At 41.3% G+C, this 129,306-nt stretch overlaps 4 protein-coding genes across 5 annotated transcripts; all 4 read right to left on the reverse strand.

Annotated features, from left to right (window-relative positions):
- Positions 1-894: 894 nt before the first annotated feature.
- Positions 895-41,658, reverse strand: slc38a4 (solute carrier family 38 member 4). Of its 2 annotated transcripts, none has more exons than XM_069670890.1 (16): positions 41,639-41,658; positions 23,957-24,194; positions 22,329-22,425; positions 21,600-21,715; positions 19,670-19,743; positions 19,107-19,199; positions 18,898-18,979; positions 18,730-18,812; positions 17,470-17,528; positions 15,943-16,200; positions 14,949-15,028; positions 13,779-13,879; positions 13,461-13,585; positions 5,727-5,871; positions 4,821-4,918; positions 895-4,631 (listed from the first exon to the last, which is right to left on the reverse strand). In XM_069670890.1, exons 2-16 carry the CDS (start codon positions 24,079-24,081, stop codon positions 4,527-4,529), a joined length of 1,641 nt encoding a protein of 546 aa, XP_069526991.1. In that variant the 5' UTR covers positions 24,082-24,194; positions 41,639-41,658; the 3' UTR covers positions 895-4,526. The 2 variants fall into 2 exon arrangements, with proteins under 2 accessions (XP_069526991.1, XP_069526990.1); XM_069670889.1 differs by lacking the exon at positions 41,639-41,658 and adding an exon at positions 28,480-28,540.
- Positions 41,659-70,114: 28,456 nt separating this feature from the next.
- On the reverse strand, positions 70,115-73,740 carry LOC138599844 (NXPE family member 3-like). Its single transcript, XM_069671599.1, has 5 exons — positions 73,369-73,740; positions 72,248-72,549; positions 71,823-71,893; positions 70,752-70,958; positions 70,115-70,668 (listed from the first exon to the last, which is right to left on the reverse strand). The coding sequence occupies exons 1-5, from the start codon at positions 73,543-73,545 to the stop codon at positions 70,115-70,117; spliced, it is 1,311 nt and encodes a 436-aa protein (XP_069527700.1). The 5' UTR covers positions 73,546-73,740.
- A 7,909-nt stretch (positions 73,741-81,649) lies between these two features.
- LOC138599845 (NXPE family member 3-like) lies at positions 81,650-94,990 on the reverse strand. The gene is made up of 5 exons (XM_069671600.1): positions 94,619-94,990; positions 93,459-93,754; positions 93,040-93,110; positions 82,287-82,493; positions 81,650-82,203 (listed from the first exon to the last, which is right to left on the reverse strand). Exons 1-5 carry the CDS (start codon positions 94,793-94,795, stop codon positions 81,650-81,652), a joined length of 1,305 nt encoding a protein of 434 aa, XP_069527701.1. The 5' UTR covers positions 94,796-94,990.
- Positions 94,991-103,551: 8,561 nt separating this feature from the next.
- LOC138599847 (NXPE family member 3-like) lies at positions 103,552-116,202 on the reverse strand. Its single transcript, XM_069671601.1, has 5 exons — positions 115,831-116,202; positions 114,672-114,967; positions 108,710-108,960; positions 104,189-104,395; positions 103,552-104,105 (listed from the first exon to the last, which is right to left on the reverse strand). Exons 1-5 carry the CDS (start codon positions 116,005-116,007, stop codon positions 103,552-103,554), a joined length of 1,485 nt encoding a protein of 494 aa, XP_069527702.1. The 5' UTR covers positions 116,008-116,202.
- Between the last annotated feature and the right edge of the window lie 13,104 nt (positions 116,203-129,306).

Consider the following 129,306-nt stretch of genomic DNA (forward strand, 5'->3'; position numbering starts at 1 on the left):
ACAAGTGTGCAAAAGTCATACTTTTGATTTTTTTATTGTAAATTATTTAAACACAAACACAATCTGATATCAATACAGCTAAGCTGCATTTCATGTCTGGTCCTCTTTGTTTCCTACCAACAGTCACATTATGTGCTGTTCTCTTTTAACAGTGTTTCAGTGCTCTACCAAACCAAACCTAAACCGTCGCGCTGGAAAATCCAAAGTACTAATTGTTGTACAGGTTTTATGCATCATCTTCTACCAACAAATTACCCAATTTGTCATTTATGTTGGATGACTTGACGATCTTTTTAAAAAAATCTATTTGCCCAACACGAGGACTTTCAATACAAAACTTTCTCTACAGGTCTGAATTTTGGATGCTGTTTTATGTAAGCTTCACTTTTTGTTGCTATGTCACCCTGTCTAATATTTGTTTCAAGGCTCTCTGGGTCCTCTTTATGTTTTTTCCAAGTTGATTCGGAGCCAAGGTTACCAATCTAGAAAGAAATAGAAAGGTTACCTAACTCAATTCCCCCTACCTCTTGTTTTGATCTCCTGGGAACATTACAAGCTGGTGTTACATGTCAGCAGGAGATGCTAGCTAGACAGGAACAGGAGGATCTCTTTTATTTTAGAGGCCTAATATCATCTGATCAGCATGCCAGAAATATGGCTTTATTTGTTACATCCTGAGATGCCAGCTGGGACTGAGACAGGTTATGTAAGAGTTGGTGTGACTGACAGGGATATATTTTGTTTTTTTTTACAGCGTTTGGACTCATACACACATTCATAAATGATTTTTATAATAGTACTCCATTACTATCAGTGTTTTTCTTCTTTGTTTTGACTTGAAAATGCATTGATCACGTGCTCGAAATATGCACAAATAAGTAGTTACAAAAGAAGTATCGAAACAAATACTTTTTTATTTCACATTTATTGTTCATCATAATGAAACAGCATCACTGATACAAAAAACATCCCCTTTGTTTGGGTATAATTACAAATCTGAATGTTCAGCCTGATCCACAGGAAGCAGAGACACTGAACAGCAGTAACATTGACCAAGTGTTTCTCCACGGCTGAGGGTCCATAGAAAAATAAGGCAGGTGGTTCTGCACACTTCCTTTTTAAAACACTGTTAAAAATTAACTGGGGACTTCTGTTTTTACAAAACAAGACGACTTCTCATCTAGGCCAGCACAATATAAAACAGCATTGTGCAGATTGGCTCAATAATGCACAAGGTGAAGACATTTAACCAAAAGTGAGAAAAAAAACTCCGTCCCGAGCCAATACCTGAGATACTACGGGGGGTAGAGGTGTAGTTTTGGGAGCATTAGGAGGCTATTGAGGTTACAGCTAAACACTACCGTGAATAAATTTGGAAAGAGTGAGCCAGAGTGAACATTCATAGTGAGTACTGAAGAGACACTTCGGTAATGAAGCTCGATCAGGCCGTGGAAAGCTTCAGTTCAAGTAATGTCATACAAGAAAAACCTCACCAAAACTGGGTGTAGAAGGTCTTGCTATGACAGCAGTGATATACATTATGAGCCACAGTAAGGTATGAACTACAACGGTATACGATTGTCCTGGTAGAGCTTAAGAACTGGTAAACACGAAAGGTTTTTGTGCATGTTGTTATCCATTTGTAGAGGTATACAGCTACATGTTAGCTTAGGTGTACGGCTACATGTTAGCATAAGTTATACGCCATGCAATAAGTAGCAGAAGAGCTATAAGCTCTTAAATCAAATTATTCTGGAGGTCTGTCCCGTAACCTTCCTGTAGTGTGGTTCTGAAACACTTCGGATGATCTTATCTTGCTTATTTTATGTGTTGCTGAACTGTTTCGTACAGCAAATTCAACGTTAATGCGGCTTACTTAGTATTAATGTTTCCCTTGTTTCTGAGACTTTTGGGAGAACCCTGTTCTGAAGTATGCCGTTGATTAATTCATCCTAATATGACAATATAACATTAAAAAATGAAAAGGTATATATAGAGATCAAAATTTCTACAAATATACAAGCTTCAAATAAAGGGGAAAAAACTACTGTCATACAGCAAGAAAAAAAAAACTAATACACATCATATATATTTATATATATACTAAAACAAACGCTGGATTGCCGAAGACTTGTAAAGCAGAATCCCCAAAACAACCCACTCACAGACAATGAGTGTCAGTGTACCATAAAATAAAGACTATTTACAAAGCATATACAAATGTCCAAAAAGACCATGTTTGTAATCCAAAAACATGCACATAATACACTATTTCATTTGAAATATCTTTTTGTTTCATGTACTTAGATCCACAAAGGATCTGTAAATGTTGTCCACTTTGGCTGGATGTGTTCGTGACACGTTAACGGCATCGGAGAGGAGGTGTGATGAGGTTTTTATGTTTTACCAAAGGCACCAGTACTAGAAGCCAATTATAATGAGAATAATCTAAAAGGCACAATTTTAAACAATAATCCTGTTACTGTTTTTATCTAATAATTGATGGAATAAATGACAGAGTGGATACTGAAGTGATATAGCTCGCTGATAATTTATCTCATCTAAACTGAAGAAAATGTTTCAGCTTCAAAATACAGTACAAAATTCAAAATTTTCTGGATTAGTAAAACTATTCACTTTTATCTCAGGATATTAGTGAGTAATTAGTTACTAAACTCAGTTTTGAGCTTTGTTTGCCATCTTTTACTTTCAAGATTGGTAAATATCCTCTGAGTGTTACAGTAGTAATAAATACTGTAGCTAGGTCCTCTGTTACGACATACGTCATGATGTGTGTACTATTTTAAGGAATTCTTGTACATTTCATGGGGAAGAAAAGCTCTTAAATCAAAAGATTGATACCACTCCACGCATGTCTGTGGGCTAAAGATCGAGCTGGCTAACATCTGGAAACCGTTAGCTAGCTTGGCATATACACAGTAAGAGAGGGAAAACAGCTAGCTAAATTCCGTTCAAGTTAAAATCCAACCAGCTTAGAAGTTGAAACATTTTATCTTGATAGTTGTATTGTATTAAAACTAAATTCTTTTCTGAGCTTCCAGTTGTTATGCCAAGTTAATCGCTAACTGCCTGTGAGCTTACCGCTAACGTTAGCTTAATATTTGGCGTACAGGCACGAGAGTTGTATCAATCTTTACTTCTAACTCTTTCCCAAAATATCAAACTACTGTATGTGTTTTACTGAATGGCACATAGTTATATTTAAAATGACATTTTGTAAAGAGTGACGGCTTTTATCCAGTGGTTCGAAGGATAGTATGGCACAAGTTTAAAATATTTTAATACATTCTGAATCTAAAAAGTAATTAAATTTTTTTTTTTTGGCTTTATCAGTTTACTTTGATTCATTTTTTAATTGTCCAATTGTATTTTTGAAATCAGCATCTTTTAAATTGAATACATTTTGAAGTGTTTTTTTGCCAATTTAGAAGAATCACAACCTATGGTTTTATATCCAGCTTTCTAACCCTATATCAGGTGCCTATTAAATTATTCCAGCAGGTATTTTTATGTGTGTTGGAAAATTTACTAAATACAACCTGAAGAGCCGTATGAGGCTGAGTAAGATGTTATGTACAACAACTTTCTGTTTCAGTAGACACTTCATATGTACATTGATACCTTCCAATCCCTCTGTGACAGTAACAACGAAAGCATCTCCTCATATCCTACACACAGCCACGAGGAAAACAGCTGGTGGGGAAGCTCTAGTAGGAACACAATCCACTTAAAATGTATGTGCATGTAGACTTTGGCAAGCTTCTGACTGTTAACGTGTGGCAGAGCAGCAAAAGAAACCAAACTTTCCTGGATAAAAGTTCTACATGACTGATTAACGGTTCTTTTGAGATGAGCCAACTGCTTGATTTAGGGATAGCTGCTTGAAAATGCTGGTGTAGGTGTGTTTTACTATGTCTATTTGTGCGTTTGTGTGTGTTAGCTCTACACACAAAGTGAAACGCAATGCTAGAAGTGCTCCTTGTTTCATGGAGGACGATACATTCCACCTCCAAATGTCTCCTTCAAGTGCACAGAGGACTGAGGGACTCGCATCGTTTTTCCAGCCCTGCGAGCAGCAGCTTCAGGTGAGGGCTGCATCGTTTGTGTTTGTTCTGTCTCTTCATCGCTGGGAGAAATAATGATTATGATGGTGATTTCAGGCTTTCGGTGGCACTTTGAACAAGAGTCTGTTTCTCCCCATTTCCGGGTTTTTCTTTTTTTTTTGTTGCGTCACATCCAAAACTTTACAGCAAAAAAACGTAAAACCGAGCAAAAATGTCTCCGGCTTTCGGGGAAAAATTGATGATATCTCAACCCAGTGCAGCACTTTATGTCCATAAGTTTAAGTTTTATGATCAATTTTGTGATTTGATGAGAGGGAAGAAACTGCTGATGGGCCGCTTTCCCAGATGTTTGACCAGCTGAGGTCAACCAGAAGAGACGTAGCAGGGTGGAGGCTGAGAAAAGTTTGCTGCACTCTTAAATCTGACGAGGGAAAAGGGGGTTTAGTGTTCCCCACCGGAGCCCGGGGGGTTGTGGATCCAGTCGAGGACGATGAGTGACAAGCTGCCAATCATGAAGACGATTCCCACCACTAGGAAGATAGCCGCCTATAGAGAGAGACACACAAGAGAGACAGAGGAGGGATTAAATGTAGTTGGATGTGTGATGATGCACAGTGGAGGTCTATTGAAATTTGTAACGAGTCACGTTTTGAAAATCCGATCTGCCCCTCGGGGTAAAGAGTGGGAAAAATGATACAGTGAGAAAGATGTTAATGTATGTTTCTATAGACTTACCCCGATCTTCTGCGGGGAGCGGAGCGGTACAGTCTTAACCAGGCGGAGGTAGAAGGCAGCAGGTAGGATAAAGATGAGCATAGTGGCTGCAGAGGAACCTGCAAAAGAAACCAGAAGGAAGATCAAATCAGACACACGCGTTTTAACACTTAGGCCTGTACAGTATTTATCAACCGTCTCAGAATGACTCCAAGGAACTAGAACTAAAAACAACTTCAGCAGCGGTTAGTCCTAGTAGAGTTTGATCTATGGCTACACAAAAGTAAGTGCCAAAGTAGCATCTTTTAACCTCATTTTCACCAACTTCCTGCCAAAGGAGCTGCCAAGAAATGTGGTTCAAGCAAAGACATTCGTGCAACCTCTCACAGTTTAGGACACCTCTGTAAATCCTCTGAAGACTGGTCTAGATAGGAGTCAGCTCATAAGTTGAGGAAGTGGATATAATAGTTTCACGCCTAGGTATAAAATTAGAACCAGGAAAAAAATGTGACAATGTTTCTTGCTATTTTTGCATCTCAGTAAAATGAGCCCTAGTTTTCCCCTGGTGTGGCAAGTCAACACTTCTAGTTTTCACAGAAAGAGGAATAGCCTTTACCAATTTCCTGGTTTCATTTGACTGAATATTATTAGACACACCTTAATGTTTGCATAATTCAGTGTTTCAGCAGCGAGAACGTGAGTGTTTGGATCCAGTGGTCACAGAAGGCTCACGCGACTGCACAGCTGACTCGACCTGACACTTTAAGCTTCTGTACTTCCCACGTCTTTACTTAACAAAATGACCCCTGAACTGAAGGTGCTTATCAGGCCCCAACCGCCGCTCTCACGCTTTTATTAACTCTTTTTGTCCATGTTGTTGGTTTATTTTCCACCACATTTGAGAACAGAAATGCCACACAAACTCACCGATGAAGCCGAAGATGTCTCTGATGGTGGGCACGAAGATGACCAACATGTTGTTGAAGGCCAGGATGGCGGCGGCGATCAGCATGTGGCGAGTCCAGCTGAACTCTCGCCCGCTGAACAGCAGTGTGGTGATGGAGGAGCGGATCTGGAAAAACACAAAGTAGTACATTTTGAGTCTTACGGATTTTACGGATTTAGAAAAATAAGCTCATTAATATATTAACAAAGTTGTATAAAGTTCACCATCATCTGACTGAGGAGAGGAGGGATGTGTTACACTTAGAGCATTTTATTTAACCTGTGACGTCAAAGAGTTTAAAAGGTTCATTAAGTAAAAAAAAACCCTTTATATTAACGTTGAAACATTCAACAGAAACTAGTCACTTATTATAATGCATTTCTGCAGCAAGTTGTCACTTAATTATTAATTATTAAGTACTTGTTAAAGACTTCTTTACTTAGAGTTATTGATAGTAAGGAAGTTGTTGACATCAATTATGATCTTAACATGCTTTGCAAAATATGTCTCATGATGTGAAAGTACAAAAAAATTTAAGCAAAACCTTTTGAAATCATAATTCATGTACAACAATTTCTGTACATATTATTAACATTGACAAATTAGGAGGTTATTTACGGAAAGGTCTTAGTTAATGTTCGAGTAGGAGTTGTTTCGACACTAGGGGTGGAAATTGCGATCGTGATACGTAGCCCACGATAATGATAATATCACGATATGGCGATTCTGCGATAATGAGTGTAACGTTGGTCAAAGAAAGCTAAATGTCAGAAAGCAGCCAATACTCAAGTCTAGGTATTTGATTTTGTAGGGAAGAAAAAACTGCTATTTAAATATCTGTACAGACTAATTGTAGTATGCAGAAATAAGCATTAATAAGTGCTTTATAATGACTTATAAAGAGCCAATATCCTACTAATATACATGCTAATAAGCAACACGTTAATGGTAAATATGTGTTCCTCAATAGTGGTACCAAATACTTTATTATCGTCCAGCACTAATGTCTGCATTAAAGAAACATCATTAACAACAGTCCGCATGTCTGCCGGCTTCTGTCTGAGACTGATTCCCACACTTGGCCGCCGACTGAAGTGTGTCAAGTACTGTGAGGCCAGTGTGTGTGTAAGAGAGAGGGAAGCAGAGAGACGCAGGAGATCCCAGCTAAGGCGCCTGGAGCTGCTGAGCCACAGGCAGGCCGTTCAAGCCTCCAGTGGGTGAAAGGTCGCGGTTGTCAGGTGAAACCTGAGGCACCATCAACTCGCAGGGCCACACGGAGAAAGGTTACAGAGGGGTGGGGCCAATGGTGCCCATTCAAAAGGGCTGGGGATTATCTCCTGCAGCGCAATGGAACCATGGGATTGCATCAGCCGGTAGTGAGAGGAGGGCGGGATCGCCTGCAGGGGGGTGGTTTGTCTTTACATGAAGCTGCTATTGTCACTTTTTGCCTACGAGCCTGTCTTCCTTCCTCTTTTACTTACTAGTCCCCCATTAACACAGATCAGGGCCACAAGTTGCCATGAGAGCACATTAATACACACTTACACTTCAAACTGACAATTTATTTGTAGAATAAAATGAGATGCAAAACTAGTTTCAGAGAAAGTAACTCCTTTGTTTAGTTTAACCTGAAAAGGACAAGACGTGCAATCTTTACTTTCTTAAGAGCCGCTGCTGGCAGAACACCACAGGCCTTCTTTGTATCCTTTCAAGTCGGACTTAAGCACTAGATTTATGTCCAGTTTGCATGGCTCAACGGGAAAAAAAAATCACATTAACTGGATTTTCTGCACTGTCAGATTGAACCAAGTGACCTCCATCATGACTGTCAGGAGGCACCGGGATGACTCCTGCGCTTCACTGCCCACTGCCAAGAAAGTGTCCCACTTAGAGCCAAAACGTCTTTCTTGTAGGAGTTAATGACAATAATTTAAGTGCATCCATCCTAACTTTTACAAGCTTCCCCTAACCCGCCAATCCCCCTCCCACCAGCTGTTGCATAATTAGTCCGACTTGGAAAACTAGAGCCTGGACGCGGCATTTCTCTCCAAGGCTCCAAACTATTCAGCACCCGACTGTTACCTGGCGCAAAGCCTTTGGAGTTCACCGTGTGATATTTGCACACTCCTCCTACTACCTGTCACACACACACACACACACACACACACACACACACACACACACACGCACACATATATTTGGGTGGTGTAGTTTAAGGCAGCCGGATTAAACAAGCCACATCTGGGTTCAACCAGATTGCAAGAAACCAGGGACTAAGATTTTAGCTGCATATGGTAGTTCTGCAAATCTGTCCAAATTAGAAGTAATAAAAACAGACCATGTGCAATTCAACAATATTTACTGCCAACATGATTGCATATATTCTTTCAATGTCAAGACACACGCAAGTGCAAGGCTATTTACAGCTCGAGACAGAGTAGATGACACTGTGTGACAACTGTTTTTTTCATAGCCACACATTTGAATATGAACAGCTGCTCGCTGAGTAAAAACTGAAACAACATCCCACATATAAAGTAAAAATATCAATGGCAAAACCACAGCTGTGTTTTTTCCTGTGTGTGCACTGATTAATGGCTGAACAGCCAAACAAAGGAAAAAAAATAAGTTTCACATTCTGTACTTTAATAAAACCAAAACAAACCTAAGAGCTAGTATGGCCTCAAACATGAATGCAGACATGAGCTCTCTGGTGGCTACACTGACGCGCTGCAGCTTCCCAACTCCACTGTGTTCGAGAAAGTAAGAAGGTTTACTTGTGAAGCAAATCTCTGGACTTTGAAAATAACTTTTATGTTGCCAAGTACTGAAATAATTTGGTGTTAATTCGCCTCCAGAATGTCACCTGATTAGTCTTTTTAGCTGTTAAATGCACCACCTCACCACTCCAGTAGCCTGCACAGCTGCAGTATGTCTAGAGCAAATTAATTTTAAAAAAAACATACTGCTAAGGACCAGCTAACAATTTTAACTTGTTAGACTTGTTAGAACATGAGAAACTCAAGACCCTTTAATGTCTTAATTAACTTCTGTGACTTCAGAATTGATCAAATAAAAAATTACACTCACCAATCATTTTACTTCATGAGGAGAAACAAAAGCAGAAACAGGATTTTGCACAACCTGGCAACCCAAAATTCTTGGCAGCCAATTTTGCATCCTTGAGCTTTTATAATAATGGCTACAACTAGTCTGTCTAGTCTAAAAGTTTTATTAAGTCATTTTAATTATATTAAAGCTTTAGTACTTAGCACTTACTTGGTAAAAGTGTCTACTTTGGATAAGCACACGGCAGCTTATACACCATAGTCCTATGTAACACAACTGCCTTTGCAGTCTTGTTTGTCTCATGTATGTTGTTCTATTGTTTGTTAATTATGTACGCACTATTCTTTTTAGCAACTGGTCTATAAGAAACAAAATTTCGTTCATACCTTGTATGTCGATAATGACAAAGTTGACTTGACTTGAAAAGTTAAAATAGGTATAGCATTGTTGCTAGCTTTTTGGACTTAGTACTTGTACAAGAATAATGTGTTGTTGTTCACTTTTCATTTTCCAAATGTCAGTCAAAAGTGTTGAATGACAACACAAGTGTAAGTAAACAAAGAGATATGATCCAGTAGGCTATAGCTGGTTGAATAATGCTGCTAACAGCTAGAAAGCTAAACTAGCTAGCTTAACTTTTGTAGCAGTGTTTTGAAATAGAGAGATATTAAATGTCCTTTACTGTTCAATGGAAAGAAACCCAACCTGTCCCACTTTTTTAAATTGAAGAAAAATAAAATATAATTTGTCCTTCCATCAACCAGAAAATGTTTAGCAGGACGAGCTAACGGCAAATATTCATCACATGTGAACAGTCGTTTATTTATGAGCCTTTGAAACAGTTGGACTAAAAACACTGACCTACTTTTTAAGAGGAACTGGTAATATACGAGGTTTAGTGGCAAGAGATCAAGCTAGCGCTACAGAGAGAAAGGTCTTGATTAAGAGACTTATTTTCAACATGAAGTTAAGACATAAAGGTGATATTGGTGCTGTTCATCAGCTCGATGGCGTCCCTCTCCCATGCTTTCAATCTACCGCTGGAGCCTGAGAACTGGGGCATGTTTGACTCCCCATAAAGCCCTTTCATTATGTACTGGATCCTGGCAAAGCCCTGTGTGATCTGGCCTCTGTTTGCATCTATCCTTCACGTGACTGCACACCCGTACACACACACTCACATTCACGTCTAAACACATGTCTGCAAGCGCACACTCCCACACATACATTCTCTATTCTCTCATATACAAGCGCTTCCCCATCGGAGCCAAGGACAGTCGCAGACAAAGCTAATGTTAATCTCTGGCTGAAGGTCGGCGGTTTTCTCTGCAAATTGAAGGTCAGGAGGATTCAAGGCGAGATTCTCAAATGTCAACTGGAAACTTGGCCGAGCGACTGAGCACTTCTTTTGATCCGATGTCTTGTGTGCATCCAAGTTCGTCAATCTTTCTGCGATTTACAGCAACGTTGTCTAATTTGCAGCACGGAGATTTAACATCTACACCTTTCTAGTCAAAAATCCAAGCACAAATCAACCCAGCTAAGTCGGCCATTTCACTTACATGCTGTCTCTCAGCTTTGTAATGAATATCACCTTAACCGACTCGTGTGATGTCGGTTATGACTCACACCTTTTCATTGGTATCCATACAGGTATACACAAGCCTAAACCAGTTTTTAACACATCACATTGTAAATTTGCCTGACGTTTATAAAAGCTCCCAGCTAAAGAGGACATACTGTATACTATAACAAGGCACTGGCTATGTTTCTATTGCACGTGCCTGCAGTGGAATATGAACCCCTAACCCGGACTGTGTTACTGTCTTGCTCTTTTCACTCAGCTACAAGACAGCCCAGCTGCTTTGCGGCGTCTTGTTTCAGTCTTGTGTTTTTCCTCTGTAATCTTAGTCCTCCTCACTCTCACTCTCCCTCATTTATTTATTATTCAAACAGGCCTCCCCTTCTCAATATCAATTACATTTGAATGTAACTGTTGTGAGTACCATGGAAGTCAGATTATTGAGATAGAGGGAAATAAAACGTGTTGCACATCAAGCTTCCAACTCCTAACTCATAAATAACAACTTGTGCTAGATAATTAACATACATATTAGCGGATGTTTGCAGTTAACTATACTAACAATGAGTTTGTCTTTATAGGAAAGTAACATCCAAATGACATCCATAGACTGGGAAGACACAGCTGTTAGTATTCTGCCCTGCAGAGGCAGAGAGCAGGAACTACAGCAGCAGTGAAGACTTCATCCTGTGCCTTCTTAGGATAATTATTTTGAACTTCTTTGCTATAAAACCTACATGAAAGGTAACAAAATGGAAACTCTGCCGTCTGACTTGAGATAATTCACAGAAATATTCATAAAATGTGAATCGCAGTATCTACAAACAAAAGGCTTCTTTCTGTCGTCTTCATTTTTCCTAGTTTGATAATGGAAATAAGCTTTGGTCTAAACAGTGTACAGTTCAGAAGAGAAGATCAATACATAACAATATATACATTTACAAATCAATCAATAAATAAATATTGTCCCTAGATTTTATACTGTTTCTTTTTTTATTTACAGCCAAGGGACAATTCTTTAAAGGGCCAGTTCGCCAATTTTCAACCTCAGTCCTCTCATGCTATTATGAGGAGCTAATGCCGTTCTGGGAGCAAAAAAATGCAATTTAGCTCTGTGCCTTTGGAGGACGCTATCCGCTTCTTCAATGGGCCCTGGAAAACCAGAAAGCTCGCTAAACTACACTTCCTCGATCTATGACGCCCGCCTCCGATGTCATGTCTCGTTCAAAATCGTCAGGTTTGAAGTGTAGACTGCAGACCTGAAGATTTTTAACGATCCACCGGTATATTCACGTCGTATTTTGGATTCAGTACCGCTCTGAGCCATTGCCTGCAGAGAAACGGTGGTATTTCACAGAGAACACCAGCTTTGACTGACAGTGGCTTTGTCCAGGGGCGAATTGCTCCTTTAACTTTTATCTGTAGCTAAGCCCGGCTTCCCCTTTTGGTTTATGTGTACACGTGAATGTGCCCCCAAAGAGTAATTTATTTTTTTCACAAATCTCTTACACCATATTGCTGTTGCTATTGCCTGTTTGACATAAACTATTATAGCTGAAAACACAGTGAAATAAGAGGTCCACCTCTTTTTGGCTCGACATATCAGATTGTGACTCCATGTTTTTGCACAATTCATCCTTTCACAAACCCTAATATTTCCAGATTGAACTCAAGTATTCTTTAAGGACACTAACACGCAGACCTGCATCGTTTCTCTCTATTTCGATGATGCAGTTTTTTAACCATCTCTATCATTGACACAATACATTAACTGTGCAGCCTTGCGTTTCTGTCTCCCTCTCATGGTAGCCCACCCTCTTTGTCTCTCTGACTCCGCCTCTTTATCTCCCTGAAGCTTCCAGTCAGGGTGAGGGTTTTTCCACTGTCCACTGTGAAGCTGTAAACTTCCACTGCAGAGAGAGAGAGAGAGAGAGGGGGGATCCTCTCTCACATTCCCTGACAGAAAAAACAGCAGTGTCTGCTGAGGGAGGGGTGTGTGTGTGTGTGTGTGTGTGTGTGTGTGTGTTAGTTAAAGGTATATGAGGGGGAACGGGAACACCCAGTGAGTACAAGCCTCAGATAAATGGCTGAAATTTAACAAAATAATGATGTTTGTACCAACAAGGCAGTTCATAAATAACAATAAAGGTAAATGTGCATGTTTATATTCCAAAAGTATGTATAAATGTATGTGTGTGTGTGTGTGTTGTGCTTTGTCACGTTTAGTGTTTTAATAGTGTGCAGTCATTGCTGCATCATTCTCCATCAGCACTTTACAGAAACAAATCTGCCTCCCCCTGGTGGCCGCCTGCTGTTCCTGCACCAACTTCAGATATTAGGCACAAATTTGCAGCTGCTTTTCTCAACATAAAGTTAGTGTGTTAGTCTGTGTGTGTGTGTGTGTATGTGTGTGTGTGCATGAAAGCTAAAACGGGGCATGAAACTTCCTCTGGCTGGCAGCCATTTTTGTTGAGGGCTAAGCTAAAATTAGCACATGAACATATAAGGACTGGGAAGCCTGGAGCGTGTGTATGTGTGAATGAATGTGACTGAGACGATAAGTTTTGGTAAGTGGACGTCACTCAGGGGGCTAACATCTGACCTCATTTGGAGAGTGAAGAGGAAGAGAGGCTTTAGTGCTACAATCCGTGTGGTGTGTGTGTTTGCGTAATTCAGAGGTGTGGCACTTTACAACCTGAGCCTGTGTGCGCTGAGATTTGAGATGACGACACAAGCAGAGTGCCAAACTGAACAGTGTGTTCTTTTTCACCAAACTGCACCCAGAAAAAGTCTGACTCTGCACCAAACACAAAACATGGTCTGTTAGCAGAGTGACACAAAGTGGCAGGAGTGCTTGACTGAATGAAGGGTTTCACGAGTAGCTGGTCGGCGTCAGCGGCCACATTTTTTAGTGTGGTGTATGTTTGTGCACGCTGAAGTGCATCAAATTATATCATTATATATATATATGCATTATTGTAAAAATGAAAGCCCTGGAGAGGAGACCTTTCAAAGAGGAAACATCCCAAACTTAACTAGTGCTCGAGGAAGAAAAGACACTTACAGGGAACAGCACGATGGGGACAGTCAGGGTGACAGCAGTGAGAACAGCCAAACGCACCAGCAGCAACATGGTGTCGAACTTATAAACCTTGGTGAAGGTGTGGAGCAACTCGGCCTCCACGTTATCTGTGCAGGAGGAGAAGAAGAATAAAATATGTCAAAAAAGCGTTTAAATTCAAAATGTGGGCACAGCAGAGACAGGAAAGTTTAAATCCTGGGGTCAATGTCCAATTTTCAGCCTTTATAAGTGCAATTATCACTTTCTAATATCACTCTGTATCTGTCTTAATGCAGAAAACATAATTTATAAGCTACTTACCATAAAACGTGAGGTACCCGAACAGCGCTGACAGCATGTACATGATGAGCATCGTCAAGATTGACAGGTTGGAGACGTTCTGCATCTTTTTCCTGGTGCGACTGTAGAGACAAGCATTCACTTTTTTTAGAGGCCCAAAGCCTTTTTACAGATTAAGATTTACACTCGAGACCTGCAGTAAAACTCTCTATATATATCAAAGCAGATTTAAGCCCCTTTCACATCCGCCGCACTCCTGAACGTGTCCGGACATTCCCCCCTGAGGAGCTTGGCTGAGCGTTCATTTCTTTCAGTGACTCATCACAATTGGACACAGACTATACTTTCCCTGAAATGTTACATTCAATCCCATTATGTGAGCAGGAAATTGTTTCTGGGAAAACACACTGCTGTTCTTTCTGTCAGAGCTGTCAGAAATACAAAGATTTTTTTTCTTATTTGGATTGCAGCAAAGGTTTTCAATGGCAGACATCTCCAAATCTTTACACATTAGAGACTATCTGCATGACTTCATAGTGAGAAAATATGTTTAATTTAAAATTATGATCTCAAAATTCTCAGTTTTGTTCTCTCTGGCGGTGCATACGTCCCAGATATCCAGACGTCTACGGTTGGCTCCCTTTGTTAAGTAACTCTTGATTTTCCTCACTGACGGTCGCTTTCCTTTGTAGACTGTTTGCCTTCATCTGAGCGTCAAATTTGTTCCTTTTTCTTTTGATTTTCACTTATTGTTGAAGTTGTATCTGTAGTCATCAATCTTTTCTTTGTTTGTTCAGCCATAGTAGATTACTGTTTACTTGCAACACTTGCAGAGAACGGAAAAGCAGCCGCTTAGCTCCGCCTACCCTCTCTGGCAGACCAACCGCTGCTGGCTGATGAAAAACGCGTCACTAACTGGGCGCCGCTTGTGATTTTTTCGTGAATGTCACCACGGACACCCAGTCTGTAATACCGCAAATGCAAAGGCTTTCATCAGTGGGCCATAGGCTCAAACACTATTGTGTTACCTCATTAGGCTTTAGATAGTGACTTAACAGACATTTACTTAAATGAAAATCTTCGAGATTATATCTTTAAGTTTAATGCTAATCTGGTTTTTATTGTCTGTTTCTTTGAAGGACGTGATGGTACTTTGCAGCTTGATGTAAAGGTATGAAGAGACGATCTTACTCTTTCAGCTCGCTGTAGATGGGCAGGACCTCGGGGTGGCAGACAAAGGCAAAGGCAAGGATGGGCACGGTGTAGGCAGTCTGGATACAAATGATGAGACAAATTCAAGATGTGACAAATCAAGTTTTGCAGTTGGCAATAAAACAGGTTGGGACATCGACTTCGGTCACAACCGCAACCAGTATGCTTATAATGCTGATAAAATATTTGTTCTCATCTGTGTGTTTCATTAGACAGCGCTTTCACTTGTTTGAGGTTGGCTTGGTGCCCGGGATTCTGACCAACCTTCACTACAGATGTCACTTAGATGATTCAAGGTAATTCACTCACTTAGAAACTTTTAACAATCAAAACAACCTGTTCACGATGCCAAAATCCTGGAACTGCAGCTGGCATGTGAATTGTAGAACCGACGTAGCACAAAAAGCAGGTAGACAGTAACAATGTTCAGAGCAGGTGAAATTACTATAACTCCTTCTAAACTCTCAATTTTATTGAATCAAGTTTATGCAGGTGAACCTTATGTCCCTCTGTGAATGTAATATATGTTTCCATGCTTTGTGTCGTATTCCTATCTTGAGCTTTGGCCCAGACACAAAATCCCTTCACACAGACAAAAGGCCAAATCACACCCTGAACACTCCACCCTGACCAAACATGTCTTGGCGAATACCTGGCATTCTTTTTCTGTTGGATTTGCAGGTTGTAAGATGCATGGCCACGTGTAAACCAAACTGTCTTATCCCGTCCTCATGTATGAACATTTTAACTGTGTTCTCTAAATTTAACAGTTTAATTTAGCATTGAGAAACTTCTTTCTTTTCACTTTTGCACTGATTCAAATGGTTGAATAAAGAGCCTATGCGTAAATGACACACCTTCACAAGGCTTACATTTTAAAAGCCACACCCTTTAAAGCCAATATTTACACATAGCAGTGGAGAGTCAGTGGCAGTTTGCACCTTACTGAAAGCTAACCTATAGGCCACTGTACCTGTGAGTTGAAGACAAAGTATTTGGGCGTGCACATCTCCTCGTCATCGGGGTGAGGCTCGACGTGGACGCCGGTGGAGTGATGAGCGTCTTGGGTGCCGTGGACTGCCGGGGAAACATCGGCCCGGGAGAAATCCATCTGTGCCGAGCTGTTTAGCTGCGGGTACAACCCCGTCACGTCTGAGCCGTTCATGCTGTGGTTCGAGTGGTGGTAGAAGAAAGGGAGAGGGCAGGGCAGCTGGGTCTTCTTGTAGATCACCTGGAAGAGAACATCAAGCCATGTTACGTTTTTCAAAGATCCCGACTGATGTATCAGTCCGTGGATATTAGCGGCCGATATGGAAATCAGTATATCACAGATGTTTTAAAAACTTTATGTAAGAAAATATAACGCAGAATACAATGATTCTGGTGATTTAGATGTGTCACCACCAAGTTTGTCCTTCAAAAATTTAAAATATATCGGTTGTAATATTGGTAATGGGTTAATTTTATTATTATTATTATTATTATTTTATTCTGTATAGGTTGGACTTGGATAAAAACTACAAACACTGCCTCCCACAAAAGATTGTATTGTAGAAGTTCTGTCATTTTTAGATTAATTTCTGTTCAGATGTGCGTTAGATCTCTTTCTCTATGATGTAATCGTCTAAATGAGTGAACTACAGTCACATGTTTCTAAACAGGACACTCAGACAGTGTAACACACCCTGTGGTGGCTATACTGGAGGTTGTGACCTCCCATGCAACAGGAGGACAGGGTCAAACATCAACCTTATTAGTTAGCTGGTTGGCATGTTAATAGTCTGGTTAGCTTAACGTCACTGCTGAATGAAACCACTGTGGGGCAGCAGAAACAAGTTCTAAATACAACATTGACATATGATCAAATTTCTTGTTGGTTTTTTTTAGATATCAAGCAGACATTAGTATTACTTTTGATTTTATTGACACCCAGGGGAGTGTAAGTCTAATATTTACTCTCCACTCAGCTCTGTCTTAGTATACACTGATGCCTAAGGGACACATCAGGCTCTGTAGCTTCTAACTTAGCTCCATTATGTCCTCTAGTTATCCCCTAAAGTTGTCTTTCTGTCGTGTGGTGCTTGGCAGAGCATAATTTACAAAATCAGCATTATGCTGTACTGAAGAAGACGTGAAACTAGTGATTGACACTCTAAATGTATTACTTATATACAGGCTTGGGGAGTAATTGTGTAACATTCACGCATTACAAAAGTATTGACATTTCTTTTCTCTTGTCTTCTTTTGCAGATTTGCAGAAGTATCTTTAAAGTACCCCTCCCAAGCCTGCTTAAATGTTCACTGAGGTAATAAATATATTTCATCTGCTGCCATCCAATCTGACTTCTTTTAGCAATCTGCAGAGTTGCCTCCTGCTGGCCGATAAAACAATAATGCATAATCATTTCCTCTTTGTCTTTTGAAACCATGGGGCTACACCCACCTCTTATATCCCACACTTTGCATATGATTTTAGAAAGCTTTAAACAGCTGAACTTACCACGCCAAGGAAGAAGACCATGCAGGTCAGAGAAAAGCCGCTGGTGTAGCCCAGGTAGCCTAAAGAGAGAAATGATTTTAATGATAATAAACATAATAATACATGTTTTTTGTATCGCGCTTTAAAAGGTACTCAATGACACTTAACATGATAAAACAAACGATAACAAAGAAAGCATTTAAAGCATATACAGTGAAATATAATCAAAGTACAAACGTACAGTTAAATATATATATGTACAGAAAGAAAAGAAAAAGTTAGGACATCATTAGAGATCACAGATTAAAAGCAGATTTGAATAGGTGGGTTTCATATGAAGTTTTAAAAGAGGGGAGAGAGGGAGAGTGTCTCAGGTGTTGGGGGACACCCGAGTCCGGTGCTTGGATCGGGTGAGAGGTTTGAGGAGGTTGGCGTCGGCAGATCTGTCGGCGAAGGAGGTCAGTGAGGTAGGAGGGGGCAAGATTGTGGAGGGCCTTGTGGGTGAAGAGAAGGATTTTGAATCGGATTCTTTGATGAACGGGGAGCCAGAGGAGGTTTTGAAGGATAAATATAAAAAAGCTGCTGCAATGATACCAGATACTGATGTTACTCTATGCCATAGCTGCTATTCTTCGTGTGCAACTCTTCACTCTGTTCTGTCTCTTAATATTGGCATCAATTAATTTGGCTGACTATTCTTAGATGCAGATCACATCCTGTTATAGGTCATGACCCAGATCCTTAAATAGAACAAATAAATGGAAAAGGAGCAGCCGTCCAGGTTAGAGATGCCATTTAAATGAAGCCTTTAATGTCTGGAAGGAAAGTTACCCAATTTAAAACCCATCGAAAGAGAATTACAAAAACAACTTTAACTGTTATTTATAAAGTTAAACTAGACAGAAAGGTTTAAATCTGTTTTCTACTTCTTTATGGGGAACTGTCTTTATTACTTAATCCGGGCAGTGGGCTGAGCGTGCAGCTGAGCTGGTTCAGGGGGGAACTGACTCATGCCCTCATAAATGGAGTGAGGAGCTGACTAAAGGCCTAATAGCAGTGTTGTATTACGGTAAGCGCTAATTGCTGGAGCTGACTAAGAGGTCCACTAGTGTTACTTTACTTCTTGGTATAAGTGGAGGTGATTAGAGACAGCTGCAAAGAATTTGTGCCTATTGAAAGTCAGTAGCAGTATCTTAAAGTATCTGAAGTACAGCTTACAGTTTATGCAGTTTAAAGGCAAAATAGCACTTCAGCTAATACTCGTGCAGAGTGAGTCCTTACCCAGATTTTTAAGGAGAGACAAAGGCAGAATGATTCCGATCGACACTATCACCACCAGGTAGTTTCCATCCATGTACCATTCACTGCAGGGAGGTCAAAATGAGGTCAGTTAACACACTGTGTACACTGAGCACACACACATTGATCTTCACAAGCGCGCACACTCACCCAGAGATTTTTTCTAAACCCAAGAAGGCTCGGATCACTTCGGGCAGCTCGTACTTGACGATAAAGAGGTAGCTGGACATGGCTGCAGGACGGCAGGGACATGACAGAGGATGCTTTGACACTTTGCTACATTACATTAACATATAGCTTTAGCATTCATATGACATTTTTAAATCAACATGAGAATAACACACAAATTCACTGCCTACCTCCGATGTTCTGCATAATAATTGATCCGAATGCTGCCATTTTGCCGGGCCAACCGAATGCTCTCTCTCCCAGCTTTTCATAGATGAGGGATCCTGCAGGAGGAGAACGATGGAAACAACAACAGACAGTTGTCATATGTTGCCCTTGTGATGTTGATCGTCTTCACTGTGTCTGATTGCCTCACACCCCCAGTGTATTAAGTCTGTCTTCCCCTCTCTCTGTGGTAGTTTGTCGTTTGTCAAACTGTTCGTAAAGTCTCCTGTGTTTTTTCCCTGTGGATTATTCTCTCCTTGTGTTTTAACCTGTTTCAGTTGGATTTTAAGTTGGAAATTTGGAGTGGTCTCTAATATTTTTTTCCGGTGCTGTAGGTGAAGAATAGTTTTTACAGCCCCACGCAAAAAAATAAGAAAATTGTCAGGTGATCAGCATTAATTCACCTTGACACCCCTTGTCGGGCTCCAGTACCAGTTTGGGAACCACTTTTTTACAGAAAAAGATCTGTCGGTGTTATTTGGTCTTTTGGAGTCTGTTTGAGGTTGCTGAACTTGAAATAAATACCAACCTCCTTCTTTCGACGTCATAAGGAGCAGATGTACCGAGTATAAGGAGAGGATGGCCACGCCCACGAGGAGTATCCTGCACAGAGAGAGAAATCACATGTCAGCTGTCAGTGCAAAAACTGAGAGATGATACAATTAAGTTAGCTTTTTATTACTTGAAGAGATGGAGAGAATAGATGGATGTGATATCAGACAGTTAGACGTCTCTGTGGTCATCCACCCCTACAAAGATACATTTGATCAAAGTAACTTTGATGTGGCTGCTTTTAGTTGTTCTCTTTTAAATAAAGATCATCAAAGTAGCGCCGTCACACTGCAGCTGTTGGACGTGTGCATCGGTTAAGTTGTTTGTGTGTTTGGAGGGGGAGTCGTCTCACGAGACACGTGACTTTTATATGGCTCTAGCATGACCAGTGCGGTGTCACAACAGTGCTACAGCACGTCAATGCATCCATCTGTTGCATGCTTCAGATAGCAGAGAGTATGTCACCAGGGGGACACCTGAAGGACAGAGCATTACTTCTACAGCTTGCTTATAAAATGTTATTATTTTAAGCAACAGAATAAAGAAGATTTGTGCAGGTGTTGGTTTAGAGGAAAAGTATAGTATAGAGTTGATCATTTTACTTAAAGCTATTTTAAAGGGTCTCTAATCCATTGACACTGAGCTTCAGACACGGGACACTTTCTATGTGTAAGATATTGTACATCGCCTGCTAATGGGGCAGCAGGGGCATAGATGGGGGTTGCATGAGGTGGGATTGAGGGGTGTAGGGTGACAGTGCGGGTGTTGGATGTTGCGAGTCGTCCATGAATGCTGATAACACATATGAACTGGACACACAGAGCTGAGTGATGGATGGCAGATGAACTGAGGGTACCGGGTGCAGAAGGTCAAACATTTCCCGTCTGGCAGAGGGGCTCTGTGTTCTAGGTGGTAATGTGACTGTAATGTGACTATTTGATTATATCATGCTCACACATTCATGGCCTCTCTTTATCTAAAGCCACGACACCTCGTGCAGTACTTTTATTAAACCAACATTTAAATGTGTCGAATACTTCGGTGTCTGACAGAATAACTGTAACATTTGTGACACCTCTGTCAGCCTCAGCTGTTTCTCTTTTAGTGCTGGTGCTAATTATCAAGTTAGCATGCTAACACGCGAAACTTAGGCGGTGAACTTTGTATACTTAAAGTATAAGCATGTTAGCATTGTTTATGTGTTGTGTATTAGCTTTGAGCTCAAATCATAGCTTTGGCTGTGTGTAGGACATGTATTAATATCAACACTCCAAATTGCAGAACTGAACATTAGCATGTAAACTTTGTCATGTTAGCATTTAGCATCTGACAACAGCTCACAAAAATGTTAGCATGGATGTAGACTTGACGGTTTCAAATGTCAATCAAATCAAGAAAACATTTATATCTTCTTGACAAAGCACACTTTAAATATGGTCTCATAGTTGTAATAGACCATTAGAACACATGAAACAGACTGTCTTGTTTTGGTATTGGTAATTACAATGGTTCTCACTCATGACTCATTCAGTTTGTGGCCTCACTTACACATCATGGCATTCCTTCTTACAGGTTCCAGCCAGAATGACTTACCAAACCTCATTATCTGTCTGCAGCGGTTGTAAGTAAAACGCCTTGTACTTGTGTCTTTTTGTATAGCCAATAATGACATTCCTGTCGCTAAAATTGCTCCATAATTTCATGTGAAAGACATTATTTAATTATGTGATGGTAATTAAAACCAGTGTTTGATTACACCTGCAGATTATTGAAGGGCTTTTGTAACGTTGCCAAGAAATATATCAAGTTCTGTGTCACTGCAAAATTGCTCTGCCACACTATTTCTCGTACACACCCTGACATGTGGTTTGTGTCGGTATCCTTGTTCTAACTCCTGCGGTACTTACAAAAAAAGCACGATGCCAGTGTTGGCCATGGCGTACGACAGGCCCAGGATGCCGCTGCCCATGATGGCGTTGCTCAAGTTGAACACAGACATCCCAAAGGAAGTGTGGCCAGGATGCTGCACAGAAAAAAGGGATGAGAAAGGTTTGTATGAGGAAAAGAGACAAACAAAGTCTGCCTTTGAAATAAAATCAGTCTCAGATAACTGGAATCAGTGATGTAATTGTCTAATGTTTTAACCAGGCGAGCATTTGGAAGTGTGCAGCAAACAAAGCAATACTTTAATTCCATGAGTAAATACAAACTGTAATAAATTACACTGTCACTCTAACCTGGAAAAGCTGCTATGTGAGCTGTAATTTATGATTTGCTGACATACTTTTATTCTGTCCTCTTATGACTTTCATGGCTGCTCTCAAGCTCCATCGTGTGACGGGGCTGACTATAAATGTACGCCCTTGAAATAACAGGAAGTAAACTACTACAGGGTTGGTTTGTCAGAGTCTGAGAGCGTACCACATTTATTTTAAGTTTGCCGCCGACTGACGCCAAGAAAGTGTCATTTCCCTCAGACGAAACGTACACACACACACTTTCTGGAAAGTTTCTCGTGAGTGCAAAAAATACGCTTCAATAACTTACAACTTTAAGTAAGACTGCCTTCTGTAGTGCTTTTAAACCCTTTGCTCTGACTCACACACACTGACTATGTTAACTTTAAACGCTCTTACATATTCTTCATGGTATTCCTCGTACTTCTTCTTCTTCATCATCCCGTTTGCCAGGAACTTCTGGCTTTCTCCGTCTTCATTGTCATCCAGAAATTGACTGCAAGGACAAAAAAAGCCAATAATCATCAGTAAAATACATTTAAAAAGACAAGAAATACAACAGAGCACTAAAATAATACACCATAATCATGAAAAGAAGAAGACATTTTTTATTGAAAAGTACAGGCTTAGGTTTAGTAGTAAACACATTTATTTCCTCACACTCATTCAGAGTTTTCTTCCCAAAGGGCCAACCTAGAATTCAACAAAATAAGACAACAGGCTAGACAAAAGTGTGAACCGTTAATCGAATCATTTCAGCATGTAAACCACACAGAGCTAACAGTTCTAAACGGGGAATGGATGCAATGTATTATATAAACTTTTATGAGGCTGGCTGTTCCCTCAGTAGTGTTTGTGTGAATCTCAAGAGCAAACATGTAACCTCAGACGATGATGATGAAACAGTTTGGATCAGCTGAGCTGCCGGTGCTGGTTATTTAAGGTCAGCTCGGCGTGTCGGTGCGTCCTAAATTTATTAAGAGAGTGTAAAAATCTAAACCATGCCACCTCAAACCAATCACCACCTTCATGTGATTTAGCACTGTTGCATCATTAATACAGAAGTAGATCATAAATAATCCCATCAAAATCAATCATCTTGTCTGCTCCAAATACACACCGCTGTCAAGTGCTTGTGGTTGGTCGTCAGACTATTTGCAAATTAACAGAGATTATGTTTTCATGCATATAATGAACCAGGTCATAGGTTGAAGTCTGATTAAAGGGCCAGTGCGCCGATTTGCAACCTCAGTCCTATCATGTTATTATGGGGAGCTAACGCCATTATGGAAATGCCATTTTTCTCTATGCCTTTGGAGGACGCTATCCGCTTCTCCAATGGGCCCTGGAAAACCTCCGCCAGATGACGCATTTTACATTGGGAGCTTGCTGAATTACACTCTCTCAATCTAGGACGCCCGCCTCCGATGTCATGTCTCGTTCAAAATCTTCAGGTTTAAAATGTAGACTGCAGATCCGACGATTTTTTAGACGATTCACCGGTATATTCTCGTCGTATTTCGGATTCTGTACCGCTCTGAGCCATTGCCTGCAGCGAACACGAATGTATTTCACTACAACGTCTCTCGCTTGGCCGTTCCTTTCAGAGAGAAGGTCGCAATGCATGCTGGGTGTTGTAGGAATGTAGAATAGGCGAAACCACAAGCTGTTTGTACAACTTTCTCCAAAGATATGGCGCCAATTTCAAATATTATTGCTTCTATCGATTACGGAGAACACCAGCTTTGACTGACAGTGGCTTTTCCCAGGGGAGAATATCTCCTTTAATACTTGCAATGCAGTTACTTTATTACAGTAAAACAAAAGTGGGTTGTAAGATCTGTCCTCTTGACTTGCTTAAAAATCCTGATTTTACTGCAGGAACATAGCAGGATATACTTGGCTTCTCTTTGTCATGGAAAACGTTTTTCAATTTACATAATGTCTCTATTTTGTCATAAATATGTTCCTGTAGTGCCAGCACGTTCAGGGAAGAAGCAGGAAAACATGACATCAGGGTTACTGACCTGTCGATGGTGGCCTTCTCAGAGTCGATGGGCTCTGTGAAGCGGTCGTCCAGGCTGTCGGTGCTGTCATCATCAGCCTCTGTGGAGACTTTCCTCAGCTCCATACGGTCCACGGCTCCCGGCATAGTGGCGCACAGCAGTATGAGGGGCAAAGAAGTTTCTTTTCACGATTTCAGGTTTGTAGCGTTCAAAGGGTGGGGATGCACTTCTTCCTCAACTTCTGCTGGACCTTTGTTGCCTATAAAAACAAAGAACAGAGGAAACATTAGAGGACAGTTTCAATGGCTGAGATGGTCTAGAAGACGCCTGTTCTGATGATCAACACAATAGCTACTTCCCCAGGTCTAAGAATTTCATAAAAACTCAACACAGGAATGCAAATTTCCAGATTACTACACATTGCATTGTGTCGTCTTATTGGCGTCAAAGGAGACATTTAGCCTTGGTGAAGAACACTTCAGAGAGAAATGGGGCCCTCTAGTCTGCAAACTAGTCCGTCCCATTTCCTGGAACTGAGGGTCTATTTGTTATGTTGCCTTGAAGAGGAAAGCTGGGAGGTGATGCAACCTCTGCGCCTCATGAAGCTCCACCAGCACTAGCAGGGTCTTGTTAGCTTTATTGCTATTCCTTTTTTACACCAGCTTGATTTTTACAGCAGTACTCGACTGTTACTCGAATACAATATATAATAAAATACCAATTCATCTCGTTTGGGACATTTTTATTACGTTACAAGCCGATGTTAATGTATAGAGGTTGCTGTATGGAGGTAAATCAACAAACCCTGAAATCAGGTCAAGGATGCAATGAGTTCATGAGGCCGCCTGACCGCCTCCATCAACAGCCCGCCTTGTTGTGTGCGTTTGCTGAGCCTCACCCACTGACATTAAAGAAAAAACCACCACAGGGGGAACCCACTTACATTTCCCATCCATAGCATTCATTACTATCCATTTAAGAAGGACATCTAAGACAGTAAACAAAGCCTGTATTTTTTCTGATACTGTTTGCCACTCAAAAGAAGCTTGCTGATTGTATGGACGGAAAGGAAGTGGTATGCACTGACATCACAAGGAAAACACAAACCACCAACAAGTATAAAACCACAGCGGAGGTGTCAAACACAAAAGGAGCACAGGGGAAAGTTTAGCTCTGAAATGCAGCCAGAAAACAATTGAATGTTTAGGTGCGAAGTTCAAAAAGAGTTTAACCATTTGGAAATAGAAAGAATCCCAATATTGTGCTCAGCCTTGTTGTGTATGGGGGTGCAAGGTAACAACAAAGAATAAAGAGATGTTGTAGCAAACATGCTAAAGACAGGTCAGGAATTAAGCAGCTAAAAACAGAGGATTAAGCTAGGCTAAGGTTTCTCACTTGAGCACTGAGGCTGGAGAGCCAATGCTCTGTTCTTAAATTACCATTAAATAGTTGAAAAAGAATGTAGTTTGTTTGTACAGCCACTTTCCCACTGGTCAAAAAACCTGCTAACACTTGGCTTTTTTGCTTAGTGGGAAAGGTTACAATCGGCATTCAGACCCGGGTCAAATGACTCTGCAGTAGACCTGGGGAATTATCGCCTCGGCTCCAATCGGCAATGATGGGAACTCAAAACCTGTGTCGACACACTTATCTCCGGCCCCTTTCCGGAGCGATGATATGACGTGCACAGCTACAAATTCTGCCCGACTCCGTCCAAACACCGCTCAAATAGCGTTAGAAATTTGTTGGTGCTGAGTTTGATAAATAGACTGAATGAGTAATAGACACTGGCCTCAATGCTGCTTACCAAAGAGTATAATGTAAGTTCTTTGTGCGTACTATTGTTTACTAACCCTGTTTCTGACTTGTCTGTGACGTCAGATGGTGACGCAGCAGAAAAGACCGAAAGGAGTATACTCCACTGGCAATGGGAAAAGAGACAATCGGCATTTATTATCTTTATATGCTTTCAATATGAAGCTACACAGCTGCTAGCTAGAGCGTTGTAGCCTACAGGCATAAGAGTCAAATTGACCCATAATCTAATGCCAATGTATCCCATCCGTACATACAGCATATATCTCTGTAGATGACACTCATTATTTTAGTATACTAAGAAGCCTGTACTGTTGACTGTTATGGGAAGGAAACTTGCCCCATAGCAATGCTGGTACTTTACAATCAGCTTGTTTAACCTTATTTTAACAATGACTCACATTCTGTAAACTGATTATTGGGTTTAAGTGTAAATATTGATCTGCAAAGTAAATGTCAAACAAAGCCTCCTGTTTAAAAAAACAACAATATTTCTAGCAGAAATGTAGTGACATAAAAACTGTAGTGTAAGAAGTACGTTGGTAAAAGATACCAATGGATGCTTGTTAAGCAACAGTTTCTACTGACGCAAGTGGTTTCACAGCAGGAGTTTTGCATCGCAATGTGTGGAGTGTTTACAGTGAACATGCCACTTTCCAGTCACAGAAGACTTTCCATTTGCAACAAGACTTTCAGCTACAAACAATGTCAAAGGTGTCAAAACTCTCCACCGTGATGCAGTTTAACCCAAAAGATAAACTTTCTTTTACATAATATTGAAGTCATGGATAGGCTGTCGTTTTGTCTGGGATCTTGTTCTTCGGAAGTAGAATGCTTTTAAAACCTGACATCTTTGAGCCAACAGAGATTAAGCGGCTACATTAGCGTTAACAACCACATCACACACACCAGTACACCAGAATCTCTCGGTGTCGCTGTCTGCTCTGTGGCGAGAGTGAAACGAAGAATGGTCTTCACTTTTCATTGCCAAAAGGATTAACCTGTCTGACTTTGTTAGCTTCACAAGCCCCCTGGTTTAATGCTGCTGTTGTTACAACCATAACATAGAAGCACACACGTGTGGCAGCGTGCCATGGAGCTCAATGGCTGGTCTCTTGACCACTTGTTGCTGGAAATTTCCCTGTTTTCATTTAAGAGAGACCAAATTTGCACATGACCACACAGCTGTACAAGAAGCCTGCTGAGCACATTTGCATTCTGAATCTAAACCAATGCTAACGAATACAGAACGGCTAGAAACCAAAGTGTTGAATCACATATCAGAGACAAGAGACGCATGTGAGTACTGTCCTCAGACAGACTGACACTTCCGTAAGTGGCCTGACTATTTAGATGCCATTGTGTCCTCAGAGTGTCCTTGGATGTCTTCACACCTCAGTTTACAGCTGTCCATTTGAATGCTAAGTGTGCGTCAGACCACATGCTAGCTAACACAATCACAACACTTAGCTTCTTCAGCTTTTTCAAGTGTATTCAACTTCAGCTTTCTTTAGTTTCAACATAAAACAGGTAAAAAAAATTAACAATAGTGGTACAGTAATAACGTTTAGTAATTCAAAAAAGTACATTATATATATATTTATATATTTTTGCATCTAACTGAAATCCAGCTACTTTGATCATATATAATGAATAAAAGAAGAACTATGGATTAAAATTCCTTAACCACCTGATCTATTGGGTGGGAAATAACCACTTAAAGTCATACTGACCTGATCTTTATTTAATAGTGAGCACCAGCAATCCACGATACACCCAACATTAATTCATGTAGAAAACCATCCTGAGTCACGCTTTTGTTGAGTACTACTTAAAGCAACTGTGAGTTACTTTCGTTTTTCTTTATTGTGTCCCTTATTGTTCTCTATGTGGGTGTATTACTCTCTAACAGAGTGATCAGTCATAACCAGGTAAAAACACCTCACAGTAGATTTGAGTCAGTGATTTACCCTCGATGTAACGTGTTGGCACTAAGTGAATGTTAAAAATTAGAAACAGGAAATTGCAAGCAAAGCAACCAAACTTATCTTGTATATTTTGCAGCTGCAGCAAGTAAGCAAATACATTTAACACATGCACAAACTTAACTAGCTTTGCTATGGATCCGGCAAGTTGAGGACAAAAAGATCAAACAAGTAAAGGTTCAGTTAGAAAAATAATTCTGCATGCATTTATTCAGCTAAATCTGAGAATATCTCATAGTTTCTATGTGGTCAGACCAGACTCTCATTGTAAAATAATAATTACATGCAAACAGAAAAGCACAAAAAAAACACTGAAAGAGCACCTTAACGCTCACATGCTGAACTTCTACAAAGTTTCAAAATAAAAGACCACTTTAAACCGTGCTTTATAACTGATCTTCTTCAAACCTCAGGTCTCCGCTCTGTGAAACACTCCCAACTACCCCATACATCCTTCATCCAAACAAACTCTTGCATCAGCCACCACCTGAGAGAGAAATTCCTTGCAGCTAGGCCAACAGCAGAAACTCACTCTACTTGACTTGTGAGGGGGAAAAGAAACCGTGTGTTCCTCAAACACACCCTGCTGCAGCTAGAAAAGTGAAGTGAGGAAAAATCTTTTGCTCCATAAAAACTAAAGTTCTATCCTTGATGAAAAACCCACAAACATATAGCTTATATTCCAAATCTTATTTTTCATGCAAAGTATGAGCAAGACTTTTCATGCAAACCAGGTATACTCACTTAATCAAAAGTTCCTTAAGGAGATTCCAGGATTTGTCCTTTTATTTTCTTTTAGAATAAATGTGTTTTTTATAAGATAAAGATGATAGACAAGTGACTCTGTGAGAAGCTGCAGCTCTTTTGTAACTCAGGTGAGAAAGCAGGCTTTTAAAAGGGAGGAGGGAGGACCTCTGTCGACCAATAAGGATGAATAGAGTTCACTCAGACCCCTCCTTCTTTGAGCACGGTCGTCAGCACCCTCATAACTCCCCCAATACACACACACACACACGCACAAACACACGCATCTGCAGCCACAGAAATATCCAAGGAGGCCAAAGCAGCGACGGAAGGAAAGATGTCATTCAGGACACCCACAAAAACTAAAAAAGTCTAAACTAACAAACACTTCAAATACAAATCTAAACTCTTATGAAAGAGTAAAACATATACAGCTGATAGATAGATAAATGATTCATACGGACAAAGAGAATTTAGGAATCTAATCTGTAACATAGCCACCATCAGAATGAAAACACAAGAGCGGACCAACGCTGTTAAATACCCCCGGTCGCTTCAAGACGTGATCACATGACATGCCATGTGACCACGACCATCCAGCTTTATACTGGTAGAGAACTAAATGGGCAGGTGGACTGATGAGAGGTCAAGGGGTCGCATGGGGCTGCTTGCAACACTTGGTTCACCAGCGAACTGATCACACACACACACACACACACATCTACGTTAAAAACGCCTTCTGATGTCACTGAATGGAGCGCTTCCTCTGTACCAATAACGGCACATGCACAATTGTTTGCACACGCAGCTCCACACATGCAGATGCCAAAGAGTGTCGGCGGGCAACTGTCAGTGGCTTTAGAGTAGGCTGTTCCACCGGCCAACCAATCAGAGGACAGCGTTGGAGATGTCGCTGTGCCCAAGGTCATATTTATGTCAGGGATGAGTTTTTATCTCTGTCTTCTTTGTAAAGCTCTCCATTGGAGGAAAACACACACGCGGCATGTGAGGTGAGGCACCCGCCTTTTTGTTAAATCAGCTGCCAACAACTTTTGTGCTGTAAGTATTTAAAAAAAAATTAAAATCTAAAATCTTCTGAGTGAAAATCATGTATGTGCAAAAAAAACACAAAAATTGAGTTTCTAACAGGTTTTAAAACTTTTGTTTTGGTTACGGATAAAACATGAAAGGAAATATATGTGGTAGAATCTAAAGTACCAAATGTTGAAAGTCTTTCAACTGGCTATCGAGAGCCGCATCAGACTTCCAGGTTCTCACTTTCTATCACAACAACATGATGGTAGTAAGGATGTTGACACATTTTTTACTCTTTCCTCTGATTCGTAATGTTTGAAACAATGGACCCAACCAACATTTCTCATAGCTCAAAGACTCAAATAAGTTCAGAATATTGTATCAGTTCACTGTGATAGAGATGCTATAAAGCAGGTCTTCAAAACTTTAGCTCAACATCAGCCACTGCCTCCACAAGTGACAATTATAAAATGGTGCCCAAAATTAAAATGTTAGCTAACATTAGCCATAAACTACTGGTTGTACTAGGCAAGATAAGGCTGTAGCAACTTACTTCATGTCTTAAAATGTAATAGACAACAGCTAAGCCCTGGAAAAGTCAAGCTTTATTGCAAATTCTCTGACATCTACATCGGCTTACAATCATGCTAACACAAGCGCTGGTTGACACTGACAAAATTTAATATTGTACACAGTATTCTGCTATCTAATATTTTTGCTTTAAGGAGATATTAACATTAATTACAAAATAAAATGAGGTGTAATCTTGTATTTAACCTACATTTTGCTAAGCTAACATTAGCTGACCTAAGCTAGGCTATGTTACCAGATCAAAAGCTGTAGCTGTGTATTGAACTGAGAATTAATCTTCTCCTTTTGAGTTTGAGTTCTCATTTGTGAGAGGGAGAATATTATTTAAAATCTAATAGCTAGCTTTTAGTCCAGGAAAAAACAACAATTAATCTCAGCTACACCAAAACAACCAAAGCCTGACTTGCTAGCGAACATGCAAACAGAGCTGCTACTACAGCTAAATAAACAAGGCGCTGCTGAGTTACTGGTTTTCAATTGACCTAAAGCCCAAGTATGTGTTGCTATTTAAGGAAAACAATGATGCCTACAAAACAACACAGCCTAGTGAAAAGCAGAGAAAGCTAAATTCCCAGAAGCATAAACTTGTCACCATGATCTTCTCTGCAGCTGCGGGGACATTCCTTAAATGGCGTCACAGTCATTTAAGTGTGTTTGTGTGGGTCTTCACACACATACTTGGCCAATAACCTGTGACTAGAAAGCTGTGCCTGAGCCAAACCTGCGACACACCAAAAAAGGATGGGGGTTGGCTTGGGGGGTTGGGGGGTCACAAGGTCACAAACTTCCGAGTGAAACAGCAGGCAGCTAAAGGAGTGTGTGTGCTCTCTCTTTCAGGTCAAAGTTAAGGAGTTAAGCCCAGTTAAGGAAAGTAACCATATTTAACTGATAATTCCTTTGTATGTTTGTAGAACCTCATTTTATTACCTCCTTTATTAAAGCAGGATTTTCCTTGAAAACGTACTGATTAGGAACAATTAGACAGAAATGATGATGTATTACAGAAACCTTTTCTATAATCGGTAGAATAAAAACTTAAAGGGGCACACAGATATCTCAAACTCAGCTGCAATATCCGTCCAATATAGAATTGATAAATAGCCAGTTTGAATCCATATGAATTGGTGTATCTTTTTTCTTTTACAAAGTAAATGCCAGTTGAAAAGTGTCAACATTGCTTCAGCATGTGATGTTTGCATAACAGCAAATATGTCAGCGCTTAACTAATTATTGAATATTCAACAAGCAGATCCACAGAAAATAGGTTAATTTTTGTGCATAAAAGTGACTTTTCAAGCCTCCCAAATGAAGAAAGTTGCTGCATTCTCTTGTTTAGTTTGATAGGTGACTGAATATTAATGTTTTTTTTGACGGCTTCTTGGGGAAAACCGGGCTTTTGAAGCTCTGCTTGGGCTCTAGACATTTGTTTGACCTATTTTAGTTTTGCTTAACTGAGACATGATGCATTGTCAAGTTTCACATATATTGCATCTTTATCATCCATGTAAGTATCTATGTAAAGGGTCTCTCTTAAAGAAGACTTAAAGCTTCACTTGTTCACTCAAAATGCTGGGCTAACTTTGTAAGTTTGTAGGGGTTCCCACTCTTTCACTTTCCTTCTCACTCCTTCCAGTAAATGTGGATAATGTTTTCCATTGTTGTACCCACTTTTCTCTGCCTAATATATGAACCAAACCTTCTTGTATGAGTGTTTTGGTCAAACTTTGTCATCTTACTGACAGTGTCCACCTACTGCAGCAGCCTGCCAAGACATTTGGACTGTTTGGTTCAGGTTCACTTGATGCTTAGCTCCATTTTCCAGAGCCTGTTTCTGGGTAGTGAAAAAGTTCATACATTTAGATCAGTGTTCAGTAATACTCAAATAATCACTGGAGATAATGTCACACTACTAACTGTAAAAAGCTGTTCATCGTTGGCTTAGTCCCTGGCAGTGATGTTTGTTGTGCTCATTTCTGTAGTAGGAGAATAACAAAGGACGGTTGACCTCGGCTGGTAAACATAAGGTCAAGGGGGATTTTTCACGTCATGGCTCAAGGGGTTAATAACCTCCCCGTTTGGACCAAAACATCAGTCACATGACACCCTGACCTAAAACTTGTACCTTGACAGTTTGAATAAATCTGTCCCACATAAACAATTTCATCCAAAACCATACTACTCCAGCATTCTAGAGCCCGTAAAACAGAAACCCCCTTTTACATTGCCAGTTCAAGGTGGTACTGTTTGTCTTGTCTTTAATGTAAAACGCACAGAGGCGAAGCGGTGGGGCGAAGTTGTTCTGCCGCTAAGATGGCATCCAAGGTAGCAACAGAGGCGAAATGGCATCCCGGTAAACGCCAGAGCCCGCAAGACAGAACAGTGCCATGTATGTGACGCTTGCCCTGTTTGTTCTGCTCATGTAACGCTGGAGCAGTGTGTAAAAACACACACTGGGGTGATTTAACGCTGCTGTGCTTGGTTCAAACTTAAATGGCAAAGTCGCTGTTCGTTACTGCGCTGCTGTGGAATCATGCTAGAGACTTTTAGAAACACTGCTGACCCTGCTTAAATGGATTCTTCTGGAAAAGTATCGGTCATGATATATCTTTCCCTGAATCATCCCACCCTATCGAGTGACCTTTTTCACAACTTAATCAGCTTTGACTAAAATGAATAACTTAACAAATAACAAATGTTGTTGACCTTGTGGTCTATGCTAGCTAGGTTGTTCGGATAACGGTATTAAAACGCGACTTTCGGCATCGGCAAATACGCCAGTCAATGCACCGATCCCATAAAAATATTTATTAGCCCGCACAAAAACAACAGGTGTCAAATCTATTATCGTGTGATGTTAATAAACGACATCAGTGCCGTGCTAGCTGAGAGTGTTATGTTAGTCAAAGCTAGCAAGATGTTAGCAATCGCTTAAAATATGTTTTTTACAGTCCTGCTGGTATTGGAGGTGTACCAGGTATCAGCCGAGGTCTAGGTATCAATGCTAATACAGCATGTGTGAAAGGCTGTTTGAAAGGCAAACGTGGCAGTGTTGTATGTAGCATGTATTATGCAAGCGGCCGGCCTCACATATCTGTCAGTGATCACTAAGAGTTAGAATTTAAAGGCCTCTAATTTCAGCCCGTACCTCTCAACCTCATGCGACTGGCTGCAAATACCACACAGAGCTGTGCTGGTGATTGATTGAGCAGACGGCAACCAATATCTGCTCTAATACAAATACATATCTAGTAAAGTCTTTGAAGGCAAGGTGGCCTCTTTAAGAATTTCACAGGCCCATGCCGACAGATATTTCTGTCCCCTGCGTGTAAAATCTATCAGCTCTGTGCACTTCTTTTCAAGTAGGCAACTGTTATACAATGGGACATACATCATGTGACTATGAGTCATTATTTATGAAATGTTTTTCTTGAATTAAGCTTCAGGACATTTGCATTAAGATTGGTCATTTTGAACACAAAACACATCTGATATATCTGACTGTAAGAAAACAAATACACCTAACTCTTAAATATAAAAGTAGACAGTCCGTTTAAAAAACTTTGGCGTGGTCATGAATCAGAGTGCTTAAAAGTTCTGGAAACTTCTCCAGGCATGCTTGCTTCACACTGGCTCAGTTACAGAAATTAACACGCGTCATGGGAGCTGCATATTGCAACCACAGGCCTCCACTGGAAGCCATAAAGCAAATGTACAAAAGCAGTTTGGAGGCAGAAATGTAGATGTTCATGGGAAATGGAGGACCTATGATTCATTCTTTACCTAAACCAGCCTACTTTACCGACACACAAAAAAGCCAAAAGACAATGTTTTTGTAGGGATATCAGATAGAGATACTTTGTTAGAGGGTGGACTAACTCAAAAGGTTGCAGTGCTCACTGCGTGACCCTGAGCCTTATGTAAGTGGTTCCACCAAACCCAGCCAATCACCGCTACGACTGAAGCATGTCATGGACAGATTTACAGCTGCTGGTTACATTCAGTACATTGAGTTATGTGGCTACTGTGCTTGGTCATAATATGTAGCACTTTGGTGGCAAATGTTGGAGCTGCAGAGAAACGACCGCATCATACATGGCAGAGAGCCACGCACATCTGTTTTGAAGTGAGCGCACACGCTCCGCCACATGATGCGTCTCTTTGCTTCCACATGGGAGCAATTTGTTATATGTTGCACGATGAGACAACTCAGTTTCTGTCCAAGAAATAAATAGGTCATTTATGTAGTAAGGTTAGAGTTGAAAAACATATTTCCAGTAGATTTCAATTTTAAATGACTTTTTGTTTGACACCACACCTGACCAAGAAGTTATCCGATTAATTTACTAATTCTGATACAGCTGATAAACCAGGTCAAGAAGAAAGGCTGGAAAATTCAGAGGTGTATTTTTGGCTAATATTCAGCCTCAGCATATTTTTGGTTTTCCAGCTGAACCCTTGAAGTCTGCACACGTGGAATGCACGCATGCAAATATTTCAGCCAGGGCCATCATTTACCTCCTGACAGGTCCTGCAGGCGAGTTTTAACACCTGATACGCCATTTTGTGCTGCTTTTTTGCAGTTACAGTTTGTTAGTTATGGTATTAGAAAAAAAAAGCTATGGCACTAAGAGGCTTTGTGTTTTGCCCATTTCTTTTATAACAACTCCACATTTTGAATGAGCTTCACATCTGTCTCTTGGACTCACAAACTACCATAGAAGCTTTCTCTCTGAGAGCAGTAATATGAGCTAATCGCTAACGTCAGCATGCTAACAAATGGGGAAGCCACCATCCTGATTATTAGCAGGTATGTTTACCATGTTCACCATTTTGATTCAGTAAGTTAGCATGCTAATGTTAGCACAAAACTTAAGGAGCAGTCAGTAGGATTCTTCCAATTGGGACCATGGCGTTAGCATGAAACTGTGCAGGGGGAGATGATATAGAAAAGTTGGTCCTTTCTATACTTGCAACAGGACAGTGCAAAATCATCAGTATGTGATTGCAATTAAAAAGCATTAAAGCATTGTGCAAATTTTCTCTTTGATAAAATCGAAATCTCCAAAGATACGAATCCACACAAGTCGCATCATAAAGAAATGTCCAAGAACTGAACTGAAGCAGAGTGTCTCCCTTTATAACGCACAAAAGGAGCCCAATGATCCGGCACATGCCTTTTGGTTGAGCTTGGACAGCGAAGATTTATGGAGGTATGAAACTCGAGTAGAAGTGATAGGAGTGCAGTACTCCCTCGAGAAATCACTCAGACGGACTAACACGAGTTCAACTTTCTCTCCCACCACATTTCTGTTACGTAAGTTTGTGCAGACCGAGTGTTTTTAAGCATTCTGTACTACAGTGTTTTCTAATGATTATGTGTTTCAGTATTTAAGTTTTGACTGAATCTTGTTCTGATAAATCTTTTTAAATGCTCAGAAAGTAGAAAAACAAAGATTTGCGTTGGACTGCATCTTGATTTCTGATTGATGCGAGACACTGTCACTTTAAAATTCCAGGATAATCCCAAAGGCAAACGGGAATTTCTTTGAAGAATGTGGTAGCAACAAATCGCAGAGAGGTCAGAGCTAAAGAAAAAAAACATACTGACTAAAACTTAGTGCCGTCATGTGTCATGAAAGGACAGTTGTCCTTAAGTAAACACCACACTGGCCCTTTGTACATGAGCTTGGTGTGTCCTAACCTTGTTTGTGAACTTGCTCTTGGAGACCCTCTCTGATTTCATCTTATCAGTGAGTATTGATCTGCTTACTCATGTACGCTAATGATGACGGCAGCATCTGGCTCTGTAACGACCTACACTCCTTTTTTAAGCTCCAGGGTTTAACCTTTTTCCAAACGCCCAGATTTACAACACTTTAGTTTCTGTTTGACAACATGGAAAGGACAGAAGGTTCAGTGTTTACTGTTTTTCACCATGTGAACACCACAAAAACACAACACTAAGGGTAATTTGAGAGCAAACCGCCAACTATCTGAGTCACCTGTACAAAGATGTCATTGGCTTTAAAGCATGTGGGACAGACCGCTACGTCAGCAGGACACATTTACAGAATAATGTACTAGTTTTGTTGCACCGTGTTGAATACTGGCCAACTTAAACAAATCAGTATGAACACTTTGTACAGAACATTGCACATTTTTAAACTTATGAGGGCAATACACAGGATGACTGTCACTATGACATGTCGCCACCTCCAACATCTTCAATCTCTGGCAGGTCATTAAAAGTAAGCGTATTATGTAAGTGTGAATTCATCATTTGAATTAATTATGTAAGATGGATGATAAGAACGCCCTGTGTTCAGATTTTATTCTCTTTTGTGTGTCTGTTTACAACACAGCGTGGGTGTCAGTGACCATGAACCTCGCTTGCTTTGATCATTCAGAGGCCCGTTGTGGGACATTTTGGCACTGGTCGGGTTTGGCATGCCACCATGTTGGAAGTAGGATAACTGGACACTGTAATGACGTCATCTCCCCCAATTACTGACTATTGTTAAGGTAGATTTTAGGGGCCTTAGGGGGCGGCTATGGCTCAGAGGTGGAGTCGGTCGTCTTTCAGTCGGAAGGTTGGTGGTTCGAGCTCCCTCTGTCTACATGTCACTGTCCTTGGGTAACACAGCTGGAAATTTTTTGTTCTGAGAATGTTACGTGCAATGTTTTTAATAGTTGGAGAACGCTCTCTGAAAACATTTTCAGAAAGTTGCAGTGAGAATGTTCAAATCACATTTCAGGAAAATATTATAAATCACGTTCTGATCGTTCAGGTCAAACTAACATCCTGAAAAGATCCTCAGAATGTTGCAGTTAAAACGTTTTGTTTTAACGTTACATGAGCTTGATTTGAAATGATAAACATCTTTAAAACGTAATTACAACTTGTAGGAAATGTTAGCCAATGTTATGGGAACGTTCCCTGCCAGCTGGGAAGACACTGAAAAAGCAGCTCAGAGTGGTCGCAAGACTAGAAAAGTGCTATACAAGTGCAGTCCATTTACCATTTAGATTTTAATGATTGGCCTTCTTATCAATACTGAATTATGTTGCCATATATTGTGGCTCAGATTTCTGGCGGATAGACGTAAGCGGATGTTTTTGTATTTTGTGTAAATTTGGGCTCTTTCGTAGATGATGAGGGTTTTGTGAGTATCTTCGGTGAAGTGCACCACTTTGAAGGAAAGGTGATTGCTCAAATCATAACGCAAGACAAAACAAGACAATCATATTGAAATGGAGTGTGGCGCAACAATTATTCTATCACAATTACTTTGCCAACAACATCATTTAAAATGAAAGTGCAGCCAAACTTTATGCTAAGCTAGGTTAATTTAAGCTACATAGCCTTTGGTGTTTGCTTTATATTTAATGTACTCTCGGCCAGAAAGCATGTAAGTCAATTTACTGCATTTAAAACTCTTCCTTGCAGCATGAAGCAGGAAATTCTCTGTCATGCTAAGCAGACTCAGTCCATTGCTCAATATAATTTCACAACTGGTTGAAAAGAAACTCAAGGTGCTCTAGCTCTAAGACGTTACAGTTCCAATTCCAGGAGCTTAAAGACTACTTGCACCTGATTAACAAGGAAAACAACTGTACGTTTAATGGATTTGTAAATAAAAGGGTTGAGCTGATGTCTGAGGGTCACTCATAATAGAACAGGTGGATTCCCATCTAATTAATGTTCTTTTAACTCTATATGACAGCTAATTATTGTAACCCTCGTTCGCTACAGCAATCACAGGTTGTAAAAAGTTTAGTATAGTGAACTCAGTGGTCAAGCAGCTGTGTCGGCAAACAACCCACCATGTTTATAGGATCTACAGCAGGGCACTGAACCCCTGTTGCAGACCTCTGACCTCAGGCCACCATGTGTGGAGAGAAAAAAGGGGACTTTTTCCTGCGCGGATCAACAACAGTCCACATAATGAAGTACGCTTGGATGTATGTGGCTGCTTTGCGAACTTGAAGAGTGTCCTCAATGCACATTCCATGTTACTGAATTATGCAATCGTGCAGGTAAAAATAGACCTGCTCTTAAATTATACGGTGTGCCACCTTCTCAGATTTCAATTGAACATGTTGACAGTGTTTTGGAAAACTGCCAACTGCTTCTCACCTTTGTGGCTCTGCCTCACTCTGTCTTTGTGTTAGTGATATCCACTCTTTTGAAACTGACTCTGCATCTGGCTCGCAGCTCGTTGGCTCATTCACGCTCTAAGTTACATCAGCCAGCACCCGCAGCGCTTCAACAGTGCAGCTGCTCCTCAGGGTCTGACCTACATGTGTCATACAGGTCTCCTGACAGCCAGTGAGGACAGAGAGCCCACAGCCGAGCTCTGCCCTGCTGACAGGTGTTCAAACCTGTGCTGGTATCGACCCTCACCTGCAGCCTTGGAAAGTTACTGAAGAGGCTTAGGTTAGATGTTAAAACACTGGGGCCACAAAAAGGAGCACTTCAAAGTCAGTCTACCGGTCGTTTGGAGAACTGCTCATCCAGTCACAAAGCTGAATAATATCTTTGTGGTTCTGGAGCGAGCTTTGATAAGTTTGTGACTTTGGAGTTGCAACAGAACTCCTACGTAGCAAACTTGGGCTGTGGAGATTAAGAGACGTCGGTATGTACCAGTTAGGCAGGGTCAAATTAAAGATGCTGCGAAATTGAATTCTGGGAAATGTAGGATCCATACCAATACCGATAAATTGCGGGAGCACACGGTCGCTTTCCTTTTTAGACTGTTTGCCTTCATCTGAGCGCCGAGTTTGTTTCTTTTATGTAGATTTTCACTTATTTTTGAAGTTGTATCTGTAGTCATCGATCTTTTCTTTGTTTGTTCAGCCATAGTAGATTCCTGTTTATTCGCAACACTTGCACAGAACAGGAAAGCAGCCGCTTAGCTCCGCCTACCAGTGTTGTGACCAAGACATCTTTGCTCAAGTCCTAGGTAAGTCTCAAGTCACTTGGTCCAAGTCTCAATCAAGTCTCGAGTCATTTTTTTCTTGGGTAAGTCAAGTTAAGTCACAGGTTATGTCAAGTCAAGTACAGTCGAGTCCTTAGTTAAGGCAAGTCAAGTCACTTTTTTTCCACCAAAGATACAGCACTCTCTGTAGTATCCGGTCTTTATAAAGAGAAAAGACAAGGTATCAGCAGCCCGTCTAATAATGATATTATCGGCCAATTTATATAACCTGTTCAAAAAGTATGTATCTGTATTATCTTGGCACAGACGCAGCCATGATGATGGTCTGCTCTGAGATCGTATTGAGTAGTAACAAGTACGACTGATGAGGCTTCTCTTTGGGGAAAAACATTAGGTAGCGGGGGCTTTGATGTTGTGTGTTGCCATAGCGAGGAGTCATCCAATCATGACAATCACATACCATCTTTATACCATACCACATACCATTTCATCAGTGGGCCATGGGCTCAATCACCATTGTGTTAACTAATTCAGTGATAGATTGTGACTTAACAGACTTTTAAATGAAAATCTTTTAAATTATACTTTAATAGCTTGAGTGATCCTTTAATATAGAGGGATTATAAATAGAGCCTGATATTTATATTATTGGGACGATATCGGCCTATTGTAGATATATCGATATCAGTGTAAATGTTTTTCGATAAGTGCTGATTTGGAAACATGAGCATATAGAATGCAGAAAAACATGCATGAGGTGATTAGAAATATCAATCTTATTTATTATTTTTAAAAATCTCCTCTCCCAGATGTTCATATAATTTTTCCCTCCAAGTACCGACATTTGCATATCTGCCACTGAGTACTGATCCGACTAAAAACCAAACAAAGGACTGTTGTTGTTTGCTGTCATCATGTGATATATAACCGAAAGCCGGTTCTGCTTTGCTGCTTTCAGACAGAAGTAACTGGTAGTTGCCATAACACATCCATGGTAGCAGCAGAACACAACTTGCTGTGAAAGCCACTGTTCTGAAGCAACGAAGAAGGAAACAAAGTTTTTCAGGGTTAATAAACTGCGTTATCCGATCGGTGCATAGTCTGGTGGATGACGCAGTTCAACTATGCACATTTAAATCTCTAACACCATCAGAGTCAACACATCCACTTTGCTGTTATTGCAGCTGTTGATAATTAAAAAACCTTTTGACAGAGACATAGGTGGAGCTTCATTCAGTGAAGACATCACTAGAACACTACTGTTACGCAAGTAAGGTGCACAGGGGGGCAGAGAGGGCTTGTCAGTGTTCAAGCACAGTCACTGTGTGGCAACCGGGTATTTTTAGCAGTCAGAAGAGCCACGATTGTAACTGAACTCACAACTTAAATATGCAAAAGCGGAGATATTCTCCTGGCTGAATCTAGGCTTTGTTTTAAGTCCTTCCACAGTTTTAGGCCAGAATTAGGCTGTGCGGCTTCAGGGTTAATGCAGTTTAACATGAGGATGAACATAAAGCATTACAGCAGTGAGAGTGACAACTGAGCAGATGTTTAAAAGCAACAGACAGAGGAACGTTTTGGAAAATCCCCCTCAAGACGAAGTGACACTGCTCTATTTTACTGTCAAATTCCTCAGAGACATTACTGAGTTGTCACAGAATCAAAGAGGAACACCCTTGTTTCGACAATAACATGAGGTAAGAAAATGCACAACCTGGCTTGAGAGAAAGACAAAAACTTTTGCTGCAAGTTAAAATGAATAAAACAATTTTCCACATTATTTCCACCTAGTGCATGACAGCAGTTTGAGCCTATAATTGCAGTCATAACATATTTATTAGTCCTCAGTGCGCCCTGCCCCTCAGCATGCTGCTGTCTGCTGTTACATAAACCACCATCTCTATTAGCCATATAGTCACACATCTCCTCTGTTTATCCATCCAAACTTATCAATCTGATTTATTTCCTTTTTTTATAAGTTGCACACGCACTATAAGTAGACAGCAGGCAGCGTGAGTGATGCAAACTGGAAACACTAATAGTCGCCTTTGTGTTTTCTCTCAGTAAAGGCGGAAAGGCAGCACAGCAGGGCAGGGAAGCATGCACAGAAACACAACATGCAAAAGAGTAGTTTCAGCCCATATGATCAACTAGTGCCTTCAGAGGAACCGTGTGTTTTTAAAGCAGCAGCCAGACGCTAAATTATCACCTTCGCACTAAAATAAGGCGTAATTCTCTTTTATAAATAAAGACGCGTGTTTGGCGCTTAACGCTGCTTTCTATTGACTGCAGGCAACACCCTCCACACACGGCTACTGTTGCTGCTTCTCTTCTATGTAATAGTTAAAGAATGCACTTAAAAAAAAGTATTTAAAACAGAAGCAAGTCTTAAAAAACTATTAAACTCACGCGCAAAATAGGCATGCTTTTATTTTGTTACATTTTCTAATTAGGCTATTACGCTCCAAGCAGCGTCTGCCAAATCCAATAAATAATCACAATTAAACTACCCGCTTCCAGGCCGCCAAATATGGCAGTCAGAATTAACCAGGTAGATGAAAAGAAACATTAAAAGTAAAGTGTTTGGGTCTTACCGACTGTTTGAGGGTGGCGGACAGCTGCAGCAGGCGGGGGAGGAGGCGGACTAGTGAAGACAAGAGTTGGAGACCCTTCCCATTTAACAAGCAAGGAGTCTGAGTGGAAATTTCCATCTGCCATGTGATGATGGCAAGTCCGCGAGCGTCGTGTTACAACGCCGAGCACTGCTGGGGGTTTGCTGATTCTCTCAATCACCCCCCCCCCCCCCCTCCTCTTTCTTTTTAGCAGCCCATTGACAAGACGCTTAAATATGACTGCTTTACAAAAATCTCATCTAATAGCCCCAAAGTGACGATTCAAGTGGTTTCACACGGTCTAATTATTACTATGCCGTCCTCTTAAATATATTGTTTTAAGATATAAAAATCAGTATGCATATTTATTCAGGCTACAGGGTGTTTGCGCAACGTTTCAGATAAAAAGGTTTATTTAATGATTGTGCGCGTGTACTGACTGGGATCCTTTGTTTACATTCCGCCCGGCCACGTTGTAGGGAAAGAAAGGAGGCTCCACACACCGCGTGCACTGCAATTATGTTTTAAAGGGGAAGTAGAGAGGGAAAATAGCAGCAAATTAAACAGAGGAATTTGTCTTAAAATGTAGGCGTTACGCATGCGTCATGATCAGCGGAGGTTTCATAGCTGTATTTTGTTTTTTAATAGGTTTTCTACTGTTAAAGATTAAAGTACCAATCACATTTTTCTCTGTTTTAAATGAAACAATTTATCAATTAATGAAAAAAAAAGACATTTTTTTCATTGTCATTGCCAATTAAAATACATGTTAAATGGACTGCTCTTATATGTCACTTTACTAGTGTTCAGACCACTCAAAGTGCATGTTACAATAACCATTTCACATGTCATGCACAGTTCCAATCTGCCCGCGATGAACTAGCAACTTGGGGTTCAGTGTCTTGCTTGAAGGACACTATGCAGTATGCAGCAGCTGGGAATCAAACCGCCAACCTTGCGATTGAGAGATTACCCACTCTATCACTGTGCCACGGCCGCCGCAAAATAAAAGAGACTGCCCGCACATTTAATACGATCGCATAGTTCCTCTGTGCAACAGCTTATTTCAACCCATATTTACGTCCGCAGCTAGGGGGCAAACTAGTGATATAAAGAGCGATAACAAGAAGGGGCAGCCAGGGTCAACCAAAAACAGCGCTATATAAGTACAGTCCATTTACCACTTCAAACAAACAGCAGTATAACACGAACAAGAGCCTGTCTGCTGAATGAGTTCTTTACATTTTGACTATGTATTGTCTCTAAAAGTATAATTTCCAACACAAATTTTAGCTTGTAATGGAGAATTTTTGACAGTAAAACTCCATCAAGTTAAATATGTGGAGCTGTGATATGCTAGCATTTCAGTTGTCAAAGTCCTTCCTGAATTGATACCAAACAGTAACCACCACAATAACCAATAAAGGATATACAAACTGTGTTTCTTCTTTTCTGAATGTACTCCTCAGACTTTATCAAACAGTGTGTGTGGTCCTATGATACTTTTTTTGATTGTCTGCGGCCCTCCTGTCTTTGTCTATTCAGTCGCCGGATATTTGTGCTTTTACAAAACCCCAGTTCTTCTTGTGTTTACTCAAGACAAACCGCATATTGAAAACACATCACTTTCTCTGTGCCGGAGGATTGTTCCAAAGACAGATCTGCCAGACTCCATTTGCTAAACGGGAATTTGTGTACTTAATTTCATGTCCTGTCAAACATGTGGCGAACCCTGCTTGGATTTCAGAACACACAGTAATCAAAAACATGAAAAAGAATTAAACCATCTGTTAACATGAACAAAAAGGAAGGAAAACATCTATTATAATGCCATTAGGGAATTATGTGCCAACTGCAGCATCCATGTTCACAATAATCCCTTTTATTATCCCAATAAACAAAGTATAAACTGATTTATAATCATTTCTATATTAATATCAATACAGTCGCCCTTCTTGGATTTTTACCCTGTATCTAATGTCCTCTACTATTTCCTCCTCCTGTTTTTAAAGGTGGAAAGAGGAAGCTGATGATTGCCTGACAACATCCGCCCACAGTTTTCACCTCTCTCAACGCCAACAGGCATCTGGCTGCCGCAGGCATTTCCTGTAGGATGTACGAATAGATGATTGACAGTCCACTTCCTACATTATTCTTGGGTGAACACACGGCTCGCTGGGCTGTTAATGTACTTAAACAGCCTCCATCTATTCATCCATTATTTATACCGACTTATCCTGGCTGTTGACTATCCCAGCATGCGTCTCTCACCAGGCATACAGTCGCATGAAAACCACTCTTGTCCATGAGTTTCCAAAGGGACAGCAGGGATATTATTGGGTTGAGTAGTGAATCATAACTATGCATTGGACCATGCAATTGTAAATCTTAAAACATGCTCTGTGAAGCACTACATACAGAGAAGCCACATTTCACTCAGGGGGGCGTTGCTGTATCCTCCCAACACAGTGTTGTGTGCCCGATACGCGTTCTTGTCACCTTACCTTGGGTTGTGTCGTCTCTTTTTTTGGTGCCCTTTAATGTTTGTGTATGTCTTTATGTATGTATACTTCAGTTTTACAGATAAAAAGGATTTGTCGATGTGTAATAACCAAATGGACTGGCAAACATAATATTATCTGGGGCAAGTATTCCTACCCTGACATAGCAGCTCTCCTTCCACACGGTGGATGTTCCGGTCCACTTTTTCCACAAGTAATCCATTAGCCCACTAAATGTTAGCTCAGAAATAACTCTTGCTTACTACTGTACGTAGTTAGCCATGCTTACATATGATTACGTTCTTGAGTTGTAGCTTTAAAAAGGCCACAAAAAGGACACAGCTCCTCAAACGTGTGGAGAAATTGAAAGCTTTACTGACCGGAGGTGCTTTGATGTAAACCTCTGTCTTTTGATTAAAGGGGACATATTTTAGCTGTGTAATCAATTTTCTATTATTCTAATCTGTTTTTGAATCACGTTGGTGATGTTTGTTTATTGTATACATATTTTAATCTAATAATCTAATAAAAAATCCTTCCTCCTGAAACCAACAAGCTGTTTTGCCGTTCAAAGGACAGTATTTGGAGTGACCGCATAGCCCCTCCCCCACGGCCGCACTGCACTGTCACTACAAAGTTGTAGAAATCATGGCTGCTCTAGGATCGGTTATTCGGCCATATACGTACAAGCCAGAATCGCCAGGAGGTATCGGAATTGTAAGTTGAAATCTTGACTTGACTTCAAGCTAGAGCAACACTGAGAACAATAAACACCCAAAAATGCAAAACCCATGAAAATATGAGAATAGCTATTCAAAAGATACGGCCCCTTTAATTCACTCGTTGACATCGTAAGGGAGACATGGCACAACAGCTGTTACGAAACAGCTGCCAAAGTCTCACTTCATCTTGCTCGGAAACATGCCGGTTGTTTCGAAAAATTGTTGATGATATTTCCTAATGAATAACAGCAGGATATGTCTGATAGGGCTTAATGATTATTTTTTAATGAGTCTTCAGGATACTCAAAGAGCTATGCTGGATGCTGTAGAAATGCTCACCACACATATTTTGTTCCAACATTGTGGGATATCAAGTTTAGTTTAGAATGAAAGGTAAATAAAAAGGTCTCGAGGGCATTTAAGGTCAAGAAAAAGTAATCTCATTTCCATAAAAACTATGTAACAAAATGAGCTGTGCATTTGTTATAGCATCCATACCATGGCCTTCTCTTACTTATCCGTAGCTACATTTGTAACATTAAAGCTACATAACTGAGACTGGGTATTTGTAGGCTGAGATACGAAGGTGAACTTGGTGCAAGTCTCAAACTAGTAACAATAGTTCTTTTCTGCAACAGCGCTGTAACGAAGCTCCGCCGTTAAACCGCATCTATACTTTTACACTGAACCACACAACAGCGTAGTCTTGCTGTCCCATGTTGTCATGTTACACAGCGCTACAGCGTCGCAGAGGCAAACTGCATGCAGCGTGTAAAGCTCACACATGATGCCCCTATGTCTAAAAAAAAAACCTGCTGGAAGAGCCCTGATGGATGTCCCTGTCGTAGATAAAAAGGGTGCCCTTCCAGTGGATAAATGATACATGTTGGAAAATTAGTTGGCCTCCACGTGCTCCTACGTGTGAGACTATGTGCCCTCATGGTGTGCCTCTACAATTCAAAATGCCCACGTTGTTGTTTCCCATCCCACCTTTCTGCGCGCTGGTGCCCCATGACATACAGCTGGTGCCCTTTATATTTTTTTTTGCCCCTCAAACAGCCTGAGTATGCCACTGTTCACACTGACTGGCACGAAAAGGCTTTCATGTTTCACGCCAACAAGTTTAAAATTTGTGCCGAAATAAGTTGTGTGCATGTAACCGCCTCTTTATAAATAAGCGACTTCTCCACAAACTGCTGTGAGACTGCGATGTAGATACTGGACTGCGTGTCGAAACTGTGCAGACCTGGCTCACAAAGCCGGTTGACCTAGTTAACTGAAATAGAAACGCCTCGGACTTCTAAGAGGTGAGAAGCTAAAAAATGTTTGTGACGTTCTTGTATGACACAAAGTTAGAATTACTGCCTTCATTGATTTTATTTGCAGAGACAGGAATCAATATAATTTAACAGGAGGCTGCCAGCATTTACATTTGTATACAGCTTTTATACTTTTTAATAAGCAATATTTGAAATATTATGATCTAAGCTAAGCTTTTAGCATCTTTTAAGTCGTACTGGGCAGTCGTTATTTTATGTGTATGATCCCAATGAGCATTTTTGCATTGAAAAGACGTTTAAAACTGTTTAACAGTGACCGTTTCTTCGATTACACCAGGAAATCTGCTTCTGTCACAAGATTCATCACTCATTCACACACAGTGATTTACAAGTCGCATCTCATACTACATATTAAGTGGCTAAAACGAATTTGTAAGTGAGCAGTGCATCACTGTCACCAACGAATAAATGATTGCAAACACGGGTGTTGGATTCAATCTTGTGAGAGCTGCATCCAAGTCCAGGACTCATCACCGCCAAACACCGGGGTCTCCTGCGACACGTCTGTCCTTCAGGTATTAATAAACCACGTCAGCTTCCAGGGGTCATAGTCCTTCATAGTCAGAGCGGCACAGCCAAAGTACCTGCACATGCTCAGTCTTGTTTTTTCTTCTTCTGTAGGAAGTGTTTAACACGGCTTTCTTTACAATGCCTTCTTGTTAACATCACACAGCCCATAAAACGCTGTATTTAGATTTTTGAATGAAAAATAAAATGCGTTGAAATTAAATTTTTGTGTAGAAATGGCACTAAATCATTGCTTATGCCACCTTTTCAACGCTAAACTGAGCAAGTTATCAAAACTATAAAACAAAAATGTGTTTCTGACACGTTGCACGTCGCAAACGTGCATTAGCCGGTTGAAAAATGTTTGGAATGTGGTCTTAGATGTTCAGACCTGACTTCAACCAAATTTCAACAATGAAATCCCGCTTGGTGCACACTGGGATGTAAAATATAATAAGTCCGGTTCAGATCAATGATTCACGATGCACAAAAACAAAACAGTTTTAGAATGTTGCAGAGAAAATTGCAGCGGTGTGAACTGGTTAGTTTCAGAGCGTATAAAGCCGTTGCCTGGAGTTGTAAAAGATTTGACTTGTCGAATCGCCGAATGCAGTTTTAGAACGGAATGATGTCGCTGTTTCACTTCAGCCAATCAGGAAACAGCATACATTTTGAAATTTATAGCATAAACTTTCGGAGGCACCCTGTTTCTGGCGCTGCAGTAGCCAAAGACGCCTCCAGATCCTCTCTTCTCCTAACTCTCTGTCATTTATTAACAGTGTTACAGCTAACATTGCGAGCATGTCACTGTCATCCATTTTTTTTATAGCTATAACAGAAATCCAGCTAGTTAATTAATGTAACCTAGGCCTATTACTTATGTTATAGTATTAACTAACGTTATAGTATTAACACAGTGGGGTATGTCAGTGCTTCTTTGCTATCAGCTGCGTCTGTGTGCGTTGCGTTGCTTTGATGTGAACAGCCCAGTTTTAGAACATTCACGATCACATGTGAAGGGATTCTTTTGGCAGGTGCATCCAGTCTTGTTGTGAATCATTGATCTGAACTGGCCTTACATTAAATGAGATTATATGAAATGCAGCTGCACCTGACCCTGGATGGATTTTGCCTTTATTTTTGTATCAGAACTGATTTTTTTTTCTGTTTGCCCTTACACTGAAATGACCTGTGAGCGGGTAATCTTTGAAGTCCTCACGTGCATGAACGTGAGCTTCTTCAAGTGTCAGTCGCTTCACTTTAGCCCTCTAACCTCAATAAAGATAATGGAATCAGCAAAGTCACGTTAGCGCTTTGGTGAAATTCCATTTGACCTACATGATGAAAGAAGCATTAAAGGTGCCACCGGCCATGTGAGAGTGGATTATATCGCTCTTTCTCTTTCTTTTTGAACTTTTGTTACAAAACTGTTACAGTAACTTCAATTTTATATTTTTCTTAACTTTTCTTTTCAGCAGACATGTGGATGCTGTTTGTCTTGAACTTTATTTAGTCTGTGGTCGACAATTTTGAATTAAGAGGGCGTCACGCGACTTTTAATATAATATCAGAAGGTCATAATTAAGCATAAGGAGCTAACTGTCGCTTCCAGGGAGCGATGCGAACTGGGCCCAGTACTTCCTGTATTTTCCCTCTGATGATTAAGAGTTAAATGCAGCTGAACCAGTGGCAGCCATCCCGTCCACTCTGATCAAACACTGCTGAACTTGGTTTGGACGGCAGCATAATACTAACAAATAGAGATTACATAAACTTCAGACTGGAAGGTACCTGTTACTGCGTGATAACTCCCATTGAGCAAACCGGTCAAACAAAAGCGCTCGTTATGTAAGCGGCACAGAAATGACACAAAAATGAACAGAGCACATTTCTTCACTGGGGGAACTTGACTTTGATTGAAGATTAAAAACCGAAAATTACACAGGAAATTGAATCACTATTTCTGGCACTGCCGTGCTCACAGTCACAGAGAGATCCCCCGCTGTTTTCTGGATAATAACCACATCTGTGTTTTTCTGCGGTTTGATGCGTAAACAGCAGAAACAGGAGGGCGAATGCACAGACGCAGTGTACGTGTTTTTGTTCAATCTGACATCTGCCTGCTTGATTTAGAGTGTAAAGAAGTTCTCATCAGTCAGAGGGAAAGAACACAGACCCTGACAAAGACCCTTCACCTCCTACAAATGGATGTTTATCCAGATGGGTGTTATTTTGTACCATAAGAGCAAAGACAATCCAAAAATAGCCTCCAGTCTTCAACACTAATAACTGTGCTAACTCAAAGTGACCCTAAAATTAAGTTAAAGCCATTCAATAAAAAGCTTAATAAAAGTAACATGTCCCCACAACATGGACAAATCAGATTATAAGAGAGAACATTGAGTCCACTGATGCAGCTGTGTCCGTTATGGTTGTCTCCAATGTCTTCTCACATTCTTTGATTTTCCACGACACTTCACGCCATTTATTCTCATTTGACCGTGCATTTTAGTCTATGCATGAATGTCATGGAGATAAAACATGTTCGGTCAATATGCATGATGAGTATATGAAACCCAATGTGTGAAAAGTTGAATGCATACTTTTTCACCTGCCCCACATTCCCCATATTTCAGCCAGCAGTCATCAGGCTTCGTGAGGCCACCTGTGCCTGGTTAGTGTGGAGCCCTCATTGAGTGGAGGGTTTCTGGTTTCAACTAAACAGAGTCTCCTTCATAATCATGTTTATACTGTTGATTTGTATTGATAGCTTTTGCATGTTGCTGTTTCAGTGGGGATTGTACTCTCTGGTTTTCCTCACCCCCCCTGCAATGGTTTAATCCAATCAGGGCGGGGCCAGGGGATGTGTAAAAGGTGACTGAGACTGTGACTGTTGCTTGCTGTGAGGCTGCACTTGTTTTCAAGTGTATTATCTTTATGTTAAATTACCCAGGGCTCTATTTTTTTGTTCCTTTGTTTTCAGAGTCACATTGGTAAAGTTTGTTTTAAAAATTGTATACATATTTTGATTTCATTATTTTTCGGAGCCTCTCCTTCCTCCTGAAGCGAACAAGCTATTTTGCCATTCAAAAGTCAGACCTTAGCCACGATTGGCTGACAGTATTTGGAGTGACCGCGTAGCCCCTCCCCCATGTGTGCGATCCCACATGGGGGAGCGGCCTCACTGCACTGTCACTCCAAAGTTGTAGAAAACATGGCTGCTCTAGGATCGGTTATTCGGCCTTATATGTACGAGCCAGAATCGCCAGGGCAACAACTTGACTACAAGCACGTGCGAGAAGGCAGCCTGAGGTGAATGACGGTGAATGACGATTGGTGGATTTCAGCGAAAGCAAGGTTCTGCGTAGAAACCTGCAGCTGTTCTGAACGGCCCATTTCAGAGGCGACCTTTTTAAAAATGTAACTCTGGAAAAACATGGAATTATGCTGTGTTTTCACTTTTTCACTGAGAACATTAAACACCCAAAAATGTGAAACCCATGCAACATGTTAAAATTTCCATTTAAAAGATATGGCTCCTTTAAATATAGTTACCATGACGACAAAGGTCACTTGACTTTATTCTTTTCTGCACATCCAAACCTTATGAAGTTCAACAGCCTGAAATGACACGCAAAGTTTAAAAATGCGTAGACATGACATGCACATTTCGTTTAACGTAGTTTGCTATTTATACGCCGCCCAGTGGGATCCTGCTGGGTCTGGAGGACAGTTTGCTGTGTATGAATTACGTACTTAATTAATTTCAGCTTTTATCTATCCAGAGTGGGTTTGTAGAGCATGAGCAATCCTTTAACACACATTCAGTTTCTCTTTATCGCCGCAGACTCAGGATATAATATGTTTTTGAAGTTGAAAGTGTTTTGAAAGTTGATTTCTGGCTCCAGCGAACACACAGACAAATGTAATGCTACCTTAAATTACATTCTTTATCAACATAGTAAGGAACCAAACCCTATTATGTTTGTGTGGTACATTAATGTGGACATTTTCTCATACAAACATTGTCTGAACATTATCCAGGCAGCTACAAATGTGTCACAGCTATTTAGAAATATATCAGTCATTTCTACATGACGAATGGACAGAGGAGTACCCAGAGTCGACTCAAACGTCCCTCAGAGTGGGTCAACAGGTCAGCCCAGGCCCTGACCTTTTTATTACACGCTAGTTAAAGATTTGCTTTGTATGTCTATGTCATGTCAGTAACTTAGCTTTGAAATTTATCACACATATTCTCAGTAGAAACTGGGGTAAAGCATATTTAATTCACATGACAGATAGGATCCTCAGCTGTGGCCGATATGCTGTAGGCTAACCAACTTATACAGCTGAAAGTGGCAGGCATTTTCCCAGCAGTTCATCAGCGCATAACGATAGGACATAACCATGAAACCCTGCTTTACTTGATCTCTTTAACTTAGAGTATCGGATAAAGAAAGAGGTTTTAACAAAACTTATAGTTGAACTCCTTATGTTGTTTATTTCCCTTCCTGGTTGCTGAAGTATCAGCAATACTTCTAGGAGTTAATATCAGGAGTCAGAAAATCAATTTAGTGCACATGTGCTGCACAGCATGGAAATGAACATGTCTTTCTTATCAGGAATAATCACTAACTTCTATCAGTGTGCATAAATGTCATTGCCATCTTACACTGTGAAAACCAAGATGAGGACACGTTGCTTCTTATCTCAGGCATCCAGACTTTGATTTGTGTGTTTGCAAACTCTAAAACTGCTGAATATTTTATAAATAAAAACACTCTCCTGCTGTCTTTTAACCGTACAACGGATCACTCACTGTGAATCTTCACTGTGAGATGTAAAGAAAGGCACTTTGGGTCTATAAATCACTTTGTCTGACAACACCCCGGTGGCAGTGGTGAGAGGCATTGAAAATAACCGCTGATGGCCTTTGCTTTTGTTTGTCATAGAGACGACATCAGTATGTTGGTGAGTGTGTGTGCAGACCCTTGTGAGACCCTTCCCTCTGCATCTGTTCTGTTGTTTTGCTTGGCACGGGACGTTTTCAGGCGGGACGCTGTTGTGGTTCCCTGAGCCAATCACAGCGCATAGGTGAGTGTGGGAGTGGTTCAAATTAGCAACTGGGCCCCATTCAGATCGGTGAACATGGCGAAAGAGCGATGCAGAGTCGGCCTTCTTTCTGTTGGACAGGTAGGTGCCTCCTAGCGCAACGGTAACCGTGTTAGCTCGACGGGGTGGACGTGTTGTCACATGAGAGAGTGAGAGTGAGCTTCTGGTGACGAAAAGGCCAGGAGGAGGGGCCCAGTTTGAATGTGTTGTTGACGAAATACAAGGAAAAATCCTACTTATCAAACCTTTAAGTAACTTTCTGCTTCAAATTGACCAAGGGTTATTTTTTGGTCAACTTTTTCTCTGATTGTAATCAGAAGTAGGTCTGCACATCAATCCAGTCATCTATCCATTATCTATACCCTCTACTCTACTATACTCTATATATCATTTGACAGGCGGGGTTACACCTGGACTGGTCAGCAGTCAATCACAGGGCCGACACATAAGCCCTTTTTACATCGCAGTTCTGCCACAGCGCCGTAAAGAAGCCCCAGCGTTACGCCCCGTGTGTGTTTTAATGTTACATTTCACCTTTGTGGAAGCAAAAGGCGCGTGCCATGTAAACAAAACGTGCAAGCTTCACATACACACGTCCTCTGTTACTATCTCCGATGCCAGCTCAGAGACGGAACGACGTCGCCCCACTATTATGCCACTGTGCGTTTTACATTAAAGACAAGGCGCAACAGAGGCGCAATAATCCCGATTTGAACTGGCTGTGGAAACGGGGCAATAGAGACAGGCAACTTCACCCTCACTTTCACACCTACAGGCAATTTTAGAGTCGCCAATGAACCAGCATGTCCTTGGACTGAGGGAGGAAGCTGGAGTACCAGGAGAGAAACCATGCATGATGGGGAGAACATGCAAACTCGACACAGAAAGGCCCCACCAGGATTCACACCAGTTAGCTTAACCACTGCACCACCGAGGGCAATAAACGCACTTGAAAGGACTGCCTGAATCGCAATGAATAATAATTAAGATGTTAGCATGTGAACATTTCAGCTACCAGACAGATTCCTGAGAACATGGGACGTGTATTCACACAGCTAATGTTCAGATCAGATAAATAAAAGATAATGAAGACGTGGTGACTATGCAGGAGGGTACATTCTGACACTGTTGGTTTTGAAAGTGTTTATCAGTCTTATCTTAAAAAGTGACATTTAAGATGACGAAACAGAAATGTGTGTGTGCATCACTTTTAAAGAAAGTTAATGCCTGCTGTCGTGTTTTCAACTCTCAGTGTCTAGCCGTGACAAGCAGTTAGCATTCCTGTGAAGCTCTGAGCCCTCCTGTGTGCCCCTCATGCCCGGACGACAACAATACTGCGAGGCTGCGACATAATTTCCCGATTCTTCCGCCCCTCTGCCCCAGCTATTAATTTTGGAGGCTCGTTGCATAAGCTATTATGCAATGTGTTTTTCCTACGTCTAATTTTTCTGGCCCCTGCTCACTAATGGGTCTGGGGGCAGGTTTTTTGGGTGGCTGAGGCTGCTGTTGACATGCACATGCTCATGAAAGGAGCCCCCCTCCGCTCTCCTGCTGTCGGGGTCGGGCCACAACAAACCCAAACAGTCCAACGGTCGGAGGGATGGAGGGACCACCGTCACAACCCGCACGTGTCCCAAAAGGTTCGCAGAAAACAGAGGACACGTGCAGTCTGGCGGTTACTACACAGCTTGGGTCTTTCTGCTCGACAATATTATCTGCTTTGTTGTTATTTTTCTGAACATAGCAGAGCATTTACAGGCCATCTGGTGCGACGTATTTCAAATCTGGATTCATGCTGTTGTTGTTTAAGAAGATGGGTCAATTTCAAACAGAAAGAACAAAGAACCCACATGGTGTCACAGTAAGAGGAAATGTAGGGACTCACTTGTTTGCATAAAATAAATCTTTAGTTTAATTAATAAGCGGACACTCATCCATGCATTTTATTTAGTAATTTCCGGTTGTTTTGTCGTATCCCCAGAGTTGCAAAAGCACAAAACAAACATAGAATCAGGCTTAACTTATCTCATTAGTTTGGGCAATGGCAGCATGGCATGTCCTGGTCTGTAATATCACAGTGACCAGCCAGCCTGACCAGCTTTGCTATCTTAAGATAATGACATAATTTGATATCCTGAGATAACGAGAAAAATAAGTTGACTCGTTATCACGGGAAAAACTGAGTAAATAAGATGTGCGGATGTCCGCTTAGGGCTTCTGTACATGTGCAACCAACGCTAGCCGTAATCTTTGGGAAAGAAAAAATCAACTGAATGTGCCGAATCAAAAACAGAAAATCATTTGTATAAAACGATATGTGAGCTCTGCAGCTGTCTTAAACTCTAACTGTGCGTTCACACCGAACGCAAAGCGAATATTCGCCTCGCTTGTTCATCATCGTCACCTTTCTTTTTACGAAATAACACAAGACCAGTACTCAGATATTGTTGTGTGCAGTTATGGATAGTATTGCAGGTTACAATGTTACAATGTTACAGTTTCATGTAGCAGACGCTTTTGTCCAAAGCGACGTACATACATCTGAGAGTTAATACAACGCAAGCAACGATCAAGACAGGAGGAAAGTCAGTAAGTGCCAATAAACAGCTTCAAGTGTGACCGGACACTGGTGCTAACAGGGAGTGTATAGGCCGTTTTTAAATAATAATAATAATAATCATCACCATCAAAGGCATCAACATCATCAAGGTCAGAGGTGTTCATGAAGAGCTGGGTCTTAAGCTTCTTCTTTAAGGTGAAAGGGACTCTGCAGACCGAATGGAGTTTGGTAGCTCGTTCCACCACCGGGGGACTGCTGAGGAGAAGAGTCTAGTTAGCGACTTAGAGCCCTGTTGTGATGGGAGTACCAGGCGCCTTTAATTGGCAGAGCGTAGTGGGCAGGACGGAGTGTAGACCTGGATGAGGGCGTTCAGGTAGGCAGGAGGTGTTTTTGTTGCTGTTTTGGAGCCAGTGGAGGGATATGAGCAGGTGTACATTAAATTACCTTTGTCAATGACAATGCATGGTCATACCTTTACACCCGATGAAACAAAGAAAAAAACTTAAAGTGACCTGCATAATAGTGCTTTTCTTAATCTCTACTTTTCCCCTTACCCATGGGTCTCTTTCTGAGTTGCACAAAACCAGGAGAATATGTCTGCGAAATTATCTTCAAAGTACGTCAGGAAAAATAAAATATAAATAAATAAATGCAAAAGTAAATAGGTTCAGCATCCAAATAAAAGTCATAATAAAAAAGTAAATTAAATACATGTATAAATAAATAAAACATATGTACATATATATGCACACACACATACATACACTTACATACAAATACAATGTGCACACATATAAATACATACATATTTATCATAATCGATCTCTTCTTGTTGTCGATAAATTTTCTTGTATTTTCATTAGTTATGTGAGTTTCACAATGACATGACACAGCTGCAAGCAAGGTTTGTTTTTATAGATAATAATGATTATAATGATAGTCATATTATATGATTCTAAACGTATCTAACTGACATGGAGCATAAATAGCAATCATGAGGCGTCACATTTCTTAAGTCCAATATTTACTCTCCTGTTAGCTTTGTTTGTTTATGACAACTCCTGGAGAATGGTCTGGGTCATTCGCTAAAATTAGCTCGATGTTTGACTTTCTTCACGATTTTGCAGGCGTTTTCTGTGATTGTTGAGGCCTAAAATACGGCAGTGATTTGGTGGCAGATTTTTGAAAAAGTTGCAATGGAAGTTGGGGTGTTTTTTTATGCTTTTTTTTGTGTGTAACACATGACACATTCACTATGAGCTCCCAAGCTCCAAAAAAGCCATCACTTCCAGTCAATTTCAGTGTCAAGATGCCAAATAAAATGTGAAAGAGTTGAATGAAACTCCAGGAGAACTGCATGTTCCTGTTTCAATGCTGTCCATATGTCCAAAGGAGAATCTACACATTATTACATTAAAGTCGAGGTTAAATGAAAAATGTCATTTTAATCCTTTTAGATCACATCTCCGGTCATATTGTGCATCTATTTGACAATGTAGGCCAAAAAAAATACAGAAAATCAATTTCTTCGTATTCTTATATCAAAATCAGATCATTTTTTCTTCCTGTAAAAAAAAAAAATCCTGCGTGCTTACGTAAGCTAGGACCAACCAATTTCAACCAATCGATCTGCAACATTTAGCCGCAGAGCACCAAGAACATTCGGTCAATTAGCTAGCTGCTGCGCTGTGGAGAACGTATGTCTACGCCCACTTCTCAACGATCAAATCAAATCCCTCTAATGATATGTCCCGCCTGTACGTCCTGTTTCACTCGGAAATACGTCACGATACGGAAGCTAGATACTCCCGAAATGTCAATCTCCCGAAGACAATTCTTACATTTAAATACAAAAAATACACTTACCAAATAATATGATAATACAAACAATAACAAATACAGCACCTCCGTTTTCCAGCAGCAGATTGGGTGTTGTTGGTTCGATTATTTCCATTTCATTTAGAGTTAAGAAACAAACGTGAAAAAAAGTGTCATGTAGCTGAAATCTCAGAGGCTTCTTTCTACAGTTTTTTCTCTGAAACCAGAGAACTGTTACAAGCTGCATATGAAGCTCCAGTCTCAGAAACTTACATAGCCTACCAAAAAAAGGGCAAACTTGTGAGATTTTAAAGTCATAAATTTGCAAGAACAAAACTCACAAATGTATGATTATGAAATCAGAGATTTCACGAGATTTGGAGATATCTGAGTTTTTTTCTGGCAGGTTTACGACATTAATCTCGGAATGTTCAAGTTTTTTCTTGGAATATTACTCCTCTCCTCCGGCTCCGTTTTTCCATTGGACTCTTACTGGTTTAGCGTTCAGAGTCCTCCAACTGCAGATGTTGTTACTGTGTTCTTTTGTATGTAGTTTATGCAGAGATCTTTACTGTACACGCTGTTGTATTAAACCACTTATAAAGTTGCAACAAATGCCAACAAACAAAATGGAATAAATGAAAAACAAAACTCTACATAACCTTTAATTTCTAACTTTCTACTGTAATAGAAAAACAGCAGAGTGCTACTATATAAAAAGAAACACTGGTGGACGTGGGACCTTGCAGTGTAACCCTCTGACATAAGACCCAACAGCCAGGCATCTCACTTTCAAACCCCGAAATAGCCATCAGCTATCTTTGTCCCCATGTGACCGACAAACGTAGCCTCTATACCTTCTCAGGTCACATGAGCTAATCGTATTTGCCCCTTTTGAGCCTCCTGCCCTCCTGCAGCCGGCGGGGGATCAATGTCTCAAAAACGCACAGGCAGAATGGATGTGTGCCAGAAAAGGAGGATCTGACCTCGTCTGACTTCACTTTTCACAACGCCAACTGCATCATTTCTCCGTCCTACTTTCTCGGCCTGTTGCCGACGAGTCTGGTTCTGCTCGAGGCTTCTGCCTGTGATAAGGACGTTTTATTCTTCCTGCTGTTGCCACATTGGTGGATTAAATTGGGCCTCTGTAAATAGTATTAGAAAGAGTACAGTCTAGACCTGCTCTATTTTAAAAGTGTCATGAGACTTTTATTTAGATTTGGTGCGATATAAAGTGTACTGACTGATTGTCTGAGGTGAAAAATAAAAGATAGGAGAAAGAGAAATGTATCAGACGCCTTGTTGGGGTCGAGTGTTCAAGGCCGCTATTGCTCTAAATCTGCTTTCACCAGACAGCCAACATTTCCTCTACTTCAAACTTCACTCAGTGACGAGAAAATCAGCTCTGCTCCCGCAGACAGATGGTGCCTTGACTTGACTAGAGAGCAAACAGTCGCTTGTTTGCACATATAGCAGATACAGAGAGAAATTAGCATTCATTTGAAGTCATCTGTCTGGCCCTGAGGCATCTGTAAGTCCAGTAAACAATCTTTGTTTCACCTCTCTCTCTTTGGTCTGTGTTTACGTCTGTTCAGGGAGAAAGCCACTGGATTTCATTTTAGTGGATGAAAGCAGGTTCTTAAATGAGATGACGCAGGCAGAGATTTCCGTTAAAAGGTTACTGACATTGCCTTCCATCCATTATTACAGAAAATACGATTAGGTGTTAGCCCCTTTAACGCATCCTGTTCGAGACGGCACTGTTATGCCTCCTTGTCTGTTTAAAAGTCACGGAGGTGGAATAATGGGCCAAAGTCATTACGCCACTGAGCCGGCAGCGCAGCTCGTAACAAAGGCGAAATGGCGTCTACGTTAACAACATACCCAGCAGGACAGAACAGCGCTGTGTGTGTGTGTATTTAAAGCTTGCACCGTTCGCTTACACGTACAATTGTTGTAAGGAAATTTAACATTAATTATCAATTAGAAATAGCCTATCAAGAGAAAGGTGACGATGATATAGCCTCTGGGAGCAATTTGTTGGGCATTCCGGTTTAGCCAGCGGTCAGCGATGAGAATTTCTTCTGCTGCATTGTTTACAGTCCACTTGAGTTCAGATCAAAGTGAAGTGAAATTCTGCCCTCCGGATGTGTCTGCAAAATAAATGCCGTCATTTCTTGGTTCATCACAGCGGTATGAACCCAAAAAAGAAACCTTGTGATTGACTTAAATTAACGGCTCTTAAGTTTGCTGAAATAACAACATCATGATGCAGATTAATAACAAGTCAAAATGAAGCTTTGTCAGGTCTGTCCTCAAGAGAAGAAAACTTTGTTGAACGGAGGTCGGATCAATCATTTGTGATGCATTCCAGAAAGTCGGGAAATCTAAATGCTGAACGGCTCTCATGACACAGCGTGAAAGGAATTTGTGTCAAGTTGAATTATTGATCTATACCAGATTGTTAGCTGAACTTGCTGCAGTTTATATAGATTAATAAGAAGCTAAATCATCGTCAGATGACGCTGATGGGAGCTGGGATGTCTTACATGGCGCGTTACATTCCGCCTGTTTTTGCTCTCCACACGGACTGTTCTCCTGCGTACGCCGCAGCCTGCTGATACGTGATTGGTCAATACGTCTCCTAGCGTAGTACAAACGGAAAACCCGAACACTTCCCGTAAAAATCTACATGAAAATGTAGAATCTGTAGATTGAGATTATAAGAATAATAACATAAAATATTTGAGACAAAATATGTTTTTTAAATATTGATATGTACTGCATTTCTTCCATCTGCCTCATTACATGTTCAGCATTAACAAGGTGTTAAATGAGGCTGTTGCAGGTAGACATTGCAATTTTTGGAATATAGCGGTAGGAGAGAGGAGACTCTGAACTCCAATTCTGATGTTTCTTGCTGTAAAACCAAAACCATGACTTGAAAGATGCTTTAAAGTTTGGTACACTTTAGAATAAATGCAGAGTGGGGTGAGAATTATTTGTAGGGTTGTTTACAAGCAAGCCTTTCTGTAGATATTTCATGCAGAAAACCTGCATACGCTCCCTTTTTCATGTGATATTTCAGATTTCTTCCCTGTCTTGTTTTATTCTTGCTGTGTCATCCCTCATGATGACAAGCTGTCCCTCGTGAGTGTTTGCAAAAACAAGGATTTATCTGATGGAACGTCATGCGCCAGCTGTTTTCTCAAATTGAGTTGTGCTAATTCTACACACAGAGCTGCAGCTCAGGAGGATGAACTGCTACCAAGCAGGCCGGTGGGTGGGTGGGTGGCGGGTCAAAGCCTGGTACTTTTCCATCAGGCGGCTGAACAAATGGAAAGGGCCTCTGGAAGTTTCTAAGCGGCCGTGCCTTATCAAGGGGAATCTTTTTTTTTTCTCCCCTCCTACTTCTCCTTGAGCTTTTGTCCGGACAGTTAAAGGAGGGGTTTGTGGGGGGCCAAAAGAAGTCCCTGTGTAAGAATGTTATTGTTTACGGAGCTGCAGATGACACGCTTCTTAGCGGGCAAGGGAGGATCTGCTGAGCGAGAGGCCGACACTTTGTCTGAACGCCCGCCACCTGCACGGGCCCCACCACCTTCCTGTCAAGATTATATTTTTGGATTTGACCTTTTGACCCTTTAAACCGAACACAAGTTGAAGTGACTTAGCAGGAAATTGGTGGAGGAAAAAAAGGAGCGGTTTTAAAAAGCAGAATATTTGCATTTTGGACAATGGAGGGACGTTAAAAAAGTGAACTCAAAGCTGTTCATACAACTGAAAGTGCTGTGACTCAAGGACAGTCCCCATGTTCTCTACCTGGAATGTGAACTCTCTAACCTCCACTGAACTACACCTTTCCCCAGTGTGTGTGCCGAGGGGGGTTGTCTTTACATTCATGCGGTGATGATAGCATGACATATGACGTGCACAGCCCTTTTCACCTCCCATAGTTGTCACTGCAAGCACACGTGTGTCAACATGGCGGCGAAAAATGATCCCCGACAGGAAGGGCCACACACACATCTTGACAAACAAGATCAAAACACACACCTATACATACAAAACGCACAGCTACATAAACACAAAACACATGCAGGCACACTGACTCACATTGGAAAAGTAGTGCATGGAGTGTTCCAGAAAAGTGTGTAGTTTTCTGGGACACATTTGCATTTGCATCACAAGTTATTTTTGCATTAAAAGCTGTAAAAATCTTTCTCTCTGTGTGAAATATGGAGCCCTGATACTGACTACAGATCAAAAGTGTAAGTGTCATTTGATGAAAAGCATTAAATGTAATTTTTCATGTATGTTTATCTTTCACTAGCTCATTTAGTCACACACACACAGCACACACACACACACACACACACACACACACACACACACACACACACACACAGCACACACACACACACACACACACATAGGACAATCTAGAGGACTTTGTTTAGCTCAGCTTCACTGAAAACTCGGCACCAGTTAGCTAGCTACCAAGCTAAAGCTAACGTATGTCTTAAAGAGCAGCTCCAGTCATTTTTTAAGACATTTAAAATGCTCTGCTTGAAATAATAAATTGTGTCTGATACATTTTTTTCTACAAAATATGTTTAATTACCTTGTAAAAATCCTCCCAAGGCATCTCCTCCTGCTCCCTCATTAAAATTCCCCATCTGCATAGGCCCCGCCCACTATGCAAATTTCCACCCGCCCCCTTTGTTGCGAAAACAAAACGCGTGTCTGCCATCGTTTAGTGGCAACTTGTTGAAACTTAGCTAGCTTGAAATGTTGTAATTAGTAGTAGTGACGTTAACGTTAGTAGTCAGTAGTGAGTTTGCAAAAATTAGCGTCAAAGCTGGCTCGCGCATCACCAAAGTGGTTGCCATAGGTTACACATAATGATACGCATAGCGTCACCCCGTCCATTAACAGGATTGGCTCATTAGGTTTGTGACGTCTCAAACCTGCCAATCTGAAAACGTGTTGTTCAGCCTGTCCTTGGTACACTGCAGTTTAAAAGCAGACAGGCCCAGCCATGGAGACGACTGCTGATGTTGTCCCTGATATGTCTTGTAGCACATGAAGAACACCACATGGAGATGTTTACAAGGTTAAACACTTGATTTTCATTGAAGGGAGGCCTTTAAAAATGAATAAGCCAATAAAGGTTATGCAAACAAAACCTCTTACCGTAGTGCTTTGCTTCATTTTATACACTATTGTAACACTAGCTAAATCATTATAGCAATAAAGCTAACGATACCACAGTTATCTAGCTAATGTGACTCATTAGGCTACTTGGCCACATTTATTAAACATGTTAAAATCGGACACAACAAATCCCACAGACGAACAAAATGTAAAAGATATCAATAAACTTATAGACTTGTTTAAATTATGGTTCTCTACAAAAACAAGAAACATGCACACGTTATTAAGACAGAATCTTGGTGTCTTTGAACTTCTGAAAACTTGTGACTCCTGGTTTCAGTTTTCATCATTTCATTAGTTTTTGTCTTGTATGGATTAACTAAATTATAAACACTTACACAAAGCTATCACATCTCAACCATGAGTGTACTCTTGGTTTTTACCTATTTTACACCCTACATTAATCGACATGATACAGTGTTTGATAGTCCAGAACAAAGAGAGCTACATATGCTAACAATGCTAATGACATGTACGCAGGCTTCCTTTTACGTGTCCCCAAATCTTACACTGTCATCAAGTCTTGTAGGATAACCTTGTTTGGAAGTAACATGTCTTGTGGTGACCAATGTGCAGTGACCTGCTCCACATTTTACTCCTACTTCTCAGACCCAGATGACACAGAGTAACAAAGTACATTGTACAGAACTTTTATGCTATCAGATAAATCTTCATGGCTTTGATTATATGTCAGACAGTACTTAAACTAAATAGACAGTCATGAACACATTCTTCATGATACTGAATGTATCTACCTGAAAGTACAAAAACAAACTGCCAGAAAACCCAATTTTTTGACAAGATTTGCTGATTTCCAACCCTGGGTACCATTTGGAACCTGTACACATTTATGTTATCCAAAAGAAAGTAAAGAAGATTCTTCTGGTGTTTGATTTGCAAACCAACTTAAAAGTACATTACCACCACCTACTGGACAGGAGTGGAACAAGTGGAGTTGTTTAAGGGAAGGCAGAAAGTGTTGAAAGCAAAAGTAGCCACAGTGCAGAAAAAAGGGTCCCTATCATTATATGATGTTTACTGTTACATCTGTACTGTGAAGTTGCAGTCAGGCTATTCTTCCCCTTTAAATGGTGACTAATATGAATGTTGTCTCTGACAGAAAGACACAATGCATTTTCTGTCTGTGTAGGACATTGTTTGAAGTAGTGTTGTGACGTTGGAGAACAATCCGATTCTTTTGAACGGCTCTTTGGTGTGAACGACGGGAACTGAGTCGTAGGTGAGGGCCGTTCTTTTTATAGTTGTGCTCAAATGTCACTGCCCGCCCTAGAGCCACTCCCCTTTATGTCGAATTACCACAGGCAGCTTTTTTTTAGCTGCAACCCCACTATACTAGGTCACGTGCAGCGGAATCATGTCACCGCAACATAATGATGACGGTGAGCAACATTACAACCCTCCGCCAAGTTTGTTGTTTTTTGTTGTAGTCATACAGAGTTGTGTCATAAAGAACAATGAGCCGTTCTTTTTAACGGAAAGGAACGGTGCCATAAGACCCGGCTCCCTTCAAAGAGCCGTGGCTCCCTTCAAAGAGCCGTAATTCCCAGCACTAGTTTGAAGTACAGCCTGAGCCTGAAGGGAAACCTTAATCTGAAATTCACAGTATAAGGGCCCGATCAGACAGAACGCGTTTTAGCAGCTGGGGGCGGCTTATTTATCATTGTTCTCAATGGGCCTCATTTAGGAACAGTGCGTACGCACGAATCTGTGCTTGAACTGTGCGTAGGCACGTTTGACGCACAAATCTGGGATTCATCAATTTGTTCTTACCTAAATTTCTTCTTACTCTGCGAACAAATGTAGAACTCCCTCAGGCCATGCGTACGCACAAATGATGAAAGAAATGTCCTAGGAGATGTTAACACACACCCTATTTGAACTAAATGCATACTATATTAAAACTTAATTTATTGGGGGAAAAAAGGCTTTAATAGACAATAATTGAATTCACTAATGCATGGACCAAACGTAAATGCCGTGTCATCCTCATAATTTATTGTCATATAATTAAAATCTTCAGTTATAGCAGTTGAGTTAGTTTATTAAGTTTACAATAGAGTAGAATGAAACATATTCACGTCTCTTGGGGGAGGTTTTTTAAAAATATGTTGCTGTTGCTGTTCCTACAAAGTGAATTCACTCCAATTTTTGCTTCATTGACTTTCTATATGAGAACCTCCCACCCTGCTGGATAACAACATTATCTGGTGTATAAACCATCCCAGGAGTCATCTGATACTGATCACTGAGATTGTGCACCCCTTGGCCAGTCGTAAGCAAAGCCCCGCAGGTAAACTTTTGTGCATTAACAGGGTTTCTGATCTAGCTTTCTGCTTCATGTTCCTGAACTGGTCAGCCCTATGCTCAAGATGAAGACCTGGCTGCACGCTTTGGCACTTTGCGCTGGGTATACGATGGGGCCCAGAGTCATTTATCTGTTTAATACAGATTTAGTTCAAAACATCCCCCTTGTGCCAAAAAAGTACGAGGGGGAAGAGAAAAGAAACCCTTCACTGTACACAGCAGATGGAACAATCATTAACTAATATTTATGTCTTTTATTTACTTGTTTAATGAAACTTTAATTGAAACTTTTGTAAGCAAACGTATAAGGGGAAAAGAAAAACCTTAACTGCACACAGCAGAGGCAAAACAAACCTTTAAGGTTCATGTGGCCTTGATTGCTCGGTCATGTCGATTTGCCCTGTACAACATCAGGAGGATCAGATCCTACCAACCAGAGCATGCAACACAACTGCTGGTACTGGCTATCGTGATAACACGCATTGATTACTACAACTCCCTACTGGCAGGCCTTCCTGCATGCACATTCAAACATCTGCAGATGATCCAGAACGCAGCAGCGCAACTGGTCTTCAATCAACCCAAAACGGCACGTCACTCCACTGTTCGTATCCCTCCACCGGCTCCCAGTCGCCGCTCGCATCAAATTCAAAACCCTGTTGCTTGCTGACAAAACAGCAACAACAACGGCTCCTGCCTACCTGAAAACCCTCATCCAGGTCTACACTCCGTCCCCCCCACGAAGCTCTGCCAATTAAAGGCGCCTGGTACTCCCATCACAACAGGGCCCTAAGTCGCTAACTAGACTCTTCTCCTCAGTAGTCCCCAGGTTTGAGGAACGAGCTACCAAACTCCATTCAGTCCCTTTCACCTTTCAGAAGAAGCTACAGACCCAGCTCTTTCATGAACACCTCTGACCTTTATGACATTGATGCTATTGATGATGACGACATCAAGGATGTTGTTTATGCTGATTAGGATTTTCATGATGATAATGACTATACTGATCTTGTTGATGTTGCTGATGATGATTATTATTATTTAAAAAAAACAAAAAAACAACGCCCTTTACACTGCAACAGTGTCTAATCGCACTTGAAGCTGTTTTTTGACACTTACTGACTTGCTGACTTCGTTCCCTCCTGTCTTGATCGTTGCTTGTGTTGTATTAACTAGATGTACGTCACTTTGGACAAAAGTGTCTCCTAAATAAAATTCTAACATTGTAGCCATGTAACAACCAAACAATCCTCAGGGACACGAGGCACCTGCACAAAATGTGACGGATTACTGGCTGTAACGTGCACTACTTACCTGTCTCAGATGAGGCGAGAAAAGCAAAGAGGAAGAGGCGTCTGCCCCCGCTGCTTATATGCTGTGGGGCCAGCCTCTTAAGGTCAGGTACTTTTTTGATATTATGGTCTCGAAGATAGGTAGAAGGATCATTCACGGTAAGACCGTGGTGACAGTCTGAGTGAGGTCGAAATAGATCTGTCAGGGTTTGTGGTAAAACCAAAAAGGTGAGGACCCAGATACAGACTTATACTTAGGTTTAATAAACAGAAGGCAAAAAATGCAAATTGCGTCAGGTGAGCGTATTGCGTCATTTCCTGTTTTCTCGCTGCTACTGTGTTGTTCTGTGCAGTTTGTAGCTGCTGCTAGAGCTCGAGCTAAATCGATTAATCTGCTGTAATTATCATCACTGCAGTTATTCAGCTACTGTGTACTTAAACAGACACTAGTTTTCATCAAGCACTCTCGTTGTTGCATTAGCGTCATATCTGCTAAACCCTTAACTTTATACTCGCTTAGCCGTTAGTTTAGCAGCTAGCTTAATCAATTGAAATGTCTTCTCCTTCTCCCTCCTGCTCTCCTGATCTGCCCTGTTCGGTGTGTCAGGGACACATGAGAAAGGATTTTGGAAGAGGTTGAATGACTTCTCATGGTCCCTGAAGTCGGAGAAGCGGTGGTCGAATTCCAGTATTTTTACTGTTTTTTTATGAGGTTATGGTTCTTGTCTGAACGCAGGTGACGTAAAACGTGGCGCCCATCTGTGTCTGTGTCATCTACGAGTGCCTTGCAGGCGGGAAAATGGGTTAGATCTCCCTGTTTGAGCTGTCCCTGCAGCAGTTCAAGTTTTCGCTGGAAAGCTTTGACATTGTCAAATAGTGTGGAAATGAGCTTCCCATGGCCCTGCAGCTTCACATTGAGATCGCTGAGCCAAGTATTCAGGTCAACAAGGAGCGCTAGGTCACAGAGCCATTTAGTGTCACTTAAATGTGTCACATCTTGTCCTTTTGACTCCATGAACTCTCTTATTTCTTTTCTCAGGTTAAAAAAATGACATCACCAAAATCTGCCTCTGATTGCTCCAAAAAAGTCTTGAATTGGCGGTGATTCAGGCCTCTGGACTTAAGGAAATTAACTGTCTTCACAACAATATCCATGACATTTTTCATATTAAGTGTTTGGGCAGCGAGAGCTTCTTGGTGTATTATACAGTGATATTTGATTAGCTTCCCACCTCCGTTGTTGGCCACTTTCTCAGAGAGCAGCGAGACTGCACCTGTCTTTCTCCCAATCATTGCCGGTGCTCCATCTGTCGTGACACCGACCATAGACGGCAGTTTCACATTGTATGCATCGAGACTGCGACACACAGCATCACAAATGTCGACTCCCCTTGCTCTGTCTTTGATACTCTCCAAGCTTAGTAGCTCCTCGCCTATTTCAAAGTTCTCTGTGACTGTTCGGATGAAAATCAGCAATTGCGCTGTATCGGAAATGTCCGTGCTTTCATCCAGTGCGATAGAAAAGGCTCCCTTTTCCAGGCCCTCCACACGTTGTCCCAGTTGCTCTTTGAGATCGTTGGCCAGATCTTCGATTCGTCGAGTCACTGTGTCATTTGACAGACTTATGTCACGGAGCTTTGTTTTCTGCTCTGGGCATACAATGTCGGCCACTTTCAAAATGCAGTCTCGCACAAATTCTCCGTCACTGAACGGCTTGCTCCGCCTGGCTGTTTCTTGAGCTACCACGTAGCTAGCCTGTGTCACAGCTTCACCAGATTTGGCCAGATTTGTGAAAACTGACTGCTGTGCAGTGTAGCCTCTTTTAAGTTGTTCAAGCTTACTGGTGCGCTCCTCGCCGGTGAGTTTGTCGTAGGTTTTATGGTTGGTATTATAATGGCGTTTTATGTTGAAGTCCTTGAGCATTGCATTAACCTGCTTGCAGATCAGGCAAATGACTTTATCCGACCCGTGAGGTACGACAAAGTAAGCCTTTGTCCACTTATCTTGAAACCGCCTTTTTTCCTCGCTGACACAACGTTTTTTTCTCGAGGGGCCTGGCTCCCGCTACCGACTCCATTGTCACAGCTGCGGTCACAGTCTCTTCCCCGAGGCAGAGTGATGCGGGAGACACCGTCAGCACCCCAGTGGTTAAATAAAACATTGCACCGTGGACTTCTGGGAGTGAGGTCAAGTGAGGTCTAAACCACACCTGCAATTACCGCTTATCCCTATAGATGCTAAAGACATTCATCCTTTCAAAGCAATGTACAGTTGGATTAAAATTAACAACTGTAATTCATTGAGGGCCGCCAGAAATGTTTCTGCGGGCCGCCATTGGCCCGGGGACGCACTTTGAGAATCTATGGTCTAGAACATTGCGCTCCCAGGATGCAGGCCTGCCTGTGGTACCTAAAGTCTCTAAGAGTAGTGTTGGAGGTAGAGCCTTCAATTACCAGGCCCCCCTCCTCTGGAACAATCTACCAGTCAAGGTCCGGGAGGCAGACACCCTCTCTTCTTTTAAGAGTTGACTTAAAACTTTCCTCTTTGATAAAGCTTATAGTTAGGGCTGGCTCAGGCTTGGACTAGCCCATAGTTATGCTGCTATAGGTTTAGACTGCCGGGGGATCTGACACACCAAGCTTCTCTCTCTCTCTCTCTCTCTCTCTCTCTCTCTCTGTTTCTCTGTCTCTCTCTCTCTCTCTCTCTCTCTCTGTCTCTCTTCCTCTCTCTCTCTGTCATATTAATGCAGCTCATTAACTCTGTATCTTCTGGTCCCATTAACATTACTAACCATATATCTTCCCTGGAGTTCTTGTGCTCCCTTGTCTTAAAGGTTCCTGGGGATCGTTGCTGCAGACCACCTGCTGCTGTGGACCTGCTCGACTGCAACAACTACTAACATCAGCCTTCCCCATAGTATCATTATTGTTGCTGCTAATGCTAATAGTAGACCTGTTGACTTCAACTGTTACAATTACGATTACCTCAGCCTTCATCATTACTCTGCTTCTCTCGCTAATTTATTTATTTATTTATTTATTTTGCTAATCTTCACCCTAGTCTACCACTATTATTGGCATTGTAATCATAAGTATGTGTCTGTTGTTGTTCATGTAACAAGGACATATGTTGTTGTGGTAACAAGAACATATGTTGTTGTTGCTCTCTTTGCCTGTCTCTATCCTTGATCTCCTTCTATCCCATTTTCGGCCCATCCAGTCGAGGCAGATGGCTGTTCAACATGAGTCTGGTTCTGCTCTAGGTTTCTGCCTGTTAAAAGGAAGTTTTTCCTTGCCAATGTGCCGAATATTGCTAAGTGCTACTCATGGTGATTCATGTTGGGCCTCTCTTTAAATAACATAACAAAGAGTCGGTCTAGACCTGCTCTTTCTGTAAAGTGTCTCGAGATAACTCTGGTTATGATTTGGCGCTATACAAATAAAATTTGATTGATTGATTGAAAAACAAAATCTAACTCCAACAAAAGAAAATCAAAAGGCGGAGCAAAAAACTTACAACAAAACCAGGAACCGGTAATCCAAGGGACATTATGAAATCAGGGGAGGCACGAAGAATATCCAAAGTATGCGAGGAACAAAATCAGACATAGATCGAACTCCAGAAGGACGACACAGGATGGACGACAAAACTCCAGAGGAAAGAACGACAATGAACAGGCCACGAGACAGGGGAGCACAAAGACTAAATAAACTTAGGAGGTGAGGCTAATCAGTCACAGGTGAAAACGATCAGGGTGTCACACCGCGGTGAGGTTTGTCTCGTTCTGGGTTTTTTTTGTCTCGTGACTTCCTGTTTTATTTTGAAAATTAACTCTCCTCTCGTTTCAGGTCACTTGCCCTTCCGCATGTGTCACCGGTCTGATTGTCTCCCCTGATTCCTGATCGTGTCCACCTGTTCCCCATTACCCTCATGTGTTTTATAGTCTGTGTCTCCCTTTGTCTTGTGCCAAAGTGCCTCGTCCTTGTCGTGCACCACAGCCAGTTGCCACAGTCCATGTCGTGTTTCAGCCGTGTTATTCTCACGCCACGTAAGCCAGTTTTCTTTGCCACTCCTTGCGAGTGATTTTTTGTTTGTACATTTCATAGTTTAGTGCCTAGTTTAGTTCTGTTTTATAGCCGTTTTGCTATCCTCCTTAGGAGCGACCTTTTGTTCTTATTAAAGTTTGATAGTGTATTGTAGAGCCTCCGATTTTGAGGAGTGCGTTTTATTTTGGTCCGTTATCTTACGGAGATTGGTTTTCCTCCTTCGAGAGTGATTTTGAGTTTTTTCATAGTCTTTTGTTTTCCTCCTCGCGGAGAGATTTTCTGTTTGTTCTTTTCCTTTACTTTTTGTGATTTAGTCCCTCCTTCACGAAGTGGGATTTGTTTGGAAGAGATTCTTCCTGTGTTATTTTTTCCCTGATAATTACTTAGATTCATAGATATTTTCATAGCCTGTTTATTTGTCACTCTGTCAAAGAGGTCAAGAATTCTTAATAAAGTGTGCTTTGACGGTCTACTCTCTGCATCTGAGTCCTCTTTCTAGCCCAGGCCTGACACAGGGCAGGGTACATAATCAAACAAGCGGGAAACACAAAGGCAGGAAGTAGACCAACACGAGAGACAAAGTGACAAAGTAAAACAGGAAATGATCTAATCAAAAAGACCCAAGTGAACCGAACATGGAATACACTCAACACAAAACTAAACATTGAGAACTCATGACAGGGAGACAAAGTGACAAGGTAAAACAAGGAATAATAACCGAACACCGAAATACAAGACAAAAACATAACTAAACTAGAATGACTCATGACAAGATCAAGCATTCACCAGTGTTTTTTATGAAAGCCAATTTAACGTCACTTTTGTGCTCAACATTCACTGGTTAAGAAAGAGATTAAAATAATCATACCTACTTAGTTAATGCATGGACTGCTGAAGGAAAAGGCAGCACTTAGTAGAAACACAGGAGAACAAAAAAAACGTGTGGGAGAAATTCAAGCAAATTCAAGAAAATGGGTGTTTTGGAATTTCCCAAAACTCTCATTGACCAAATCCACATCTAGCTGTCCTTTTGGGGGCACACGTAGGACAAGAGAACATCAATCATATTCTTAATAATGGGACGTGGTGGATGGATGTTGTGTGGCATATGGTGAGCCAGAGTCATCTCCAAGGCGTCCACCAGACAAACATTAAGTCCCTTGAAAATGGCTCTGAGAACCTTGTCTTGCTGAAGCGAGTACCAGTCACTGTTGGTAAGAGCCATTTTAAGCGTCAAAGCTCTCAGATTTGGAGTCCTGATGACAACCAGTGTGCCTGGAGCCCTGTCCAGCAGATGCACCACTGCCCTGCGGATGCTCTGAAGCCGTCGGATGTAGAGCTCAATCGGGAAACAGTTGAAGTGAGCCCCGATGGCAAAAACTATGACAGTGTTGTCGCCACCAGTTACCCCATCTATTTCATTGGCAATGTAACGCAGCTTGCTGATTGGGACGTTGCGAAATGAAATAGGAGGACCGTGGCAGCGGTATGTTACCAAGAATTTGTTTGCATTGTCCAACATCATGAAAGGTCCTACTTGCTTAATGCTGTACAGGTTGAACTCCTTGGCATCTGAAAGTAGTACAGAGTGGAGAGGTTAAGCAGAGGTGTAAACAAAATAAAACTGTTTCCAGAAATCCCTGTGGATCAGCTACCTGGTAGGAAAGCATTGAGGTATTCAAACCACTGCCTGATGGTGGAGTCTCCATACAGGTGGACAATCTTGCCTTTCAGACACTGATTGACGGCAGAGGGGCTGTTGAATTGGCGAACTTTGATTCCACCTAGTGCTCTCCACACACCCTGGTAGTAATAGCCAGAAACTCCAGACTTCCCAATGCTTTCCTTGACCTCAGGTTGACCTGAGAGAAAAGGATGTGGGAAGAGTTATTTTATATTTTACTGATTGTAAACAAATCCCATGAAAAGACAAGAACCAGTTTCTCTGCTTAACCTGTCTGTGGCACACCATTCATTTAATTTCTACAACATAAATCTTTATAAATGGGTCGAATACAAATACATTTATTAATCTAATGAGGTTCAGTTTAAGCAATACTCAAATATTGTGCATTTATTGGACTTTGTACAGCTGCAGATAAAAACATGTATGTGCTTCTTACTGTGATCGACTCTAATTTAGTAGTTTTGAAATAAATAAGCACACAGGCAATGCAAAGTACAATCAGCCCATTCTTGGTTTTCTTCTTTTCCTGTGACTTGTTTAGACAAAAGGGAAAATATGGAACACTATCAGCCTTATTAGTTACAAAAGTTGCCTTTTCAGGGATCAAAACCTAAACTGACTTAACATCGCACACCAACCTTTGAGTATGGTCTTCCAGAAATAATAATAATGCAAAAGCTAAAATAAGAGATCCATTTTGACTGCCTTGCATTCTAGTGTATCTACTAAAAACAGCCACTGAAGCTAACATGAAAATGTTCATCATTTAAGCAGAACATTGGCAGTTGTTAACTTGTACTAAAAAGGTCTAGCTCTTGAGCTGTGTTTTTATGGTTTAATGAGCCTTTTATGGGACATCATTACTCCGGAGCAACTACATACACAGCGACTCTTTTCTGCCAACACTTTGCTCTGGCGTCAATACAGAGCTAGGTTGTGTGCAATTTTTGCAGACACTTTTACTTTCATGGTCTTCAGCACATAAGGTTATGAATTGTTATCATAGGTAATGGTGAAGGTAGGAAAGATCCTGCTTTACCTTTCCTTTGAGGCAAAACAGCGACGTTAGCAGGTCCTGAAGCCTGAATGAAGACTTTCATGTTGACATCCCTGAAGAAAAGCTCACATAATAAAGTATCTCATACACACATTCAACATGTAAAACCAACGTCATGTTATTTATCAGAAGAAAATGCTTTAACATTCAATAATTCTGCTTCCTTAGTTGGACTTTGAAGATACGCTGTCTACTTTGTTAATATAAGTCAACGAATTGATTCAGACTGTTTTTTGTTATTCTTACTCTGGTAACATCTTTAGACTCAATCTTTACTGCCTGTTGTTACAAACTTGACATATTACACCAAGAAGAAACATAGTTAGCTCGACTGCAAATATATATATATATTTATTATAATTTATTAATATTTACTAAATTAAAGTTTCTTCTCTCTCCTCCCTCACCTTTGGAAAAGCTTATCCTCTGTGGCCTTGAGTGTTTGGAGTTCTTTGGAGTTTCCTATCATGTGTTTAATCCTGTCATCACAGCTCAGCTCTTCTGGCTTGTAGCAGAACCAAGGCTCACCTGTACGGAGGTTCGTGAAGTTGCACAGTGGCTGCCCGGTTTCACGTAGGCAGACGTTACAGGTGGTAGTTTGAGAAATTGAGCCTGAGCGGAAGAGGCTCTTGAAGGAAACCCTATCAGGCTGTTCTTTGTTCAGCCTGCGCAGCACTGTGACAGCCTCACTAGGGTGAACCAGCGTCACCTGATAGTACAGAGAACCAGAGTTTTCACTCAGTCATGTCAAGTAACCCTAACCCAACAGTTGTTAACGTGCTACTGACAGTTTTAAGGTGACAAAAATGACAGCTGGTGATTAGAAATAAGAAGGAGAAGAATTGTTTTTTTTGTTGTTTTTTTGAGTCAGTAGAGAGGAGCGAGGAGTTATCACAGTTATATAATAAACTGTCTGCCCAAGGCTAATTCATAGATTAACAAATTAAATAGTTAACCACAGAATGAAATGAACCTGACACCCTCTTGTTAGCGAGTACAATTGGTCCTCTTACCTCTACAGCCAGCCATCTTCGAAGTGACAAAAAACAATCCTGACATTTATGTATGTGCACCACAAATCAATCAGTGAGAAATGACAAACACTCGACAAGCTAACAAGCCAGGTAAGGCAAGTGCAGACACAAATATCTGCTGTAAGTGCTAACAGTTAAATAACAGTATACTAGATATTCACACTGAGGTATATAAACCCTGTTTTTAGTCTCTATAGTTTTAAGAAATATCCTCAAGAGTCTAAAAACATAAGAACCAAGCTGTAAACATGTTTATTTGGGTAGTAAATTTGGGCATTTAACATGGAGATCAATGGAGATTGGCTCACTATTAGAGGCAGCCTCCAGTGGTTATTAGAGGTACTGCAGTTTTTGGCACTTCCACGATGACTTAATTTATTGGTTCTGGAAGTTGACACTTGTTAGCAACAGTAAGTCAGTGGGGAGAGGTTTATATAACATATTTTAAACACCTATAGAACAATTACATTTAAAGAGATAGCCTTTAGCATTACCTCAACCTGTGCACTTCCTTCCCAGAGTAAAGAGAATACAGCAGAGTAGGAGCCATTGAGGTGATCCACCACTTGCCCGGCCACACCTGCTCCAAGTGTCTTGTTGTGCAACCGTGCAATTAAGACATCTCCTCCAGACTTCTTGGCTTGACCTTGGAAGTCGTATATTTTGATCATAACCTCCAGCTGATCCCCTACATGCCACTGCCCCCCCTCCCTCTTCCCTGGGAGAATGGTGAAGGTGCTGTGGGCAGGATCACTTGTCTGATTCAGTGGAAGAAGAGCTGGCAAAAGTGGAGTTTCTGGCCAAGCAATCGAGTCTAATATGAGGCGTTCCTCTAGAGCGTCTGTAGAGGACAGTGGCTGGAAGGTGCAGAAGCCATGATGCTTCTGAGGATCAGTGGTAGCTCCCTGGAGGTTGATGGGGGAGATTTCTTCATACTTTAACTGGCAGGGGGTTGAGACAGAAAGATTGTGACAAAGATGCCTTAAACAAATGTAAGAAAAGCAAATGAACTAAATAAAACAAAAAGGGCAAGAAGGACATTTTTTTCTGCTCTACACAACAAAATGACACAATATTCATGGATGGTAACAATTGTTGATCTGTTAGTTGTAAGCTGCTGGAATTCACTCTTAAATAGTTCTTGTTCTTTGTAGGTCATGGCGCAAGTGCATTTAGGACCCGCTCCACTTTTGCTTGTTATATGGTGCAAAATCTGGGCACACAGTAAAGCACATATTTAGTCTCTTAATTAATCAAAGATGTATTTTGCATATAACATTAATCATATATAATCGCTTTCTTATGGCATAGCACCAACAGTGGTTGGTGCATCTTACCACACCCCATTTTAAGTCCAAGAGGCCCACAAGTGCTACTAATACAATATGGACGCTAGGTGTGAACAAATCTGCTATTTGCACTTTGCACCTTTTTGCACTGCAGAAAGACTGGGCACTTTGTTTTTGTGACGATCAGGGGAGCATTAAGTAAAGCCAGTACATCTCACTGATTCCCCCAATGAATCTTTGCAGATCACAGCGGGGGAGATTGAGGTAAAGTAACGCAAATAGTTCAGGAGGGATTATAAGCTTTCAACACAACAGGGCAGTTAGATGCTGAGTCAAAAGTCATATTTAAATATATCCTCCAGATACTTTTAACTGTACTTTCAAATCCGTAGTTTTATGTGTTTTTATGATATTGACTGCTTTATTTTTTTATTACACTGTATATGTAAAGGCCCAACTAGGGACAAAAGTTCAAATTAGCTAAAGCTATAAACTCTTCATGCAACACATCAGTTTCGTGCTCTGTACTGGAACTATGTTAAATTTTATCGTTTCTATCAAATAGAGTAAATTCAAATTCACGAGTATCTTAAAGTCCGACAGAAATCGCATTTAGTTATCCCAAACTACTGAAGTAGTTCTGTTTGGCCCTTCTGACTCCACCAGTCAGATCTGTCATGAACTTGTGCCCACTATCAACATGTGTAAAAACCTCTGCATAAAACCTGCCAGATCTTTAACAGGTACATAAAAGCCTGAGCATTACTCCCCCGTACTCGCCTCCCTCTACTGGCTCCCTGTCAATTTTTGATTTCATTTTTAAAATTGTATTTCTTGTTATGAAGTCACTTCATGGATCGGCTCTCTCATATTTATCAGAACTCTTATTTTTTATTTCATTTTTATATTTGTTTGTGATCATTTGTTGTGTGTTTTTACAGTTTTATCTGCCACTGCCTGCGAAGCACTTTGGTCAGCTCACATTGTTTTAATGTGCTATACAAATACATTTGACTTGACTTGACTGAAGTGTGTTTTGGGCATCATTTTGTTTTAGGAAATAGTTTCAATATTTGTCACCTATTTGTTCATTTTGTGTCTTCAGTGGGAAGAAATGGGAACCAGTAGTTTGGAACACAGCGATGGTTTTAAAACTGCAACAAAAGATTTTTTTAAAGAAAATTACCCAGAAACTCATATTGCATTCATTTGCAACATAAACGTGACCGTTATCTGAGACACATTAAAAGACAGTTAAAAAGAGTAGCCTGAAATCTGACCAATATTCAACATTTCATACAAGGTCCACTTTTAAAGTGTTCCCAGGAAAACCAAGTTCTCACCTTCAGTAGGTCCAGGTAACCAAGAATAGAGATGAAGACAAACACAACCAGGAAGAGGAAGCAGCACTTTGGAAGGTTTTTGCAGAACTTGTGTCTTATACAACCTTTGACCTCCATGTTTGGGGATCAGTCCTCCTCTGGCTGAATTAAAACATACAACAAAAAAACAATTGGTAACTCAATCATTGTTAAGCTAATAATACGATTTTTATTTGCTAAAATTTTAACTTAATTGTTAAGGTCCATATGAACGCCCCTCTTTGTGGGCATAAATATATTGTATAATATTGTATTCGTATAAAAGAGCATCGCACTGGAGCGTCACAAACTCCTCAGCCGTATCTTTGACACCCCTAATTTATGACAAAGCTTCCTCCTTGGAGTGAGTTAGCAAGAACAGCTCCTCATACAGACACTCTTCTGCGTCGTGTGTAATGGTCCAGACCGTCTTGAGGTGAAAGTGTGCCAGTAGCCTATATGCCGAGGTTCAGCCTTGGACAGCCCCAAACTGGTTTAACCCCTAGTAATAACAGTAAAAGTAATGTCTTTATGACTTCACAATAAACTGGTGAGACGTGCCCCCCTCCCCATCCAGCTCATCATCTGTTGCCTATGTGACAGAATTGAGCTCAGTCAGGATGAGAGCGAAGCTGCAACTTCGAGAATCTATGACAATTAATTAAAAGGAGAGGATGAATTCTTAAAATGAGGCCACAATTTATGATCTCGTGTGCACAAGACTGTAAATTGAAGAAACTTTGACATGCTTGACTGCTTGACTTGCAGAACAAACTTGTCAGACTGGTATGTCAAGTGACACCCAGGTGTTTTAATAGTAGTTTGTATGACAGGTTTTAAAAGAGTTAGAGTTGTGTTTTCTTCTACAAATACAGGGATTAAGGTCACTAATTACATTTACTCAAATATTGTAGATGTAATGGAGTACAAATTACAATTTTCCTTCTGAAATGTATTGGAGCAGTACAAAGCAGCAAATTGGTACAGAAAAACTGAAATACAAATACGTGAAGAGTTTACGAGAAGGGTTGTTGGAAACTTTTAGCTTTCACAATGTCTATAAAATGAAACTTCTATTACACTCAAAGGAATATTATGTGTCAGAGTCAGTCAGAGGGCTGGGTTTTTATAACACCAAAGAAAGATAAAACTTGTGAAACAACCTGTGTTGGACAAGCTATAAATGTAGTGAGCTAAGCCACCAGTTACTCTACATTACATCTAGCAGCACTGAAGCTACCCCCCAGAGAAATGTAGCAAGCTAAGCTAAAGTAACAGTGTGTAATGATGGATGGATGGATAGACAGATAGACAAAGGCTTACTGTTCAGTCCAGGTAAAAGGTGCAACCAAAAATCCAACAGAAACGGGAAACACGTAGGGAGCTACGAAGAAAATCCAACAAATTTCAGCTAACAGAAAGAGTTTCAGATGGATAGACATTAGACTTATGATATACTGGCACAGAGACATGGGAAGACAAAGATTATATACACTGGGGAGGTGAAGCTAATCAAACACAGGTGAGACAACAAGAGGCAGGTGAAAACATCAAGGGCGGAGTGGATAATTAAACAAGCAGGGGTGCTTCTCTTTACATTAATTTGCATATCATCACACCCTGTCTCCTCAGCTGACCTGGAAATCATTCCCCCTCGGCCATGATGGAGGATCTTCTAATGTATTGAATGCACTTGGAGGAGAGAGGAGAGAGGAGAGAGGAGAGAGGAGGCTTCAGAAGGAGCTCAGAGCGAGGATACACAGGTGGATCCTACGCTGAAATGTTTTAACCAAAGACGTGACATGTTTGGTGTAGCGGTGCCGCATTTCAGATGCCGCATCTCCACACAGTTCGCTCTTTATTCTCACAGCGCAGATCTACAGAAAATATAACAGTTTAATGTGCCATGATGGCAAAATATATGATCACATATTACAGCTACATACCTAGATACAGAATAATTATATTACAAAGTGTTGAGGTGTTGGAAAAAAATGTGAAACTTTATAATTAAATGTTTTAGAGTTAAAGTTATATAATCAAAAGTTTCATAGTGAAATGTTTTTGTTGAAACTTTATAGTCAAATGGTTTAAAAGTTAAAGTTCTTATAATGAAATGTCTTAAAGTTAAAGTTTTTATTGTCAAATGTCTTAAATATAAAGTTTAACAGTCAAATGTTTTATAGTGAAGGTTTTACAGTCAAATGTTTTAAAGTAAATTCTTATAATCCAATGCTTTAAAGCTCTAAAATAGAATCCTAAGCTGAGAAACTCTCTGGGCTCATTATAAAAGCCAGGTGCAAATCAAAGGGTGGGAAACTGGTCGCCTTATCTGAAGCATCGAGTCTTTTACAACTTTACATTTTTTTATGGTTATCGTGGTTTCACAGTTTGGGAAATATGTTCAACTGCTTTTTTTCAGTTTGATAATGAGACTAATATCACTCATATCTGTATGAATGTATGTGTATGAAATTTTGCGTTGGAGCTAAAATTCAGTTAGCCTAGCTTGTTGTTTTACTGCAAATTATGTTTGTGTACAGATGGAATATCAAAGAAATGAGTTGTCCATTGCTTGCCTAACTGGTAAATTCCACCAGATGCGTGTTCGGTGTGTCTCCGCTCCGTAACGGCAGCGGAGCTGATAGGTTTCACTTTAGTCAATGAGAGTGCTTCCACCTGCTCCACTGCGCTGCACCTCAGCTGCGTCACAGCTCCGGCTGCCCGGAGGCAGAGTCAAACCACAGCGCAGCTGTTACGCAACAGACACGCAACCAGAGGAAGTCCGGGATTACAGGTCAGCTCCTTCTTCACCCGGCGGGCCGGTACGATGCCTGCAATACTGCTAAAGTTGCACCAACCCTGCCTCTGACTCTAGCTAAATACTTTGCACAAACATTAGAGAGTTATCAATCGTATCATGTTACTCAGCATATTCCATTTAAAGTAAATTATTTTATGACAAAAAAAAACTGCTGGGTCCTGGAAGCAAAGGTATTCGCTCTGAAAGGTTTGTCTGCTCATTGCTGAAGTAAAGTGCAATCAAATATTTTGTATTTGTATTCAGTATTTACAAAGAGGGCAGACTCCTCCACCAATTAATGACACGGTACAGATATGCAACCAGGATGTTAAAGTGGGTGTTGTTAACTTAGCTCTGATGGACGAGTCATAGATACGCATGCAAATGTACATCCACAAAACTTTTGCAATAAAAAGATTCACCCTGTCAAAACTCAAACTCAAAACTACAAGATTTCAAACCTGAAAAGCAAAGAACAGTGTCGCTGAAATTCTGACAATTTGAGACTGAATTTCAACCATGTAGGTGGTGGTGGTTGGTGGTACAGCCGCTGTGGCTCTGCCAGTCTGAATGGTGACTGGCATCGCGCAGGTGACCACATGGGTTGGGCGTCAGGCCTCCACTGGAAAACCTGGAAAACCCTTGCGCCTTACTCCATGAAGGCCACCAGAATGACGATCAAGTCTGTGTGAGAGGATCCAAGTTTTACTCCATGCTGGCTTTTCTTGTAGCACAGCGAGAGTGGTATTAGACTTTAGCACTTTCTCCTTTAACCTATTTTAAAGCATGCTTTATTAGTTATAGACACAGGTCCTAGTTACTGCTACTACCTGGGTTCTCTCAGTGTTTGTCTTGAAATTATGTGAACATTTCATCCCGTGCATGTTCAATGTGGTTATCACTCAGGTTCTCCTTTTAGAGATCATTAAGAATGATGGATGACCATAATTCAATTAACAGGCATCTGTGAAATCTTTGCATTCCTAAAAATGTGGGTGTTAAATCTGAAAATTTAAAAAACATGTAGAAGCAACATTAGGCAGGTAATATTATCATGTTACTTTGTTTCTTGAGCATAAAATACATTTTCATTAAATGATTATATGCGTACAACCTGATTTCTTGACTGTTTTCAATTCCCAGTGAGTTCATCTTTAAACTACTATCAGATTGTATAAGCACATTAAAGGATACTCCCTATTTCATATGCTCACAGGTTCTGTATGCATGATATTTAAAATGTAAAAAAGTGCAATATACAGAGATATCACATGTCCCCACTTTCCATCATCCACAACCAAAAGCATGACCCAGTTATAATTTTATTTTCTATAGATTATTTGGATATTTTAAATTACAAGTAATCGCTCAGTAAATATATTATTGTTTAATGCATATAGTAGTTAAGTAGTATAATGTAGAAGCAAGCAGTTTGTATTGGAGTGATCCATGAAACATATTCACGTCTCTTGGGAGAATTTTGATCAATATGTTGCTGTTGCTGTTCCTACAAAGTGAATTCACTCCAATTTTTGCTCCATTGACTTTCTATATGAGAACCTCCCACCCTGCTGGATAACAACATTATCTGGAATATAAACCATCCCAGGAGTCATCTGATAACCATGTTACGCTTCAGTTCAGAAAGAATAAACCCTTGGCTGTAAGGAACAATAAACTGAACTGGTACTACTTACATCCCCAAGGTTTACAGCACTATTTAAACTAAGAAGTAGATATGAATTGGGAGAAGAGAAGCCACAACAATAATGTAATTCTGGTTCATGTGAATATTAAGAAAAATAACTTTTACCATTATGTACCATTGATTGATGTCATCCAATATTTGAGATAAAGACCCTATAATTCTGAACTATTCTTAACTGAACAGTAAGTTCCACCAAGTCCTCCTAAATCCACCTTTCTTCAGGTACTGACTTGCTGGGATGGTGAGGTTATCCAAGCGGTGATGACTGCCTGTAAGATGCTGCTCACCAGCACTGTAACCAGACAGAACTTCTCTGATGAATGGTTGAGAAGGTTCATTGTTCTAGCACCCTTTGGCAATGCCTACTTCCAGTCTCAGCCAGTCATGAGGAAAGCCCCGCAGGCGAACTTTCATGCGTTAACAGGGTGTCTGATCTAGCTTTCTGCTTCATGTTCCTGAACTGGTCAGCCCTATGCTCAAGATGATTGAAGACACGGCCCTGACCTTTTCCAATGTCTCCTGAAATTCCTGTACTCGCAAATGGTCCAACTGCTTAAGTCAGGCCAGATGTCGATCCTAAATTGACCAGATGAGTCAATGAACTGTCAGATCCAGAAATTTACATTCCCACGAAGGTAATGGAGCTTTTGATTTCATAGGTTGGCTTATTAAGAAATTGGCTTCGAGACTGACGTTTAATGAAATTTTAGGATTTTCTTTATCTGCTTGTCTGATTCTACCTTAGGGTGTGATTTCCTGCAGCGCCTGGAAAGTTGCTTTATAATCTCAAGACACAGCTCAAAGAGTTGAATGTGTAAAGCATTGTCACAGCCTCCCTAACTGAAGAAAGAAATGAACCTAAGGCTCAAAGTTGGGACCGCAACATATAAAAAGAGGTACAAGTTTAAACCCACAGGCTTTATTCAACCCAAAAATGTCATGAATACACTATGGAAAACAAAATGGGCTGGAGACCCCAGCCAAAATTAATTAATGATGGGAAGATGTTGCGTCAGCCACGCGATGGACAGTCGTTCTCAGCACCTCCCCCTAAACTAACTATAACCAGGAAAACTAGCATAAAACAAAAGACGAATAACTGGACTATCGGAGATCTCCAGCCCAAACTAAAACAGCAAACTAGCACAACAAACCCGAACAGCAAACAAAACATGCTGGGGAAGGACCTGCTTGGGAAAATTATATTAGAGGACACAAAAAAATAAAACTCCTCACCACGTGTGCTTTCAGTGTGTGTGTACCTTCCCCCACTCTGCACTCCTTGTACCTTCTCCCTGAGCGCGAGAAACATGGAGAGCAATAACAGGGCAAAACCAAAACGGGCCACACGTAACAAGCATTCACCAGTGTTTTTTATGAAAGCCAAGTTAACTTGGAGCTGTTTTCAGCCCTGTTCTGTCGCTTTTGTGCTCAACATCCACTGGTTAAAAATAGAGTAAAATAATCATACCTACTTAGTCTACGCATGGACTGCTGAAGGAAAATGCAGCACCTAGTAGAAACACAGGAGAACAAAAAAACGTGTGGGAAAAATTCAAGCAAATGGATGTCTGCTTGAATTTCCCCAAAGTCTCTTCTTGTCCAAATCCACATCTAGCTGCCTTTTTGGGGGCACACGTAGGACAAGAGAACATCAATCATATTCTTAATAATGGGAGGTGGTGGATGAAGCAAATGTGGCAGGTGGTGAGCCACAGTCATCTCCCAGGCGTCCACCAGACGAACTTTAAGTCCTTTAAACATGGCTCTGAGCACCTTGTCTTGCTGAAGCGAGTACCAGTCACTGTGGGTAAGCGCCGCATAAAGCGACAAATCTCTAAGGCTTGGAGTCCTGATGACAACCAGAGTACCTGGAGCCCTGTTCAGCAGACGCACCACTGCCCTGCGGATGCTCTGAAGCCGTCGGATGAAGAGCTCAACTGGGAAAGTACCAAAGTGAGCCCAGACGCCAAAAACTATGACAGTGTTGTCGCCACCAGTTACCCCATCTATTTCATTGGCAATGTAACGCAACTGGCTGATTGGGACGTTGCGAAAAGAAATTGGAGGACCGTGGCAGCGGTATGTTACCAAGAATTTGTTTGCATTGTCCAACATCATGAAAGGTCCTGCTTGCTTAATGCTGTACAGGTTGAACTCCTTGGCATCTGAAAAAAGTACAGAGGGGAGAGGTTAAGCAGAGGTGTAAACAAAATAAAACTGTTTCCAGAAATCCCTGTGGATCAGCTACCTGGTAGGAAAGCATTGAGGTATTCAAACCACTGCCTGATGGTGGAGTCTCCATACAGGTGGACAATCTTGCCTTTCAGACACTGATTGACGGCAGAGGGGCTGTTGAATTGGCGAACTTTGATTTCACCAAGTGCTCTCCACGCACCCTGGTAGTAATAGCCAGAAACTCCAGACTTCCCAATGCTTTCCTTGTCCTCAGGTTGACCTGAGAGAAAAGGATGTGGGAAGAGTTATTTTATATTTTACTGATTGCAGACAAATCCCATGAAAAGACAAGAACCAGCAAATGACTCAGAGAAAAGTGAAAAGAATGGTCACGATCTTGACTTTCTTTCAATAAAAGTTAAACCATTTGTGGCACACCATTCATTTAATTTCTACAGAAAACATCAATCTTTATAAATGGGTTGAATACAAATACATTTATTTATCTAATGAGGTTCACTTTAAGCAATACTCAAATATTGTGCATTTAGGACTTTGTACCGCTGCAGATAAAAACATTTACGTGGTTCTTACTGTGATCGACTCTAATTTCTTCTTTTCCTGTGACTTGTTTAGACAAAAGGGAAAATATGGAACACTATCAGCCTTATTAGTTACAAAAGTTTTTTTTTTTTATTGTGCGTCATACAATACCATACATACAGACAAATTCCCATCCATACTTGCAATCATGGGTTGCAGGGATACTTCAAAATACAAAAAGGAGTACAGGAGTAAAAAACAAAAGAAACAGACAACAAAAAAACTTTACAGATCACTTCCACAGAGTCTCTCCATAATAGAATAAGTTTTGGCCGCTTTCTTATTTCTAATGTCCTTGATTGTGGCAGCATAGCGGTGCAGTTCTTGTCGGAAGAGTACGATGTTAGGTTTAGATTTGGCCCATTTGTTTTTATGGATGTGAAATTTCCCCAAACTTATAATCAACTGACAGAAAAAGCACAGATCTTTGTCTTCCGTCCGGTCATCAAAGTAAATAAAACTGTTTTTTTCCTGGAAACTGACCGTCCTTCCTGTTTTCTCTTGATATTCAATGTCCAGTTTAAACCGTTCAAGTGTTTTCTTTTCAGGGTAGATATGATGTACAATTTTAAATGAGACTTCCTTTACCTTGTTATTAAGACAGAATTTGTCACCAACCAGCCACGAATTATGCCAGTCAACCTCTCCGAATTGTGCAGTCCAGTAAATTTGACCTCTCGGCCGAATCGTTGAATGTTAGCAGCTTCTCAAATATCTGTTAGAGCAGGATTTTTTTGTAATGTCCACATTGCCAACAAAAATCTCACACTTATAATTCTCTACAACAGCAGTATTTCTTTCGGTCCCTTTAAGGAGTTGCAGCACACCCTGTGGTAGTGCATCAAAAATCACAGCATATTTTTTCGGCGTCACCGGCAACTGAAATTTTAACAAAAATTCTTCATAAGAAAAGCAACAAACCTTGGTCATTAATAAGTTGGTTAACTATTACAATTCCATGCTCCATCCACTCCTTATAAAAACAGTGATTTGTTTTTATATAGGATGTCGTGGTTATTCCAAATATAATAACTGGTTGGTGAGAAGTTATGCTTGTAGATCAGTTTCCAGGTCAGCAGAGCTTGTTTATGAAAGTTTGACAGGGAGCTTTTCAACTTTGTAGTTACATTTCAACAAAAACCGTATTCCACCTGTTAAATTAAATACACGTGTAGCAAAAGAGTTCCAGAAAATGTTCTTCTGTCTGCTAATTAACCAATTAATCTTAAAAGAGCTATTTAAAGTTTCAAAGGTTAATACGTCCAAGCCACCATCCCTCCTGGCATTACACAAAGTATCTTTTTTTAAGTAGTGACATCTGTTCTTCCAGATAAAGTTAAATACATTTTGATCTAGTTTCTTAGAAACTACAGCGATCATTTCTAGTGCTAGAGACAAATATACAGACCTTGATATTCCTTCAGCTTTAGGTAACAGCGTTCGGCCATTTAAGGATAGATCCCTCATTAACCACATATTGAATTTTCTTTCTATTTGTTGAATTATTGGTTCAAAATTTGCCTCTGAGTGCCTGTTTTCATTTTTGTCAAGCACTACACCCAGGTATGTCACAGTTTGTTTCATAGGAATCTCACTCATTTCTACCAGATCACAGTGTTTAAGGGGGAACAGCTCTGACTTGCTGAGGTTCATTGTCAAACCAGCGGCCTCAGAAAACTCCCTGATGCAAGGGAGTTCATTTAGATTGGACAGAAAAATTGTTGTGTCATCCGCTAATTGAGCTAATTTGAATTCTCTACCTAAAGCCCTTATACCCTGAAAGTTGCTTCTTTTAATATGCGTTGCCATGACCTTTGTGACCAGCAGGAACAAAAATGGACTTAGTGGGCATCCTTGTCTGATTCCACGACTGATGTTAAACCTGGGCGTTGTACCATTTGTTACCTTAATTGAGCTATTACTTCCTTTATAAAGACTTTGAACTGCCCTCAGAAACCTATTTCCAAAGCCAAAGCACTGAATGGCTTTAAACATAAACTGGTGACTGACTGTGTCAATTGCTTTATACAAATCAACAAATAGAATAAAACTCTCATCTGGTATAAATCCGTTATAATCTATCATATCTAATATCAGGCGAATATTATTTACAATGTTCCTTCCTGGCATAAACCCAGATTGTTCGTCATCAATAATATCAGCTAATCCTATTTTTAAACTTTTAGCAAAGATGAGAGCGAAAAGTTTTGCATCATTATTTAATAGACTAATCGGTCTCTCTAGTTTTCAATGCTTAACTTGTCTTTCTTTGGCTTTGGAATCAGTTTTATCAATCCCTGTCTCAGAGTGTGGGGCAGTTCCTGTTTTTCTAGAGCCTCTTCAAACAGTCCCGCTAAAAATGGAGCAATTGATTGTTTAAAGCATTCATAAAATTCCCCTATTATCCCATCATTCCCGGGAGCCTTGTAATCCTTAAGGGCCTCTGTTATAGTTATTTTCTGGTCACATATTGATTGGAAATCTTGATCTATTCTTCTAATATCCGGTTGTATGGTTTGAAGGAATGATGCCATTTTGTCTTGGTTCAAGGGGTCAGCCAGATGCAGCTTCTCATAAAAGCTCACTACAAATTGTGAGATTAATTTTCCATCTTCACATACTGTATCATTAATTTTAAGTTTGCACAAGGATGATATTTCATGATTCTTTTTTTCTAAATTGAAGAAGTATTTTGTGCACTTTTCCCCCTGTTCAAGCCATTTCCTTCTGGATCTGATGAAGGCACCTCTAGCCTTTCCCTCATAGATTTTATCCAATTCAGTCTGCAAGTAAGCCAACTCTTCCACTTCATCGCTGCTCGGGTCAGTTTTCTCTGATAATGGAATGATTTGGGTGATAAGTTGTCATTCTTTTTCTTTATTGTAGCTGCTGATCCTTCTGCTTAATCGTATGGCTAACTTTCTAATTTCAGATTTCATTCATTCCCAGTATAGTCCAAATATCTTTAGCATGTTTTCTTGTCTCCAGCATTTATCAATGATTTTCTGGCTTTCCTTTACAAATTCTTGAGTTTTATTTAATTTCCAATAATCTCTATTCAACTTCTGCCTATCAGATCCAAGGTGGAATTTAATTGCTATAGCCTTGTGATCTGTCAGTATTGTGGGTTCTATTTTGATTAAGTCTACCTTACTTCCTAGTTCTGCTGAAGTTAACCAAAAAATCTATGCGGGATTGGAGGGATCTATTCTTATTGCTCCAAGTGTATACTTTTTCCTGTGGGTGTTTTTGTCTCCATATGTCAGTCATGTTCATTCTGTGGCAAATACTTTCTAATTCAGTTAATTGTTTGGTTTTGGGAGGCCATCTGTCCACGCTTTCATCAAACACTGTGTTGAAATCTCCTCCCCATAAGATTTCAGCAGAGGGAAACAGTGCAAGCCATTGATTAGCCTTATTTTCTACTGTTGAAAAAATGATGTTATTGAGAGTTTTACTGTTGGAAGCGTATATATTTATCAGGATAACAAGAGATTGGTTGATATCTGCCAACAGAATGATCCATCTGCCATCTTTAGCCATATCATGCTTTATAATCTGCCCGCCAAATTTCCCCTGTAGGATGGCGACCCCTGCTGAGCTATTGCTGCCATGAGAAAACCAAGCCTTTCTTCCCCACTGACTCCTCCAGTGCGACACATCTGCTTCAGAAGAATGTGTTTCTTGGATGAAATAAAAATCTGCACCTTTATTCTGAAGAAATAAGAATAAACTCTTCCTTTTCACCTCATTCTTGACACCCCTGACATTGACAGAAAAAACAGAAGTTGCCATGAACTAAATTGGACAGTCGCAAACACACACAACCACGCACCTACTCAAAAAACCTCTCTGGTTTGAGAGCAGATACTTCAGTGTTCAGTGCAAATTCAGATTTAGTCCTAACTGTTGCGGCCTGCAGCTCATAACTTCATAGTCTCTTGGCCTGTGGTAGCAAAAGTCTGTAACTTACGTGTCCTTGGCTGTAATTCTTTTACCGTCGATATATGCGTGCGCTCCTCTGAAGCCCGCTTTCTTTCCCTCTTTCCTCGCCTTCTCCACCTGCAGCCACAGCTGGTTCCTGGAGTCCCTGCTTTCTTGTGTCAGATGCTCCAGGATCCTTATTCTCTTCTCCTTAAGGAGCCCTGATGTTCTGGCATCCTTCCAGATCTTGTCTCGATGAGATCGTGACAGAAAGCGTACTATGACGTCGCGGCTGGAGCGCTCGTGCCCAGTGTGAGGTCCCAATCTGTGCACGATATCCACTGTGAGAGCCAACTGGTCCACAATATCGGGGGAGATTCGGCCAAACAGGTCAATAATGATTTTCTTTATGTCCTCCACCATCTTCTCGGGTATTCCGGCCACTCAGAGGTTCCATCGTCTCCAATAGGCATCCAAATCGTTGTATTTGTCCCGGAGCTCCGTGCTCGCTTTCCCCAGGATTGCAGCTTCGGCCTGGAGAGTGTTCACCTGGCCAGACATGTCCTACACCCGCCCCCACAGAGCCTCCAGAGAGTCTGTGACTTTTACTGCATCTTCCAGGGATTGGAGTCGCTTGAGAGACTCAACTTGCCACTTCTCAATTCTCTCAAGTATGCTTAGCGACTTTAAGTCAGAGTCCTCCAGCTTATCACTCACTGGTTTTTTTGTTTTCTTTGATTTTGGTCCTTCAGGAGCTTCAGGTAAGAGCTCTGGGGTTGGTTCACCTTCCTCATCCATGAGGCTGTCCATGACCTTAAGTTGGTCGGCCAGGCAGTTACGCGCATAGGCGTGCATCGTGTTTATAAAGTTTGTGTCCATGTTCTTCAATGTAATGCGTCTTAATGACTTACTTATCTCTTCCTCCGGTATTCCAGTCCGACGTAGAAAATGTTTGTAACCCACGTGGAGTAGGCGTCCCTCTGCGGTTTGGTCCTTGTCTTCCATAGGGCTAATAAGTCTCTCCTTAAAGTCTCTCGCTTATTCAATCTCAAGGCAGGTTCATTGAGGTCTCAGGGTCATTTTTTAGAGGTAAGTTTTCCTTTTTACCTTCTTCTGATCATATTGCAGAGCCGCTTGGATGCTGTCTCAAGACGTCATGCCTCTCGTCATGCCTCTCTCCGGTTTACTGTGGTGAGTGTTCTCTCTCTCTCTGCGTTATTGTGCATGCTTGTAGCTGGCTAAAGCTAGTGTGGTCTCAGGTGAGATGCCGGTAGCCGCCTGGGTCTCTCTCCTGCCCTCCTCTCGTGTGTGTGCGTCTGCTGCTGCTGAGAGGTATGTAGAGCTATCAACGTAGGTCGCAACCGCATCATTGTCAGCTAGGTTGTTAATGGTAATATTTCTGACAGGTGAAATTTAACCGAGTGACGGTGAATACCGCCGCTATACGTGACGTCACTATCAGCTGACAAGGAACGCTGCTGCTTTGTCTCGAGGCTTCGACTGACTGTTAGCCTGTTTGTCCAGCCTTTCCTGCTGCCTCTGAAATGGTTTGGTTGTCCATCTCTTGCTCTGCGTGCTGCTTGTCTGGCTACCTGCTAAAGCTGGCTGCTTCGCCTCCTCATTCAGAGAGACGGACGCCATCCATAACTCTTATTGGCGATTAATGCACATTTTAATGTTGTGATTGAGTGGTGGGGATTTATATCCCTTTTTTTGTTTAGATTAATTTGTATAAGTTTACTCCTTTTGTTTATGATTATTTTGATGAAGATATATTACCTGTTCCTTAGTTCCTTTATTTGATTTTGGGTAGCTTGTGGGTTTTCCTTTGGGTGTGTAGGTAGTTTCCTTTTTGTTTGAACTTAAGTTGTTTGTTTTTGTTTCATTTGGGCAGTTAATGTGTATAGTTTGTTTAATTTGTAACCTGCAGATTAGTGAGAATATTTTTGTTATATTGTTTATTTGTTTTGGTTTTATTGTTTTGACCCCACTAAATGTATTATTCCTTTTCAGTGGCTGAGGGCCGGTGGTGGTGCTGGTGATCCGGGTGGCGGATACCCCCCCCCTTTGTGTGCTGTGCTCCTCTGGGATTTGGTTACTTCACCATCGTGTGTGTGTCACGTGTGCCTGGGTGATTTTTGGTTTGTTTTGGTGGATCCCTCCCCCCTTTACTGCCCCCCCTGTCCATCTGGTACGCCTCAGCACCTGATTAGGTTTTTCTTCCCTTGTGTGAATGGTGTGTGTTACGTGTGGTCAAATAGCAGTACCCTGTGTGTGTGCAGCAGGCACATGATAATCCTCTTGCTGGCCACCTTGGAGTCAATAAAACATATGACAGAGTGTTGCGTTGTTTTTTTTGGCCAGGTCTTAAAGCTGATGTGCGTCACCACTGTCGGACCTGTCATGTGTGTCAGCTGTCCGGTAAGCCCAATCAGACGATTCCCCCGTTTCCCCTTTATCCGATTCCTATTGTAGGGGAGCCCTTTGAACGTGTCATTGTGGACTGTGTAGGCCCTCTACCCCGCACAAAGGCTGGTAACCAGTTTCTCCTAACCATCATGTGCTCCACCACTCGTTTCCCCGAGGCTATTCCCCTGCGTAAGATCACCGCTCCCGTAGTCATTAAAGCGCTGACTAAGTTCTTTTCTTTGTTTGGGTTACCGCGGGTGGTACAGACAGACCAGGGGTCAAACTTTATGTCTAAGGTTTTTGCACAGGTCGTGAAACAGCTTGACATTTCCCATTGTTACTCCAGTGCGTACCATCCAGAAAGCCAGGGTGCGCTTGAGCGTTTTCACCAGACTTTAAAGTCTATGCTCCGCACTTACTGCCTTGAGGGTGGTAAGGACTGGGATGAGGGGGTCCATCTGCTCCTTTTTGCTGTGCGGGAGGTGGTGCAGGAATCACTGGGTTTTAGCCCTGCAGAGCTTGTGTTTGCCCATACGGTGCGCGGTCCGCTCAAACTGCTTCATGAAAAGTGGGTTGGTAATCCGGAGCCGCAGAATCTGCTCGACTATGTGTGTGATTTTCGTTTAAAACTTCGCCGTGCCTGTGAACTGGCTAAAGCGAGCATGGTAGTTACGCAAGGTAAAATGAAACGCTGGTTTGATAAGGATGCGCAGAGCCGTAGTTTCAGCCCAGGTGATAAAGTGTTGGTGTTGTTGCCCATTCCTGGCTCATCGTTGCAGGCACGTTACAGTGGGCTGTATGTTGTCCGGGAGAGGGTCAGTGAACGCGACTATGTGGTCGCGACCCCGGACCGCAGACGGCGGAATAGGCTTTGTCATATTAACATGTTGAAGCCTTACCTGCAGAGAGAGTCTGTTTCACCATCCTCTGTTGTGACGAAATCCGTTGTGGCGCTGTCCGGTGCTGAAGTTATCGATCAGGCTGGGGCCGCTGTGGCGCTGTCCAGTGCTGATCTCCCGGAGTCTCCGGGTTCGGATTGTGATGTTGAGGTGACCTTGTCCAGCGCTGTTGTTCATGGGCGTTTAAAGAACTCTGAAATGTTGGCTAACCTTAATGGTTGTGTTTCGCATCTGTCTCCATCTCAGCGTGAGGATGTGGTCCGTTTGATCGATTCGCATGCATCATTGTTTTCTGATGTGCCTTCCCAGACCCATGTGTTGCAGCATGATGTCGATGTAGGAGATTCTTCTCCGATTAAACAGCATGCTTACAGGGTGAACCCAGATAAACGCGTCCGTTTGCAGAAACAGGTGCACTACATGTTGGGGCATGGCATCGCAGAACCTAGCTGTAGTCCATGGAGTTCCCCCTGCCTGTTGGCTATAAAATCTGACGGCTCTGACAGATTCTGTACGGATTTTAGAAAAGTGAACGGAGTCACTAAGCCAGATTGTTTTCCTCTTCCTCGAGTTGAGGATTGTGTAGATCATGTTGGCGGTGCCAAGTATGTGACGAAACTGGACCTGTTAAAGGGATACTGGCAGGTGCCGCTGACTCCTCGGGCGAAGGAAATTTCCGCTTTTGTGACTCCGGACGCTTTCTTCCAGTACACAGTGATGCCGTTCGGCATGCGCAACGCGCCAGCAACTTTCCAGCGGCTGGTGAACATTGTGCTGGCAGGTCTTTCTGGTTGTGAGGCGTATTTAGACGACATCGTCGTATACTCGGGGTCCTGGGATGAGCACATTCAGCAGCTCTTTTCTGTGTTTGGGCGTTTGCGTGACACCAATTTAACTTTGAACCTTGCTAAGTGCGAGTTTGGCCAGGCTACGGTCACTTATTTAGGTAAAGTGGTTGGTCGGGGCCAGGTTAGGCCTGTGCACTCAAAGGTAGAGGCCATTCTCTCCTTTCCTGTTCCCAGTTCACGGCGGGAATTGCGTCGTTTTCTGGGGATGGCTGGCTACTACCGTGGTTTCTGCAGGAATTTTTCTGCCATTGCGGCTCCTCTCACTGATCTGTTGAGCCCGAAGGGGGGTTTCCGTTGGTCTGAGGGTTGTCAGCGTGCTTTCGAGTGCATTAAGGCTTTGATGACGAATGCTCCGGTCCTGTCTGCCCCTATGTTTGATCGTTCATTTAAACTATCTGTTGATGCAAGTGATGCTGGTGCGGGGGCTGTTTTGCTCCAGGAGGGTTTGGATGGGGTTGAGCATCCCGTCTCCTACTTCTCTAAAAAGTTTAATAGGCACCAACGGGCGTATTCTACTATCGAGAAGGAGGCGTTGGCCCTAGTTCTGGCTCTCACGCACTTTGAAGTTTATGTTGGTTCTGCGAGTTTTCCGACGGTTGTGTACACGGACCACAATCCTTTGGTTTTTGTGAATCAGATGCGAAACTCGAACCAGAGGCTGATGCGCTGGGCCCTTTTCTTGCAGTCATTTAACGTGGAGATCAGGCATGTTAAGGGGCGGGACAATGTTCTGGCCGACACGCGCTGTTAGGCTTGTGAATGTGTTGTTTTTTTCTCTTTTTGTTTTCCTCAGGTTCGCCTCCACGGTATTCACAAGCTCAGGGTGGGGGTGTTACGTGTGGCCAAATAGCAGTACCCTGTGTGTGTGTGTGTGTGTCTCCGCCCTGCTCTGCCTGAGCTCAGATGCTGGCAATCACCTGAGCAGGTTAAAAGGAGACAGCAGCGGGGCGGCTCTCTCTCTCTCTCTCTCATTTGCAGGTGTGGTGCCGGAGGGGGGAAGGTGGCGCTGGCCGCGCAGTCTTTTGTGGTTTTCCCTGATTTGCATTTGAAGTCAGTTCCCCGGCCTGTTAGAGCGTCCGGGCTTTGTTATTTTCATTTGGGTTTGAGTTCCTGGTAGTCCTGTTTTCGTGTCCTTATTGTTTTCCTTTTATAGATTAGTTTTGGGTTAGGTAGTTTAGTCGGGAGGAACCCCGGATGCGACGGTCGTGGCAGGCTGGTCTGGGGTCTCTTCTCTCCTTTTGTTCATTTTGGCCAGGAACTCCTGCCTCTTTTGTTTTGGTTCTGGGTTGCTTAATTATCGGGGTTTGGTTGTGTTTGGCTTCGTTCGTTTTGTTTGCATCAAATAAATACTCCTTTGTTATTGACTGTGCTGAGTCGGCGTCCTTTAATATGTTACTGGCCTTGTTGTGTTCGAGTCTTTGCTTTTGTTTACGTTAGGGCCGTAACAGTGTGTTTTAGAATAACTTTTAAAAACTGATTTAAAAATAAAGTTTATATTGTTGGAATTAATTAATTATTGGAACCATGTCTCTGGCCTCGGAGTATAACGAATCTGTGTGTCCTAAGTGTGGGGACAATAAATAATTCTCCGGGTGAAACTCCTAGAGTGGTGTTGTCTGGTAACCTAAATTCTCATTTGATTTGATAACAGTAATATCATTGGACAGATATTGTTCCAAATTCCACTCGCTGTCCCTGCCACACAGGGATCAAAACCTAAACTGACTTAACATCACACACCAACCTTTGAGTATGGTCTTCCAGAAATAATAACAAAGCAAAAGCTAAAATAAGATCCATTTTGACTGCCTTGCATTCTAGTGTATCTACTAATAGCAGCCACTGAAACTAACATGAAAATGTTCATCATTTAAGCAGAACATTGGCAGTTGTTAACTTGTACTAAAAAGTTCTAGCTCTTGAGCTGTGTTTTTATGGTTTTATGAGCCTTTTATGGGATATCATTACTCCGGAGCAACTACATAGACAGCGACTCTTTTCTGCCAACACTTTGCGCTGGCGTCAATACAGAGCTAGGTTGTATGCAATTTTTCCAGACACTTTTACTTTCATGGTCTTAAGCACATAAGGTTTTGAATTGTTATCATAGGTAACGGTGAAGGTAGGAAAGATCCTGCTTTACCTTTCCTTTGAGGCAAAACAGCGACGTTAGCAGGTCCTGAAGCCTTAATGAAGACTTTCATGTTGACACCCCTGAAGAAAAGCTCACATAATAAAGTATCTCATACACACATTCAACATGTAAAACCAACGTCATGTTATTTATCAGAAGAAAATGCTTTAACATTCAATAATTCTGCTTCCTTAGTTGGACTTTGAAGATACGCTGTCTACTTTGTTAATATAAGTCAACGAATTGATTCAGATTGTTTTTTGTTATTCTTACTCTGGTAACATCTTTAGACTCAATCTTTACTGCCTGTTGTTACAAACTTGACATATTACACCAAGAAGAAACATAGTTAGCTCTACTGCATATATATATATAAATATTTATTATAATTGAAACTAAATTAAAGTTCTTTCTCTCTCCTCCCTCACCTTTGGAAAAGCTTATCCTCTGTGGCCTTGAGTTTTTGGGTGAATCCTCCAAACGTGTGTTTAATCCTGTCATCACAGCTCAGCTGTTTTGGCTTGTAGCAGAACCAAGGCTCACCCGTACGGATGTCCGTGAAGTTGCACAGCGGCTTCCTGGTTTCACGTAGGCAGACGTTACAGGTGGTAGTTTGAGAAATTGAGCCTGAGCGGAAGAGGCTCTTGAAGGAAATCCTATCAGGCTGTTCTTTGTTCAGCCTGCGCAGCACTGTGACAGCCTCACTAGAGTGAACCAGCGTCACCTGATAGTACAGAGAACCAGAGTTTTCAATCAGTCATGTCAAGTTACCCGGCAGCTTACGTCATAGAGCAAATGTTTACTGGTTAGCTACATGAAGCTAGCAACAGTTGTTAACGTGCTACTGACAGTTTTAAGGTGACAAAAATGACAGCTGGTGATTAGAAATAAGAAGGAGAATTGTTCTTTTTTGTTGTTTTTTTGAGTCAGTAGAGAGGAGCGAGGAGTTATCACAGTTATATAATAAACTGTCTGCCCAAGGCTAATTCATAGATTAACAAATTAAATAGTTAACCACAGAATGAAATGAACCTGACACCCTCTTGTTAGCGAGTACAATTGGTCCTCTTACTTCTACAGCCAGCCATCTTCGAAGTGACAAAAAACAATCCTGACATTTATGTATGTGCTCCACAAATCAATCAGTGAGAAATGACAAACACTCGACAAGCTAACAAGCCAGGTAAGGCAAGTGCAGACACAAATATCTGCTGATAAGTGCTGACAGTTAAATAACATTATACTAGATATTCACACTGAGGTATATAAACCCTGTTTTTAGTCTCTATAGTTTAAAGAAATATCCTCAAGAGTCTAAAAACACAAGAACCAAGCTGTAAACATATTTAATTGGGTAGTAACGTTGGGCATTTAACATGGAGATCAGTGGAGATTGGCTCACTAGTAGAGGCAGCCTCCAGTGGTCATTAGAGGTACTGCAGTTTTTGGCACTTCCACAAGGACTTAATTTATTGGTTCTGGAAGTTGACACTTGTTAGCAACAGTAAGTCAGTAGGGAGAGGTTTATATAACATATTTTAAACACCTATAGAACAATTACATTTAAAGAGATAGCCTTTAGCATTACCTCAACCTGTGCACTTCCTTCCCAGAGTAAAGAGAATACAGCAGAGTAGGAGCCATTGAGGTGATCCACCACTTGCCCGGCCACACCTGCTCCAAGTGTCTTGTTGTGCAACCGTGCAATTAAGACATCTCCTCCAGACTTCTTGGCTTGACCTTGGAAGTCGTATATTTTGATCATAACCTCCAGCTGATCCCCTACATGCCACTGCCCCCCCTCCCTCTTCCCTGGGAGAATGGTGAAGGTGCTGTGGGCAGGATCACTTGTCTGATTCAGTGGAAGAGGAGCTGGCAAAAGTGGAGTTTCTGGCCAAGCAATCGAGTCTAATATGAGGCGTTCCTCTAGAGCGTCTGTAGAGGACAGTGGCTGGAAGGTGCAGAAGCCATGATGCTTCTGAGGATCAGTGGTAGCTCCCTGGAGGTTGATGGTGGAGATTTCTTCATACTTTAACTGGCAGGGGGTTGAGACAGAAAGATTGTGACAAAGATACCTTAAACAAATGTAAGAAAAGCAAATGAACTAAATAAAACAAAAAGGGCAAGAAGGACATTTTTTTCTGCTCTACACAACAAAATGACACAATATTCATGGATGGTAACAATCGTTGATCTGTTAGTTGTAAGCTGCTGGAATTCACTCTTAAATAGTTCTTGTTCTTTGTAGGTCATGGCGCAAGTGCATTTAGGACCCGCTCCACTTTTGTTTGTTAAATGGCGCAAAATCTGGGCACAAAGTAAAGCACATATTTAGTCTCTTAATTAATCAAAGATGTATTTTGCGTATAACATGAATCATATATAATCGCTTTCTTATGGCATAGCACCAACAGTGGTTGGTGCATCTTACCACACCCCATTTTAAGTCCTAGAGGCCCACAAGTGCTACTAATACAGTATGGACGCTAGGTGTGAACAAATCTGCTATTTGCACTTTGCACCTTTTTGCACTGCAGAAAGACTGGGCACTTTGTTTTTGTGACGATCAGGGGAGCATTAAGTAAAGCCGGTACATCTCACTGATTCCCCCAATGAATCTTTGCAGATCACAGCGGGGGAGATTGAGGTAAAGTGACGCAAATAGTTCAGGAGGGATTATAAGCTTTGAACACAACAGGGCAGTTAGATGCTGAGTCAAAAGTCATATTTAAATATATCCTCCAGATACTTTTAACTGTACTTTCAAATCCGTAGTTTTATGTGTTTTTATGATACTGACTGCTTTATTTTTTTATTACACTGTATATGTAAAGGCCCAACTAGGGAAAAAGTTCAAATTAGCTAAAGCTCTAAACTCTTCTTGCAACACATCAGTTTCGTGCTCTGTACTGGAACTATGTTAAATTTTATTGTTTCTATCAAATAGAGTAAATTCAAATTCACGAGTATCTTAAAGTCCGACAGAAATCACATTTAGTTATCCCAAACTACTGAAGTAGTTCTGTTTGGCCCTTCTGACTCCACCAGTCAGATCTGTCATGAACTTGTGCCCACTGTCAACATGTGTAAAAACCTCTGCATAAAACCTGCCAGATCTTTAACAGGTACATAAAAGCCTGAGCATTACTCCCCCGTACTCGCCTCCCTCTACTGGCTCCCTGTCAATTTTTGAATTCATTTTTAAAATTGTATTTCTTGTTATGAAGTCACTTCATGGATCGGCTCTCTCATATTTATCAGAACTCTTATTTTTTATTTCATTTTTATATTTGTTTGTGATCATTTGTTGTGTGTTTTTACAGTTTTATCTGCCACTGCCTGCGAAGCACTTTGGTCAGCTCACATTGTTTTAATGTGCTATACAAATACATTTGACTTGACTTGACTGAAGTGTGTTTTGGGCATCATTTTGTTGGGCATCATTTTGTTTTAGGAAATAGTTTCAATATTTGTCACCTATTTGTTCATTTTGTGTTTTTAGTGGGAAGAAATGGGAACCAGTAGTTTGGAACACAGCGATGGTTTTAAAATTGCAACAAAAGATTTTTTTAAAGAAAATTACCCAGAAACTCATATTGCGTTCATTTGCAACATAAACGTGACCGTTATCTGAGACACATTAAAAGACAGTTAAAAAGAGTAGCCTGAAATCTGACCAATATTCAACATTTCATACAGGGTCCACTTTTAAAGTGTTCCCAGGAAAACCAAGCTCTCACCGTCAGTAGGTCCAGGTAACCAAGAATAGCGATGAAGACAAACACAGCCAGGAAGAGGAAGCAGCACTTTGGAAGGTTTTTGCAGAACTTGTGTCTTATACAACTTTTGACCTCCATGTTTGGGGATCAGTCCTCCTCTGGTTCTGAATTAAAACATACAACAAAAAACTAATTGGTAACTCACTCCTTGTTAAGCTAATAATACGATTTTTATTTGCTAAAATTTTAACTTAATCGTTAAGGTCCATATGAACGCCCCTCTTTGTGGGCATAAATATGTTGTATAATATTGTATAAATGAGGCCACAATTTATGATCTCGTGTGCACAAGATTGTAAATCGAAGAAACTTTGACATGCTTGACTGCTTGACTTGCAGAAAAACAAACAAACTCGTCAGACTGGTATGTCAAGTGACACCCAGGTGTTTTAATAGTAGTTTGTATGACAGGTTTTAAAAGAGTTAGAGTTGTGTTTTCTTCTACAAATACAGGGATTAAGGTCACTAATTACATTTACTCAAATATTGTACAGTTTTGAAGCACTGGTTCTTTAGGTGTTACTGTGGTCAGTGAACTTTTGGGCCTTTGAATTTTCCTTTAGAAACAGAAAACAAATGTTTATGCTTTATAAAAGGAGAAAAAGAAATTTAGTGGTATTTCAGTTATGTATCTGCCAATTCTGACCAGGAAAACTGAAAATGACTTGTTTTTCATTTTGAAATGAAAATCAAATAACTATTTGGTTTTTGGTTTTTGATTTCTGTTTCTAAAATTCAAAGACCAAAAAGTACACTGACCCTGTTCTCTATACTTCTACTCTACATTCCAGATTCAGAAACTACTTTTTATTCATCAAAATTAATCTGTAAGTTTCAGTAACTATATACATTAAGATAAATACAATCAACATATAAATGATGATGTCTGAGATCATATACATTAAGTAGTTCTAATTAGCAAACAAAAAGTCATATCAATGCCTCAATAAAATATAGAAATATGATGTAAACTGTTGAAACTAACGATTTTGTTTTATGACTGCTTTTCATTTTGGTCTTTTAAGTATATTTTGATGCCATTACTTCTTAATTTAATTAACATGATGATGATACCAAGTAGATGTAATGGAGTACAAATTACAATTTCCTTCTGAAATGTATTGGAGCAGTACAAAGCAGCAAATTGGTACAGAAAAACTGAAATACAAATACGTGAAGAGTTTACGAGAAGGGTTGTTGGAAACTTTTAGTTTTCACAATGTCTATAAAATGAAACTTCTATTACACTCAAAGCAATATTATGTGTCAGAGTCAGTCAGAGGGCTGGGTTTTTATAACACCAAAGAAAGATAAAACTTGTGAAACAACCTGTGTTGGACAAGCTATAAATGTAGTGAGCTAAGCCACCAGTTACTCGACATTACATCTAGCAGCACTGAAGCTACCCCCCAGAGAAATGTAGCAAGCTAAGCTAAAGTAACAGTGTGTAATGATGGATGGATGGATAGACAGATAGACAAAGGCTTACTGTTCAGTCCAGGTAAAAGGTGCAACCAAAAATCCAACAGAAACGGGAAACACGTAGGGAGCTACGAAGAAAATCCAACAAATTTCAGCTAACAGAAAGAGTTTCAGATGGATAGACATTAGACTTATGATATACTGGCACAGAGACATGGGAAGACAAAGATTATATACACTGGGGAGGTAAAGCTAATCAAACACAGGTGAGACAACAAGAGGCAGGTGAAAACATCAAGGGCGGAGTGGATAATTAAACAAGCAGGGGTGCTTCTCTTTACATTAATTTGCATATCATCACACCCTGTCTCCTCAGCTGACCTGGAAATCATTCCCCCTCGGCCATGATGGAGGATCTTCTAATGTATTGAATGCACTTGGAGGAGAGAGGAGAGAGGAGAGAGGAGGCTTCAGAAGGAGCTCAGAGCGAGGATACACAGGTGGATCCTACGCTGAAATGTTTTAACCAAAGACGTGACATGTTTGGTGTAGCGGTGCCGCATTTCAGATGCCGCATCTCCACACAGTTCGCTCTTTATTCTCACAGCGCAGATCTACAGAAAACAGTTTAATGTGCCATGATGGCAAAATATATGATCACATATTACAGCTACATACCTAGATACAGAATAATTATATTACAAAGTGTTGAGGTGTTGGAAAAAAATGTGAAACTTTATAATTAAATGTTTTAGAGTTAAAGTTATATAATCAAAAGTTTCATAGTGAAATGTTTTTGTTGAAACTTTATAGTCAAATGTTTTAAAAGTTAAAGTTCTTATAATAAAATGTCTTAAAGTTAAAGTTTTTATTGTCAAATGTCTTAAATATAAAGTTTAACAGTCAAATGTTTTATAGTGAAGGTTTTACAGTCAAATGTTTTAAAGTAAATTCTTATAATCCAATGCTTTAAAGCTCTAAAATAGAATCCTAAGCTGAGAAACTCTCTGGGCTCATTATAAAAGCCAGGTGCAAATCAAAGGGTGGGAAACTGGCCGCCTTATCTGATCTAGTAGAAAAAAACACAGGTGTACAGTGCATGAGCGTGCCTAATTGGCCGGAGTGAGGAAGAGTCCTATGGAAAAGTTTGAAATGGGTCGGACGAAACTGAAGGGACACAAGCTGAGGGCAGAGAGCCAGAGTTGGGGGAAGGGGGGCTCCAGCAGGTGGTGGCACAAGTCTGCCACTTGCGACACACTTTAACTAATTAGGAGACCTGAAAATGGGAAAAAACTTGCCGAAGCCCAGCGAGGGAGGGGTTTAAAGTATATAAGACCAAGCAGCTAACCTGTGTGCAGTCTCATCCGGATGGACTCGGGTTTATTTGTTTGTATTTATGGTTTTTTTAACCAAGTTTTATTATCTATTGGAGATTGAAATTAAGTGGCTGACAAGAGGGTTCGGGGAACAGAGGCATCAGACACAGCAGCAGTAGGTCTATAATTTTATTATTTATTATTTACTTTACAATGAAATCAATAAATTCGCAGCTCTGTGCTGGATTTTTGTGCAGACGATGAAAAAGAAACTAAATAAAAAAAGAATCTATCTATAAATGCTGTGATCAGCCACCTCACAGGTAGTTTGTCTTAAATAATTATCCACGTCACCTGACCCCCTCTTGCCAGAGTCCAGGAAACAAAAGGTACAACCACTAATCCAACAGAAATGGGAGCCATGAGGAAAATCTAACAGAGCACAGGCAACAGGTAACCAGGGTTCCACGAGCATAGACGCAATGAACTGGGACAGGGACATGGGAAGACACGGACTAAATACACTGGGGAGGTGAGACTAATCGGGCACAGGTGAGACAATCAAGGGAGCAGGTGAAAACAATAAGGGCAGTTATTCTATAACAGGCAACAAGGTTCCTCGGCTTCTCTCTGACAGAAGACCAAAGAGCAACGTTCCCTCTTTGCTGCTCTCTCTGCTTCATAAAGAGCAGCAGACTGATGAGCCAGCTCGGCTTGCCTCTGGCCTTTGATTTTGTCCTCAGCAGGCTCTTTTCTGGTTCATGAAGCCTTCCAGAATGGTGACCCAGCTCAGCTCAGGGCTCTCACATGCTAAAGGGCAGAAAGTTTATTTTACTCAAACTGAATTTAAAGGTTCATAAATGTAAAGGTTAAAGAGCAAGAGGTGTTTCATATTGCATCGAATCTTTTACAACTTTACAGTTTTTTATGGTTATCGTGGTTTCACAGTTTGGGAAATATGTTCATCTGCTTTTTTTCAGTTTGATAATGAGACTAATATCACTCATATCTGTATGAATGTATGTGTATGAAATTTTGCGTTGGAGCTAAAATTCAGTTAGCCTAGCTTGTTGTTTTACTGCAAATTATGTTTGTGTACAGATGGAATATCAAAGAAATGAGTTGTCCATTGCTTGCCTAACTGGTAAATTCCACCAGATGCATGTTCGGTGTGTCTCCGCTCCGTAACAGCAGCGGAGCTGATAGGTTTCACTTTAGTCAATGAGAGTGCTTCCACCTGCTCCACTGCGCTGCACCTCAGCTGCGTCACAGCTCCGGCTGCCCGGAGGCAGAGTCAAACCACAGCGCAGCTGTTACGCAACAGACACGCAACCAGAGGAAGTCCGGGATTACAGGTCAGCTCCTTCTTCACCCCGGCGGGCCGGTACGATGCCTGCAATACTGCTAAAGCTGCACCAACCCTGCCTCTGACTCTAGCTAAATACTTTGCACAAACATTAGAGAGTTATCAATCGTATCATGTTACTCAGCATATTCCATTTAAAGTAAATTATTTTATGACAAAAAAAAACTGCTGGGTCCTGGAAGCAAAGGTATTCGCTCTGAAAGGTTTGTCTGCTCATTGCTGAAGTAAAGTGCAATCAAATATTTTGTATTTGTATTCAGTATTTACAAAGAGGGCAGACTCCTCCACCAATTAATGACACGGTACAGATATGCAACCAGGATGTTAAAGTGGGTGTTGTTAACTTAGCTCTGATGGACGAGTCATAGATACGCATGCAAATGTACATCCACAAAACTTTTGCAATAAAAAGATTCACCCTGTCAAAACTCAAACTCAAAACTACAAGATTTCAAACCTGAAAAGCAAAGAACAGTGTCACTGAAATTCTGACAATTTGAGACTGAATTTCAACCATGTAGGTGGTGGTGGTTGGTGGTATAGCCGCTGTGGCTCTGCCAGTCTGAATGGTGACTGGCATCGCGCAGGTGACCACATAGGTTGGGCGTCAGGCCTCCACTGGAAAACCTGGAAAACCCTTGCGCCTTACTCCATGAAGGCCACCAGAATGATGATCAAGTCTGTGTGAAAGGATCCAAGTTTTACTCCATGCTGGCTTTTCTTGTAGCACAGCGAGAGTGGTATTAGACTTTAGCACTTTCTCCTTTAACTTTGATCCATGAAACATATTCAGGTCTCTTGGGAGAATTTTTATCAATATGTTGCTGTTGCTGTTCCTACAAAGTGAATTCACTCCAATTTTTGCTCCACTGACTTTCTATATGAGAACCTCCCACCCTGCTGGATAACAACATTATCTGGAATATAAACCATCCCAGGAGTCATCTGATAACCATGTTACGCTTCAGTTCAGAAAGAATAAACCCTTGGCTGTAAGGAACAATAAACTGAACTGGTACTACTTACATCCCCAAGGTTTACAGCACTATTTAAACTAAGAAGTAGATATGAATTGGGAGAAGAGAAGCCACAACAATAATGTAATTCTGGTTCATGTGAATATTAAGAAAAATAACTTTTACCATTATGTACCATTGATTGATGTCATCCAATATTTGAGATAAAGACCCTATAATTCTGAACTATTCTTAACTGAACAGTAAGTTCCACCAAGTCCTCCTAAATCCACCTTTCTTCAGGTACTGACTTGCTGGGATGGTGAGGTTATCCAAGCGGTGATGACTGCCTGTAAGATGCTGCTCACCAGCACTGTAACCAGACAGAACTTCTCTGATGAATGGTTGAGAAGGTTCATTGTTCTAGCACCCTTTGGCAATGCCTACTTCCAGTCTCAGCCAGTCATGAGGAAAGCCCTGCAGGCGAACTTTCATGCGTTAACAGGGTGTCTGATCTAGCTTTCTGCTTCATGTTCCTGAACTGGTCAGCCCTATGCTCAAGATGATTGAAGACACGGCCCTGACCTTTTCCAATGTCTCCTGAAATTCCTGTACTCGCAAATGGTCCAACTGCTTAAGTCAGGCCAGATGTCGATCCTAAATTGACCAGATGAGTCAATGAATTGTCAGATCCAGAAATTTACATTCCCATGAAGGTAATGGAGCTTTTGATTTCATAGGTTGGCTTATTAAGAAATTGGCTTCGAGACTGACGTTTAATTAAATTTTTGGATTTTCTTTATCTGCTTGTCTGATTCTACCTTAGGGTGTGATTTCCTGCAGCGCCTGGAAAGTTGCTTTATAATCTCAAGACACAGCTCAAAGAGTTGAATGTGTAAAGCATTGTCACAGCCTCCCTAACTGAAGAAAGAAATGAACCTAAGGCTCAAAGTTGGGACCGCAACATATAAAAAGAGGTACAAGTTTAAACCCACAGGCTTTATTCAACCCAAAAATGTCATGAATACACTAATGGAAAACAAAAGGGGCTGGAGACCCCAGCCAAAATTAATTAATGATGGGAAGATGTTGCGTCAGCCACGCGATGGACAGTCGTTCTCAGCACCTCCCCCTAAACTAACTATAACCAGGAAAACTAGCATAAAACAAAAGACGAATAACTGGACTATCGGAGATCTCCAGCCCAAACTAAAACAGCAAACTAGCACAACAAACAAAACATGCTGGGGAAAGACCTGCTTGGGAAAATTATATTAGAGGACACAAAAAATAAAACTCCTCACCACGTGTGCTTTCAGTGTGTGTGTACCTTCCCCCACTCTGCACTCCTTGTACCTTCTCCCTGAGCGCGAGAAACATGGAGAGCGATAACAGGGCAAAACCAAAACGGGCCACACGTAACAAGCATTCACCAGTGTTTTTTATGAAAGCCAAGTTAACTTGGAGCTGTTTTCAGCCCTGTTCTGTCGCTTTTGTGCTCAACATCCACTGGTTAAAAATAGAGTAAAATAATCATACCTACTTAGTCTATGCATGGACTGCTGAAGGAAAATGCAGCACCTAGTAGAAACACAGGAGAACAAAAAAACCTGTGGGAAAAATTCAAGTAAATGGATGTCTGCTTGAATTTCCCCAAAGTCTCTTCTTGTCCAAATCCACATCTAGCTGCCTTTTTGGGGGCACACGTAGGACAAGAGAACATCAATCATATTCTTAATAATGGGAGGTGGTGGATGAAGCAAATGTGGCAGGTGGTGAGCCACAGTCATCTCCCAGGCGTCCACCAGACGAACTTTAAGTCCTTCAAACATGGCTCTGAGCACCTTGTCTTGCTGAAGCGAGTACCAGTCACTGTGGGTAAGCGCCGCATAAAGCGACAAATCTCTAAGGCTTGGAGTCCTGATGACAACCAGAGTACCTGGAGCCCTGTTCAGCAGACGCACCACTGCCCTGCGGATGCTCTGAAGCCGTCGGATGAAGAGCTCCATGGGGTAATTGGCGAAGTGAGCCCAGATGCCAAAAACTATGACAGTGTTGTCGCCACCAGTTACCCCATCTATTTCATTGGCAATGTAACGCAACTGGCTGATTGGGACGTTGCGAAAAGAAATTGGAGGACCGTGGCAGCGGTATGTTACCAAGAATTTGTTTGCATTGTCCAACATCATGAAAGGTCCTGCTTGCTTAATGCTGTACAGGTTGAACTCCTTGGCATCTGAAAAAAGTACAGAGGGGAGAGGTTAAGCAGAGGTGTAAATAAAATAAAACTGTTTCCAGAAATCCCTGTGGATCAGCTACCTGGTAGGAAAGCATTGAGGTATTCAAACCACTGCCTGATGGTGGAGTCTCCATACAGGTGGACAATCTTGCCTTTCAGACACTGATTGACGGCAGAGGGGCTGTTGAATTGGCCAACTTTGATTTCACCAAGTGCTCTCCACGCACCCTGGTAGTAATAGCCAGAAACTCCAGACTTCCCAATGCTTTCCTTGACCTCAGGTTGACCTGAGAGAAAAGGATGTGGGAAGAGTTATTTTATATTTTACTGATTGCAGACAAATCCCATGAAAAGACAAGAACCAACAAATGACTCAGAGAAAAGTGAAAAGAATGGTCACGATCTTGACTTTCTTTCAATAAAAGTTAAACCATTTGTGGCACACCATTCATTTAATTTCTACAGAAAACATCAATCTTTATAAATGGGTTGAATACAAATACATTTATTTATCTAATGAGGTTCACTTTAAGCAATACTCAAATATTGTGCATTTAGGACTTTGTACCGCTGCAGATAAAAACATTTACGTGGTTCTTACTGTGATCGACTCTAATTTCTTCTTTTCCTGTGACTTGTTTAGACAAAAGGGAAAATATGGAACACTATCAGCCTTATTAGTTACAAAAGTTTTTTTTTTTTATTGTGCGTCATACAATACCATACATACAGACAAATTCCCATCCATACTTGCAATCATGGGTTGCAGGGATACTTCAAAATACAAAAAGGAGTACAGGAGTAAAAAACAAAAGAAACAGACAACAAAAAAACTTTACAGATCACTTCCACAGAGTCTCTCCATAATAGAATAAGTTTTGGCCGCTTTCTTATTTCTAATGTCCTTGATTGTGGCAGCATAGCGGTGCAGTTCTTGTCGGAAGAGTACGATGTTAGGTTTAGATTTGGCCCATTTGTTTTTATGGATGTGAAATTTCCCCAAACTTATAATCAACTGACAGAAAAAGCACAGATCTTTGTCTTCCGTCCGGTCATCAAAGTAAATAAAACTGTTTTTTTCCTGGAAACTGACCGTCCTTCCTGTTTTCTCTTGATATTCAATGTCCAGTTTAAACCGTTCAAGTGTTTTCTTTTCAGGGTAGATATGATGTACAATTTTAAATGAGACTTCCTTTACCTTGTTATTAAGACAGAATTTGTCACCAACCAGCCACGAATTATGCCAGTCAACCTCTCCGAATTGTGCAGTCCAGTAAATTTGACCTCTCGGCCGAATCGTTGAATGTTAGCAGCTTCTCAAATATCTGTTAGAGCAGGATTTTTTTGTAATGTCCACATTGCCAACAAAAATCTCACACTTATAATTCTCTACAACAGCAGTATTTCTTTCGGTCCCTTTAAGGAGTTGCAGCACACCCTGTGGTAGTGCATCAAAAATCACAGCATATTTTTTCGGCGTCACCGGCAACTGAAATTTTAACAAAAATTCTTCATAAGAAAAGCAACAAACCTTGGTCATTAATAAGTTGGTTAACTAATACAATTCCATGCTCCATCCACTCCTTATAAAAACAGTGATTTGTTTTTATATAGGATGTCGTGGTTATTCCAAATATAATAACTGGTTGGTGAGAAGTTATGCTTGTAGATCAGTTTCCAGGTCAGCAGAGCTTGTTTATGAAAGTTTGACAGGGAGCTTTTCAACTTTGTAGTTACATTTCAACAAAAACCGTATTCCACCTGTTAAATTAAATACACGTGTAGCAAAAGAGTTCCAGAAAATGTTCTTCTGTCTGCTAATTAACCAATTAATCTTAAAAGAGCTATTTAAAGTTTCAAAGGTTAATACGTCCAAGCCACCATCCCTCCTGGCATTACACAAAGTATCTTTTTTTAAGTAGTGACATCTGTTCTTCCAGATAAAGTTAAATACATTTTGATCTAGTTTCTTAGAAACTACAGCGATCATTTCTAGTGCTAGAGACAAATATACAGACCTTGATATTCCTTCAGCTTTAGGTAACAGCGTTCGGCCATTTAAGGATAGATCCCTCATTAACCACATATTGAATTTTCTTTCTATTTGTTGAATTATTGGTTCAAAATTTGCCTCTGAGTGCCATTTTTGTCAAGCACTACACCCAGGTATGTCACAGTTTGTTTCATAGGAATCTCACTCATTTCTACCAGATCACAGTGTTTAAGGGGGAACAGCACTGACTTGCTGAGGTTCATTGTCAAACCAGCGGCCTCAGAAAACTCCCTGATGCAAGGGAGTTCATTTAGATTGGACAGAAAAATTGTTGTGTCATCCGCTAATTGAGCTAATTTGAATTCTCTACCTAAAGCCCTTATACCCTGAAAGTTGCTTCTTTTAATATGTGTTGCCATGACCTGTGTGACCAGCAGGAACAAAAATGGACTTAGTGGGCATCCTTGTCTGATTCCACGACTGATGTTAAACCTGGGCGTTGTACCATTTGTTACCTTAATTGAGCTATTACTTCCTTTATAAAGACTTTGAACTGCCCTCAGAAACCTATTTCCAAAGCCAAAGCACTGAATGGCTTTAAACATAAACTGGTGACTGACTGTGTCAATTGCTTTATACAAATCAACAAATAGAATAAAACTCTCATCTGGTATAAATTCGTTATAATCTATCATATCTAATATCAGGCGAATATTATTTACAATGTTCCTTCCTGGCATAAACCCAGATTGTTCGTCATCAATAATATCAGCTAATCCTATTTTTAACCTTTTAGCAAAGATGAGAGCGAAAAGTTTTGCATCATTATTTAATAGACTAATCGGTCTCTCTAGTTTTCAATGCTTAACTTGTCTTTCTTTGGCTTTGGAATCAGTTTTATCAATCCCTGTCTCAGAGTGTGGGGCAGTTCCTGTTTTTCTAGAGCCTCTTCAAACAGTCCCGCTAAAAATGGAGCAATTGATTGTTTAAAGCATTCATAAAATTCCCCTATTATCCCATCATTCCCGGGAGCCTTGTAATCCTTAAGGGCCTCTGTTATAGTTATTTTCTGGTCACATATTGATTGGAAATCTTGATCTATTCTTCTAATATCCGGTTGTATGGTTTGAAGGAATGATGCCATTTTGTCTTGGTTCAAGGGGTCAGCCAGATGCAGCTTCTCATAAAAGCTCACTACAAATTGTGAGATTAATTTTCCATCTTCACATACTGTATCATTAATTTTAAGTTTGCACAAGGATGATATTTCATGATTCTTTTTTTCTAAATTGAAGAAGTATTTTGTGCACTTTTCCCCCTGTTCAAGCCATTTCCTTCTGGATCTGATGAAGGCACCTCTAGCCTTTCCCTCATAGATTTTATCCAATTCAGTCTGCAAGTAAGCCAACTCTTCCACTTCATCGCTGCTCGGGTCAGTTTTCTCTGATAATGGAATGATTTGGGTGATAAGTTGTCATTCTTTTTCTTTATTGTAGCTGCTGATCCTTCTGCTTAATCGTATGGCTAACTTTCTAATTTCAGATTTCATTCATTCCCAGTATAGTCCAAATATCTTTAGCATGTTTTCTTGTCTCCATCATTTATCAATGATTTTCTGGCTTTCCTTTACAAATTCTTGAGTTTTATTTAATTTCCAATAATCTCTATTCAACTTCTGCCTATCAGATCCAAGGTGGAATTTAATTGCTATAGCCTTGTGATCTGTCAGTATTGTGGGTTCTATTTTGATTAAGTCTACCTTACTTCCTAGTTCTGCTGAAGTTAACCAAAAAATCTATGCGGGATTGGAGGGATCTATTCTTATTGCTCCAAGTGTATACTTTTTCCTGTGGGTGTTTTTGTCTCCATATGTCAGTCATGTTCATTCTGTGGCAAATACTTTCTAATTCAGTTAATTGTTTGGTTTTGGGAGGCCATCTGTCCACGCTTTCATCAAACACTGTGTTGAAATCTCCTCCCCATAAGATTTCAGCAGAGGGAAACAGTGCAAGCCATTGATTAGCCTTATTTTCTACTGTTGAAAAAATGATGTTATTGAGAGTTTTACTGTTGGAAGCGTATATATTTATCAGGTTAACAAGAGTTTGGTTGATATCTGCCAACACAATGATCCATCTGCCATCTTTAGCCATATCATGCTTTATAATCTGCCCGCCAAATTTCCCCTGTAGGATGGCGACCCCTGCTGAGCTATTGCTGCCATGAGAAAACCAAGCCTTTCTTCCCCACTGACTCCTCCAGTGCGACACATCTGCTTCAGAAGAATGTGTTTCTTGGATGAAATAAAAATCTGCACCTTTATTTTGAAGAAATAAGAATAAACTCTTCCTTTTCACCTCATTCTTGACACCCCTGACATTGACAGAAAAAACAGAAGTTGCCATGAACTAAATTGGACAGTCGCAAACACACACAACCACGCACCTACTCAAAAAACCTGTCTGGTTTGAGAGCAGATACTTCAGTGTTCAGTGCAAATTCAGATTTAGTCCTAACTGTTGCGGCCTGCAGCTCATAACTTCATAGTCTCTTGGCCTGTGGTAGCAAAAGTCTGTAACTTACGTGTCCTTGGCTGTAATTCTTTTACCGTCGATATATGCGTGCGCTCCTCTGAAGCCCGCTTTCTTTCCCTCTTTCCTCGCCTTCTCCACCTGCAGCCACAGCTGGTTCCTGGAGTCCTTGCTTTCTTGTGTCAGATCCTCCAGGATCCTTATTCTCTTCTCCTTAAGGAGCCCTGATGTTCTGGCATCCTTCCAGATCTTGTCTCGATGAGATCGTGACAGAAAGCGTACTATGACGTCGCGGCTGGAGCGCTCGTGCCCAGTGTGAGGTCCCAATCTGTGCACGATATCCATTGTGAGAGCCAACTGGTCCACAATATCGGGGGAGATTCGGCCAAACAGGTCAATAATGATTTTCTTTATGTCCTCCACCATCTTCTCGGGTATTCCGGCCACTCAGAGGTTCCATCGTCTCCAATAGGCATCCAAATCGTTGTATTTGTCCCGGAGCTCCGTGCTCGCTTTCCCCAGGATTGCAGCTTCGGCCTGGAGAGTGTTCACCTGGCCAGACATGTCCTACACCCGCCCCCACAGAGCCTCCAGAGAGTCTGTGACTTTTACTGCATCTTCCAGGGATTGGAGTCGCTTGAGAGACTCAACTTGCCACTTCTCAATTCTCTCAAGTATGCTTAGCGACTTTAAGTCAGAGTCCTCCAGCTTATAACTCACTGGTTTTTTTGTTTTCTTTGATTTTGGTCCTTCAGGAGCTTCAGGTAAGAGCTCTGGGGTTGGTTCACCTTCCTCATCCATGAGGCTGTCCATGACCTTAAGTTGGTCGGCCAGGCAGTTACGCGCATAGGCGTGCATCGTGTCTATAAAGTTTGTGTCCATGTTCTTCAATGTAATGCGTCTTAATGACTTACTTATCTCTTCCTCCGGTATTCCAGTCCAACGTAGAAAATGTTTGTAACCCACGTGGAGTAGGCGTCCCTCTGCGGTTTGGTCCTTGTCTTCCATAGGGCTAATAAGTCTCTCCTTAAAGTCTCTCGCTTATTCAATCTCAAGGCAGGTTCATTGAGGTCTCAGGGTCATTTTTTAGAGGTAAGTTTTCCTTTTTACCTTCTTCTGATCATATTGCAGAGCCGCTTGGATGCTGTCTCAAGACGTCATGCCTCTCGTCATGCCTCTCTCCGGTTTACTGTGGTGAGTGTTCTCTCTCTCTCTGCGTTATTGTGCATGCTCGTAGCTGGCTAAAGCTAGTGTGGTCTCAGGTGAGATGCCGGTAGCCGCCTGGGTCTCTCTCCTGCCCTCCTCTCGTGTGTGTGCGTCTGCTGCTGCTGAGAGGTATGTAGAGCTATCAACGTAGGTCGCAACCGCATCATTGTCAGCTAGGTTGTTAATGGTAATATTTCTGACAGGTGAAATTTAACCGAGTGACGGTGAATACCGCCGCTATACGTGACGTCACTGTCAGCTGACAAGGAACGCTGCTGCTTTGTCTCGAGGCTTCGACTGACTGTTAGCCTGCTGTTTGTCCAGCCTTTCCTGCTGCCTCTGAAATGGTTTTGTTGTCCATCTCTTGCTCTGCGTGCTGCTTGTCTGGCTACCTGCTAAAGCTGGCTGCTTCGCCTCCTCATTCAGAGAGACGGACGCCATCCATAACTCTTATTGGCGATTAATGCACATTTTAATGTTGTGATTGAGTGGTGGGGATTTATATCCCCTTTTTTGTTTAGATTAATTTGTATAAGTTTACTCCTTTTGTTTATGATTATTTTGATGAAGATATATTACCTGTTCCTTAGTTCCTTTATTTGATTTTGGGTAGCTTGTGGGTTTTCCTTTGGGTGTGTAGGTAGTTTCCTTTTTGTTTGAACTTAAGTTGTTTGTTTTTGTTTCATTTGGGCAGTTAATGTGTATAGTTTGTTTAATTTGTAACCTGCAGATTAGTGAGAATATTTTTGTTATATTGTTTATTTGTTTTGGTTTTATTGTTTTGACCCCACTAAATGTATTATTCCTTTTCAGTGGCTGAGGGCCGGTGGTGGTGCTGGTGATCCGGGTGGCGGATACCCCCCCTTTGTGTGCTGTGCTCCTCTGGGATTTGGTTACTTCACCATCGTGTGTGTGTCACGTGTGCCTGGGTGATTTTTGGTTTGTTTTGGTGGATCCCTCCCCCCTTTACTGCCCCCCCTGTCCATCTGGTACGCCTCAGCACCTGATTAGGTTTTTCTTCCCTTGTGTGAATGGTGTGTGTTACGTGTGGTCAAATAGCAGTACCCTGTGTGTGTGCAGGAGGCACATGATAATCCTCTTGCTGGCCACCTTGGAGTCAATAAAACATATGACAGAGTGTTGCGTTGTTTTTTTTGGCCAGGTCTTAAAGCTGATGTGCGTCACCACTGTCGGACCTGTCATGTGTGTCAGCTGTCCGGTAAGCCCAATCAGACGATTCCCCCGTTTCCCCTTTATCCGATTCCTATTGTAGGGGAGCCCTTTGAACGTGTCATTGTGGACTGTGTAGGCCCTCTACCCCGCACAAAGGCTGGTAACCAGTTTCTCCTAACCATCATGTGCTCCACCACTCGTTTCCCCGAGGCTATTCCCCTGCGTAAGATCACCGCTCCCGTAGTCATTAAAGCGCTGACTAAGTTCTTTTCTTTGTTTGGGTTACCGCGGGTGGTACAGACAGACCAGGGGTCAAACTTTATGTCTAAGGTTTTTGCACAGGTCGTGAAACAGCTTGACATTTCCCATTGTTACTCCAGTGCGTACCATCCAGAAAGCCAGGGTGCGCTTGAGCGTTTTCACCAGACTTTAAAGTCTATGCTCCGCACTTACTGCCTTGAGGGCGGTAAGGACTGGGATGAGGGGGTCCATCTGCTCCTTTTTGCTGTGCGGGAGGTGGTGCAGGAATCACTGGCTTTTAGCCCTGCAGAGCTTGTGTTTGCCCATACGGTGCGCGGTCCGCTCAAACTGCTTCATGAAAAGTGGGTTGGTAATCCGGAGCCGCAGAATCTGCTCGACTATGTGTGTGATTTTCGTTTAAAACTTCGCCGTGCCTGTGAACTGGCTAAAGCGAGCATGGTAGTTACGCAAGGTAAAATGAAACGCTGGTTTGATAAGGATGCGCAGAGCCGTAGTTTCAGCCCAGGTGATAAAGTGTTGGTGTTGTTGCCCATTCCTGGCTCATCGTTGCAGGCACGTTACAGTGGGCTGTATGTTGTCCGGGAGAGGGTCAGTGAACGCGACTATGTGGTCGCGACCCCGGACCGCAGACGGCGGAATAGGCTTTGTCATATTAACATGTTGAAGCCTTACCTGCAGAGAGAGTCTGTTTCACCATCCTCTGTTGTGACGAAATCCGTTGTGGCGCTGTCCGGTGCTGAAGTTATCGATCAGGCTGGGGCCGCTGTGGCGCTGTCCAGTGCTGATCTGCCGGAGTCTCCGGGTTCAGATTGTGATGTTGAGGTGACCTTGTCCAGCGCTGTTGTTCATGGGCGTTTAAAGAACTCTGAAATGTTGGCTAACCTTAATGGTTGTGTTTCGCATCTGTCTCCATCTCAGCGTGAGGATGTGGTCCGTTTGATCGATTCGCATGCATCATTGTTTTCTGATGTGCCTTCCCAGACCCATGTGTTGCAGCATGATGTCGATGTAGGAGATTCTTCTCCGATTAAACAGCATGCTTACAGGGTGAACCCAGATAAACGCGTCCGTTTGCAGAAACAGGTGCACTACATGTTGGGGCATGGCATCGCAGAACCTAGCTGTAGTCCATGGAGTTCCCCCTGCCTGTTGCCTATAAAATCTGACGGCTCTGACAGATTCTGTACGGATTTTAGAAAAGTGAACGGAGTCACTAAGCCAGATTGTTTTCCTCTTCCTCGAGTTGAGGATTGTGTAGATCATGTTGGCGGTGCCAAGTATGTGACGAAACTGGACCTGTTAAAGGGATACTGGCAGGTGCCGCTGACTCCTCAGGCGAAGGAAATTTCCGCTTTTGTGACTCCGGACGCTTTCTTCCAGTACACAGTGATGCCGTTCGGCATGCGCAACGCGCCAGCAACTTTCCAGCGGCTGGTGAACATTGTGCTGGCAGGTCTTTCTGGTTGTGAGGCGTATTTAGACGACATCGTCGTATACTCGGGGTCCTGGGATGAGCACATTCAGCAGCTCTTTTCTGTGTTTGGGCGTTTGCGTGACGCCAATTTAACTTTGAACCTTGCTAAGTGCGAGTTTGGCCAGGCTACGGTCACTTATTTAGGTAAAGTGGTTGGTCGGGGCCAGGTTAGGCCTGTGCACTCAAAGGTAGAGGCCATTCTCTCCTTTCCTGTTCCCAGTTCACGGCGGGAATTGCGTCGTTTTCTGGGGATGGCTGGCTACTACCGTGGTTTCTGCAGGAATTTTTCTGCCATTGCGGCTCCTCTCACTGATCTGTTGAGCCCGAAGGGGGGTTTCCGTTGGTCTGAGGGTTGTCAGCGTGCTTTCGAGTGCATTAAGGCTTTGATGACGAATGCTCCGGTCCTGTCTGCCCCTATGTTTGATCGTTCATTTAAACTATCTGTTGATGCAAGTGATGCTGGTGCGGGGGCTGTTTTGCTCCAGGAGGGTTTGGATGGGGTTGAGCATCCCGTCTCCTACTTCTCTAAAAAGTTTAATAGGCACCAACGGGCGTATTCTACTATCGAGAAGGAGGCGTTGGCCCTAGTTCTGGCTCTCACGCAGTTTTCCGACGGTTGTGTACACGGACCACAATCCTTTGGTTTTTGTGAATCAGATGCGAAACTCGAACCAGAGGCTGATGCGCTGGGCCCTTTTCTTGCAGTCATTTAACGTGGAGATCAGGCATGTTAAGGGGCGAGACAATGTTCTGGCCGACACGTTGTCGCGCTGTTAGGCTTGTGAATGTGTTGTTTTTTTCTCTTTTTGTTTTCCTCAGGTTCGCCTCCACGGTATTCACAAGCTCAGGGTGGGGGTGTTACGTGTGGCCAAATAGCAGTACCCTCTATGTGTGTGTGTGTGTGTGTGTGTGTGTCTCCGCCCTGCTCTGCCTGAGCTCAGATGCTGGCAATCACCTGAGCAGGTTAAAAGGAGACAGCAGCGGGGCGGCTCTCTCTCTCTCTCTCTCATTTGCAGGTGTGGTGCCGGAGGGGGGAAGGTGGCGCTGGCCGCGCAGTCTTTTGTGGTTTTCCCTGATTTGCATTTGAAGTCAGTTCCCCGGCCTGTTAGAGCGTCCGGGCTTTGTTATTTTCATTTGGGTTTGAGTTCCTGGTAGTCCTGTTTTCGTGTCCTTATTGTTTTCCTTTTATAGATTAGTTTTGGGTTAGGTAGTTTAGTCGGGAGGAACCCCGGATGCGACGGTCGTGGCAGGCTGGTCTGGGGTCTCTTCTCTCCTTTTGTTCATTTTGGCCAGGAACTCCTGCCTCTTTTGTTTTGGTTCTGGGTTGCTTAATTATCGGGGTTTGGTTGTGTTTGGCTTCGTTCGTTTTGTTTGCATCAAATAAATACTCCTTTGTTATTGACTGTGCTGAGTCGGCGTCCTTTAATATGTTACTGGCCTTGTTGTGTTCGAGTCTTTGCTTTTGTTTACGTTAGGGCCGTAACAGTGTGTTTTAGAATAACTTTTAAAAACTGATTTAAAAATAAAGTTTATATTGTAATTATTGGAACCATGTCTCTGGCCTCGAAGTATAACGAATCTGTGTGTCCTAAGTGTGGGGACAATAAATAATTCTACCACAACATGTAAAACCAACGTCATGTTATTTATCAGAAGAAAATGCTTTAACATTCAATAATTCTGCTTCCTTAGTTGGACTTTGAAGATACGCTGTCTACTTTGTTAATATAAGTCAACGAATTGATTCAGACTGTTTTTTGTTATTCTTACTCTGGTAACATCTTTAGACTTGATCTTTACTGCCTGTTGTTACAAACTTGACATATTACACCAAGAAGAAACATAGTTAGCTCTACTGCATATATATATATAAATATTTATTATAATTGAAACTAAATTAAAGTTCTTTCTCTCTCCTCCCTCACCTTTGGAAAAGCTTATCCTCTGTGGCCTTGAGTTTTTGGGTGAATCCCCCAAACGTGTGGCTAATCCTGTCATCACAGCTCAGCTGTTTTGGCTTGTAGCAGAACCAAGGCTCACCCGTACGGATGTCCGTGAAGTTGCACAGCGGCTTCCTGGTTTCACGTAGGCAGACGTTACAGGTGGTAGTTTGAGAAATTGAGCCTGAGCGGAAGAGGCTGGTGCAGAAAAGCCTATCAGGCTGTTCTTTGTTCAGCCTGCGCAGCACTGTGACAGCCTCACTAGAGTGAACCAGCGTCACCTGATAGTACAGAGAACCAGAGTTTTCAATCAGTCATGTCAAGTTACCCGGCAGCTTACGTCATAGAGCAAATGTTTACTGGTTAGCTACATGAAGCTAGCAACAGTTGTTAACGTGCTACTGACAGTTTTAAGGTGACAAAAATGACAGCTGGTGATTAGAAATAAGAAGGAGAATTGTTCTTTTTTGTTGTTTTTTTGAGTCAGTAGAGAGGAGCGAGGAGTTATCACAGTTATATAATAAACTGTCTGCCCAAGGCTAATTCATAGATTAACAAATTAAATAGTTAACCACAGAATGAAATGAACCTGACACCCTCTTGTTAGCGAGTACAATTGGTCCTCTTACTTCTACAGCCAGCCATCTTCGAAGTGACAAAAAACAATCCTGACATTTATGTATGTGCACCACAAATCAATCAGTGAGAAATGGCAAACACTCGACAAGCTAACAAGCCAGGTAAGGCAAGTGCAGACACAAATATCTGCTGTAAGTGCTAACAGTTAAATAACAGTATACTAGATATTCACACTGAGGTATATAAACCCTGTTTTTAGTCTCTATAGTTTAAAGAAATATCCTCAAGAGTCTAAAAACATAAGAACCAAGCTGTAAACATATTTAATTGGGTAGTAACGTTGGGCATTTAACATGGAGATCAGTGGAGATTGGCTCACTAGTAGAGGCAGCCTCCAGTGGCCATTAGAGGTACTGCAGTTTTTGGCACTTCCACAAGGACTTAATTTATTGGTTCTGGAAGTTGACACTTGTTAGCAACAGTAAGTCAGTGGGGAGAGGTTTATATAACATATTTTAAACACCTATAGAACAATTACATTTAAAGAGATAGCCTTTAGCATTACCTCAACCTGTGCACTTCCTTCCCAGAGTAAAGAGAATACAGCAGAGTAGGAGCCATTGAGGTGATCCACCACTTGCCCGGCCACACCTGCTCCAAGTGTCTTGTTGTGCAACCGTGCAATTAAGACATCTCCTCCAGACTTCTTGGCTTGACCTTGGAAGTCGTATATTTTGATCATAACCTCCAGCTGATCCCCTACATGCCACTGCCCCCCCTCCCTCTTCCCTGGGAGAATGGTGAAGGTGCTGTGGGCAGGATCACTTGTCTGCTTCAGTGGAAGAGGAGCTGGCAAAAGTGGAGTTTCTGGCCAAGCAATCGTGTCTAATATGAGGCGTTCCTCTAGAGCGTCTGTAGAGGACAGTGGCTGGAAGGTGCAGAAGCCATGATGCTTCTGAGGATCAGTGGTAGCTCCCTGGAGGTTGATGGTGGAGATTTCTTCATACTTTAACTGGCAGGGGGTTGAGACAGAAAGATTGTGACAAAGATGCCTTAAACAAATGTAAGAAAAGCAAATGAACTAAATAAAACAAAAAGGGCAAGAAGGACATTTTTTTCTGCTCTACACAACAAAATGACACAATATTCATGGATGGTAACAATCGTTGATCTGTTAGTTGTAAGCTGCTGGAATTCACTCTTAAATAGTTCTTGTTCTTTGTAGGTCATGGCGCAGGTGCATTTAGGACCCGCTCCACTTTTGTTTGTTAAATGGCGCAAAATCTGGGCACACAGTAAAGCACATATTTAGTCTCTTAATTAATCAAAGATGTATTTTGCATATAACATGAATCATATATAATCGCTTTCTTATGGCATAGCACCAACAGTGGTTGGTGCATCTTACCACACCCCATTTTAAGTCCTAGAGGCCCACAAGTGCTACTAATACAGTATGGACGCTAGGTGTGAACAAATCTGCTATTTGCACTTTGCACCTTTTTGCACTGCAGAAAGACTGGGCACTTTGTTTTTGTGACGATCAGGGGAGCATTAAGTAAAGCCAGTACATCTCACTGATTCCCCCAATGAATCTTTGCAGATCACAGCGGGGGAGATTGAGGTAAAGTGACGCAAATAGTTCAGGAGGGATTATAAGCTTTGAACACAACAGGGCAGTTAGATGCAGAGTCAAAAGTCATATTTAAATATATCCTCCAGATACTTTTAACTGTACTTTCAAATCCGTAGTTTTATGTGTTTTTATGATACTGACTGCTTTATTTTTTTATTACACTGTATATGTAAAGGCCCAACTAGGGAAAAAGTTCAAATTAGCTAAAGCTCTAAACTCTTCTTGCAACACATCAGTTTCGTGCTCTGTACTGGAACTATGTTAAATTTTATTGTTTCTATCAAATAGAGTAAATTCAAATTCACGAGTATCTTAAAGTCCGACAGAAATCACATTTAGTTATCCCAAACTACTGAAGTAGTTCTGTTTGGCCCTTCTGACTCCACCAGTCAGATCTGTCATGAACTTGTGCCCACTATCAACATGTGTAAAAACCTCTGCATAAAACCTGCCAGATCTTTAACAGGTACATAAAAGCCTGAGCATTACTCCCCCGTACTCGCCTCCCTCTACTGGCTCCCTGTCAATTTTTGATTTCATTTTTAAAATTGTATTTCTTGTTATGAAGTCACTTCATGGATCGGCTCTCTCATATTTATCGGAACTCTTATTTTTTATTTCATTTTTATATTTGTTTGTGATCATTTGTTGTGTGTTTTTACAGTTTTATCTGCCACTGCCTGCGAAGCACTTTGGTCAGCTCACATTGTTTTAATGTGCTATACAAATACATTTGACTTGACTGAAGTGTGTTTTGGGCATCATTTTGTTTTAGTAAATAGTTTCAATATTTGTCACCTATTTGTTCATTTTGTGTTTTTAGTGGGAAGAAATGGGAACCAGTAGTTTGGAACACAGCGATGGTTTTAAAATTGCAACAAAAGATTTTTTTAAAGAAAATTACCCAGAAACTCATATTGCATTCATTTGCAACATAAACGTGACCGTTATCTGAGACACATTAAAAGACAGTTAAAAAGAGTAGCCTGAAATCTGACCAATATTCAACATTTCATACAGGGTCCACTTTTAAAGTGTTCCCAGGAAAACCAAGCTCTCACCGTCAGTAGGTCCAGGTAACCAAGAATAGCGATGAAGACAAACACAGCCAGGAAGAGGAAGCAGCACTTTGGAAGGTTTTTGCAGAACTTGTGTCTTATACAACCTTTGACCTCCATGTTTGGGGATCAGTCCTCCTCTGGTTCTGAATTAAAACATACAACAAAAAAACAATTGGTAACTCAATCCTTGTTAAGCTAATAATACGATTTTTATTTGCTAAAATTTTAACTTAATCGTTAAGGTCCATATGAACGCCCCTCTTTGTGGGCATAAATATGTTGTATAATATTGTATAAATGAGGCCACAATTTATGATCTCGTGTGCACAAGATTGTAAATCGAAGAAACTTTGACATGCTTGACTGCTTGACTTGCAGAAAAACAAACAAACTCGTCAGACTGGTATGTCAAGTGACACCCAGGTGTTTTAATAGTAGTTTGTATGACAGGTTTTAAAAGAGTTAGAGTTGTGTTTTCTTCTACAAATACAGGGATTACGGTCACTAATTACATTTACTCAAATATTGTACAGTTTTGAAGCACTGGTTCTTTAGGTGTTACTGTGGTCAGTGAACTTTTGGGCCTTTGAATTTTCCTTTAGAAACAGAAAACAAATGTTTCTGCTTTATAAAAGGAGAAAAAGAAATTTAGTGGTATTTCAATTATGTATCTGCCAATTCTGAGCAGGAAAACTGAAAATGACTTGTTTTTCATTTTGAAATGAAAATCAAATAACTATTTGGTTTTTGGTTTTTGATTTCTGTTTCTAAAATTTAAAGACCAAAAAGTACACTGACCCTGTTCTCTATACTTCTACTCTACATTCCAGATTCAAAAACTACTTTTTATTCATCAAAATTAATCTGTAAGTTTCAGTAACTATATAGATTAAGATAAATACAATCAACATATAAATGATGATGTCTGAGATCATATACATTAAGTAGTTCTAATTAGCCCGGGTTATCAGCTTCAACAAAAAGTCATATCAATGCCTCAATAAAATATAAAAATATGATCTAAACTGTTGAAACTAACAATTTTGTTTTATGACTGCTTTTAATTTTGGTATTTTAAGTATATTTTGATGCCATTACTTCTTAACTTAAGTAACATTTTGGATGATGATACCAAGTAGATGTAATAGAGTACAAATTACAATTTTCCTTCTGAAATGTATTGGAGCAGTACAAAGCAGCAAATTGGTACAGAAAAACTGAAATACAAACATGTGTTCACAAACATCTTCAACACCTCATTAGAGACCTGCCACGTGCCAGCCTGCTTCAAGGCCTCCACCGTCATTCCTGTCCCCAAAAAGCCAAGGACCACAGGACTTAATGACTACAGACTCGTCGCCCTGACCTCTGTGGTAATGAAGTCCTTTGAGCGCCTGGTGCTCTCACACCTCAAAGACATCCCAGACCCTCTCCTGGACCCTCTCCTGTCTCTGACGCCAGGACCATCAGCACCGGCTCCCCTCAAGGCTGCGTTTTGTAAAACCACAAAATGTATTCAATGATTACATTTAAGAATAATACATAAATGGAATTTATGCATAAAATTAACATACTAAGATCTGCCATTATGAACATGGTCTTTGTCACTTAAAGTCGAGGTGAAATGAAAAATGTCATTTTAATCCTTTTCGATCACATCCCCGGTCATATTGTGCATCTATTTGAAAATATAGGGCAAAAAAAATACAGAAAATCAATTTCTTCGTATTCTTATATCAAAATCAGATCATTTTTTCTTCCGGTAAAACTAAATTTTATGCGTGCTTACGTAAGCTAGCACCAAACAATTTCAACCAATCAATCTGCAACTCTAGCCGCAGAGCACCAAGAACATTCAGGTCAGTTAGCTAGCTACTGCGCTGTGGAGAACGTCTGTCTACGCCCACTTCTCAACAATCAAATCAAATCCCTCTAATGATATGTCCCGCCTGCATGTCCTGTTTCACTCGGACATACGTCACGATAGGGAAGCTAGATACTCTGGAAATGCCGTTTCAGCTCGACTTTAATGGTACTCATGAATGAATGAAACGAGAGAAAGAGAGACGCTTACTGCTTCACTCACTTCAGCTGCATTCTCCCTGACTCCTGAAGGAATAAGGTATTACCCAACAAGTAACTACAAATGGGTGACTGTTTCATTAGGCTCCTGTAGTCAGACTGAACTGAACTTCTGCACAGCTGTAGACCTAACTTAAAAACCTCCTATGGCCAAAGGACTCCTCACTGAACTCCTGTCTACCTCTCCCTTCCTCGCTGCCTTAGTGACCAATATTTGTGTGGGTTAGTTTTGACCTTGTTTTATTTCTGTCAATTATTAATATGTGTTCGTCTGTAATACTTCATGCTAAATTATGCAAGTGGCAAGTCAGGGCCTTTCAATCACATGCTGAGGTTTTACCTTAAGTGTCCCATCGCAACCAAAGACGCCAGGGCATGAGGGAATAGCAACTTTATGATATTTTAACACTCTGTTCCCCTGGCCCCAGTGAGAGAGAGATAGAGAGAGGCATGGGGTAGACATTGGCATCGGTAAAACCAAACACCCGGGGCTTTTTGAGCCTAGCCGCTTTGTTCCGGAGTTGATTTTAATGTAGCCTACTGTGATAGAACTGAACTTTAGTTGTAGTTTCAATTGTTTTTGGGGCGCATTAGAGCTCTGCGCAAGCATGATGTTGTCATGATGGTTTTAAGTGTTGCGCAACGTTGCTGAATGGTCAGGCTGTGCCAAATATGGAGAGTCAAAAAAACCCCAGCCTTCTTGTTTTTTTGCAAAGAGAAGAAAGGTCACTTAGAAACAGGTCAACAAGCTTTTAAAATGATATCCAAAAAGTGATTATACAGAAAGAGGTTCTGTCACAAGACATATAAATGCATTAGCCTAATATCGGCAAGCTAGCACAACTAAACGTAAATTATGGCTAACACTATTTTTACTCATCCTCTTTGTGATGGACAGGCTGTTCACTATATGTTTGAGTCTGTTGCAAACTAATGTTGTTTCTGCTCAACCTTTTGCCGTGTTGTTCCTTGTCTGCACCTCACACCAGAATGTTGTCGATGACGTTCACAACTCAAAAGGTACATAACTTAGAACTGTCCTCATCTAGTTGTATTTGCCAGAAGCCATGGTTTGCATCCAAAACCGAAAATAACTTTGCATTTGGCATCTCCGCCACAACCTCCTCCACTGTCCGCAGAGGATAGTGTTTATAGCTTTGTTGAGGTCTTGGGGGTCAATGCAGAATCTTAGTTTTTTGTTTAGCTTTTGAACAGGGACCATGTGCTTAACCCAGTTAGTGGGTTCTGTTTGTATTTCAACCACTCCAAGTTTCTCCATTCTTTCCAGTTCACATTTGATTTTGTCTTTCAGTGCTAAAGGCACCTTTCTGGGTGGGTGAATAACTGGAGCTACGGCTGGATCAACCTGAATGTGAGGCTGTCCAGGTACACACCCCAAACCTGTGAACACATCTTTGTATTCCCTTTGGATGTCCTTTTCCTCTTTGTTGTCCACCTTGTAGATTCTTTTTTATTAGACCCATTGGTGTGCAAGAATCTTCTCCTGAGATAGCTTGAAGGTTTGCTTCTAATGTCTGGAATTCCACTTCATGCATTTCAGTTTTAGACTCACACATCAGCTTTGCCATGCCCAATGGCACCACCTTGTGGCGGGAATATGTCACCAACATGCATCCTTTTCAGCCACTTGTAGAGGTGGTTTGACTATAGGCAGGACACTAGTTCATCATAACTAACTACATAAATTAAAAAGCTTGACTTTCAGTGATCAAACTTCTATTAAATAATATCCTGGAGCGTGGAGACCTTGGATTGACTTTCTGTCATAAAATGAAGTAATTGATGTGGTTTCTGTAAACATATTTACAGCAGTAATGCTGCTGATGGATAAACTGGCACTGCTGGTGAACTACGTGAATGCAGTAACAACTTGCTGTCACTCGCTGATTTTTCTTTTTTCTTTCTTTTGTGTCCTAGAAACAACACATGCTTTCTGAACTCCACCTCAGTCTCAAGCTCATTTCCTTCGGCTTCCTCTCAGTTGTTTCTGTGATTCACCGTAAACAACCTTCTGTCAGCCCACTAATTTCTATGCATTTCCATTCACGAGGTGCTTTGCATTGACCATTTATGGTGTAATGTTGGCGTGTAGAGGGTGCAATAAGTGGCTAATTCATGTGCGCACATTTCCAAGTGGATTATGAATTATTAGCATTATTTTTGGCGCACGCAATTTCCGGGTTTCCTCCGTAGGTACACTTTTAGTATTTAGGATTCTACGCACTCTTTCACTAATGAGACCCCTGATCTTTTATCACCCAATAGTTGGACGCATATATGTAGCGGTGAAGTCCACTCTTCCCTTATTCATCGCTTCCTGTCCCTGCATAGGAACTCAGCTCTATGAAAAAATGTCCCTAAGGTTCCCTCAAATTTCATTGATTGCTAGCTTCTCATACTATCACTTAACAGAAAGCCTTCTTGCTCTCATCTTTAGGCTTCTTTTTTCTTTTTAACTGGGTGCCTGAAACAAAACGAAACAAATAATGACTGTGGAAAAGGCACCCCTCTCCAACTCCCATTAATCGTAGAGCCCATGTTTCTCCTATGCTGATTGGCCCATTCACGTGCCAGTCAAGCACCCTGATGACCAATCATGTCGCTACATTTTCGGGACTAATAGTTTTTCCCGCTCTCTCCACTCGACGACTGCAGAGTGAAGACCAGAGATCGTCAGAGGACTAGAGGGAAAGACTACAGTATGAGTTGAGCTTTGGAGCTTTCTTTTCCAGTCAAGTTATTAGTTGCTGCTTGTTGTTTATGTGTGCGTGCAGCTAAATGTAAGTACTGAATATAATTCTTTATGGTTTGTAATGTTTCAGTGGATGTTTCCACATGCTAGCAAGCAAATTGGCTTCATGCTATTTCCCTTGTTTCTGGTCATATGCAGCCACCTACTGTTTAGCCACTGTATAGCCTAAGCCTATTCATTAAGACTAAGATGGATATGTAACTGGCAAGCGTAGAGATTGTTGTTTGATTCTTGATACACCTTGTAATAACTGATGTCAATGGATGTGTAATTAAGCGTACACTGTTATTCTTTAATTTCTTTAAACAGAACCACATTTACATAACAAGTGGAGTGGTGTGAGTTTACTGGTGGGGACAATTTCTCATAAGAATTAAAATAAAACAGTATAATAAACATTTAAACCCACAGGCTTTATTCAACCCAAAAATGTTCAATAATATCATGAATGAACTAATGAAAAACAAACGTGGAAATGAACAAAAGATGGGAAGATGCTGGGTCAGCCATGCGATGGACTGTCGCTCCCAGCACATCCCCCTAAACTAACTATAACCAGGAAGACTAACATAAAACAAAAGACGAAAAACTGGACTTGTCAGGGTTCATTGTTCCCAAAAAGGTGAGGACCCAGAATTAAATGATTTAATAAAACAAAAATCCAACTGAAGAGCCAACAAAAACAGGCAAAACCACAAGGAGCCGGGTAATCCAAAATCCCAAATCCCAAATGATACATCGGCAAACACAGGAAGACATGTGTAGCGTTTTCACAGACAAAGACAATGAACCAGCACAGAGACAGGGGAGCACAAAGACTAAATAAACCTAGGAGGTGAGGCTAATCAGACACAGGTGAGACAATCAAGGGCAGGTGAAAACAATCAAACAAGCAGGAAACACAAAGGCAGGAAGTGGATCAACACGAGAGACAAGGTGACAAAGTAAAACAGGAAATGATCTAACCAAAGAGACACAAGTGAAATACTAAACTAAACAAGACTAACTACTGACAAGAACACAGAATAAACTAAATACAAAACTAAACGACGAGAACTCATGACATTAGACAAAGTGACAATGTGAAACAATAATGACTGAACACAGAAATACAAGACAAAACCAGAACTAAACTAGAAACTCATGACAGGACTACCAGAGATCTTCAGCCCAAACTAAAACAACAAACACCCACAACAAAACCAAGCAATCAAACAAATTTCACTCAGGCCGAGCAGTCGCAGGGGGTGTGTGAGGCCCTGTGCGCATAGGCGTCGATTTATGTTTCTACCGGTGGGTGCTCAAAACAGTTGAATGTCGCACCCCCCCGCCCAAGTTAACCTTCTGAAATAACCATAGCCTCCATGTCTGGTTGCTATACGGATTTATTTTTATATTATTGATTCGATCTTATTGAGCCAAAGACAGAAGAGGAGCAGAGCTAACACAGATCTGTGTGTTTCTCATGCTCTGACGTCTGTGGTTAAAAAGGAAAAAAATAACTGAATTCTGATTTTTACCGTCTATTACCATGGCAACGACTGAAGCTTTGAAGCATGCGGGTCAGCCCTAAGCCACCTTCAATTCAATATGTCTCTTTCTCTATCTCTCTGTTTCTTTACAGAGAAATTAAGTGGGTGGTAAGCAAACTGTATCTAAGTTTTTAATACGGGAAAATCCTGAAACGACTAGGGCAGGGGTCATCAACTAGATTTGTCCAATGGCCAGATTTTTTCTAAACAGACACTGTGGGGGCCAAACTCTCAAAAAATAAAAAAAATAATATTTAGGCCTAATTAGCAGGGTTTCCGTTAGAAATGAATCTGTGCCGGTCCACGTGTCCTGGAAGTTTTCAATGTTCCTGACAAATGGGTGAAATTACAGTCAAATATTATCTGCTCATCATCACTGGCTTAGAGTAAGGATTTTAGCAAGTCTATGCTGTCAAACCTGCAGTCTAAAGACCTAGAAGTCGTAGATGAGTTCCTAGCAAGAGGTTACTAAAGGGTATGTGTAAATACCTTAATTCCTCAGGAGCCCCTTTTTCTTCTGTGCTTTGTCGTTTAACGCCTCTTTCTGACCTTTTCTTCCATGATGAAATTCCAATGTCACCGCTCCCTGACCCCTGGGTTGGCTACCCCCTTCATTGATGGTTGCAAAGAAACGACGAGATCCTGGTTCCCCCGAAAGCTGTACGATCTATACCTGAGCTGTGGCCTGCCCCAATAAGGAAATCTTGGCTGCCCAAAGTTCCTACAGTCCTTGATGCTTGACTAATATCTGTAACAGCTTTGCTGCATAATTCAGTCATTGCATTTCAGGTGGTTTGCTGGGTTTAGAGCAGTCATATCTTTACTAACAATTGCAATATGCTGGTAGGATAACAATTTTCTCTAGCAATTATATTTATCATGCAGCGCGGTGCTCATGAGAATTGCCACTAGGCGGGGTCTGAGGCCCAAACTTAGCACTGTCACTAGGTAGTATACTCCTCATGTAGGCGCTGTACTCATGGGGAGTGGCCACAAGGCGGCTGGTGCCGAGGCCCACACATAGCAGGTTCTCTAGTTAGTATACTCATGTAGGCGCCGTACTCATGGGGAGTGGCCACAAGGCGGCTGGTGCCGAGGCCCACACATAGCAAGTTCTCTAGTTAGTATACTCCTCATGTAGGCGCCGTACTCATGGGGAGTGGCCACAAGGCAGGTGTCTAGGCTCACACATAGAAGTTCACTAGGTAGTATATTCCGTATGTAGCCGCGGTGCTTATGAGGAATGGCCACAAGGCGGGGTGCCTAGGCCAGCACATAGAAGATCCTCACAGCTTTAGTGTCAGGCTCCGCATATCTGCAGTTTTGGGGGGTTTAAGATATTATCTCATCACTCCTCAATTTCTGCATGTAGAATAAATCAGCGAGGAGTGATGAGGTTGGAGCCTAGACGCCACGCAAGCTATGTTCTGCTGCAATAAACATTTCAAACTAAAACAACGTGAGTTGTTTGACTGAACTATAATTTTGTTCAAAAATTAATATATGATACGCCTAATGTTGCACTTTCAACCTGCGGAGGAGTCGTGCATGAGACAGCCATCACTCTGTCTGTCCGTCACTGTTAACAAGGACTCCCGTCTACAGTTCACAGGAGCCCAGTGCACCAGCTGGGCGTAAAAAATAGGTCTAATCTCTTACGTCAGACATAGCTATGACCAACTTCTTGATTGGAATTCATATGGAGTGCAGCAAGTCTAACTGGCGCCGATCGTAGCTGCGCCCGGTCTCATGATGTGCGTCCACGCGAACACTCGAAAAGCGGTGACTGTTACCAAGCAATGAAGATGAGGCAACATAAATAATTAAGCATGCAGTTGTCCAATGTACATTTTTCTTATCTCCCTCTTTTGTTTTTCAAAGGCCCTACTGGCACAAAATCTGAGCTCAATCAGCACCTGCAGGGCGGGGACAGCGCCGCATTTCTGTCCAACACATGCTGCAGCTGAGGGGAGAGCTCTTTAATTCTTTCCAACAGGACTTGTCTGACAGAACGAAACCTGTCGATCAACTTACTGCCTGATCACGGATGACACTCTCATTTTAACACCCTTTTATTTAAGTCTCACCTAAGTCTAACCAGTAAAAAAACGGCAATTACCGGATAACAGAAACCCAGGTATTATTTTGCGGGCCGTATGGGAAGCTTTGGCAGGCCGGATGTGGCCCGCGGGCTGCCAGTTGACGATCACTGGACTAGAGGGAGAGACAGCGGCAATACTGTAATCATGCAGCGCAGTGATGACACCTATCTGTGTGTGTTTCTCATGCTCTGCCCCTGACTCAATAGGGTTGCGATCTGTCCTGTATTTCTGTGAACCAGCTTTATAAAGGATAAACTACATCTCCACATGCTGTAAATGAGATTATTATTAGGGTTGGGTATCGTTTGGATTTTATGGATTCTGATTCTGCTTACTGATTCCGGTTCTTAACAATTCTCAAGTCAAGTCTTTGAAGAAAAAAACGTGCAAGGCCTCGCTCCTCTAAAGAAGAGGTCTTCACAGGTCCAAAATTTCGTGCCCGAACCCTAAGAGACCCGATATTGTGCGATCCGGAACCGAACCGGACATGTCTATCATTTGAAAGCTGGGACCTGAACTTTGCACAACCGAGAAATGCCGGACCCGACCCGAACCTATTCCGTGCACAGTTACTATAAAGTATAAGCTACCTCTCCACATGCTGTCATATGTCCATATGCTGTGTAGTTAATAAATTTCACTGATAAACACAGAGATGTAGAGGTGCATCAGGCAATTTTATATCATGTCATCACTTCAGTCTGTACTCACCCGATCCCTCCCTCCCTCCCTCCCTCTGTGCTCTTGCGCAGCAACTCTACCCGTCTTTGTGCTGCGAGTCCGCTTCACATTTTTTTGTATTATAGTATGATGTGTTTTAAAGTCTTATTACGATGCATAATGGAATTGACCAACAGGAATTTCATTTCAGAATCATTTTGGGTCAACCACATCCTTGAAAATATTATATGTAGTAAAAAACAAATGCAGGATTCAAAGCCTCATTCAAATATTCAAGTGACCTGTTTTGAACCTGCACTTCAAAGAATTGGAATCGAGAATCGTTAAAGCCCCTGGAAACTCCACTTGAAATAGCAAAAATGCATATATGATATCAGTTGTGAGTGTGTCATAAAGCATCCACAAAAATCTGAGTGCAAATAAACGTTCAGAACCACTAGAAAATCTTCTTGAAAAACAGCTCGTTTGGCTGTGTAGACAATTTCTCAGGACTGTGTAGGCGTGGCAGCTCCCGTGTTGATTGACACCTGCCGGGGTCTGAGTTCTCATGGCAACTGTCAACACAACAATGGCGCATGGGAAAGCAGTGTTTCCTCTAGGATTTTTTTCAGCAGCAGGGTAGAGGGTGTTGTACCACCCAGGTGCGCATGTGCACATCATATCAAAACTATTGCTGTCAGGTGATTCAAAAAATTAATCTAATTAATTACAGGCTTTGTAATTAATTGATTTCAATTAATCTCATATATCAATGATTTCTGTGAGAAGCACATAACATGTAGACTTACCCTCTTTCTAGATGGTTATTTCTTACTTCCACACTTTAATTGTACTTTCTTCTTCACCTCATTAAGTTTTAATTCACAAACTACTTTAATCTGATCACTTGCTTCAGTCCCCCAACACACCTGCACCTCCGCTCCCTGCACCACTACTGGCCCAGCTCAACCCCCCCGCCCCCGCTTCTGTCTGTCTCTCTGTCTGCTGTGTTGACTGTCTTCATCAGCAGTCTGTTTAATTAAGTCACAAAAGTTACATATTTTCTCTTTCACAATTCAGTTCTCACAGCACGTGAGTCGCGTGTGCACGAGGGACGTTATTAATGACGGAGTGATCTAAACGATCGATCGTTACCAAATGACATCTCCTTTTATAAGCTTTATAAAGCGTGACAATCAATGTATTTACAGTAGGGACGTACGGAGTTAGACAGACAATATCTCCTCATTTCAGTATAATATTGTGTAGCTTGCTGGAGGGAGATCGCCAGGGAGCTGAAAGTTTGATACTGAGCGCACAGCTGATATGGGCACGTGGATTGTTTACATTGCGTATTAGAACTGCTTATGTATGCCGATGTCAGCGATGTGGAGCGGACCCTCTTTTGCTGTTAGAAGTAAACTGGTTCCGCTGTTGTTTATGTGGTTGCCAAGACTTCACGAGTTCACTTTTTCAGTGCTCTTCCTCAATGAGGAGAGGATGGACGATCATTGATTTGCAGTGGAAATCTCCAAAGAGTCGTTCAATTACAACTTCTGAAGCAGCGGCTGCAACAATTCATTAAATGTATGTAGCGGAAACACTGCTTCTTCTCCAAGTCCGCCCCATTTAGAAAATAAAAGAATGACACGTTGTCATCTCAGGTGGTGGATGTGCACCCGGGGACAGCAGACACAGGCATGATGGGGAAAAAAGGCGATCCTTAGGTATATAACTGCAACAGGTATGTGCAGAGATGTTCAAGGTATGTGGACACGAGTTAGCGCAGACTCAGAGAGAGGGATTGATCGCGAGCCCAGAAGTGTTAGTGTGAACTGCTGTTGATCATTTCACGATTGGTTCGAGTAAATTTATGACGAATAAATAAATATCTTCACTGACCACACCCAATTTAACCCCAGCGTCAGGGAAGTTAACAAAGTAAGAATGACAATAACTCCAGTTTGGATTAAAAGTCATTTCTAAAACTTCTAACATGCTTACAAGTATGTACATAAGACTTTAAATTGAGAAGGATTTTGTGGATTTGGGTTTCCAGGGGCTTTAAGAACCAGAATCGATAAGCAGAATCTGAAGCAGAATCGTTAAAATCAATACCCTAGCAAAACGATACCCAACCCTAGTGCTCATTGCACTCAGGTGCGCAGCAGTCAGAAGGAGAAGGGAGACCAGAG

Source organism: Semicossyphus pulcher, unplaced genomic scaffold, assembly GCF_022749685.1.
Source record: "Semicossyphus pulcher isolate SPU_LCO1_2020_fin unplaced genomic scaffold, fSemPul1.0.p SCAF_20, whole genome shotgun sequence".
NCBI lineage: Eukaryota > Metazoa > Chordata > Actinopteri > Labriformes > Labridae > Semicossyphus > Semicossyphus pulcher.

Excerpts from the sequence above, each read along its gene's own strand:
- slc38a4 (XM_069670890.1), bottom strand. The coding sequence starts at position 24,081 with ATGCCGGGAGCCGTGGACCGTATGGAGCTGAGGAAAGTCTCCACAGAG. Across the intron at positions 22,426-23,956 it reads GAGAAGGCCACCATCGACAG|TCAATTTCTGGATGACAATG; the intron begins GTCAGTAACCCT and ends TTGTCCTTGCAG. Across the intron at positions 4,919-5,726 it reads AGACATCTTCGGCTTCATCG|GTTCCTCTGCAGCCACTATG; the intron begins GTGAGTTTGTGT and ends TTTCTTTTGCAG.
- LOC138599844 (XM_069671599.1), bottom strand. The coding sequence starts at position 73,545 with ATGATCAAAATATACGACTTCCAAGGTCAAGCCAAGAAGTCTGGAGGA. Across the intron at positions 72,550-73,368 it reads AAGGAAGTGCACAGGTTGAG|GTGACGCTGGTTCACCCTAG; the intron begins GTAATGCTAAAG and ends CTGTACTATCAG. Across the intron at positions 71,894-72,247 it reads GAGGATAAGCTTTTCCAAAG|GGATGTCAACATGAAAGTCT; the intron begins GTGAGGGAGGAG and ends GCTTTTCTTCAG.
- LOC138599845 (XM_069671600.1), bottom strand. The coding sequence starts at position 94,795 with ATGATCAAAATATACGACTTCCAAGGTCAAGCCAAGAAGTCTGGAGGA. Across the intron at positions 93,755-94,618 it reads AAGGAAGTGCACAGGTTGAG|GTGACGCTGGTTCACTCTAG; the intron begins GTAATGCTAAAG and ends CTGTACTATCAG. Across the intron at positions 93,111-93,458 it reads GAGGATAAGCTTTTCCAAAG|GGGTGTCAACATGAAAGTCT; the intron begins GTGAGGGAGGAG and ends GCTTTTCTTCAG.
- LOC138599847 (XM_069671601.1), bottom strand. The coding sequence starts at position 116,007 with ATGATCAAAATATACGACTTCCAAGGTCAAGCCAAGAAGTCTGGAGGA. Across the intron at positions 108,961-114,671 it reads GAGGATAAGCTTTTCCAAAG|ATTGGGACCTCACACTGGGC; the intron begins GTGAGGGAGGAG and ends TATCGTGCACAG. Across the intron at positions 104,396-108,709 it reads AGCGCACGCATATATCGACG|GTCAACCTGAGGTCAAGGAA; the intron begins GTAAAAGAATTA and ends CTTTTCTCTCAG.